Genomic DNA, 127,630 nt, shown 5'->3' with positions numbered 1-127,630 from the left:
AACAGCTTGCCTTTTGTAGTGCCCTCCAAATATCCTTTTATAAGCTTGTATTTTTTGGAAGGCTTGATCCATTACACTAGTGATTTATCTCAGTTCACCACTCACTGTTGTTAATCCACCATCATTACAAAATTATAAAGTCCTCTAAACCCACAGATTTACCTAAAGAGAATCATAGCAATTTAAAAAATACCCTTTAAACATGGATACTTTGGGTTTTTTCAAACATAAGGTTTAAATTTTCATCAAAACCTGAGAAAAAAAACTAGCCATATATCCGGATATTCTAGGACTGGATTTTTAAGAAAAATATCACTAGTTGTGGTAAAGGCTTAAAACTTGAAACAGAAACAGTTCAGGAAATCAGAACTTACTCCTAACAACTACTGAGCAGAAGACTTAAATTAATCACTGCATGAGTTCAAACAGCAGTGAGTGTCATTTTGTGCTTTCATAATCTGTTTTTCGTTATATATTTAGATGTTGAAGAATCTGTGGCAGAAGAAATCTCTTCCCTATATGTTTGCACACTGCTTAGCTCTCTGGAACTTTCCTTGAGCTGTAGCTATAAAATAGCAGCAATATAAATCAAGTTAGCTAAATTCTACTTTCTGTACTGTGTTAACATTGGTCCTACTCAGTACACCTGACCCAAAATGACCCCATAAATTGAACTGAGCATTTATTTAATCAAAGTCACTATTAAAAAAACAAAGTGACAAAGACAACAAGAATAAAACAGTTGCTTTTGTTTGCATTAGCTATCTGGGTGAAACATTGCTGAGGCTTTAAACCACAGTCATGTAATGGGAAGAACTTAAGTCTCTCTCGGAAAAACAACTGGGCCCCTGAATTGGGTTCTGATGGAGGTAATCAGATAAAAGAAGTATGTGGCATTCAGATATGCAAATTACTATGAAGAAAACCCAACCCCCTTGTATAATACTGACATAATGCAGTATTAATCATAACACACAGAAGTGGGAAGAGAAGGGCATGAATGCAGTGGACTGGTAATAACCTGCTGCCACTGAACTCAAATGGCAAAAACCCATCCATCTGCCTTCAGTGGCTGGTCAAGGTGTTATACAGCTGAGTGACAGCTGAGTGAATTTCTCATCATCTGTATTAGGCCCAGATTCTGAAGAACTGACTGGTAGTTTATTAGATTTATTACCAGAAAGCACAACTCTTAACTGTAACTCTACTTGTTGTAGCAATTTGCTTTTGACTATAAGCTGCATGTCCTTCACATTGCTACACTGCTACATACCACTAATGATCCTATAAATAGTTTCTATAAACATAACCATTTATATTCTGACAATACATGTTCATCCTGTTGCACAGTATTACACAGCTCAGCCTCTAAACCTGAACTAGTAAGTAGGACCAGCCTAGGCAACACTTTTGGAGCAATCTGTGTCTTCTGCATGATGCAGCTTAAGGCTCAGGAGAGCTGGTCAGCTCACAGCTTCTCACAGTGCTCTGGGTAGCTCCATCAAGAGCAGCTTCCTTGCAAGTTCACACAGAATCTACAAACCACCATTTTCCATGTAACTGAGAGGTTTGCTGTGAAACACTCCTTACTATCTGCCAGTGTAAAAGAAAGGAAGGAAGGAAGCCTGGCATTACATAGCCAAACTGAGGGGAGGCCAGGCTAACCACTCCAAAAATTATATACACAAAATTGTCTTCTCTGCTTAGTTCTCTCCATGTCTTTAAGGAAGTGATACCCTATACTGTGTCATAGCTATGAGTAAATGTTGAGCAGTCACACAAAAACAAAGCAGATGACGTCAGATCTAAAGCTGTTATTGTAACACATAATGTGGGTGTTTATGCCTAGATTTATTTCTTATATTAACTGGAATGCCTACTTCAGGGAAGCAAAGATAAAAGTAAACTCATAACTTTATCAGCTATTAATGCAAGAAAACGATAGGACTCTGGAAGAGAAAATATGATAAACTCTCTTCCATCCCTTCTGATCTTCTCCCCACTTCGAACAGGGGATCAAGATAACCTGTTATTTACCTCTATCTGTATTTCACGTACAAAAGTCAGCTATCACATAGAAACACAGGTTCACTCATACTCCTATTCAGATTGTTCAGATTAGTTCTTATCCTTAGTAGTACCCTCGTTAAGGTTTCATGATCACTTTTGTAATTTTTTTTAGAATTCTTTAATCTTGCTTTTCTTGTTTACTTTTAGCTCCCCTTTCTCTATTAATTATACACATCAGCCATGTCTACAGCCTCATGGTTCTCTTATTTGAGTCTACTAAATTAACTCCCCTTCATACCCCCAACAGTTATTCACTACTGATATCTCCTGCTTCAGCTCTGGCACTTTTACCCAAACTGCTAGAAATTTAGTCTTTCAGTATAGTTACAGGTCTGAACCACTTTGGAGGTAGTATGAGATCCCATGTCAGATTTTTGGTTCTCGATGAAGCAAGCAAAAGGTACATTAGGGATGTGACCTGTGTAACTACAGAAGACATCACATTGTTCTCAGCTTTGTAGGGTGTCACTGTGTCCATCTAAGTCTGATGAAATACATGATGAATTGAGGCCAGGTCATCATCCACCAAAATCGACAGAGATGACAGAAAGTACTTCTCATGGATGCTGCAACATCGGGATTTAGCAGCATCATTGAACTCTAGACCCTACTCTAGTTGCAGTTCAAACTGGTACATTTTGCATGTGTACTTTAACTATTAAATACAATCTTTTTTTAAAACATATTGTCTTATTACGTTTCTGGTGGATTCAAGTTACAGAAGATAATGGCAATGCCAGCAGCAGATGTTGGCTAAACACTGACAAACCTCTATGAGGACTGGAGTGTGGTAAGGTGATCACTGGCCATTGTCTAAGGCAAATCACTTTTTAGGTTAGAACTTCTGGATTATCTGGATGAAAAATAAATAACGGATTGACCAGAAAGAGATTTGAATACTATGGCAGAACAGGTCAATGAAGATAGGCAGCTGAAAGCATTAAAAGGAAGTATCGCTCAGTAACTATTTTAGACTTTTCCTTATCTTTTCCTGGTTTAGTATCAAACCTACTATGTCAAAGGGAAGGAAAAGAGCCTATCTTGATTCCAACATATATCTCAGAAACAGAAAAAAATAATGTAGGAAACATCAATGAATTTTTCCAATTCAGGCATATCAATTAAAGGAAAGAGTGATTACTTTAAAAACCTCTGTTAGTCTTATATTTTTATCTATTATTAGTTACAGGATTAAAAAGTGCTGAGGCCAAAGATTTCTGACCTTGGAGAGGGATCTGTATTCCCAGACCAAAGCTAGCAGAGGACAGAAGCATATGAGGAGACACAAATGTGCACAAGCTGACTAAGGTGAAACAGCTTGGTTAAACATACAGCTAGAAAGCCTTTCCTCCAATGCATTTGTCCAGGTACCAGAAACATGGCTAGAAACATTTCACAACACTCCCTTCAGCTCAATGACAGAAGCATTTGCTCCTTTGGGTTCAGGTCTAATCACCTGCTCTTCATTTGTGAGCTGATATTGTCCAGGTACCGAAGTATCTTGATGGTAATAGTGGAAACCAGTGTTAACTAGGAAAGATGCACCACTTTATCTCTACAAAAGCCTCACACCTGAGTCTATATTATCTGCCTGATTTTCCTAATAGCTGGAAATTGGATTAGAAAAATAATGGCTTATTTGGCTCTTCAGGTGGGAATCCTGTGCTTTAGAGTAGTTCATTTATCTAGAGTGTCCTGAAAAGACAATTTTACAAAACTGTGGGCTTACAGCCTGGCACTATAGTGGGTTTCAGCAGAAATAATACTTCTGTTACAGCATTAAGCTCTAAAAAAGACAAATTTCTGTTTTAAATGAAATTGAGAAGAGGAATTTATTTAAAACCTAGATGTTTGTGGAAGCTGATTAGGACTTCATAGGGAAAGCTAAGCCTGAGTACTTGATAACTCGTACTTTTCAAATAAATCCACCAGGTAAGTCTCCTTAAGTTTTGGAACTTTTCCACCTTGTCTGATTTCCTGGTACTTGTTCATACAGGTTTTGCCCTGTAAGCACACCTTTGATTAGCTGTGACATGGCACCTTTCCTTTCAAATGAATCTATTTTGAAACTTCGTGTACTTAAAATCCATCTAGACTTCCTTCTTGAAAGGCTTTGAGACCCAATTCTTTCCTCACTTGTTCCGCTTAACTCAGTGTATTTGCTTCCACAGAAAAGATTACTATTGGGTCTTGAGTGTCCAGAAGTACCCCCATTTAATAAGGAAAAACACGTTTTACTCAGAAACGCTGAGTCATTCTCAATTCCCAGTTTGGACCAGGAAGTGAATGGGGGGATGCATTTTTAGAACTGCATCACAGAGCGTGAGTGGCAATCCAAACAAAGGATGACTCTTTATTCATACATATGTATATGCAACCTGTATGAGATTTAAGTCCTCTTGTCAAGAGAGCAGAGAAAATCCTTTACATTTCCAAGCTCTTTTTTGCAGTCTCAGCATAATTTTAAACGAGGGTATCTCTGCTCAAATCCAGACATGTGGCACTAAATGTATCTATCTGTAAATCTGAATCTACTCCCTTTCCAGTATTGAAATGGGCTACCATCTGGATAGACTAAAGTGTTCAGTAGCATAGTCTCCCTCCATGACATGACTGGATTATCTGTATAGCGTTAAACATAGGGCTGTAAGAGCTCCCTGGTAAAAATACCCCTTTCATCTTGTTCCAGTCAACAGGTGGCTTATGATTTGACCCCATTTCTTTTGAATATCTTTTTTGCCGTAGATTACAGTTCCTTGCTTCAGCAATAATCATGCACCTTGATTCCTTTATATGTTTTTTTAATCCTTCTTATAAATTATGATTTTTGTTAGTCTCATTCAAGTAATTAACGAAGTTCCATGTCATGTGGCCTTAACATAACAAAATCCCCACAGATGTGCTGCTGACTTTCTGGGCTAACATACATTAGGTGAACCGTGGTAGGTGCGAGACTCTTTATTTACTCTTAGCAAACCAGACAACTAAGATTCAGCATAAATATGTTTGCACTTAAATGTTTTCCAAAATTTTTGTGTCAATTAAACGTGGCACTAGTTGACTTTCTTAAGCCTTGGTTAGATGTCTCTGGGAGACTTGGTTACTACAAACTTGGATTTTGGTATTAAGCAGTGTATTATTGATAGCTGGCACTGTTTAACAGAAGTTAAGTGACTAGAAGCCTGCTTTGCCAGCAGCTGTATAAATCCACAGAAAAATGGTGCTGTGTGACCTGTACTCCCTGTTGATATTTTCAGGTATTAGGTGGAAATCAACTTGTAAACCTCCTTTGCGAAGTGCCTGGGAAAGCCAGCCAGACGGTCGGTGAGTGGGGTTACATTCAGTCTGTGCATAGCGTCTCCTCCCTTCCAAAACCTTTTAAGGGTCAACCACTAAGAAACCATTGGCAGCCACCGGGTCGGGCCTGTCTCTACAGAAGAGTCGCGATTTGTCGCCGTGGGGCAAGGAACGTGGACAACGACAGGATTGCTCTTCCGGCGACGGTAACTCCTCTGGGATGAAAAGGCTCGTGTGTTTACGCCGCATCATCCGGGCAGGAGGGCCTGTCCTCGGGAGAGGGATCTCGTGTCCGGCGAGCGGGTGAGCGGCAGGCGCTGCCCTGGCTCCTTCCCCGCTACCTCCCCGGGATGCCGCCCGGGGCGGCTCGACCGCCCCTCCTCCTGCCCCGACGGCCGCTCACTCCAGCTCCCGCTCCCGCTCCTGTTCCTGCCCCGCCCCGCCCGCGCGGCCCTTCGCGCTGCCGGAGCGTCAGCGGGAATTTCCAGCCAGGAAGTGCGGCGGGCCGGGGGCAGGGGCGGAGGCTGCGCAGGCCGGTGCCGCTCGGCTGCCCTGGCCGGCGGGGCGGGCGGGAGGAGGGGGAAAGTCCGCGCGGAGCGGAGCCGGGGCGCGGGCGGCGGCACACCGCTTACATGGCGCGGCGCTGAGGGACCCGCCGGCGGCACACCGCCACCACGACCTGGAGGACGAGGCGCCGCCAGCCCTGCCCTGCCCCGGTGAGCCCCAGGCGGCCCCTGACCCGCCGCTCGCCGCTTTCTTTCTCCGCTGTCCGTGCCTCGGCGCCCGCCCGCCGCTGGCTGCGCTCCCTCTGCCCTGCGCCGGCTCGGGCTGGGCTGGGCGGCGGCAGCGCCGCGGGGAGCGCGGCAGCCCACGGAGCGGAGGTTTGCCGGCGGGAAGCGTGTCCCCGGGAACAGCCCCGCGCCTGCCACCTCGGCCCGGGTGCGGAGCTCCCGCTGGAGCGCCGGGAGGAGCTGCCGCGGGATTCGCCCGCGCTCGGCGCGGCGGCTGCGGCGAGCCGGGGGAGCGGGCGGGATGCCGGGCAGGGCTTTTCTGCTGGGGTGCTACAGGGGTCTTCCTGGCGAGGAAAGGGGTGTCTGTGACGGGCTGTCCGGTAAAGTGAAAAATTCTGAAAGCCTGACTTGTGCTGACGGCGTGGAGAGTGCTCGTAGGGCGAAGGAGGTGCTGCTTTTGTCAGTTTTGGTTTCGAAGGTGACACACGTACGTGCTCCACCTGAGACACAGCCGGGAGCGCCCGTCGGGGCACAGCATCAAAACGTGGGTTTGGTACTGGCGGGTTCGGGTGTCTTCGTCTTGGGTGGAGCCCAAGAGTGTCGCAGATAGTATTTAAAAAAGACTGCGTTAAAAGGTAGGAAATAGTGAGGTTTTTAAAGGTAATTTAGTAATAAGTGATGAAACCGAAAAGTTCTCATCATGAGGTGGAATATTATTAGACTGATTGGTCTGTTACACTTGACCTAAAACCCAAGAATATCCAACTTCTCATCATCACAAATTTTTTTGCCTATCGATGCTTTTTGCTTTGATGGTAACTTTGGTAAAAAAGTACTGTTGACATTTTACGTGAACAAAAAGCAGAGTATTATTTCTGTGACACATGCTATGTGTTGTTGGGCTATTATCATAATGCAGCGTACTACTATGTAATTTCATTCAAATAAGTGAATGTGAGTGCCTGTAAGCATTTGGGGAATAAGACTTAAGAGACAAGGGATCATCTGCTGTTTCAACTTCCTGTTTTAAAATGCTCAAAATCTTTGCTTAAGAGTAACATTTTAAAGGAAATACAGATTATTATTATTTTTAAAAGCAGTTTTAAAGTGCTAATCATATTTGACATGTTTTGTGCTTCAGTTCTCTTTTCACTTACTCTGTTCAGAGAGAAAAGTGGATGCATTCTTTGCCTTAACGCTTCGTTTCTTAGATTCTATGAGGTGCTACACCACTGCTGTCAAGCTCACAGAACAGAGTTGAAAATTTAGCACTTTGATTTTGTTGACATCCGGAGTCTCTGTACTATATACTGTGTAGTATCAACTTTTGAAATAGCGTTTCAGTCAAAGCATTTTTACTCTTTCAGAAAAGAATGTAGCTGCCCCTTCTAGGAAAGCATTAGCCAAGACGTCATTCTAAGATATCCTGTCTGCAATGTTTTGTAATCTACAGAAATGACTACAGTTTAACTGAGAAAATGAAAGATGATAAAGCAGCCTGTAACAATCCAGAAGCAGATGCTCTGTTCTACAAACTTCTCTGGCTCAACAATTTAGCTAACAGTTATGCTGAAATATTGTTGTCAGGATCTGCCACAGTGTGTAGAGATTTCAAGGAATCTCAGTGCTGAAATCTGTGCAAGATTAGTTAAATAACTTAATCTGAAATATTTCTTTCCACCCTTTGTAAGGAAAGAAATATCAATCAGTGATAGTCATCAAAAAATGGAGTCATCTTCTCATGCAAGAAATGAATACGATGACTAGAGATAAGAGAACAGCTTTGTATCACTTTACATCATGTATGTTTTTAAAAAACTGTGTTGTAGCATATAAGCTTCATACCTGCATTTACTTCATTCTAGCAGCACCTTGGTAGTGTTTTTGTAGTGTTTATTTTGAAATCAGAAAAGTTTGCTGGAAAAAAGTTTGCTGGGAGAGAGAAAAAGAGAATCTTAGAAGAGGGTGAGAGGGTGGAAATCAGACAGAGATATTTCACTGATGTGCACATTTGAAAATTTCCTGCTTCATTTGTTGAAAAACAGCAGTTCTAATTGTTTCTCAGTTACTATGTATTTGACTTTAAAAATCAATTTTAATAATAAATTTAAATTTGCATTTTTTCATTGAAGTGGCATTACATGAATTCAGTAGGATACCTACAAATAAATATCACTGACGCAAATTTGCTGAATAATGGATATTTTAGTTTCCTTTTCCCAAAAACTTCTCGTGCCACTGTCATATGAATACATGCAAACTCCAGAAATATGTTCAGTTAGGAATTAATGTCATTGTGCTTATTGCTGAGCCTGGAAGTACAGGAACTAAGTTTGAAGGCCTGTGAGTCTTTACTATCAAGGGTGCTTGTATACAAAGTAGATTTTGGGTTTGAAGTTGCAAAGATATAGTGAAAGACAATATATTTTTTACTAACTTACTAACTACTGATTTGTGGTCTTCAGAGATTCTGGTTAATTCTGTGTTTTCATAGATCGCTTCAAAATAACTTGCTAAGATATTTTCGCCTGTCAGTGCTGTTTGCCAACTCTGAATTCAAAAGTATCAGTCTTAAAGAAAATTGTTACTCGTTTAGGTAAGCAACTAATGAAAAGTCTAAAGTTAGCTAAAAAGTCTTTTTTCTAACAAGTTGATAGCTTTCCTTTGGTTCTCAGGCAAAATAACACAGCTATTATGAAACAAAGAGGAAAGAATGTTTCAGGCGGAAGGAAAAACCAGTTCCTGGTTTTGGTCACTTTTAGCTTTGACACAGGTATTTTAGAAGTGGAAGTTGTAATTTGATGGCCTCTAAATAAGCTGTGAACCTTTTAAGAAGTTCTACATTGATAAGATCATAATTATAGTTGTGTTAACTGTGCCCTTAGGTCAGTCAGGCAGTAAGTTTGCATCTAACTTCAAGCACAGAAATAATTCGCTGAATCTTCTTCAGTGCTTTCATTTAAACATATATATTTTGCTGAAGCACTGTTGACAGTTTCAAAAGTAAGGCCTTAAAAGATGTTTCAAATTATTATAGTCTCAAGGTAAAATCCTTTGTTTAGCATTTAGGTGAAGCTGACAGACTATCTGTGGGGAGGAAGCTACTATTGCTACTACTAGCATTATTTCCCCCTTTCAACTTGTATGTTCTTTTGAAAACCAGTGACACAGATATGTTTTTTTTCTTCATTTAAAATGCTAAACTGAAATACCTCTGTTTCATTGTGTCCTCCAAGCAAATTGTTCTGGCATCAACAGGTCAAGTGCAAAGTAGGTCTGAATTGTGTGGTGTTGGGGTTTGTTTGTGGTTTTTTCTTTGTTTTACTTGGGTTTGGCTTTAGTTTTTTGTTTCTGCTGAAGATCATATTTCTATCTGTTTAAAGATGGACAGATTTTAACATAAAAATGAAGTAAAAACGAAGTAAGCAGGTAAATTTTTTGTCTCATTAGTTTAGTGCAAGTGGGTTTTGTTGTGTCATAGGTTACTATAGAAAACTGAGACTACAAGAGATTTACCATTTCTTTGTAGAAAGCAAAAAATAAGCCTTAGTAACCACTTTGCATCTATAGATTTGAAAACTAGGGTATAGCTGTGACTGCTTGACTCAGCTTGACCTGTTTGGTTCCACTTACTGGTGTTAGTAAACTGTTTCTGTCATGTTATGTTTTCAGTGTCTGTTTGGAACTAAAAGGACGCTGAGAATCCCTTAGCTGACTTTTGTGATTGCAGTGCTAACAGCCCTTGCTATTTTCTGAGCCCTCTTCTGGCACTGTTGTTCATAAAATAGGGGACTGTCTTCAGTAAGACCCCAGAACTTGTGTAAGTGAACTGGATGATAACAGGAAACCTTATGTCAACTAGGCTTCTGAAATCTTGGTTTACTCGTTACTTGGCTTCTCAGAAACACTGTTCTTCCCGTGTTCCCCTCCCACCACTCTCCCCCGCCCCCCCTAAAAAAAAAAAAAGGGAAAAGTTTGCAGTTTAATATTGATGATTCATGACACTTAAGGCTTATGAAATGGGTATATGTGGCTTGTTAATTCAAAATTCAACTGATGAACAACTTCTGTATGAAATAGAACTATTTGTAGAGAACATGTCAGTCTTTTTTTTGATCTGTAGGAAAAGTAACAGCATTTTAACATGATATTCAGTTTAGTTCAAGTAGCAGTAACACCCCACGTGGCTAAAATACAGTGTAGTTACTAGAGTTGTTTTGCTATGTTGAACCTCAGTATTTTTACATATACTTAGCATTAAACGTGTACCAGAATATATTTGCCATATGTTTGAATACTGTTTATTCCTTTGGTTTAAGTTGCTTTGAATATGTTTTAACAAAAACATTCTAACTTTATTCCAACAATATAGTGGAAAAACAGTTTATATGTTTATGGCATTTTAGTGTTTCCTCTTGACATACTAGTTCGCTACTTTGATACTTCGGAAAGGAATAAAACAGAAGTTCTGTTTGCATAGATGGTTAATAGAGCAACCATTCAGGTAGTCCAGTTACTCTTTGCCAATTGAATTTTCTTATGCTATGATTTTTTTTTCTTCAAATAATAATAAATTTGCTGTAATAAATTTGATTCTAGATTTTGAATTATAAAATAATTTTGCACCCAGCAATTCTGATTTAGAGCATCACACTTCTGAAATCTCTTAAATATTTGTGATTGATTTAATTTCCTAAATGTTTTGTAGGTTTCGTGCTGCTGTCTAATAATGCATCTGCTCATGACTGAAAATATTTGAAAAATTTAAATTCAACAGTTTTTAAATTTTAAAAATACACAGAGACAGCTGCCAGGTCCCACCCAACAGGAAATAATAAACAGGCTTAATTAGTTAGAAGAGGAGGCAATTCGTGTTGTTATATTAGAAAAACAAACAATGTCATTTAGGGTTATGTAGTGTTATTGCAAATGCAACAGTCTATGGATAAGAAAAAGTCTGCAGAGGAAAGTAGAATCTTTGATAAAAATGTCTCTCTGCACAAACTTTTCCTTACTTGTATACTGAGAAATTACACTCAAATCTTTATTGAACGATTACACGTCTTTGTAGTACCTGAAGGAATGTAAAAATACAACTTCCTTTTGCTGCTTTAGCGGAAATTGAGCATTGTTGAGTTGTATACTGAGAATACAGTTTCCTTAAAACAGCTCCCTTCAGCCCCAGGTATTGAAGTCATAGATGGGAGAAGAAATAGTAGTAAACATGTAACATTTAAAGGCAAATTTCAAATCTGTTTCATTACTGAGTTAAAACTTCTTCAAAATAACATAGTTGATGGGGCTTCTTGTCAACCTGAGCAAGTTAGCAATCTCTTCTTGTGTTTAGCATGTTTTTCTTTCCTATTGGTGCTAAAGATATCTATGCCAATATTGTGGGTGACAGTATGCATGATGTTGCCTTATATTTTGGTTCTATTTAGTTCATATAATACATTATACTTTAGTTGTTTATCACCTCTTATTTTGAATAAAATGGTTTTTACTCTGGAGCTGTACTTCTGGCATTCTGGGAAAAATAACTGAGTTCAAGGGAAATGAAGTGCTGGATGAATTCAAGAGGTGGCCAGAAGCAGGGTGAAAAGGCCATGCAATGAAAAAGGGGTGAGCAACGTTCTGACTTTAAAGGGACTGTAGTGGTGAAGGTTTGAGACTAAACAGCTTGGATCAGTATCTCAGATCTGTCAGGGCAGCATGCTCTGGCCTCTAGCCAAAATCATCTCAGCAGCTCTTGTCCTCCTCCTTCCCTCACTGACCCAGCAATTCCAAGTCTCTGTTGCACAATACTTTTTCCCAGCATCTCTGTTTGGGAAATTTTGGTCTCTAGAACAATTGTCTCTATACAGGTACAGATTATGTTTTGCAAAGGGTAGGAGAGTGAGGTTCAAGGATAAATAGTTGCCACTTAAAGTTAAATAAACAATGCCAGGTAAAAGACATGGTAGAGACTGTACAATACAGCAGTTACTGTTTCTACCTCAGTATTTCATAGCTGCTGTTCCTAAAAACATAGTTCTCTGCAGTCACATAGTCTGCCATGTTTTATAGCCCTGATGTAGCAAAAATATACTTTCAGTATAATATATAAAGCACAAATGTCTTTGCTTTTTTTTCATCCTCATTCCTCTCTATTTTTAGTAAGCAAAATAAACAGGCTAAGAACATAACCACAGCGGATTTCATTACTTTCATTCAGTGTTCAGTTAAGTTTATTTTTAACAGGTAAATTACAATGAAAGCCAAGTTAAAGAGAAGAAGCACTCTGCTAGAATACTTTCAGGAAGTATTGTTCTTTCTGTATATCAGCTCAGTTGAAGTATAGTAGGTGAGTTTCTCACCTTGAGGCTTGCTTTCTGAATCCCAGCCTTGAAAGGTGAGAACAGGTTGATGTAAAACATCTCATAAAGTAAGCGATGAATGTTCTTCAATGAAGAAATTTATTTAAACCATCAGACTAATTCCAGTTCACAAGTGCAATGGAGTGGGTAATAAAGATCATGATTGTCTGTAGAAAGGTAATAGGAAGTCCCATTCCAAGTTTGTAGGGATTACATTGGATGCTGGTATCAAAGAGGACAAGGGTTTACCTCATGCTTTAAATTCAGGCTGGAAAGTTGAAGAGAAGTAGAGGGAAGGATCTGGACTCTGATAAGTCAGGAGGGCTGAAAAAAATTGGGTAGGGAAAGTTGTCTTGGTTTTTAAAAGGTGAACGCAATGCATGTTGGAGAACAGGGAAGAGCTCTGAAATCAAATGATTGGGATAAACAGCAATGAGAATTCTTGTTCCTGGATGAGAGCATTCCTACATTAATTATGTTGTTTCCACTTTAAATGCCTGATCCTTTTGAAGCTTTAAAAGAATTATTCAGAATGCAATAAATGAAGTCATGTTCTTCCAGCTATGCCTACTTGTACCTTGTGCCGTTTGGTTACTGAGGAGGAGGAGTGATGGCGAAGTAACTACTTCCTAGTTGTTGGGGTTTTTTCTCCCTTTTTAAACCTTTTTCAAAGTGGCAAATGACCTGCTGTGAGGAGAAAGGAATACTGCACGTGTATGCATATGCACACACATACACACCTCAGTAGGTACAGCTGTGTGGTTTTGGGCAAGTTTAGCTGGATTTTACATTTTCCCATTGCCCTAGGAGCTAAATGAAGTTGCTTCACCCGCCTTTAAATTTTCACACTTAAAAATACTGTGAATTGAAATGTTTTGTTTCCTGAGCTTTGTTATCTGAAAGACTTCAGACAATCTCCAGGGTGGAGACTGCTGTGGTTGCCTGTAGTCTGCAGATGTTGGGGCATTTTTTTTATTGTAGATGCAAGTGTGCAATACAACTTGTGGGAATTGGAGATTATGCAGGAAGTGGGCATATATAATAACATGAACCTCCACAAAACAATTTTAATTGAGTCATCTTCCAATGAGAGAGAGGTGGCAGTCTCTGCCTCATAGAGGTGGCAGCTCATGTAGGGAGAGAATGAACAAAGCTACACGAGGTATATGCTAATCTTACCACTTGATGCATGTAGGAAAGGAGGGTAGAAATGGAGCAGTAAGGGAAAAGGCCAGTTAAAAGTCACACAGCTAATGCTAGGGACTGTTTTTCTGCAAGTGTCTTTTTCGCTTTTTGATCGTTATCGACTCTCTGGATTTGCACCAATTTTCATGTAAGAAGAGGAAGTGTAGAGATTTGTTAACTAAACAAATCCTAAGGAAACAAATTCTAGTTTGGAGATAGGGGTACCAGAACATTTTTGTCATTTGTCTGGCTTTGAAGAGGACAAAACAGTGAAACTGAGAGTGTTTTCAGTCATTTAGAAGGGTCATTTGAAACTACTGGGTTAATCTTTGTCTAGGCCCTGAAAAGGCAATCAAGTGTCATTTCACATACACAGAGATGTATATTTGCACATCTAAATCATAATCGGTTTATGCTGTTGATGCAAGAGAGACTGTGTTTGATACCTGGTTAGGCATTCATTAGGACATACCTGCAATATGTAGGTAGTTGCTTTGCTGCTTCCAATTGTAATGTTCATAGAATAGTTTGGGTTGGAAGGGACCTCAAAGATGATCTAGTTCTAGCCCCCCTGCATCATGGGCAGGGACACCTCCCACTAGACCACGTTGCTCAAAGCCTATCCAACCTGGCCTTGAACACTTCCAGGGCTGGGGCATCCACACCTTCTCTGGGCAAACTGTGCCAGTGTCTCACCACCCTCCTAAATGAAGAATTTATTCCTTCTATCTGATGTAAACCTACCCTCTGTTGGTTTAAAGCCACGTCCCCTTGCCTTGTCACTACATACCCTCGTAAAAAGTCCTCTCCAGCTTTCCTGTAGACCCTCTCTAGGTACTTGGAAGGTGCTGCAAGGTCTCCCTGGAGTCTTCTCCAGGGTGAACAGCTGCAACCCTCTCAGCCGATCTGCAGAGCAGAGGTGTCCCAGCCCTGTGAGCATCTTTGTGACCCTCCCCTGGACTTGCTCCAACATGTCCATGTCCTTCTTGTGCTGAGGACCCCAGAGCTTAATGTAGTACTGCAGTGGGGACATATGTAATAGCTGCTGTTTTGCTGTCATGACATTGTTCACTGCATCAGCTAAAAAGGCAGAAATGACTGCATTCATAAGGTGAAATTCAGATAGACATAGATTTTATTTCTGGATGGATTTTAATTTTTACATCAAAGTACTTAAAATGAAAAGTTTTCAGAAATACTGCCTCTGCGATATTTTTCCGCTTTGTTGGAAAGTCATGTAATGTAGAACTGTAGATCTGACCAGGAAACGTAGCAGGTGTGAGAACTGCTGTTCTCCCAGAGTTCTGCTGGAGGGAGAGTGGTGCAGTCTGAGAAACTAGAATAGGGCAAAGGCAATAGAACATACTGTTAAATTTGTCCTTTTGGGCTTGCAGAAAAAGCTGTGAGATGCTTGCTTTGGGTTTTGCAGATTTAGCAAACAGGCAAGTAGGCAGATGCTATTCACATTAGCTCCTCAGAATATTTTTTTGAACAAGGACATTTGCTGTGTTGTCTGGGTAGGTATTTTTGAACACAGTTTTGCATATGTGACTCATGAAATAGTAAGTGTTTAAATATGAGATCACAAAACAAGACTTTTAGGACCAGTTTTTATTCTGTTTATGCAGAAGAAACATGGCATTTGGACTCAGTTACCTAAGCAGGGTGCATCAAGAGGGTTGGTATTTTCTGATGCTTTGTAAATAATATTGGCTACTGAGATATTCAGATTGTTTTCTGTAATACTGAGACTTTTCACTGGGAACTGTTTGACAAAAACTAAATTACAGTTGTTTCAGTGATTTCAGTATGTCAGTTGGCAATGATGATTATTTTATTTCTATGGAACAGAAGTCAAACAAAAACATCTTAGCAAAGTTTGTTGTATGCTGAAGGGGTATTTATGCATTCTATGTCAACTTTTTCCATAAAGATTAATAATAACAATAACAGGTTGTTGATGAAAATAATGTTTTGTGAATGTGCCTATGAAATAATGTGATTGACTGGTATTTTTTATATTGCTCAAATCCTGATGTGTTGGGTGATAAAGTACAGCATGGGTGACATTGGCTGCTTGTTATATCTGTTACTAATTTTTGGCTGAAATCTTATGACCAGTTATTTGATGTTTGCTCAAATACTACAAATAAATATTACCCAGTAAATATTTCTCTCTAAAACTGAATTACAGTCAGGTGTGTACTTTTTACTTTGTAGAGTCAAAAATAATTTTATCCACATGAACCTCCTTTTCCTGAAAGTCAACTGTGTATTAAGTGTCTCCTATTTCTCTATTTTATTTTTTTTCCCCATTTTCTAGTTTGTGTGGGATGGGTGCCTATATGTTGGCTTTGGAGCTTGTTAATGAGCTGAGTCTCCATCAAAGTGAAGTACCTAAGAATTCCAATTTTCATATTGGTACTTGCCTTCCTAGTTGCTGTAGAAGGTACATGGTGACTCAGTTTTTCTTTACTGATTTACTGATCGTTTGCAACTCTCCTTCATAGTGCAATAGTTTTCATAGTTCATTTTGCTTTGCTGGAAAACGTGGCTCATGTTCATTGTGGTGGAATATGAGGGCCAGTGACATGTTTCTGACTTCTGTTAGTTATTAACCTTATTCTACTTGCATGCAGACATGAGCCTCCTGACGTAGTCATACAGTTATTTTCAGATGTTCCCTTGAAGAGCCTTATTTAGTGAGATCAACATAGGTGAAATTAAAATTATTTCAGTAACATCTACATTAGAGGAAATAACACTAATATTTTCTAATAGACCTTATAAATTCCTAAGCAAATTCACAGGCTCTGCTCCTGGCCCCTCACTACTGGCCCCTGGAAAACTAAGCCAACCTAAACATTCCCAGTGTCCAGCATTTACATGTAGACCTGTGAGAGAGGGTTGGGAATGCTGTACGACCATAATTGTCATTGTCAGCACTGTGTCATTGTGGGTGCTAAGCACTTGTGGATTGCTGGAAATAAAGGTGTCCAAAATTAGTCAATATTTGACTCCTGTTTGTATTTATAAAATATAAAAAATATTGGATGTTCTTCCTTGGGTATCTTTGCCTTGCGTTTAGCAATACTTCACAAGAAAACCGTTCTGATTCATTCATGAATGCTCAGAATGCTCTTTTTATTGTGTAAGAATGCAGAGTCCTGCTTTTGCTAGAGTATGGTAATGATTTTGTCTAAAGTCTTAATTACAGAATAGTCAGAGGAAAGACAGAAACAAATTAATTCCTGAAGAAATTTTGACTTCAGGACTTTATTATTAATTTTTAGTTACTTGAGAGTAGGCAGTGGAAAATCCCAGCTGTAACCTATCCTGTCCTTACATTGTCCCTTCCAAATCCTGAGGAATTTTGAAAGTATTTTAAAAATCATTAATGTGATGAGTAAAATAAGAAGTTTTAGAGATGGGACTTTTAACTCTAGCATTTTCCAGGTTTCTCTACTGCTGTACATTGGAAAAAAAAATAGAGTTCTAATCATGGTTTTATGTTTCAGGACTTAAAATGGCAGCAGAAGATTCCTATATTATGGGAGTATCTGATCCCCAAGTAAGTGGATTTGTATGTTTTCAGTATACCTGTATCCTCTTCTAGCTCTCTGTTTAGGTTTTATCTCATAGTGTCCTGTCATTTTCTAGGCTTAACAACATGGACATATCAAAGCATTTTGCACTGAAGAAGTCAGATTTGGGGAAATCTAGGTGTTTTTTTTTCCTAAGGTGATTTTTATGTGATCTGTAAAGTGCCTTACCACTAGTTAAATGGTTGAAATGTAAAGGCCTGCTGAAATAAGCATTTGGAAAAATTACTTATTTTTATGCCCTGCCTGCCTGTGACACTTAGTGTGAAGTTTCTGCTGTGGTGGACAGTGGACTTTTTCTAAAATAAAACCCCTTATGCCACAGAAGGCCTTTTTGTGTAATTTTTTATGATATTTGCATTGACATAGATGAGTAAAATGTTCCTTCACTCACACAGATTGGTAGGCCTAACTCTTATCAGCTCTTCCTGATCTCATTAGATCTGAACTGTGAAAATGGTGCTTGGGTGAAAAGTTTAAATAAAGAACAGATCATTTCTACTCACTCTGATTTTCAAAGAGCAAGTATTTTCTCCTTTATTCTTTCTCCACTTTGGAAGAAGATAGATTTATACCTGACAACAATTACAGTGAGTTAAGACATGTCAGTGCTAAAAAAAAAAAAAATAAATTAAACTTTAACCTGGGTATACTGTTTCTTGCATTAGACCTTGTCAATATATTTACATAAGGAATGTAGTCTGGTGAGGTTTAATCAGCAAAGTGAAAATGAAAACTCACAGGTTCTCAGCAAGGCCTTGGGCAAGACATCTAGTGTCAGATTTTCAAAATTTACTGTATAAGCTCTTTTGAATATATAGTTGTTAGTGCATGTAAGTAAAATGCACGTTTACAAACTATGCTGAGGTCAGTACGGTCTCATGATAGTGATGGAACTTGGGGCAGTGCTATCAGCTTTACTTACACTGCTGTTGCCAGTAAAAATAAATTAGCTATAAGATGTTCATGTAATTCAACAAAGTGTTTGCAGTCTCAATATTTGCAGAGAACTTTGAAATTCTTTGCTAATAGATGCTTTATGCAATTATGTATACATGTAGTAATGAAGAGTATATTTTCTTTCAATGTAGATGTTTGCAATGGATCAGTTCATGGGAATGAATGCATTATTTAATAGTACAAATTACATCCCTTCAGACTTACCAATGCGAACAGGTAAGAACCATTACTATTTAGTGGTGCTATTGTCCTGCTGATTCTTCCTGTTTGTTTCCTTTTGTAAAATTCTTTTCAGAGGCTTTTTTGTTTCCAGTCTTTCGTAATGCTAGATTGCAAAGTTGTCAACTAGATTTTTTTTTTTTTTTTACATCTTTTTGCATCTCTTTCTTACCCGCATGAAACTTTCAGCAGTGAGGCAAATCTGGTTCTCTTTTGGCTTGTATAGAAACTGAAAGTTTCAACAAGTTTCCCAGCTCAAACCAGAACTGTGACCAAAGAGCTTTGAGTGACCTGATTTTATGAATTATTTTGTATTGGGTTTTTTCTAAATTTGTGCCTTCAGTGACCTGTTTGTATTGCCAGGTTGCACTTCTTTTCCTTTTGAACGCTTTCAGTTGTTATGGTAGTTCTTAAGGTGTTTGTTTTTCACTAGTAAAGTGTAGAGAATATTAACTTCCTGTGTTTTTCCTTCTCTGTGACTTCTCTGTTTCCTGTAAAGTGGCAGTGTGGTATTAGAAGTACCTGACAATTTCCTGAATAATAACACTCATTTAAAAGTTCAGAGTCAAATTTTGCAACAAACTGCTGAAAATAAGCAAATAGTATTCTGCAGAGGTCTGATATGCAGCTCTTACAGTATGGTTCAAGAACAGTAATAACAAATACAAACCCATTATAGCTCAATCAGTATTAGCTGCTTGATCAACCTTAGTCTGGTTTTGCTTATTAAATTTCTATATTAATATTACTTCTTACATGAATTGGGAAAATTTTTTTTTCCTGCTTAGTTTATTGGAATAGCTGATATGAAAGGAAGAAGGAAATAAAATTTTACTTCAGCTTATGTGATTTTTTTTCAATATATATATCTCCAATATAGCTATTAATGTCTTTTAACAGGAGAACTTTCTGTTGTTATCTATCTGACTGTTGTATCAGGATGTAGCTAGTATCTTCTGTATTACAAATTGCTTTTGTTTGTTGAAAGTGCAAACCACTTCTGCTTGCAATATTTGATACACTTGACAGCAGTGAAGGTATAAAGGGTAAAATAAAATAAACATTTAGCATTTTCCTTCGTAGGGAAAATTTCACCCTGAAGTAACAATAAATACTGACTTTAAAATAAAAATGAAGGCATGCTTACTGTTTTAGTGTTTCCTTGTTTAAACCATGCTTCAGTTTTCTTGACTGAGTAGTAGGAAGAAAGCATCAAGAAACACATATGGTACAGATAATTTTGTTTCAAGATACAATGTTCTGATGAGCAAAGCTCTTGACGAATATGGACAAACATCCAACAAATAATTGTTGCAATCATTTGTTTGCAGTGTGGTTTTATTAAGACAGATAAAATTATTCTCTAAGACTCATCTGTGTAGGATTAAATAACTTGTGCATTGTATACCAAGAGGTTTTTTTCGCTCTCCTCCCAGAGTTTCTGTGGAACAAATAAGGTTATGGAAATTTCCCCATAAGGAGCTCTCTTACATGTACCTTTTAAGTGTACTCTATACTCCTCATGCCATATCATTCCTTCCATACCAATTATTCATTTATATTCATGAACTTACTTTCAGACATCTATGTCCTGTCTAAAGTAGAAAACAGGTGTTTTCAAAACCGTGTCAGGCAGTCAAGGATTCATTGAGTTCTGCAGTCACAGAAAACTCTTACTGAGCTAAGTCTAGTTTTGTCCTTAATTTACAAAATTACTTAGAAAAAGGCCTTTTTTTTTATATGTGCCACTGCTCTTGTCTACTGCTGCACTATAGCTGCCTAGTTCCCTGTATACAAAATAGGATTCGGTAAAGAATCCTGCATTTCAGATTATTGCAAACAAAAAGTTAAGATTTAAAAAAGCTTGACAGCATCTAATGATGCCATAGTCAGTTTGTTTCTTGAGTAGTATCACTGTATTACTTACTTCCTCCCCTGCTTGAAACTATGCCCTGTTGTTATTATGGACTAGCTCTTCAGTTGTAAGATAATATAATAATTTATTTAATCTGCTTCAGTGGTTTCCAAGCAGGGACTAATTAATGATATCTTTCTACACAGCGAAGTTAGTTAAAAATTCATGTGGGATTTTCCAGGAATACTTCCAACTGAGATATGGAAAGAGTGAAATAAATGTTCTAAAAATGATTTTTCTCTAGGACAGTTGGATGATCTTTCAGTCTGTGCATTCATAAATGCACAAGGTCAGACCTATTACATTGGCAGACAGGTTTAATATATAACCATGGATTGCCAGTGTACCTGAATCAACAAATAGCTATGGGAAATTGGGGACTTTCTGATGATAAACATTCTGCTGTTATGTTAATATTTACAGTAATAGTAGAAAACCTTTGAGATGTTGGGATAATGATTTTCTCAATGACATTGTTAGTTCTCGTGTCTTTGCTCACTTCTTTTTCTCTCTCATATATGCCAGTTTTAAATAAAAATTAGAATTTGTTATTTTATCTCTAAAGCTGTAGAAGATAATTACGTAGTTCAAGTTCTACATTTGCATCTACGTCTAGAAAGAGAAGTAGTCTCTGTGTGCGTTTGGTGGAAAAGAGATGGATCTATAACAAGTGCCATAACAGTGCAAGTTACAGGATGGAACTGTGTGTTTAAAACAGCACCACCAGCACAACCAGTATGTCACAAAGTCAGCCTCTGGCTCATTGGGAAGTATCCTGCCTTTCAGAGTTAGGTACTGAATCTCAGTGGCATCAGGGATGGAGGGAGCATTATCCATGGCATGTTTAGACAGTGTGAAAGCAGATACACATCAATGAGATGTCCACTGTGTAGTGGAGAGACAAAGTGATGCCTTACATTGGAGAGGAAATGGGCAGAGTTGTGGGCAAAGTGGTTTATAATTTGGGATGTTTCTTACTCGCTCCTGATTATACAAAGTCATCTACAACTATGGAACACAGCAATCCGTGTGCCAGTTAGAGGTGGTTCCAGGAACTAGTTAATTGTTTTGTGTTCTAGGGGCTCTGGTCTAACTAGCTCTTGGCATTAAGTGGTGTGTTTTTAAACCTTTGAAGTTGAAGCAGGGCCATCAGGAGCTGAACATTATTGCCTGGAGTCTGCTAAAATTAGTTTTCTAGTATTTCTTTAACCTCCTCTGTCCAGCTCTGTGTGATGCTTGCTGTTCAGAAATGAGAAGGGCATAGAGGGAAAAAGAAGGCACTTAAGAAAGCTTTATTTCATATTTTTTCAGAGAGAGATATGGTTAGAGATTCAAGGAAGCCCAACCATTACCAAAACCGAAACGGGTGTTCATTTTCTCTGTCCCAGGCAGTGGCCCTAGCTCTCAAAAGCTTGAACAGACTTGCATACTGTTTCTGGTGTTCTTTCTAGATCTTCTGTGCTTGTGTTTTGAAGAGTGAAGTGAGGGAAGAGGTTAAGCAAAGCCCATGTGCTGCTTGCTTTAAACATCATGCTTTGAACACTGAAGAGTTGAGATTGGAGAGTGTGTTCTTGTGCAGGTGAATCCCTGACAGGGAGGACGTGCAAATGCTTCAACAGGCCTTCAGGAAGCATAAGGCACTAGGTCTTGAGTCTGAGCTTTTAGCAGCAAGGTACCAGTGCCAGGATGGACACAAGAGGGTTGGTGTAGGATTTAACAATCAAAACCTAGAGGCTGTGTTTTCATTCATGTCCATTCTATAACAGCAATTACGAGGGTGAGATGCCCATTCTGGGAGATCCATAAGCAGAGAGAAGGTAAGCGGGAGACTTGTCCACAGCTGGTTGCAGGTTGAATTGAATGGTTTCAGGTACTAGCTAAGCTGTTAGATAAAGGACCTCACTAGTCCAACAGTGCTGCCAGACTTGCAGACATATCCCACCAACCTTACAGATAGATCCGTTTTTCCTTGATTTTTGTTATGATGGGAAGAAGGAATCAAGAGGGAGCCTAAGATGGGTGCTCCTTTGGAAGTGTGTGTGTAGGGTGAGGCCTGTCAAGAGGAAGAAAGAATGTAAGTGGTGGGAGTGTCAGGAGGCAGGAGGACCTCTGACTCAGGCAGGAAGGAAAATGAAGAAACTTTGCAGTTGAAGAAGACGTGGGGAAGTGGGACTGTGACTCAGGCTGGAGGTGAGGCAGCGGAATGCAAGTTGGTCTGTGGCAACCGAGGTGAGGAGATGGAAAAAGAAGCCCTGAAGCATACCCAAGATGTAGCAGTCTGCACCAAAGCCCCTCCACGCTGGAGGACTGCACGTTTTAGTTACAGTTCTTGGCCCTCCTGGCTGCAGCAATGCCAGGCAAATCGTGAGAAGCGCTCGTGTCAGAACTTGGCTCTTGGCAACCATGAGAGTGATCCCTGTGTGAAGGCCAGCTCCGTGACTGTGTGCCTTCAGCCTCTCTGTAGGGCAAAAGTAGAACTTAAGCTATGCATTAGGTAGTGTTCCTTCTTGTGGTTGGTTAACATTTAAAAGGGGGTTGCTTGTCAAACAAGAATGTGAAGCAATCAACCTTCCAGGCTACAACAGAGGTGCAAAAATCTCGTCATTATTAGTTTCTCTTACAAGGTGTTTATCTTCAGGTTCCTGCTCTCTGTCTGCTTAGACCAGACATGCCTAGTAATAGAAACGAAATATTAAAAGCTTCCGTGTGCAAAACACTAAATGTCTTTTTTTTTTCCGTGGGAAATTATGAGTGAAAGAAGGAACCACACATAGCTGATGTTAGGCTGTCAAATGTAATTCTGGGAAGTATTCAGAATTTAGTAAAGACAGTTGTATGAGACTTTTCATGGAGTAAAATCCTTTCTATAATCAAAATTATATGCCATTTATGCCTGTATGTTTTCTTGAACATTGCTGATTAATTTTTAAATAGCATGTCAGGTGTAATTAAGGGCATTGCACTCTACTGTTATTTGGGTCTGGTTCAAATGCTATGCCAGAAAATTACTAAGTCACTGTAAAAGAAAACGTTTAGTCGCAAAACCCAAGGGTTAAAATAAGACCTCACAAAACTGTGTTTTAAATACATTGGTATATGATTTATATAATATGATTAATGATAACAACCATCTAGTTTGCCTTTGCACATTTGCACTGCATCTTTTTGCACTTTCCTGGTGTTAGTATGTAAGATTTTTATTTTTTTTTTAGTCGGTATCTTTGTCTGCTTTTTATAAACTTTTTTCCAAGGAGGAAGAAGAACCACAGTCCCAAGGTTTTAATTTCCCTGAATTTTCACAAGTGTTGTGCAAGGTCAAACCATTTCAGTGGTGTAAAGAATTTCCTTTGAGCTTTCCAATATGGCAAGATAGTGTATATCCCTCTCTTAGGAATTTGCATTTCCTTATGCTGAGGAAAAATTGAAACTTGGATCTGCTGCATCCTGGGGGACTTCTGCGGCCACTTAGCCATAGGATAAGAATGCCTCCTTTTCTGGCTAATGTTTGAGAGAAAGGGATAGTACTTTGTGTGGGTACTAATCCAATGTGTATGACTAGAAAATTAATTCCTAAGAGGAGAACAGCCAAAGAACAATTACTTTGCAGGTCGTGCCCTCAAGGCTTGGTTGAATGTTGAACTACACAGTTGTATTTTAGGTGCATTGTTTCTACCAGTGCCCAGAAAATACAAGGCTTCTGGATTGTTAAAGTATAAAGTTTCAGATGCCTAAAGCATGAGAAGGGTTAGAGGTCTATGAACAGAGGTCTTAAATTTAAGTGCTGATATATTGCTTAGACCCAACTCAGTTCATCTTGACTCTGTTACAGACAAAAACTGAAACATAAGACCAAAGCTAAATATTACTCTACATCTTTTAAAGTTGAAGTCCAAACTGTTTTTCATGCTTTCTAATGTAAGGTCGTGTGTATATGGTCTTGAGGCAACTTTTTGCATGACTTCAAGTTTACTTTTACACATGAAAGGACAAATGTTGGCCTTAGGAAATAAATTATCTTTATATGTGGAATTGTTGTGACTGACATTTGCAATATAACTTTGGCATGAAGATAATTCAGTGGCTGAGTCAGCTAACTGCAGCAGTAGAACACTGATTTCATCCACTGTTGTATTTGTCACAACTTCCATGTTGAGTGAAGCTTGTTCAGTTAAGACCTGTGCTGACCAAAGACACAAAGGTCTATTTTATTATAATGAAGTTGTACTGAGGAGCTGAGAAGGGTGCATGTAGTCATACTACAAACCATATGTTAATGAATCCCTTGCTGTTTTTAAGTATCGCTAAACGCTGGGCTTATTGGCAAATAAAAGTTGATGCGAGTATGTAGTTCTGTGCTGAAGCCAACTTCTATGTAGTTGGTGTGGTACTTGCCGATGGTGCAGTTGTTCAGAGGCAGATCACACCTGGATGTGGCAGGGCATGGAATGCTTTGTGTGCTTGCTGGCTCTGCCACAGCGCTGTGCCTTGTCTGCTTTGGAGGATTCACGTGTCCCAGTGAGCTTGCTTGATTCCTCAGCATTAATACCTTTAATAGAGTAGAAGTGGGTGATACGTAATTCCGACAGGAATATGGCTGACAAAATATTATGTAGGTATTCACAGTGAAGCTGTTGTTTGGAATCTACTTTGAAAACAACTGATTTTTTAGCATTAAAATGCAAATCTTCTTGTCTGCTTAGCAAGAGGCAGGGAAGAAATCATACCTCTTGGAACTGTTGTTTTCAGACTCCAGTGGCTTGCATTTGAAGAACTATTTCACAGCCATCCACCTAGAGAGCTTTCCTTCTTGATGTAAATAATCTAAATGGTCAGAGCTGGAGCTAAGCTTTGATCAGGTGATGAATTCTTAACTCAGGTGACACTGAATTCTCATTGGATTTAGGATCTGCTCCAAGACTGTTTAAACTGGTGAATTTTAAATGAGGTTTGTAGTATAAAGTTAACCACCATATGAGACTGAAAGTTGTTTAAGGAAGCCGTCTTTAAAAGATGTAAGTAGAATTTTAGTAGAACATAATCCTGTGTATTGGCACCATGATCAAGATGGACCTCAAAAGAGTCTCCATCTCTAAGCAAATTGAGTGTATTCAGTGTTTTTAGAGGCACAGCAGAACAGTATATTTAGAAGTGTATCTGAAATTATTAAAAGAATGTAAATTGTTTAGTCTTCTCAATTCCAGGATTTTATTTAAAGCAGCTCTGACTGTTAGGGCATGTTGAGGCAGCTTGAATTCCTCTTGTATTCCCATACCTCAGAGCTTCCCATTGGCTGTCTCCAGACTTTCGAAAGCACATATTCAGTAGGAAGCCCTAAGGCCAAAAGCTTGTGAGTATAGTCTTTAGAGCCCAAGGGTTTTAAATACAAAAGTTAACCTTAGCTCAAGAAGGCCAGGCTCCTTGTCAGTGACGAGGGGAGGATCCTGTTCTTATTCACCCTTGCAAATTTTAACTGAGTGATCAGTTGCCCATTTAGGCCCTCTGAGCTAAAATTAATCCCTCTCTTCTTACTCCGCTGGTCTCCAGGAACGCTGGAAATGACAGACCGCCAAGTGATTAAATTATTTATTGAAATTTAAGTTCTGAGGAGACTTAGGTGCTTTCAAAAATTTTATCTCAAGACATTCAAGGACATAATTGTACCCCTGCAACTTATATGTCATAGTAATAAAAATATAATTTCTATTAATACTTTTCTTTCTTTTATGTTAGCAGATGGACCATATCTTCAAATCATAGAACAGCCAAAACAGGTAAGAACAAGACTACATTTTGAAAACGAATTACTACATTCAGCTTTGAATAAATTTAAGACTAGAAAGAAAGAGTACAGAAAAGGCTGAACTCTCAGAACAAATGTGACACTTGAACATGAGCATTTTTAACTCTTGTAGTTAAATCGTTGCCTGTTTTGTTTTGTTTTCGTCTTTGTGTCTCTGTGGAAGTGTCGTAATACAAAAAACCCCTGAGGATTTTAAAACTGTGTCTTGCTAAGTATAGACTTTTCATCTTAGAAGTGACTCTTGCAGTACCCCAGTATTTGGAAATATAGACTAGCAGACCAAACCCGGAAAATTTTTAGGATTTGTTTCATGTTTCTTGAAACACAAGACGGAAAAAACAAAACCACTTCACTCTGTTCCCAAATTACAGGAACTTTTGACTTGAGCTTTGTCATGTTAAAGAAATTCAGTTCTTTGAGATTCCTTTTGTTGTGGTTGTCTGTTTTGATTAATCCAAGAAAAATGAAGATAAGTGCTTGAATGTAACTTTTTGTCTGACTGTGTAGCAAACACTGACTTATGTTCCTCTGACAGTAGAAAAGTTATTCCAATTCACTGGTTAGTTTTCGTGCAGCTGATGTACAGAGTGATTGCTGGGTAAAGATTGCCCTGAAGTATTGCCTGGGTATTGTTCCCCTTTAGCTGGTGGCACCGGCAATTACAAGGATTCTTCCCGAAGCTGTTACAGTATGGACGCGCCTTTCCCGTCTGCCCCAATGAGTTACAGAAAACCGTATCTTACGGAGCTGTTCAGTAAACAGTAGAAGAGGGTGGCTAAAAGCTGTCCCGCTCCCTCTTGGTCTTCTACAGAAGCATAGCACAATCCAGTGTTCCTGGCAGGATGCAGTGGCGAATATGGTTCCAATCACACAGCAAAGACATTTTTGTGCTTGAGCACACATCCAGAGTTAGGAACTCTTCATCATAGTCATAAGTGAAACAGCAGTGTACTGTGAACTCTTGGAATATGCTGCCTCTTCCTTGTTGTTTTAGTTCATTCCAAATCAGGCCATGTCTTTGTATAGTGGGCCTGACAGGATACAGTAGGTAAGGAGAAACCATTGTTTCCATGTGTGACTTCTCAGCAACTGGCTCCTCTTGTGGAATTCCCATGTGGCAAGCTGGGCAATGGTTTTTAACAGGGTGATGAGGGTGATTCATCAGCAGAGTGATGGGGTGATTCATCACCAGAGTGATGAGCTTACGATCACTGTTGGAACAGACAGATGAGGGGAGTAAGACTGTGTGTGTGAAAATATAGCTAGGATAGCAAAGAAAATAGACTGAGGAAAGCCACACAGGTGACTGCTGGATCTGCTGGTTTAAAGGCGTCAAGGTGAAGAGAGACTGGGTTATCTTTTTTTCCTGACTGCAGAGGATGCTTTGCCTTTTGGACAACTTGAGCTCAAGCTCATCATAGCTGGGCACTTCACTTGCATACTCTTGGTCACTCAGTTCACCTTGGGAAGGCAATATCTGAAAAAAGTCAGATCTTTAGATTTGCCTGGGAAACAAGTTCTTAACCTGAAAAGACTTTAGCGAGATAGGTATTGGAAGCTAATGTTTACAGAGTAGTTTTAAATCGTGTTGTTTGCTTTCAGCTAATATAGACTTCAAATTCAGAGTTGTCTTCTATCAGAGAGAAGCTGAATGACTCTTGACAAAGGGTACCACACTAACTGCTGCTACTTGAACAGACACTGGGATCTGGGAATGATGGGAATTTTGCCAGAAATTGCAAGACTGAAGAGTAGATCTGAATGGAAAATTGGGGACCACATGAAATACATGGTTGAGTTAGAGTTACCAAATACACTTGCTTAAGATTTGCATCTCTTGTGCCTTATAGATTACTGTGTTAAGTAAACGGGATGTTATTTGCTATAAATAAAAACAGAATCAGTGGAGAGCTGTGCTCTGGACTGGTTGCCAGCATCCTACAGTTCTCTAAAGTATATTCAGATGTCTATTTATGTATCTGAGATGAAAACCCAGCCAAAGTCCACTGAAGCTTTTGTTCTCTTTCTGGACTTCATTGGTAGATAACAGCTTTCATACACTTTTCCCAGAAGGAAGAAGCATTTCTTCTGTTTCATTCCTATTCTTTCCTTTATGATGCTTTGGACTTCATTATTATTGGCTTCAATTTTGTCTGCCTAGCAGCAATCATGGGAGAGAGTATCTGCTCTTGCATTCTGTGCATGTTAGTTTTTATCCTGGTTTGAGAGTATTAATAGATCTCTGCTTTAAAATATCTTAACTGAAAGAAAAAAAATTCAGGTTGCTGCTGTGGGTAAGAGTGAGAATAGAACAGTTTCTCCAGAGCTACAGTTCAGTTGTGCTTTTTAAAACATCACTCAGCATTTCAGGGATGAACAGTTGTAACTTTTCCATTTGGGCAAGTCTTGTTTGTATGTGTGCATGTGCTATTTTTCTTTTGGTTTTGTTTCAGAACGCCTTTCAAGTTTCTTTTCCTTTCTTTCCACAGAGGGGGTTTCGTTTTCGATATGTGTGTGAAGGACCTTCACATGGTGGACTTCCTGGTGCTTCTAGTGAAAAGAACAAAAAATCTTACCCTCAGGTCAAAGTAAGTACATAAATCATTAATTTTCTGAACTGAATACAAGTGTCATATGTATGTGTAGAGTTACTGCATAGCAACATACATTTGTATGAAATTACTCAAGAGTGAGTACATTTCAGTCCCAACTTTCAAAATGTGATTGATTTTGAAAATAAAGATTTCTTCAGATTTGTGGGGTTATTTTGGCACCATTTTTATCTACCAGCAGTTGGGCGGTAAGCTTTCCTGCACCAACCACCTCACTGCCCTCATGTGGACTAGTGGAGCTCTTCTCTACGGTGCAGTTTTAACATCAAGCAAGGCCTGAGCTGTTCAGTTGCTCCACTTCTATTGCAAAGCACGAGACTACTTAGTTATTCCACTTCACTCTGGGATGCTATTTACCAAGTTTTCCTATTTTTTTTGTTTATGTTACTGCTTATTCAATACCTCTAGAATACTCTGTTCGTAAGAACTTAAGTCCTTTACAGTCAACTTAAAACTTCTCATTTTAATAGTTACGATGTTATGTTCAGGTGTTGGCTGAACTCTTTTGGTGGATTTTTTTTTTTTCCCCCTGGAAAAAATTCAAATATGTTAATCAAAGGAATGTTCTGTGGAGGCATAATATGAATATTAGTGATTAGTCATTGTGGGATTGGACAACTGTCTTTGCCTATGGTTCTTGCAGCAAGTTCCTTTTCTGCAGAAGTTGAGAAAATGTACACTGCATCTTGTCAGTATTTTTTAACTTAAATGGAAGTCTTGGTCTTATTACCTTATGTCTTTGAACTATTGTACTACAGATTATCTCATGAGACGCACAGTTAATGTATTCTAATTCTGGTGTTACTTCTTAATGTATTTTAATTCTGGTGTTCTCTCTTACTCCTTTGTGGGGAAAGAAGAGGAGGGAAGAGTGGCACACAGTCAACCTCTGCCTTGGTGCGTGCCTCTCCTCAGTATGTGTGTAGTTCATTTGCAGGTCTTGGGAAAGGCCGGAGTTTGGAACAGTTGCATCTCCAAAAGGATCAGTATAAGCATGACTCAATGGAAAATAATCAGCATTGGCTGAGGTAGCCTAGGCAGTTAGTCTTGCAAATTGAGAAGGTGGGAAAGCTGATTTCATATAGCCTTGCAAAACTCCTATGAAAAATTACTAGCCCAGGCAAATGATCTACTTGCTTTCCTCTTTTCTGTTTTGACAGTAATGATGAACCAATGAATGAAATTTCATTGGTATGTTCAGATATAAAATAATCTACTTCAATTGAGCCCAATCCTTGGATTCCAGTCTAATTGTATATTGATAATAATGCAAGGGATACTTTATAAAGATGTCATAAGTCACACAATAGCATGACAAGGAGATATGCAATGAGGAGTTATATAGGAAACTAGAAAGCACAATGTTCTTTGGCTTTCCATCAAACCTTCTAATTTCATTGATCATCAGATTTTAATTTCATCTAAAGCTTCCCCACACACACACATGTCCCTTCCCCTCCCTCCCGTCCTACTGTGTGCATCTGGGTTTTTTGCTAGTACAAATCCCCACATGGCAACACCTGCTGGGAGAGGCTGGCAAGGGAACACAACAAGTAAATTCCTCAAGGCCGTTGCTTGTTAGTGCCTGTTCTTGATTCAAGTGGTGCCAGTAAAGACAGAAGTGTTTCACACCTTTTCCTGTAAGTCTCTTCTGTGTTTTGTCAGTGTGCTCACCTTGTCATAACTGAGGGGAGCACAGCTGAAGATTGCTATTTTTTGTTGTGTTGGGGTTTTTTGTTTTGATTTGATTTTTTGATGTTTTTGGTTGGTTTTTTTACTCCTATGCCAATGTTTTCACAATAAAACCTCCATTATTAGTTGATCACAGTGCAGTGAAAGGACAGTAGCATGAGCTTTGGCTGTGCTGTAAAAAATGAGGCTTTGTGAAAGATCTTTAAACCTTGACCATGATGTGGTCAGTGCAACTCACATTTGGATCTGCTTTCTGCTTGGCCAGCTTGGCACAGAAAACTGATATAATTTACCAGTAGCTACCATAGAATGTCCTGAAAATAGACATCTTTATTGCACTAAAAAGCATTGCAGCCTCCCTGCTCTGTTTTCATAGGATTATGGATTGAAGGCCGAAAGAAAATAAATTTATGTCATACGACCTCTTGCATAATGCGGGCTGTCCGACTTCACCATTGTTTTTTCTCCCTGCACCATCACTAACTTGTAGTTAAGCTGGAACACATCAAGATGCATCTTTCATATAAAGACTAGAGTTTTGAAGACTTTGCTCTGTCTCTGTGCAAGGTGTTTCGGCAGTTAATTATGAATGTTACCACTTCCTGTATAGTATAGTCGTAAATGGTGTAGGTCAGGAGTTAGTGTAGCAGTTCTACAATGCCAGTCTTTGCACTTAAATCAAATGTACACTGGACAGCAAGGTGGAATTGATGTAAAATCTCTTGTTTTAATGGAACAGTCCTGACAAATGGAGTCTAGATAACAGCAGTATTTTTCTATAATATAAAAAGGGGATTCATTTATGGTTTATGGAATTATATTCCTTTGTTTAACCCTTTCTTTGCTAGTAATCCTAATATGTAGAAAACATCTTGCATATTCAGAGGATTCTATACAACTATGGATTTTATTATAGAGAGCAGAGAAGTTGCAGATAATTAATGTGTTATAATGAAGTTACATTTCATGATTGCAGTGGAAGGCTACCTAAAATGCTTCATTTAAATTTCACTTTCATTCACTTAGTGCAAGTAACACAGTGCTGGAAAATTTTACTGTCTAGAACAGTTGAAATCAAAGCTTCTGAATTGCTTGTTTGTCATTATCTTTTTGTCCAGGGGAAAAAACAATCAGTAGTATAAGACAGAATAAAACTGGAAAGTCAAATATTATCACTAGCTTACTTAACTAACTACATTTTTTATTTATAATTTGCTTGGGGTTTATGTACTTGAAAAAAACGTGAGAAAACTTGTACAGAAGATTTCCAGTGGCCTCATATGTTTACTATGTGTGTTTTGATCTTGAATACTGTTCTTAGTGTGGACATACTCATGGTTTACACTGAAGTGCTTGATCCAGTTTTAGGTGTGAAAATGGGCTGAAAATAGTGGAGTTGCTGTAACAGAGTGATTAGAAAGAGAAATAGGTGTTTTTGTAGTTGCTGGTTTTGTAGGTTTCACATGGTCTTTTCCATCATTTGCTTTCTGTTGTTGACTGATTGGTTTCACTTCTTGCTTGTAAGAGTAATTGGAAGAAACATCTTTGAAGTAGGAAAACGTTCTTATAAAGTTTTTGCAGAATTTCAGAAACTATAAAAATTGGCTGGGATCTGGGTTGCAGAAATAACTGAAAAAACTTTCAAGTCTTTGTTTGAAATTGACTCAGCTTCGAGTTCACAGGGTCCTTTTCATCTTTCAGACAAATCTCTCACACAGAATCAGCAGATAAGTGTGAGCCTGCAGCATTTTAACTTTATCAGATCAATTGAATGGTGCTTCAGTACAGGATATAATAGAGTATAACAGCTATACTCTTCCCAGGAACTCCTTATTTTCTTTTTTTGCTTCATCTTTAATTTGAAGATTAGGAGGTGATTTTTTTTGGTCACAACTGATTTTGAGCCATACAGCACTCACATACTATCTCCCTTCCATGCCAAGTATATGTTTTTTTGTCAACACCATAATCCCTATGTTTCTATAGATATTCAGCATTGTAACATACCTTCTACCTTTTAATGCCTTTGACAGTGTTTTTTAAGTTTGTACATAAAAGGTGATAGTTACTTTTATACCTTAATGCCAGAATAAATTTCAAATTATTCTGAAATTGCGGCATTATTCAAGGACATGGGAAAATTATTTCTGACTTAGTTTATGGTACATAAGGATATTTAACCACTCAGACTATTTTGCTGGGCACCAAGATACCCTGGATGTCTCAAAATCAAGTAGGAAAGTCTGTCTATAAGAAATGTAGGCAGGAGACAGTGCAGGGACATTCTGTAGCCTTTGCAACATAGGACATCAGACTGGATGACAAAAATAGTCCTTTCTTGCCTAATGACCTACATAAGGTATTATGTTTTAAGAACCCTTTTGTTTTCCCCCTGAGAGAGAGACTACAAAGATCATGCTGAGCTGAGTAACGGGGGAGATTGCAATCTGGTTACCACTGCAGTTCTGTGTTCTGCTTTCAGAGGCTGGAAAGTCCTTGACGTGCAGCAGTCCTACCTCTGGTTTCACTGTGGTTTCTACAGCTGATGAAGGATTGTCTTGAACTTTTCTGATGTGATACTAGAACATCCATGTTACTCATAATGAATGTAGTGCTGAAGATGTGCTTTATAAAGGAGCTTTATAGCAGGAAAAGGCTTGTTTATAGTGAGGGATAAAATGAAAATATTTTTTTTAAAGCCACCTTTTTGAAAAGTTAATTGTAGTAGTGGTGGTGACATTTATCACCAAATGTAATCCTTTTTATTTTCAAATGACTTTGTGAAAGGCACGTAGGAATTTTCTCACTCCTAGAATTACAGAAATAGTGTAGTGGTGACTATTCTGCATCTCTGTATTGTTTCAGTCCAACAGAGATTACAATTTGGAAACAAGAGGGAAGCATGAGTACCCCAGGTCTTGTATTTTATAAACTAACACTTGTAAAATGCACATTGGTACAGTATTATACAGTTAACTAGCAGGCAGTGAGTAATAAGAGAGCTTTTGCACACCTGCTCCTCCTGGAACAACTTTTTCATAGTTGGGATTTTTTTTGCTCTCAGCAGTGAATAGAAAGGCAGGGAGGGCATGCATTGTGCATATGCAAAGTGTTTCAGCTGTGATGGAATGGGTTCAAGAGTGGGGTTAACTGGAGTGAAGGAAGCTAGCAGGATTCAGTAATGTGGTGAAATTGAGGCAATCCCTCCTTATCAGCATTTTATCAGCAATATAACCTTAAATATTCAGTTCATCACTGATTCATCACTTTAATGTTTATCGTGATCCTTTAATACCTTGGTTGATTAGATCTATAAGCCACTGTAATACAAAGAACTTTGCCCAAAGCAAATTAGAAGAAAAATCAGAGGAGGAGGGGAAAAAGCTCAACATTGATAAAAGGGTTAATTAAGTGAATTAGGAGGGAAGGTAATGTTTGCTTTTGAAAAAGTGGGGTAATTTTGTGTTCAGCATAATTTGAAAGTGGTGCATAACCCATAACTGACTTGGAGTATTACTTGTGAGGAAAGAAAATAAAGTTCTAAATAATATATGTAAAGCAAATAACTTACCAATATGGTATGTTATTAGTAACTTTAGGTGTGTTTTTGAGGCATTGTTTGGCATTGCAGTTTCAAAAGCTATTAAAAAATGTGTGGTGATTAGAAATTATGGCAGAGGGGAAAAAAAATTTTGTGATCTTCTAGAGTTGGCTCTATGAAAGCACACAGTTTGTCATAGCTTTAGTCCAGCAAAATTCTAGATGGGAATTTAGCATATATCCTCATGTACATTTAAGGGAGATATTTACTGGACTGGGTAGTATGTGTTGATGTAGCATATTGAACTGACAAAACACCTATTAATGTAGAATTCGTTCACTTTAAAATCTCTACCTGAAGGGTCATTGTAACGAGACCAAAATGTTTTAAACAAATCATAATGTTTAAAAATAAATTTTTAAAGTATTTTCAAATTGGGCAAAACAATGCAGGGTTTTTAGTTAAATACATACATTTTATGTATGCTTTTTAACAGGTGGCTGTGTTTATTGTAAATTCAGTGTTCTGATTGAAATTTAAGGAGAGCAATGTGGAGTAAATGGTCAGAATGTAAAACTGAGATTCATGATTTAGGAAACAGAAGATGTTTTCCTTTAACTTTTTTGGTCACTACTTCTACCATTTGTATATCAAGTTTAATTGCAAAAAAAATGTGTTGGCTCTTCTTTGTGATGATCTGGTACAGTTAGTCTGCCATTTGTATTTCATGAGGAACTGCATACACATTTCTCCTATAGAAGTTTGATTGTACTTAGCTGACAGAAAATACTGAACTGGAATTACTTGTTCCATTTAAGAAAAAAATAGTGAGCAAACTATCCCACATTTTTTATATTTGTTTACAGATCTGCAATTATGTTGGACCTGCAAAAGTAATTGTCCAGTTAGTAACTAATGGGAAATACGTCCACTTACATGCTCACAGCTTGGTGGGTAAATTTTGTGAAGATGGAGTGTGCACAGTTAATGCAGGACCTAAAGATATGGTTGTAGGGTAAGTCTGTCAACTCCTTTGTAAACCCGAGCACCAACATTGTAAGAAGCAATGCAGAAATACTGCTAAGGCAGCTACATGGAGCACTAGTCTTCATGCTCTGATCTGTGTTTCATTTGTATCTTAAACAGAAAAATCAATGATGTTGCTCTTTACCTTTGTAGAATTTGTCCTAAGCAAGCTAAATAGGTTTTAGTAAATAATATTCACTTAGAATTTGTAGAATTTTAATCTCTTGGTGTCCAGTCCAAATTTGTATTGTAAGTCCATTCTTTAAAATGTAAGTAGATTTGATCAGAGAAGGGACTAACATTACTGAAGAAAAGCTTTTATTACTGCTTTGATCAATATTTTATTTTTGTTGAAATCTACCACTAGGAATATAATTAAGACAAAATCATTAGAAAATAGGATTACTAAATTTGAAATTAATGCAAGACATGTATAAACATGAAAATACTAAATGAGTCAAACTTTCAAAGTTTAAAGCAGTAAGATTGTTGTGAAATTGTAGTTGGTCTGTTCTTGTTTAATTTAAAGGAATAATTGTTTATATCGGTAAATGAAGCTGAGGCTCCCAACTATGTTTTCAGGCTTAGATCAGGTTTCATGCTGGCTGTGAGTTTTAGTTCTGTGATCTCAAGAATGTCTTTGTTGGTGAAGAAGATGAAGTTTAAAAAGCTGAGAAGGTTGGGAGAGAGATATTCTTTTAAACTGTAACTTTTGATGTCCAAGCCCAGTGCACTGACTTTACCGAGAACAACAATTTAAATAGCTTTATTTTAAATGCTCCTTTTCATCTTGAAAAGTTTGGCTCATTTACTAACCTGTCTTGTTTTTCATCAGATGTCAGATGTTTAGAAACAGCTTTCCTGTCCTCACTTGACCTGCATGAAAATTGAGTTATTGTCTTGTTTTCATACTTCCAGATCTAATTGATTTTTAAATGTGCCAAGAGATTTTTACAAAAGCAGATCTTGCATTATGGAAGTTTTCATTCAAAGAGATACCTGAAGTGTCTGGATGAATGAGCAGAGCCTTGTTTAAAATATTTTCTTTGGAAAATATTGCACTGTTGTAAACTTCTTAGCTTGCTCTCCAAACCATTTTAAACAGATGGAGCTTATTCTGAGCAGTTTCTCTGCTTAACAGACATACAGAATGACATATTAATGTCATTGCCAAGACAGAGCAAACAAAGTGTAACAACCAGATTTTCCAATGTTTAGTAAGTTGCCTTCACAGTGTAAGTCTGAAACCTGACAAATTACTACTTATGCCATAGAAAAATCCTGTGCACCCATAAGGTCACTGCCATATGATGGTGCTCATTTTACATGTGTTATAAGCTTGGCTCAGTTTTGCTTGGTGGAGAATTTACCCTCAAGAACTAATAGTGCCTAAGTAAGCCTGCAGAGTCCTCCTTTTGACTTCAGTTGTGTAACCATCTCTGGTAACAGAAAGACTGCCTGCTGCAAGTTTGGCATAAAGTATTAAGAAAATACCTTCCTCAACCAAAATTTGGCAGGTTTGCAAATCTTGGAATACTTCATGTCACAAAGAAGAAAGTGTTTGAAACTCTGGAAACACGCATGATAGATGCTTGCAAGAAGGGATACAACCCGGGACTCCTGGTGCATCCTGAACTTGGCTATCTGCAGGCAGAAGGATGTGGAGACAGACAGCTAACTGGTATGTAGAAATGATGGCCTGGTTTTAATTGGTCTTTTACTAAAAACAGATTGAGCTTCTAAAAACACAGGTTCTTGGGTAGGAGAACAGCCTATGGCTATGTGCATTAAGATCTGTTGTGCTGTTGATGTGTTTTAGGGAGTCTGAAACAAAGAGTCTTTGCTGTCAACAGACACATGAGAAGGAAGCAACTTCCTTCCATAGCTGCCTGTACCCACCTCTGCACCTATATTCCATTGCTCTTAAACTGTTTAATAAGCCATAGAGTAATTTTGCATTATTGCAGCAAGACATGATATCCTTAATTAACTTAGAGACCTCCTTTCGAGAACACTCTTTCCTTCAGCTGTGTTTCACCCGTGTCCTTGTAAAACCTGTGGTCTGTGTTGCTTTCAGGTACTGTGTAAAGGAACCATCCTTCTTTTTATCACTCTTAACACCAGGAATTCCAGTGTCCTTAGTGGTGGCCTTTGTCCTTTTTTGCAACCATTATAAATTGAGAGCATCAGATAGTAATTTTCTGTCTTTTAATTATATACCTTAAATAAGATCTGATGCACAAACTGCATTATGAGTGCAGTATAATTTGAATAGCTGCTCCTCTCTGCTTAAAAACAGAGAACCCGATGGATACTGTGTAAAAGAACACATTTCCTCGCTGTTGGTGCCTTTTGATAGTAATGTTTGTTCCATCTGTTTTGTTATGGGTCCCCTACCCCTTGTGTTACTTCATCTGTCTCCTTGTCGGTTCCAGAACGAGAGAGAGAAATTATCCGCCAGGCAGCGATACAGCAGACTAAAGAAATGGATCTCAGTGTCGTGCGTCTCATGTTTACAGCCTTTCTTCCTGACAGTAATGGCAGTTTCACACGGAAACTTGATCCCGTTATATCAGATGCAATATATGACAGCAGTAAGTATGTTTGGCTTTAGTTATTTTTTTAATAAGGGGCAAGCTTTTGTCCGTACAAAAATGATGGGTAGATATTGCTATACACAGACTCATCTAGCCCTGCTGCTTGCCTGTTATTTGATGAATAACAGGTAAGTAGCCCATGGATAATTAGCCAAGTACATATACTGTCATTCTGGTTTTTAATGGATGGTGATGTAAGCCACCGAGCAAGATGTTATTTTGCTGTTAGCATGTTTAATCCTGCCGCTTTTATTATGAGGATTTTGTAAATTCTTGTTACATTCGTAAGAAGGGCTTGAATTTTGCGGTTTTCGGTTGCTTTTTGTGACAAAGTCTTGTCACGCAGGATGTGAGGAAAAAATTACTTCAATCTTTGTTGAGAATTTGACACCTTTCAGTTTTGCTGACCATCTGCTTGTCCTTATTTTGAGAGACTAACATAACCAGAGTTCTCAATTCATTTCCTTTAGATCTGACAGTGTTTTTTGTACTTCTGTTACATCCCTCTGTTTTTTTTCTAAGTGAATCTTTTCACTTCATGTTTTCCCTTGTGCTTTTCGATTATACTGACTCATTTTACCTGAATCCTTTCGGCTGCCTGAGTTATCCTCCCTGAGGCTGTGGATTACCATGTTCCTGATAGTCATTCTGTAATGACTCAGAAAATGTACCATTTTTTTCTTTTGCAACACTCATGTCTATATCATTGCTTTTTAAGGGCAAAGTCTAGACGAAAAGGTATTAAATGCAACTATTCTACTATGTCTGGTCCTTGCTATTAATTGGGAAATGTAGTGATGTCAAAAATTTTAACTTTAACTAAGGAGACAAATAAAGGGGAAATTTTGTAAGCGTGTTTCTGCTGTTGTAAGTTGCTACACAGATGTCAGTTAATAGTTTCTGATCTCCCAAGGGGAATTCTTGATTGTTAATTTCAGAAGATTTTTCTTGGGTTTTGTTTGTTGTATGTTTTTTCTAATACTCTTCTTTGGTACCATTCAAGCCTCTTTCACACAACAGACACAGCTTGTGGTAGCATAACTGCCTGTCACAGCTGCTTTTACTTATCAGATGATAGTTCTGTCTGGAGGACCAATAGCTGTTTATTGATGCCTCTGCTAGGATCCATGGAGGTGGGCTTTTTTATCACAGTCCAGTAAACTGGCCAAAACTGACATGCTTTCAAGTAAACCAGAGTATAAAGCAAAGCATTGTATACAGTGAGATACAGAAAACAGCTCTCAAGAGCGTCAGGCTGTCAGAAAGCAGGGAAAAAAAAGCTATGTTCTCTTGTACTGCCCTTTTGTCATAAAATTAGTACTAGTGCAGGGTGCTGGATGCAGTTCACTGCTGGGCTACTTTGCTAGTGGAGTAATTATGGACCTTATTTAATAGTTCATAATTCAGTCAAAGCTTAGAGGATACCAGGTTATGCCTTTCATATGAAAAGCTGTTGATTTATTCATGTTTAAAAAACCAGACAAATTTAAGTAGGTTTTATTGGAGGCTTGTTTTTCTATTGCATTTCTGTGTGTTTTACTTGTTGGTTTTTTTTTAAATCTTTAACTGTTATGAAGTTAAGCATTTTTTTAACCTTCCCTTTCAACAGAAGCTCCCAATGCCTCCAACTTAAAAATTGTAAGAATGGACAGAACAGCAGGGTGTGTGACAGGAGGGGAAGAGATTTACCTTCTCTGTGACAAGGTTCAGAAAGGTAAGAGTCCTGAGTATTTTAAGACGCACCAGTACATCTGGAGTACATGTGAAGCCTGCTGTGCTGTCTTAGTATTCTACCACTCTGATACTGCAGCAGGATTTTTAAGCACACAGCCTTTCTAGATGTCAGGCCAGCAGTCCAAAAAATTAATAAATCAAGATAGTCTCTTGCAAACAAATTCAGCTTGTGTTGCTTCCATGGAGACCATGTGATCACCTTTGTTCTTCTCAAGAGTTTGCTCTTACCCATATTCTGGATTTTTTTGTGGGTGGTGGGTCCTGGGTGACATTTGACTCCATTAACTTAACACCTGCTCTGAATTATTCTAAAGTTTATGATTTATCATTAAGTTCCTGATTATAAGGAGTAAGTATGAACATTCTCTGTTGACCATGGATGGGAACTTAATGTGTTCAGCTCTACTGCTAGTAACTTCATTTTTATGTATATGCTAACGGTAGAGATTACTCTATATAAACATACTTCTCATAGGTTCATTTTCAGTCTCTGCTCATGGCTTTGAATGTATCAGAATTTGGCAGTGTGCATTTGGATGCTTTGTTTTTGTATAGGAAGATAATGGTTAATATGGTTGATTGTATTTGGGCTAAACTAAAAAGAAAAAACCATGGGAACGGGGGAAGTCCTTTGCATTTCTCAGGTATAGGTAGTACTTGAGACTCTCTGGTGTAGATTGCGTGGTAGAGTGGGTACCCTGTTCTCATCTATTTGGAATCAGTTCCTGCACATGTTGTTAAAATCACACTGACATTTTCTGTTAAGGCAGGCTGTCCTTTTCCATCTCTCTTTCTTGCAAATGCCCTTCTATGAATTAGGGAAGAGAGAGGGCTTTGGGGACTTCCAGGGACTTAGAAAAGAGATAGGGCTTTGAAGGCTTCTTAAAAGAAGGGACTTTAAAAAAACTATTTCCCTTCAGTAGTGTATCTACCCTTTGCCATCAGGGCTGAGATAAAACATAACTCTTGTGCACAAAATAAATAAATAAATGTCTGACTCAATGGAAGCCCTGCGGTGGGGTTTCCCCTCAGCCAGATCGGGGTTTCCCCTGACCTCATTGCTTTCAGAAACCTCATGCCTGAAGGAACTTGAGCATGCAGGACAGCAGGACTGGAACTGGTGGTTCACAGTCTTGAGTCTAGCAGGTGTTGGATCAGAGGAAACAGTCTGTCTGCTCCAGAAGCCTGTCCTGCATCAGTCACCCTAAGAGAAAATGGGCTTTTTCTGGGTTTTTTTCTTGCCAGGACTGCCGGGAAAGGAATTTGCTAGTGTGATGTTTCTCAAAAAAATATAAACAAATAAATACAAAGAGAACGAAAGAAGATTTGCTTAGAGGAGCAAAAGCCAAATGACGTGTTTCTGGCCTGTGCTGTGTTTGGAGGGTGAAGGATCGCTGCTGACATGCTGCTCACTCACAGCCTCACCGCCTCTCTGGGCTGCAGCTCCAAAGTGGCACTCTGCCAGCAGCAAGCGGAACTTGAACTGTGGCACTTCAGGTTTTGCTACAGTTTTTTGAACTGAAACTGTTGGAGGAGAGAGGGTGGTTTCTACATTTCACGCTTCAAGTTCTCCCCTCCTTACATGTTGGTTTCAAATAAAGCTCCTCTGGAATGTTTTATAGCCCTAGAATAGGAAGAGGTAGTGAACCTAGTTCTCTTTTCACAGCTCAGTAAGTAGCAACTTCAGTGAAGTCATTACAATCAGTCTGACCTAACATTGGTGTCAAAAATGGGTTATTTCTGATGTTTTCATAAAATGGATAAAGCTAATTGATGTATTGTGTAATATTGTCATTCAGCCAAAAAGTAAATGTGTTGATTTTTATCTGAAATAAACTTAGCCAAAGGTTAAACAAATGCCCAAACATCCCAAAGTGTGTTTCTTTCATTCTTTGCAGATGATATTCAAATACGTTTCTATGAAGAGGATGAGAGTGGTGGTATGTGGGAAGGCTTTGGAGATTTTTCTCCGACAGATGTACATAGACAGGTAAGTAACACAGCATTTCTCATTTGTTAATGATTTTCTCATCTCTGTAAACTAGGATTATATTATAGTTAGTAAATGAGGTGAAAGCATCTGTATCCTGTACTGACCTCTTCTTTGGCTGGTTACTTCCTAGTAACAATACAAACTTAACAGTTCTTTAAAGACCTACATTAGGTAACTATGCAGGTTGGGAGTACAATGCAAGGAAACTGGGAGATAGCACATGCACCAGTGTAAATTGGGATACGATATATGAACAGCTCTGAGAGCTCCTGTGAACACAGTGATAAAGCCACAGAATAGATGCTAAATGATGAGGGGACAAACAGTGCAGTACTAACATATGTGATGGGGTGGTACTTTGCATGACAGTTCTGTCTTTACCTAAAGGCCTTAGGACTCAACCTCAGGAGTGAAACTGAAAACTACAATGGAAGTTTATTGTTGTAACAGCCCTTTGCTACAACTTTTTGCCTCCCAAGCTGTAAACCAACTCCTACAAAACAGTGCAAACGTAAAAGCAAAGTTGTCAAAACCCATGCTCCGTGATAGTTATCTTCCTATTGTTTCCTTCACAGTTTGCTATCGTGTTCAAAACCCCCAAGTATCGCGATGTCAATATCACAAAGCCGGCGTCTGTGTTTGTACAACTGCGGAGGAAATCGGATCTGGAAACAAGTGAACCAAAGCCTTTCCTCTACTACCCAGAAATTAAAGGTAATTCATTAAACCTGTTTTATATATTGGAAACAGAAACTGTAGGGTCCCTAGAAGTGTTTTTAATAAGTTAAGACTTGCTGGATAAGGACTTTTTTTTTTTTAGTTGTTGTTTTTAGAAAATATTATATTTGCCTCCTAATTTTGGGCAGAGCCAATATGAAGTGTGGTAGCTTTATAATGGCTTTGTAGGTGTTTTTATTGGACTGGTAGGCAGTAAATCGATGAATATTTTCTGAGTGAGGCTCGCTCATGCACACATGCCTGTCTGTACGGTAGATGGCACTCTCTTCCTCTGAGTTTCTGCAAAATAATTACTGTCAGTAATTTCAGCTGAAACCTTAAACCAAAGATTGGTTGGTATCTGATGGAAAAGGTACGTATTTTGCAGTTCTCACATTTTACCATCATGCCAAGTCACTGATCTTTTTGAATTTTCCAAGACCAAGACATTTCTTGTGAGAGCAGGGAAAGTGCTGTTGCAATCTCTTGTGTTTAAAATTTCAGTTACTTAGCAGGAGTAGAATAGTTGGTATTGGACCTGCTTCCTAAATTATTAGTGAAAAGAAGTTTAACTAGCAGATCTGTGTCCTTTTGAAGTCTGCATTTGAAATGTTTGACGTGAATGGCAGGAGCAATCATGGTTTTAAATACCAATAGTGTTAATGATATGGAAATGCCTTGAGGCCCAAGTCATAATTGCTGTTTCGTTGTATTAAGACAGTCTTTCTGCTTAACAGTTTACCTGTCTGCAGGTTACACTATTAAGTTCTAATCTAGAATGTTCTCTATGTTTTCTGTGCCTAACTTGGAGCTGTGTTGAAATCTGTCAAAATCTCTAAAATGTGTGTGTCTGAAAGCATGAGTGGTAAGGGACTCAGCACTGCTGGAGAGGGAGGGATGGTGGTTGATGTCCAAGTGAGTCTACTTTACACCTGTTATAATAAAATAGAAGAAAACATGCATTCACTAAAGCTTTCAGAATTGCCAGAGGATTTCTTCTTGGTAATGATTTCAGGAACCTCTTGCATAAACATTATGGGAAGTGAAGTATACAACTGCAGAGCGAAGTTGCCAGATTTAAAGCAAACCGCTTTTATATGTCTCTTAATGGAGTAAAATTAATTGAACATGATGTGCATTTTCAGATCATACAACCTAATCATAAAATTACCATTTAGGAACATTTGTTACAAGTGTTCACACAAACTCAGACATATGTATGTGGCTTTTTTTGTTTGTTTCTCTGACTAGATTGCTCTCTAGAGTTTTCTGTCCTCGTCAGTGTGAGTATGCCTGATGTGTGCATGCATATGTACTTACAGATCATGTATGCCTGGAGATAATGCACATGTATTTTTCAGTGTACTGTTTCATGTGTTCAGCTGTCTCATTGTGCCTGTGCATGAAATTTCTTTTTGTCATATGGCTATTGAAAACTACTAGATGGCTTAATAAACAGATTATATTTTCTTCTTTCCTCAACAGTTCTACTGGATTTTAACCCATATAATGTTTGTATCCCTATTTTTGTAGCTCTTGTAATGACATTTTCACTTTTCCCAGTAATCCTTTTAAATCTTCGTGTTTTGCTTTCCAGGAGGGCTAAGTCTTATTTTGAACTTACACTATAAAATACATTCAGGGTTTTTTTCTACTGCTGCTTAGAATGGTTTGACAGTATTATGTCCTGGTTGAAAATAAGCTGTCGTTGTTCTAGGAGCTTTTAAGCTATTTTAAGTAAATAATTTCAAACAAGCATGGTTTTCACCGTCATGTGCCATCCCTTAAACAAAAGTTCAGAGGACACTGCAGGTACCTCTGATAAGGGTCCATTTCTCAAGTAGATTTGCTTAGTAGAAGAGCCTGTGCTTATATTCCCCAAAGACAAATGTTTTTGAACAAGTTTGTGGTTTGGGGCACTTGTGCTGATTTAGGACTTGGCTTAGACATTTTAGGACCACTGATTTCTAGGGCTCTAAGTACACAAGATACTTTTGAAGGAATCTCTGAGCCCCCTAAGGCATCTCTGCATGTGTCCCCTGCAGTCTGAGCACAAGGCACTGGCACAACTGAAGAGACAACACAGGCCCCAGCTATGCTGCTGGTCTGACTGGGGACTTGGCACTAGCTTGTTTCTTGGAGGAATTCTCACTGCTCCAGTACATACAAAGTTAGGTTCTGTTATTTGGAGTTTGAAGAAAGTTGCCTCTTCTTACCACACTCTGCATTTTCCTTTCTAAAGTAGTAAACTGTAGTATTGCTTTCTGTATGCACGTCTGTGCTGTGCATGGCCAGCAGTAGGACTGACTCCCTCTCCTGTCTGTTCCTTCTATCCCAGATAAAGAAGAAGTGCAAAGGAAACGACAAAAGCTCATGCCTAACTTCTCTGATGGCTATGGTGGAGGCAGTGGCACCGGAGGTGGTGGCATGTATGGAGGGGGAGGTGGCGGTGCTGGCTCTGGTAAGGCAGTGGTTTTGAGTGAAGAGGGAAAGGGGTTCTACTTTGAGAGCAGGATAGATGTTTATTCTGATTTTTAAAATGTGGTGAGGATTTTGTCTCCTCCTAGGTAGATAAGACTTGACTCCGTTGCCTTTATAATACTGTCACTCAACTGAATCAAGCATCTCCTTGTTTTCTAAACACTTCCTCATCTCCTTTGCCTTCCTACTTTGGAAGCTTTGTTGCCTCCTGGGGCCTTGAAGGCACTGAAATTCATGAGACAGCTCAGTTAAGTACTGTATTGGATGCTGAAAATTAAACAGGTTCTGAATTATTTCTTGGACCACTAGTGGTATTTGGCAAATTAACCCTGTTAGTGCAAAGAACTATTAAAAAATTGGAGATACTATTTAGTAAATTTTCTACAGTGCTCTATCTGTTGAAGTCGGAGTGTATCTGATACGCAGGATCATAAAAGCATTGCTTTGGTTCTTGCAGCAGAGCATTAAAAATCTACAGATCAGCAAATGTCATCTGAACAGCAACGCTTTTTTTAGAGCAGGGAACAGAGCAGCAGTTTTCAAACTGTTACATGTGTTGCCTGCAGCACATCTATAGCATAACACCAGAATACAAATCTGTTGTGGTCACAAAGATTCAGAAGCATAGAGGCAGCTTGTAATGTCTCTGCTGAGTTTTAGATGAAGCATATAGTGATATTACATTTGTGTGGTCTTACAAATATTGGGGTAGAGAGTGTCACTAGCCAATCACCTAGAATTTCTTTGGATTTTTGGAGAGGTGGGGAAAAGCTCACCTTTAGCCTGGAAAATTTATTATAATTGGATGGAATAAAGCAGAAGGTGTGCAGAAAACAAAAATCCACTTCTTTAGCTTCACGTTCTCCTAGGTGGTATTTTCATTGCTTTAGGATGCAATTCTGTTAATTCTTAATCTTCTTCCTTTCTTTAGGGTTCAGTTATCCTTCATATGGATACTCTGCTTTTGGAGGGATGCACTTCCACCCTGGCACAACAAAGTCCAATGCTGGAATGAAACATGGTAACAGTAAAAATGTCATTCTTCCAAGAGTTGAATTGAGTTTGACCTTCTGTATTTTCTTCTGCAGTATGAGCCCAAGTGTCATACAGGTCTAGCTAAGTGATTATAATTATACTGCCCTGCTTCTCTTTTTTCCTCTCCAAGTCTACCTTAACAGCTGTGTGCATGTTCCTTTTTACTTCTGACTCCTGAGAAGCAGTCGCCAAAACCCTCTATGTGCTTCTGTATTCAGCGTATGTTTCAAGCAACAGCCCTTTTACTTGCTTGAATGTGCTGATTACAGGTGACCCAAGGACTAGACCAGAGAAAATGTATCTTCCTTTGTTGCCACAGCCTGGTACTACACAGTAGCCCAGAGAAATCTGTGGAAAAGATTAAATTGTTAATAAGGACACTCTTGGCTTCCTATAATAGGAAGGTAATTTCAGATCTATATGTTGAATACTCTGTACTTATTTCCACAATCTCAGGGATGGATTTTCCATTAGGAAAACAAAAATGAATATGAATAATTCTGCTAGATTTCCTGAGATTACTTCAGACTTACATTCTTGTACCATAAAAAGAGAGGTACATCTGTTGTAATATATGAAAGTTTATTTTTAAAGCAGAGGCTGTCAAAAACATAACTTCAGAGCAAGTTACATCACTATGTCTGTCTGTGTCCATTGGCATCTGAAATTGTATGATTCATGAGTTTTATGATAACACCTATGTTAAAGTAAATTTTTATATTGATTCTTCAGGGTTTAGTTTTGTCTAACTGAGCTTTATCACTTGCATTAAAAAAGCAACAGTATTGGACACTAACGATTCTATTTTTTGTTAGAAGGACTATCAAATAGCACAGCTGAACAAACCAGGAAGAGCTCTGATAAACAAAGTGACAAATGGGACACAAAACATGATGTGAAGGTGGAAACTGTGGAGAGGACTGTGTGCAGAATGTCTGCTGATAATGAGGAGAAGGAGGATGCTGCTTCTTCCTGTAAAACTGAAGTAACCGAAGCAGATTTCAGGTGGCAGGGTAAGTGAACAAGTAAATGTATTTATTTAGGGTAGATCAAACTGCTGTAAGGGTAAAGCTAGTGTAACAGGCCTGGAAACTCCATAAATGTCTGCTTGCTGTTTTCAGAACATGATAATGCCTCCTGGAGGAAACGAGGGATTTTCTTCCACCAAATCTAAAGTCCCTCCCCATACATAGTTCTGTAGGTAAACCGTTGTACTGCCACTGGGCACTTGAGCTTCTGCTTGTCATGCAAAGGAGATGAGACAGCTCATCCTGCTGGGCATGTTTAACACTGCCTTTTTAATAAACCTGTATAAGGAACAGCCGCAAGCAGTGAAGGCACAAGGGATACAATTCAGCAGTTGACTTGGCTTTTGATATTTGATAGACTGTAATGGATGTGTTAAATGGATGTTGGCAGTGATTGCAGAAAAGAACTACTGCAACAACACTGTTAAATTGCGTGCAAAGTAGTGTTACAGGTTTGAATTTAAAATAAAAAGGTATCTTTTCCCATATGGCAAATACCAAGTAAAATAACTGTTGGGTAGCAAAGTGTTATGTATCAAACAAAACAGGAGGAAGGCAAGAGTAGTCAATAGAAATGATTTAGCAGCAGAGTTGTAAAATATACAAGGACTACAAATCACCCTCTCCCAGAGCAAGACATTCTTTTCCTGGATTGTTTTTTAAAATAATTGGTGGACACTTTTTTAAAGGAATTGAGTAATTGTGCTTGTCATAAAATCAAAAAAACAACAGTTAGATTACAGAGACATGCTAGCAGCAGGAATTGAGCAGGAAGGAATGTTTCGTTCTTGGCTCTTACCAAGTGCAACATGATCTACACCACTTTAGTTGTTCCTTGGATCAGGGAGAGGGCACGTTATCTTGTGTGTATCAGCCATGAAAGGCACTTGCTATTAACAGCACTGGAAACCATGGCTTGGGAAACCGAAGTGGCATAATAGCTGGGTTTTAGTTGTAAAGCTTCTTGTGGTCTGAGAACAGATGGTGCTCTTGAAAAAGCTGAAGGAACTTGCTGTTTGCAGTTCTGGTTGTGATAAATCACGTGGCTGGTTCAGAGAGCAAAATCTTTTGCTGATACGAAGAACTAATAATGTCCATTTAGCAGTCGTGAAGGAGAGACCTGAACTTTTACCTATCTTCTGAGTAATGAATGTTGTAGGCAGGAAGTTGACCTTGACCATTTCTTTTCTGTATCTATTGTAATGGTATGAAAGGAGGCAACTTCTAGCTCCAGGTTATATGAAGAATGGGGTGCAGAAGAACAGGCTTCATAAAACAGCTACTGTAGGCTAGATCATTTGGGTATTAGAGTAAAAGATGCTTGTAGTATTTTGAAGGATATTTTTTCTGTGTTTGATATGAAAAACCAGGGTGTTTCAGCATCTAGTTCATTGGTCTTTGGAAATGTCTAAATGAGAAAAGACCAAATTGCTTAACGCCCTTTACCCTGACTGCTTATCCTGAACATAACATCCATTTAATGCTATTATTTAGTGTAAAGAGGTAAATAGCAAATACGAATGTAGCAGCCCAGGCATGCAGTGGAGCAGCCACAGTGATGTATTGGTTGGAACAATAAGCTTCATGGATAGCTGAGTAAGTCTTTGCCTTACAGAAATGGTGAATTCCTGTTCATCAGGGATACACTTCTGACCCAGTCTTAATGCCTGGTTTTGTGTAACTGGAAATCCTGGGTATTGTTTCCCCGTGTGTGCTTTAAATGACGAAGTCTGTTGTACTTGTTTGCTCTTAGTAATTTCCAGCCTTACGAGGTTTTATGGAAACATGAAACTGTTCAAAGTGCAGGCTGGTTTCAGATGATACTTCTCAAAATGATGACTGTAGTTTAAGAGTTCATCTGTTTCATTTTCACTAGTTTCTTGCTGATACAGAACCACGAAAGTATTGACAGAGCAGCCTGAGTTACTTTTTTTTCCAAAAATGAGTTTTCTCTCCTTTCTCCCTTTTGTCTCCCCATCACGACAAATTCTACTTTTTGAAATCTCAGTGGTTGTACATTTTATAAATCTAAAATCAGGATACTACAAATACTAAGCAGTATAAAAACTGGAATGTTTAAAACAGGAGCTCTGCTGCTGCTGTACAGCAGGAGAGACTGCATGATATGAGTCTGAGGAGCACAAAGCCCCATGTTTATTTCATGGCTTTTCTGTGAGCATCTGTGCAATATTTGATGGGTCACTTAGGCTTCTTGTACCTCAGTCTCCTCAAGGCAAAACTACTCAGAACTGCATGAGAAGTTTTTTTAATTGCTCTATAGACAAGAGTCAGAGGTAGCTTCCAGGGTTTGAGTGTTCTCAGGGTTCCTGCTGCCTGAAGCTCAGCATGCACCTAGTTTTGATTCCAAGGGACTCGGTTTCCTCTGTTCTTATCTCTCAGGAGTAATTAGTGAATCAGTGAATAATGCTTGGTGGTCTGCACTTTGTATTTCAAGGACAGCACAAACGCCTATTGAAAGAAGGTGGTGTTCCAAGGAAGAGAACCAAACTGATGAAGACAAAACTTTGTGTTGCAGATTCTCTGTTCCTGGAGAAGGCCATGCAGCTTGCCAAGCGTCACTGCAACGCTCTCTTTGATTATGCTGTGACTGGAGATGTGAAGATGCTGTTGTCTGCTCAGCGCCATCTCACTGCTGTCCAGGATGATAATGGAGACAAGTGAGTTGACCCCACTATGCTTACTGGGTTGAAACTGATGATTTTAGTGGCAGAATGGTGTAGTCAATTTGTTCTATCCCATGTGCATGCCAATCACAGATGGCAGCACTGCTCTCATCAAATGAATATCTTTCTCCTTTGTGCTGTTTGGAAGAGGTACAGCTGTGATTTAGAAGTTCTTGTTGCATTTGCAAACAAGTTGTGCACACTACAAAGTTCATTAATCCAGTACCTGTCAGAAAGTACTCTGGTCACTGACGGTATGTTGAGCATGTTGTGCATTTCTTTGCCATTTTTTACTTCCAATCTTGACTGAGCATACACAATGGATGAGGATCTGCAGGTTGGTGCTAAAGGGGAGAGTGCCCTGCTTTTTATTCCATGCAAGTCCTTAAGTCTTTATAGGAAGCTTAAAGTAAGAGATTCACTGGGAGATATAGAAACAATAGCTGGAGGGTCCATACTGCTTTTCTCCCACTGAAACCAACTTCTTCCCAGAGGACCTTATTTTGCTCTTGCTTACATCTATACTGTACTGTTGTCTTCCAAAGGATTGCACAGATGTTTGTGGCAGACTTGGCTGCTAATATTTGCTTATCAGTCCTTCAATAATGTGAGCTGGAGCAGAAATCCATTTTGTTCCTCTACAGCTATGCAGATTCTGTGGAACTCAGAGTGAAATATACTGTGAGGAACTAATGATTAGTATTTACTTAAAATGAAATTCAGCAGAAGCAGCTCTGAACATTTGCAAAGATAATCTCTGGTATAAGCAAGTGATTATCACATCCTCACTTCTCAACTGGCAGGCCTTGAGCAGGCCCTGTGCAATCACCAATATTTCTTTAAATTGTAGTATTTTATACAGTAGAAGCCACACAAGCCTTGAAGTGTCCAGCTAGAAGGAAAATTACAAGTGACTGAGACCTGTATCCCTGTTCAACTACTCTGTAAGAGGTTACTACTTTCACTCCACTTTTGGTGAAAATGGGTCTCAGAGTACACATAGAGGACTGCACAGTCACAGAGAGCTACTTTGCTCTCTCAATTGCTTTCCAACTGGCAACCTAATGTCTGCTTTCAGGAAAGCAGGAATATGAAAGAGGCAGGAGCTAGCAGCAAAATCTGCCAGCACTTTGGACAACACAGCTTCTGTGTTTAAAATGAAACAAGGGGGATAGAGGAGTATTGAGCAACTAGGACCTGCCCCTCAGATTTGGACTTGCAGAGCATTTCAACTAAATCAAAATGCTTTTCAGAATGATGATAAATAGTTGTTTTGTTCCTGAATCAAGAAGTATCGGCAAGCTCAAGTTCATGTTGCCTTTCTCCTGGGATGGATTTTAGTCTGTGAGCACATCATATATCTGTTTTACTCCATAACATTTTTAAAAAGAGAAGCTTTGGTGACTGTCTTCCATCTCTCTCTTGGAGGCAGGGGGAAGGTTAAAAATCATAAATAAATTTCCCTGACTTTCACTTTAGTCATTAAAATTATATGGCAACAAATAGAAAATTTTTGCTTAAGCCTTAAAAAAATGTTGCTGTCAACAGTTTTGCTTACCTTTCATCAAAGCAGTATGCAGGGAATGAAAATACCTTTAGTGGGCCTTGTGTTGTGTTTCATGGCCTTGAGACAGAGCACAGTAGTCTGTGAGTAGAGTATGTTTACAAGTAACACCGGCTGTGACTGCATTTGTACCTTGTACCATTTGTACCAATAGCACTCCACTGATGGCTCCACAGGGATGCAGAAATGCATGTTTTCATGTAGGACTGTTTAAGAAATAGAACTGACTGCCCTTTTGTGGTCTGTTCAGCGTGTCTTTACAGTATCACATGTAGAGGCAGGATAAAATTAAAATACTTGCTGCAGAAAAGAGAATTAAAAGCAGTAGAAGAGCATATGTGTTTCTGAAGTGAGATTTGGAAATAAAATGTCAACATAGTAAGAAGTATCTCCCAGAGAGCAGAGGAACAGCTCTTTTCCAGTAATGGTGGGTCTGTTTGAACAGCACAGGAGACTTGGAGGTAAAGTGCCATGGTACTGCCTATGGCAGTGTCTAGAACCAATGAAAAGGGCCCTGCAGGGTTGAATTTGGTTTGTAAATTATATTTTTTCCTTTGTTAAATTATCTTCTGGTTTTGAGTGCTCTCAGTCTCAATTTCAAGATCACTCTATGCCCTGAATGGCACGGAACTTTTTATTTTTCTGATGAAAGTGTAAATCTGAGACTATTCAGGTATTTCTGGAGCAGCATAACAGACACAGCACATGTCCCATGTTGATATCGTGTGTCAGCAGCAATATGCTAAACAGATGAGACTAGAAGCTGGCCAGCACCTGCTAAAGAAGAGCTTGGCAGGATATGTTTAAAAACAAAGAGCATGACTTCCAAATGAAGTCTCAAGGGAACAAGAAATAGAGAGCTCTGTCAGACAGGGGTGATGGGATTCAAACCCTGCTTTTTTCTTGGTGTCATTTTGCTACTCTGGCTGATGGTGAGGGACCTGCTCTGGAGAAGAGCACTGGAAAGGCCATTGCATTAACCCAGTAGAAGTGTCTCACTACACAGTCACTGATGTCCCGAAGCAGGGGTTTTTGTTGGCATGACGTCTGTGGCCACTGCTGCAAACCTTGTGGTTGTTAGTCACCAGGCCTGAGTCCTTAGTCAGTTTTCTGTTTGAAAGTGAAGGAAAGGAAAACCCACAGATCTGGCTGGGGAAACCCCAAGGGAAAATCTGCTTTGGAGGCAGAGGGGCCTGTGGAAATTCTGCAGGAAGCTTTTGACAGTGAGAGGTGTTCATCTGCTGCATAATTCAAAATATAAAAAAAAACAAATGAGCAAAGAATCTGGGGATTTTCTGAAGCAATTGTTTTGTGTTACTAATTTTGTATATTAGACTAGAAGTAAAGTTATGCTCAGGGCCGGCAAAAGCTATTCTGAGTTTTTTAATGTTGGGGCTCATTTTAAGTGCTAATATTTAGTGCTGGAATCATTACCTCTAATAGTCAAGTGTTTATGTCAGAATTCAGTCAGATCTACAGCAAAGCCTTGAAATTTTTATAATAAATTTGAAAACAGTCTGAATTTGTTAATCTGCTTTTTGTTTGTTTCAGTGTCCTTCATTTAGCAATTATCCACCTTCATAGTGAGCTGGTGAAAAACCTCTTGGAAGTGATGCCAGATTTGAATTACAATGACATCATTAACATGAGAAATGACCTCTATCAGGTGGGCAGTTGTGGTGGTACAAGTGTTGCTGATTGTCTAGCCAGTAAAAGAGAAATTGCTTCTGTGGGAAAGAGACGAGATCTGACAATTCAAACAAGTTTAGAAACACAGTGACATATTGTAAGGTGGTGGAGGAACGAGAACCTGTTTTAATAAGTTTAGTCCATAACTCCCCTTGATGTTAACAGAAGTGTCTCCATGGGTTAATTGCAGAATAGGCCAAAAATGGTAAATTCTTCAGTTCATGTCTTCAGTATTTGGCTTCTCTGTTCCTAAATCAGCGGTATGGATTACACTGTGCCAGCTCTGGGCTCTTTTGACCTTTTAATGTAGGTTAATTCGGGATCATGAGCCAGTTGCTGCATCATCAGTTATCTATAGGCACGTGAAGCCATAGTAACCTATTCCCTTCCTACAGCCCAGATTGTATTTGTGTCCATCACATGAGCACCAAAGATTTCCCTTTTTATTTCTGGATTCGTATTATAGTAAAACCAAAAAAATAAGCCCGTTTCCATGTCTTTTACCTTGGAGGAAAAGAACTCTTAACTGCCAGGCACAATTCTGTCTCCTCAGCTTCATGTGTGACAGAGTCTGAGCTGTTTGTATTGTAACTCAGGTTTTAAAAAGAGCTGTGGGAACCTGCCTGAAAAGGAATCTCTTCTAAAGAGATTGTGTGCACCATTTGGCTGTCGCACAGGTAACCAGCTGGACATTACACAGCAGCACTCTGACACTTGTGTCGTTTGTTTTGCTGTCAACAGTAGAGGCTGGGTTTTTTTTTTCTATACAGATAGTCCCAGAAGGTTTGACTCCTTTGTTTTCTCTCACATTTCATTTTTGTGTTCATATAAGGCAAGTTTGAAAAGTGGAGGCTGATCAAAGCAAGCAGAAGATTCTGAATTGAATTCTGTGCCCTCTGTTTAACAGAAACCAGAAGCAGAGCTGTACTCCACACATGAAATAAATCCCTGACTACCAGGACCTTTACAGCTCTTCCTTCCTTCAACTTATACCTTAAACCAGTGATGGGAGAGAATGTAGGCTTGGGCTAGAATTTTCCTTCTGTACAGATATTCTGAAAGCTGAATTGTACGTGTACCGTATAGATGCAGTAATTAATTGCAAATGTGTTGACAAATCTATTGACAAACACAAGCTTATTGTGCAAAGCTGGAATTAGTCTTTTTTGTTTTAATAGTCCTCTGTTAATATAAATATAATTATCTGGAGATGGACTCTTGTGTAATTTTTAGATTATTTTAATATTGGAAATATGATTTCCCAAGCCTTACTAGAATGCTTACTGTTTAAATACATGCAACTCTGAGTATGTTCACTAACTCCTGTGCAGCCATTTTGAGGGATAAGGAGCTTCTAAGCCCATGGCTGCAAACCTCTGATTCAGGAGCAAAATTGAGAGCATGGTTCAGTGGTAAAGGCAGATCTGAGCAGGGCCTGGAAAGTGCGTGTGCTCCAACCATGGCATGAACTTGGTGATGGGGCAGCTGGAAGCAGGGTTACAGTGTCTGGGGGGTGCAGGGATTATCTCATTTCCCAAGTCCCTTACACTGCAATGCTCAAATAGCCAGGTCAGTGCCCTGGCTTATAGAGTAGGCAACATCTTTGTTCCTCCCAAAGTCCAACTGCTGACACTGGCAAGGCAGCTTTTATTTCCAGTAAGTAGAAACTCTATTTGTAGTATTCAGTAGAAGAGAATGTACACATATGCAAGCTTTTAGTTTCTGTTAGCTTTGGAGTGGTATAACATCTTCTCACACTAGGAGCCTTTATGGGTTTCAGAGATTGCTGTAGAAGTGATGTAGCTGTTGCTTATCTTCTCGTGGCTTGCTTCTGTCTCTTCTAGACCCCCTTGCACCTGGCAGTAATCACAAAGCAGGCAGAGGTGGTAGAAGACTTGCTGAGGGCTGGAGCAGATGTCAGCCTCTTGGATCGCCATGGTAATTCTGTCTTACATTTAGCTGCTACCGAAGGAGATGACAAGATCTTGAGTCTGCTCCTCAGGCATGAGAAGATATCTCCGATGGTCAACCTTTCCAATGGTGAAGGTATGGAAAGATAAGGGCTCTATGTTACACTTAGCTACTAGACAAACACGACCCAATTCCTGCCCCTGCCAACACCATGACTCTACACAGGTAGATACAGACCTTGAAATTAGCATCTTTCCTCATTTTGCATATGTTTGCAGGCACAGATAAGAGAACACAGATGTGTTGGTTTTCTGGTTATACAGAACAGAAAGATGTAATGGCCACATGACATAGTATGGATTTGAATTTTTGTTACTCTGTATTCTCTTCAATCTCACAAAACTTCAAGCACTGTGTTCCTTCCAAGATACCTTATGCCACCACTGTTTTTTTAAAAAAAAAAAACCCTCCTAGAAGAAAATGTTTCCTCTTTTCTAGTGAATGAATCCCCTCAAAAATAGGTTCTGGACCAGTGTTGAGTTTTGTATGTGGTACTTCGTGACCATACAGAATTAGACCCTACAAATTAACCACAAAGAGACAATTCTCCCATTTTTCATTGGCATGGGGGATTTGAATTTAGTAGTACTCTTCCTCTATAGATTGTAAAATTTCTGACCTAAAAATGTCATTATGGGATTCAAAAAACGGTGTTAAGTTCCTCAGAGAGAAAGAATTTTTTATTTGGTTGGATATTGTTTGGTTGGTTGATTTTTTAAATACAAGGTTTTGTGATCTAGTGCAGGTAATCTTGAGATGGTAAGGCAGTGTGACCTTACAGGAGGATGATATTAAAATATACCAGTTATTCCCCAAGACTGTTTCTAGAAGAGATGTTCAGTAGCAGATGGGGCCAGTGTGGGGTACATACTTGTTTAGCACCAAGATGCAGGTTTTATTTTTAAGGCTACTCTCTCTTGAGGCAAAGAGATGCTCTAGGTGAGCTCTGTAGTTCCTGCCTTCTGTTCCACCTTGTAGTCTGCTGGGGTTCTTTTTCTTGCGTGGTTTTGACTCACCACCATTAGCACAACTAGTTCCAATTTATGCACAAAGAACATTTTTATTAACATCATTAACGTGATCCTGAGCCTCCACCTAGAGTGCTACTTTAGGCTCTGGGACCCCCAGCATACAAAGGACACAGGCTTGTTAAAGTGGGTCCAGGGGAGGCCATGAAGATGCTCAGGGGGCTGGAGCACCTCTCCACTGCAGACAGGCTGAGAGAGCTGGGGCTGTTCAGCTTGGAGAGGAGCAGGCTCCAGGGAGGCCTCATTGCAGCCTCCCAGTGCCTTTTAAAGGGAACCTATAGGAAAGCTGGAGAGGGACTTTTTACAAGAGCGTGTAGTGACAGGACAAGGGAGAATGGTCTCAAACTGATGAAGGGTAGGTTTAGATTAGATATGAGGAAAACATTCTTTACTATGAGGGTGGTGAGGCAGTGGAACAGGTTGCCCAGAGAAGCTGTGGATGCCTCATCCCTGGCCCAGATGGCCAGGTTGGAAGCAGCTTTGGGCAACCTCATCTGGGGGAGGTGTCCCTCCCCACAGCAGGAGGTGGGTGGAACTAGATGATCTTTGAAGTCCTTTCCAACCCAAACAATTCTATGATTCTATCATCTTTTAGGGCATAAGCAGGCAAAATATGTTACTTCTGCTCAGATAACTACAGAAACTCTAACTTATTTTACAATTCTCATAGATGCGGACATTTCAAAACTCATTACTCTGACTTTTCTGAATTTTTCAAATATTAATGCAAATGGACACATGCACAATATCAATGGTTGGGATTTATTTCGTGTAGGTCTCAGTGCAATTCACATGGTAGTGATGGCAAACAGTATGTCCTGCCTCAAACAGCTGATTGCTGCTGGAGTTAATGTCAATTCTCAGGAACAAAAATCTGGACGAACTGCATTGCATTTGGCTGTTGAACAAGAGAACATCCCTTTGGCAGGCTGCCTTTTGCTTGAGGTAAGGGCAGAATTTCTTTCTTCCAGGTCTTTCCAACTATATATTTAAATACTCTGGACACTCCTTCAGTGCTTCAGAGGAACAGAAAGGGGGGTTCCTGTTTATCGACTAGATTACTTAAATTAGCATAATGGCAAAATTATTGGTAATGTTATTCATGGTTTTGTTCAGCACTGCTGGTGAATCTTTTGGACAAGCTGAGGAATTTGCAGTGACCCTGACCTGACTGCATATGCCATGTTTAATTTGCACTGAGTAATCCTGGCAGCCAATGAACTTATTCATGAACAAGTTTATCACTACTTCTGTGTGTAGTTGAATGTGTATAGAGAGATGTGCATAGAGATGGAGTTGTGCATATCTATAAGTATTTGTCTCATCTTTTTAACACCTTGATCCTTAATTCTACACACCTCCTGCTGCTGTAGCTCTCCTTGGCGTTGGTGTATGGATGTGCCACCAGCCTGGCTGCTTTTCTGAAGAGCAGCAGGAAGGCAGATTTCTGTGCACACCATTCACACTCCAAAGGCCAAGGGTAATCACACGGCAGAACCATTACATGGGATGTAAAGTGGCTTTAATGTACCTGGCCTATTTGGATATACACTGTGCCTCCTGCTGTAACCCTGGAGCACACCACAACCATCTGCTCCTCCATGCAGACAGTTGTAGTTACTCTCTAATTATTTCTTTTCAGACATTAGTTTTTATGCAAACAGGCGTGGAAAGTGCTTGCCATGCTTATGCAGACATGAGCCTCTGTAGCTCTATTGTATAGATTTCTTTTCTTTTTGTCATTCAATAAAAACCTAGGGTGATGCAGATGTGGACAGCACTACATATGATGGGACGACTCCACTTCACATAGCAGCTGGAAGGGGCTCTACAAAACTGACAGCAGTTCTCAAAGCAGCAGGTATGAAAATAGATCTTTGCTGGAGAGTTCTCTTTCACAGTGATGAAAATTCAAGTTAGAAGGCTGCAAGCAGAAAAGAATGTGCCCATGAACTTTAATGAGTGGAGGAAGTCAGATGTTAAAGGCCTGAAGGTCTGAATTTCCTCAGAAAGTCCGACTTAGAGGTGCTATACTAACCACTCTTCAGCACCATCTAATGGCTAAAAAGGCAAATTATGTTGGTCAAGAAAAATCTCTTGAGCACTCTTGGAAATTTTTTGAATATTTCTTGTGTAGCTTTTATAGCTGAAGAAGTGGAGAAGAGACCTTGTTATAGCTGGGATAAGTGTTAGACTGCTTTAGAAATAAAAATAACCCCATCACTGAAACATGAGCTTGTTACTGTTTCCTATTTTAGGTCACTTTAGAAGAATTAGATTTGAATATTTATTGGAACATTTTTCCCCCTCTTTATATTGGAGAGTAGCACTACACAGAGATGTGACAGCATTTAAATGTAATTTTAAAAAGAGTTATTTGCTGGCTTAATATAAAATATCATTTAGCTGGAGTAAATAAATTAGCTGTTTTGCCATTCAGAAATTAGAATGCATATTTTAAATATTGTTGAAAAGCAACTCGAAGCCTTTTTTCTTTCTTTTTTTTTTTGCACACTTGTTTTCCAGGTGCAAATCCTCACATTGAGAACTTTGAGCCATTGTTTGATCTAGATGATGTGAAAGATGCTGAAGATGATGATGAAGGGATTGTGCCTGGAACAACACCACTGGATATGGCAGCCAACTGTGAGGTAGGTAGTCTGTTTTTGCTGTTTGGTGGGGTTTTTTCTGTTTTTATTTCTAATCATCAAGGACAGTTCAGATCTCTTAGCCAGCTCCTTTCACTGCATCCACAGTTATTTCAGTGGTGACAAGCAACTAATTTGCCATCAAAAATTAAACTAATTCAGCCACAAAACTCCCACAATGAAATAACATTGGAAGAAAGCTCCACTTAACAGACTACTGAACCTCAGAGAGGAAAAAATGCTGATTTACAGATGGAATTAGGTACAATACTGCTGAGACTTGTCAAGATAATGGATACTAACAAGGTTTCTGCTAAATACTGAATTTGATATATTCTCTTAGGTGTACGACATATTAAATGGGAAACCCTACCAGTCAACAGAGGTTTCAGAGGAGTTGCTGACACGAGGTAACATCTATAAAGACTTGACAATATCCCTCTACTAATTGAATTCTCAGACCATAGTGGCAGAAGACATTGCCCTGGTATAGCTTGTAACTGAACTGGTGAGGGAGAAGAGGTACCCTCCCAGCCACTTGCTCACAGAATGAGCACAATTCCCTTAAGAAGTCATAAGGACACAAAGGAGTACATTTTCAATATTACAGCAATACATTTATAAACACTGGGACTGGACGCTAATATACTCTTCAGTTTAGTTTTGTTTCTGCTTAGAAATGAACTGGTGCGTGATTTCTGCAAATAATAAACTAACATATTTCTCTGTTCCCCAGGAAACTTGAGAGAGCTGAATGAAAGTTCCAAGATGCAGCTTTACAAACTATTGGAATTGCCTGATCCTACCAAAAACTGGTCCACTCTAGCACAAAAACTGGGTCTTGGCATACTTAATAATGCCTTCAGGTTGAGCCCTTCTCCATCGAAAACTCTGCTAGATAACTATGAGGTAATGTGGCTGTAACAAGTTATCAAGAACATTCAGACGTGTAGAGAACACTGTCCTCCTGGACAGTGAGGAGCCCTTCAGTTCTAACCAGCCTGGATGATGGTGAGCATCTGGTGTCTTCTCTCTTAGGTCTCTGGTGGTACAGTTCAGGAGTTGATCGCTGCTTTGAGACAGATGAATCACACAGAAGCCATTGAAGTCATTCAGGAAGCACTGTCCATCTCACACAGTCCATCTCACCTGGAGAAGAGTACAGCAAAAGCTCTTCCGTCGTCATCACCACTCACCTTTGCAAGTGGAGAGACAGGTAAAATTGACAACAAAATATAAAGAGCTTTATTTAAGATGTTTTTCTCAATTCTCCCTCCCCACCCCACCTTGGACTGATGATAGATTTTATATTTCCTTACACACAATGCCTCAGCTGCCTACCTGCTTCAGAAATATTTTACTGCAGCGTGACTTTCTTGTCATAGATATTTGCTAGGCCTAGAAGAGAGAGGAAAAATGGACCATTTGAATCAGCATGCCTGCATCACAGTATTGAATATACTGCCTCCCTTTTCTAAAACCAGACACTTACTATTTGCTGATGGTAATGCCATGAATGTACTGAGAATAAGTTTCAAAAGATAAACTAGGCAATGATTTCCCAGGCATGTACAAGTGCCATTAGCTTTTGACTTTTTTCTCCCCCCTCATATACAGATACACAAAAATGTTTTGGGCACATAAACTTCTCAATAAGACTTTGGTATTAAATATCTCTTTCTACAGTGTGTAGCACTCCAAAATGTCCCAGTATTCTGTAGGCAGAGATTACACAGGACCACAAGCAGTCCTGCTGTCAACTACCTGCTCAGAGCAGGGCCAGTATAAATATTTACATGGGTTTGTCCATGTCATGTCCAGTTGAGTTCTGAGCATCCTACAGTGTTTCTGGGCAAGAGACTCTACTAACACAAAAACAGATGTTGTGAGAAGTCAGTAAGTCATCAGGGATGTTCAGTCATTGCCTGGCCATTTTAAGTAAAAAAAAAAATTTGTTTTTTACTGTTAAAACACCAGTAATGCTGCCTGTACGTGAAAATACTGTAGATATTTCTGGAAAGGGAAGAAAAGGAAAACCACGGTCACTCCATTCTAGTAGCCAAATGTAGCCAGTTTACTCTCTAGAGAACAGTTTTTTCAGTCATGGAAAGAACCTTCACACCTACCCAAAATGTGCTTGTACACATATTACGCCTTTAGATTAATCTTGAAGGGTAAGAGGGGTTCTGCTCCTTTACAACAGGAATGGACTGCATCACATCGTTTATTTTAAGGTGTTTGTTTAGAAAAATAAGATTGAACTCTAATATGCCAACCACTGTTATAGTCACACTGATCCCATATCATACCTTCAGCTTGGACACTGATCCCTCGCAGTCAGGCACTCCTTTTGTGAATAGTGCACAGGTGATGGCTGCTGCTGACTTGTTCGTATATCAGGTTCACTTACTAGATGAAAATTGTTCAAATATTTGTCTCAAAAAGAAATCTGTAAGTTAAGTTAAAATAACATGAGCCTCATCCTGGAGCTGTACATTTGCTCAGAGCCTGAATCTGAGAAACAGAGAAATTTTTGACACCAGGGCAGAGTCCTGACCAATGTGCAGTGACAACATTAGTGTCAGCAGAGCACCAGGCTTCTCATCCCATCCAAGCTCCAACTGCAAGCTGATCTCTGCCAGCAATATGTCAGATCACATGCTTTGGTGGCCTGAAAACATTCAGCACAGCTTTTCCTAAAATAATACCTCATATTAGAATCATTTTCCTATAGAAGAGCTTTGACCCTGTTGGTTTGCATTCCTTAGACTTTTCTGAAAGCAGCATTACTCAAGCCACACAAAGAATAACATATTTCCTTTTTCTCTCTCCCTCAGGTGAGCTTTATAACAGCAAATTTCAAGACAATGAAAGCACGTGTGACAGCGGTGTGGAGACCTCGTTCCGCAAACTGAGTTTTACTTATTCAGACTCTCTGAACAGCAAGTCATCACTAACACTGAGCAAAATGGCCCTGGGCTACGGACATGAAAGTTCAGTCCAAAGCAATTATATAGCCAAATAGTAATGTTCAATTAGCAATATGCAGTTACAGGAACAAATGCAACATTAAAAATTACATCGTCCTGGTCAGAGGGAAGTGAATTCACAACCAAAAGTGCACTGGAAGAATCCCACCCGAACCAGAAGCAATGGCAACTTCAGCATGCAACTCCTAGGCACTGCTTCCTTCCTCAAGTACATTTAATTTTATTCATTTACAAGCCATATACAATAACCAGGGCTCTCCTGCCATATTAATACACAGGACTGGATGCTATGAAAGACTGACTGAGCTTTTCTGGGTTGTGAGGATTTTCTTTTACAGATGAAAGTCACTCCTTAAAGCATACTATGAACTCAAAAAAGAGGTAAGGCACACAGAGCAATCAAAGGATGCAGTTTCTAGCCGGTCTCTTCATAATTTTTGCAGCACAGTTGCACAAAAAAAGCTCCTAATATAGCTGGCAAAGAAAAATCATTAATCGTAACAGTGACAATTCAGAGAAACAAAGAAAATCCTAAAAAAAAGAATCTTGTATATTTCAAATAATGTATTTAAATTTCACTTTGGTGCCTCTTATTCAAAATCTTTTTCCAGTTTGGCATTTTCCTACTTGTAAATAGTTTTTTTATATCTGTTCCTGTTTGACAAAGTGGGCTTTTTAAATGCTTATTTTTATTTTACTTTTATAATAAAACCCTAAAATTAATTCTCTTGTCTATGGTTGCTGTGATTTTTCCATATCTTTCAAGTAGAGTTATTGAAGATTTAGCATTTCAGTTTTAGTCATTGATACAAGAGCATGCTGATTTCCAAATACTAAAATAAATAAAGGGTTGCAAGCCACCCGTCTTAAAGCTTGAGGCATCTTTTTTGGTGGGAGAGCAGGAGCATCAGCAACTGCTAAGCAGCTGTGCTTTGTGCTTTGGAATTAAAGCCTCTGCCTTGCTTCAGTTCTCATAATTATGGCAGCAGAGTGTTCATTTACACTGAAACCAACTATTTAGTGTCTCAGCAAAACTCTGATGAGACAGTTCTCCTTTAGGCTATCTAGAAACTCCTGTAATAACTGTGCTCATGAGCAGTGTTTCTTGTTTCACATGAATTCTGAGATAGTGAGTGTAACTGTTACTGATGTTGGCACAACTAAAAGTACAGAGCAGGTATCAGATTTCATGATGAAAAAGCAAGCAGCAGTGACAATTGTACCATTGTCACTCACTTGTAGCCAGTTTTCGTGGCACAAAGATGGAGATTTGACAGGGTTGCTCTTGGCTCAATTCAGTCTTCAGTAACCTGGGTGTCACTCCTGAGAAAATGAATGAAGATAAACCTTGAGAATGGCTACATTTAGAGCAGTAGTTGCTGTAATGAATTAAACCATGAGTAATGAAAAAACCTTGTGAACTAATTTTATATCCAGCTGAATTACTATTTTAATTACTTTCAGGGAAATGAATAATAGTAAAAATGCCATTCTTTCTTTCAGTTATTGTATGTGTAACCTGCATATGCAGCATCTAAGGCATAAGGATTTTTGTTCAATTAATGTACTTGTCTAATAGAAACAGGCAAAGGTTCTCATATTCTGAGGGTGGAGGGGCTTTCTGAACCCCAGATGAGCTGCTGTCCAACTTAGGGAGCTGGCAGAGATTTTTACTGAGGTTTCTACAATCCTACAGGTCACCAGTGCACCCTGACTGTTGATTCACGCTTTTTAGCCTCAGTTCTGACCAGCTCTGCTTTTAAACCACCAGAAGACACCTGGGCCTATATTTCCTTAAGCACTTAATGACCAAATGCTGTATAATAGCTATTCATCCGGTTAGTGATCATGCAATGAACAGCAGGTCCCCTAGGCCCTGTGTATTGAAGTGCTTTAAATGGCAGTCTGGCAGCTTTTTTCCTTGCAGCATCTCAGTTTCAGTATATTTAACAAAAGACACTTTAGTCCTTTTATTTTTTTCCCCTCTTTGTTTAGAAATAGAAAAAAGCTTAATTTAAAAAGCGTTCTCAGTAATTCAAACTGGAACACTAAATTTCTACAGCTGAGTCACATGATAGGATAACTTTTCCCATCTGTATCAACCCTCTCCATCTTCCACACAGTCTGATAAAACTAGGCAAGAGGAGGAGGTAGAACACACTACTAGTGTAGGACACACTACAGAAAGTGGCAGGACATCTACTAGGAGACATTTGTGTCTGGTGTAGTTCCATTTGGCAGAGCAAACCTGCTGGAGAGCCCAGTGCTTATTGCAAGCAGCTCAGTTAAAACACTAAAACACACAACTGTGCCCTTCTGCTTGACCTTTTTTCTTACTAGTAGTGGTCATCCTGTACAGGGCACACTGATTCCTGCACTGATGGCACCTGGAAGAAGGTCAGGCTCCTTGCAGGTGTGAGGATGAAAGCATCATACATACAGAGGAATGAGGCTTAGCAAGAGACAGTGTAAGTGACACAGACAAGTCTTGAACATTTAAAACAAATGTGTTCACATCAGGTAACTGTCAAGATGTATTTATCGACCACATCATCCTATCTGCTCTCCTCAAACAGATATTCATCCTTACACCTCCTTGCCAAGAAAGGTAGTGCCATTCCTATTTCACAAGTGTGATAGCATATACTACAGCTACAGTCCTGCAAGAATCCAGAAATCAGCTGCCTGAGAGCTCCTGTCTACACCTGGCTTATAGAGGGAAACCTTTCTCACAGAGTAGTAATGGTGTAACTTAGGCTTAATGGTTTCGTTCAGCACAGCAAGTTAACATGAGGACCTCACTACACATTGTAGCACAGGATGTTGTCCCCATTCTATTCCGTGTTACTCTGAGGAAACAAAACTGAGAAGGGTATTCACTAAGTTCTCAAAAGTCAGGAATAAATTTGGGTTTTTTTAAGATATGTGCAGAAACAATAAGAAACACCCAACAACGTGTCAAACTCAAGAGCAGGGTGTCTCTGCACTGTGGCTGAATGAGCAGTTCTGACTAGGCCTATTCCACAGTGGGCTCTTCTTGTGCGCTGCATCGCACTGCAAGCAGCCTGGTGCCTATTTCCATTAGCAATTAAAGCACTGAGGTTGAAGGTATGAGCAAAGATCATTAATCAGCAACCTCAAACTGATCCTTAAAAGCTGATTTCATGGGTTTGTTCTTTTGAGTGCTAATCAAGCTTCTTCTCACTTTGACAGTAACTGCACCGATTTACCTGCAACACTTGAAATATTCAAATGGTTCAGTATGAAAATAAGAAAGATTATGTAATTAAGCTTTTTTCCCCCCTGAAATGTAAACTTCGGGCATTCTCAGTCCAGTTTAGTATTAAATTTTAACTTACTTACAGTGAGGATCAAAATCTGAAATAATTCTAAACTTAATCTACATTTGCAGTGGAATGGAGCCTGCTCCACTATTTTGCTACTGTACTGCAGTAATAAACATCAGAAACTTGTGGAATGCAGCAAAAGTTGTGACAACAGATCACTACGGATCTTCTTTACATTTGATGTAAAATGGATTATTCAGAAAGTTAAATTGCCCTTGATTTTAGATTGGCTGCCACAGCTGTAAGTTCCTTGGCATCATATTTGGGGGTATTTACAAACTTGGAAATCAGTGTGGTAGTGGGAAGTTCTAGGAAGCATTCTGAAATTTTGTGGACTGCAGGAAGGATAAGAATGTTACCTACATGTGCTGGTGTATAAAGCCTCTTTTTTTCCCTTGTCTAGGCAAGTAAAATGCTTTTTTCCAACACTGTCCTTGCTCCCTCCAAGTGACAGGAATGGTACTGCCGATTTGTTAGCTCAGGGTGCAGTGGTCAATAACTCACCCACAGTCCACAGCTTTTGGCTCTTCTGGATGATCACCCCTTCGAACAGAACAGTTCTAAAGTAACCACCAAAGGCACAGTCCCCACTTTTGCTGGCTTCCAAAGATTCCTACAGCTACAGGAAAAAGATAACACAAGTTAATTACCAAGGAGTTGATTTCCTGCATTCAGCATTATGAAGCAGCCTGATGTCCTGCTCAGAGCCAGGCTGTAGTATGTCTGTTATTATTTAAAGCCTGCAGAGGTTTCCCAATGGCCTCATTTAAACTCAACCACTGCAGCAATTTTTCAGCTTTCCGTTCACCCTTGCTTCATTTACAATACTGAGGAGCTCTAGCAAATCAGTGGCCTTCATTACATACTGCAAGGGAAAACACTTGTGACAGACTTAACACCTGTTAACCTGTGCCCCACCACGGCACTTGCCAACATTCCAGCTGAGTCAGCCAACACAGGCACAGAGCAGTATCACGCCTCTGGGATAGCTAATACAACGCCTGCCAGAAAGACAGGGGCATGACAACTGCCTCACTTCTCTTTCAGATGTGCAGTCACCTCAGTATCTTCTTGTCTTCAGCATCCCAGGGAAGAAAGTCTATATTTCGCTACAGTACAAACCAAAGTACCCAGAGTACTTCCAGATGGGTAACAGATGGCTAGATACACAAAACACGTCACTGTTCTAAACATTGAGCCCGCTTCTTTATGTGCTGCCCTTGGATCCTCACCAGTGTTCACACTAGGCAACCCAACCACAGCTTCCTACCGCCCTAACACTACCACGGAATAACAAGAGATGAAGATTTCCCCTATTTCTTTCATAGGAAACCACCTGAGGCCTGGCTCACAGCATCACTCCTTTACAGCTGTTGGGGAAATGGGCTGAAGCTTAAGCCCTGGTATAGTCCATGTTAGTTAGAAAGACAGAATCACAGGGCCAGCATGCCCAAGTATTACTATTTAGCTTACTTACAACAGGTAAAGGAGGACTGCTACAACAGGAGAAGACAGAGAAGCTGCAATGCCTGGCAATGGCAATGTTTGCAAAGAGGTATCAGAGGCTGGCATTTAAGGTTTTGGTTTCTCACTACCATGAAACAGGATTGAAACTTTCAGCTCCTCCATCTTACAAGAGCTGCTTCCCCAGCAGGTCACCAGCTCAACAGACTCTTTCTTACTTAGAGCTCTGTTCTGGATTACCCAGCTCCCCACCAGGCCATAAAGCCTGGCTCAATCCACAGGCCAGTAGTTCTACCACAGCCATTCCCCTCCACAGTCAACCAGGTACCCAGCCAGCCTCAAAGTAAAAAAGCTATGCAAAGAAAGAGCAATCCTGAACCACTTTGAACTCACAGAACCCATCAAAAAATTTCAAGATCAACTCCCAAAGCAGAGCTGCATGAACAGGTCCTGGCAAGCAGCCATGTTCACTGCCTTCCTCCTGACACCTCAGGGTGTTGTTTCCCTTTATGCTGCAGCACGTTTCCTTTGCTGTAGTCACCTAGACCAGAGACACCTTTTATTTTGGCTATGATACACACTAATAATCAAACCAGGTATTTATGGGTCTCTACTAACTGACTCTACTTCTACAGAAAAATGCCCTTTTTTTACTTAAGCTTTGTTTTTCCACTCTAATTAAACTAAACTGGGACTTTAATTTCACTATTGTGTAACATCTGACTGGAAAGCAGAGTTATGTAGACCAAATTCTTTGACTGGAACATGTCAAACATTCTAACCACAAGTCCCTGGATGACTTAACTTACAACTCAGAGGGTAAGAAAGAAAACTGTGATTCTGACAATATAAAGACTGGTTTGTAAGCTACAAAACCCAACTGTCCTGTCCCAAGAATAAGAAATTCATTGGCCTGTTTCTCTGCTCCTGACACTGCTACAAGTGTCTGCTACAAGTCTGAAAAATGTGTCTGCTACACATCTCCAAAACCAAAAGGGGACTAATAGAAATAAAAGTACAGTAAAAAGATGTGCCTCTAAGCCAGAAAAACTGTCCAGGTCAAAAGGTATGCAAACAACAGGTAACAACAAAGACTGACAAACTATGAACACTTTCTTAGAGAGGAACGTTCAGATACATTTGCATGCTTCTTTCCTGGAGAAGATGCAGAAGAACTTGAAAAAGCTTCCAAGGACATGCTCCAGTAAACTGGAGCAAAATAAGGCTTCCACATGTGGCAGAAAGTACCAACAAAGAGGTGCCCCATAAAGCTCAAAATGGTCTTTGCAAGTCCTGAATAGGTTCAGAGCCAAATCTCTGTCAGAGACCAGTTTTAGGACAACAAATCAGCCAATGCCATACAGTGTTCTTCCCAAACCTGCTCTCAAGTTCTGTTCTGGAAGGGCATTGGTCATGTCTGAAATGGACTCTGGCTGCTAACTTTTGCTGTCAGTGGAGAATAGCCAGGAGGGGGCCTGAGAGCAAAGAAAGGCCATCAGCACAAGTAAACTCACAGGTCCTTGAACAAAACATAGCAAGGATCCACCCTGAAAGAACACTGATGAGCCCAGTCCCCTCTACTGCTGCCACCAATAATTTAATGGCACTGAGGACAAGCACCATGACACTCACCACATGCTCCTCCCAGTGCTCCTGCTCCTGAACCCCTGCCCATCAGACAGAACTGGCAATACAAGTGCTGCCCAGGAGCTGCAACAACACTCAGGTGGCTACAGATGGATGTGTTGATATGAGTGCTGGGTACCCTGAATCTCTCTTCACTTGCCTTCCTATCTTTGCCCTGATCTGAGACAACAGCAGAACAATGTAACCAAGTATAGCACAGTATGCAACTGCAAAAGTACCAAGGCAAAATGGTTAACCAAAGCACAAGTTACAGCCACTGCTGCATGGGGCAGAGAACAGCTTCTATAAATACACACCTACTACAACAGCAGGAAATCAAAAGGATGTATTAAGGATATTAAGACAACAATGGAAGTGAACCTTCCCCATTAAATTCTGTTTTGAGCTCGAGTGTTTGGCTTAAGCAACTGCTAATCTTTCATAACAGTGCCTAGTGTTGAATTAAAGCTCTCCAGTGAGAAAGAATGGACCTACTCCTTAGGGAGCTTCTGACCTTCAAAAACAGCAATCGAAAAAAATTGCCTGAACCTTTTCACATCAATCTGGTAATTGCAGAAAGCAACAGGGGAAAAAAACATAAAAGAATGCTGTTCTACATAACTGTGCTGGTAGACATTAGTTGCATAGCCACTTCAACATTTATTTATCACATACCACATCATTTCTTTCAAGATTTTGCCTAAAATTTGTGACAGGCTAAACAAGGTCACAGTTATCCAAATTCTAGCAATCCAAAAGCTCTTTTCCACATATCTCAAACTTCACTCCTATGCTGAGATGCACCAAGAACAAATACCATTGACCTCCAGACAATCTTCTTGACTGTCTTTAAACAAGTGAATCTATCAAAGCTCTATTTCTTTAACACTATTAAATGCCATTTTGAAGTTCTATCTAGATGTGGCTGGAAGAAATATTTCTCCATAAGAGAAAGACATCAACAAAAACTGCCCTTTTTCTAAATACTGCAGCAGTATTTATTAATCATATTTTTTCCACATTTTTTCATCCTTACCTTATATTGACACCATTGCTGCTTTGATTTCACTTTGATGCCAGGACACCAAAAAAACTGAAGAATTTTTTTTGTATTGTTGGCACAGGATGCCTTTCAGATAACTTTTAATCTCCTTTATCAATATCTGCATTTTCTAACTGTTAAGTTTTACTCATGACTGTAATTTTCTCTATTTATTTTGCATAACCTATAAACATTGGCACATACACCTCCATATTTTTATTGTTTTCATGTCTTCTTTTAGCTAGAACAAGTGTTGAATCAGAAAAAGCCTCCAATGCAAATGCAGTTAGTTGTTTTGCTGACCTAATAAAGAATTTGTAAGCAACTTCCATTTATCATTTCTCTTTCATCCTTAAGTTCTTTCTTTTGCTCAGGAGTGTGTAATTTTTTTGTTAACACCCAATTCAAAAGCACCAGAGATCACCAAGGATTTATCAACATGCTCATCTCTCTGCCCATTAAAACTGCGGTCGCTGCAAGAAACAACCCCCAGTGCAAGGTCTCTAAGTGTCCAGTGGAACAGCCACTCACCCCACACAAGCTCGAGGACCACCCCCACCAGCAAATATCACTTACTTGGTGCTTTTACAACACAGATGGACATCACCAGTACAGCTTTTTCAAACACCACCTACTATGGTGCCAATTCTGCTTTGCAGGAAAATTAATACTTGCTCAGACTGTGAGGGGATTCTTGCAGAACCCCAGCAAGATCCCAGCTGCATTTCAAACCACATCTGACAGACAAGCCCACTGTTTAGCAACCTGCTCACAGCGCAGCTCAGTGGTCTTGATTTCATGACAGTCAAACCCTCAGGCTTTCAGCTCCACAGGCTACAGTAGTCCACCATGCTGAAGCAAGCTTATTTTCTTTGTATTAAATGCCAAAGTGAGATGACATTTCTATGAGAAAACTTAAAATTTTAAAATGTAGTTGGAAACAGAATGGAAGGTGAACCACCATTACCTTGTATAAACTAAGGATTTCAATGTGCCACCAGATGTAATAACGAGTCAAGTGTCTTCTATGGGGAACCATAGAAAGAAAAATGTTGAGGTTTTAATTTGTTGGAAAGAGAGGAGGATCAGTGTGGAGCACAGGACCACTCATGAGGAATGTCAAGAGGTAACAGAATGTCTGTGCAGCAGTGTCTGAGTGAGAACAGCAGCCACTGCACCCTGCATTTAGTAGAGAAAAAACAGTCACTTGTACCTCTGTGGTTCTCTTACATGACCATTTCTTCTCTGTACTGCCTCCTTTCTCTTGGCACCTTTGGTTAACTCTTCTCCCCACTCCTTTTCTCACATGGCACATTATGTGGGATCCCACACAGCAGCAAAAGGTTCGTGACTGCACCTGCAGCTCTCTGGGCATAGACAAAGCTAAATGCAGAGCTCTCAACGGCTGTTGCTTATTTTGCACAAAAAGAGAGCAGAAAACAAGTCTTGTACTGAATTCCTCTTTCAGAAAGGGGAACAGATCTGCCTGATGTCTGACTTAACAGCCCATGTTTCATGCCTTGCAGGAGGCAGGCAGGCCACCTTAATGGATGACAGCCATAGATCTGAAAGGGTAGGCCTAGTGTCCTCCTGACCTGGATGTAGATAGTTCAAATAACTTGGAGGCGTACTTCTGGAGGTTGTCCCAGCTGCATTCCCTGCCCTTCTCCCCACTCCCTAGCATACCCTGCTGTTATCTTAAGATGAATTTCCACTTAAAGCATAGTGAAACTAGAAAAACGATGGATGTACTTTCAAGACACCACATATATTATATGTAAGCTTTGCTGCTGATATCTTTACATTGAACCAACAGTTAAAATTCACACATGACAGGAACAGACAGTATATTCTCCAGTTGGCTCAAATTGTATGTCACTTCAACTTCAGTAAAATTGTTTTAATATTTCTTCTCCTCCCGTTTTAATATTTCTTCTCCTCCCGTTACACTGTTTATATAACTAGAAGGAAACGAGGTATTTTCAGACAATATCCAACAGAGAGGTCAAGGTTAGTGAATTTTCTAGTTCTTCAACATTGGTAGGTTCCCAAGGATAAAACACAACCACTTTCTTCTTTTCAGTCATAAGGAAACCATTATCACTAAATCTGCCTTTTATACTCCCTACATCCAGAGAAACAAAAGGAGCAATTGCAGTGGTCTGAAGAACAAATATATAAGTATCATCTTGTTTGGATACAGAAACCTGAAAGAGAAAATAAATAAATAAATAAATAAAAGAAAATATGCATGTTAAAGAAGACCCTAGTCACACCCAAACTAGTAAAAGAGCTGCATGCCCATAACACAGACTGAACAACCACATTTGATCCAAATTAATAATCTCTTCTGGAAATCAACAGGATTCATATGCAAGAATCATGCAAAAACTGCAAATGTTGTTACAGCCTTGCTACAGAATACTACAGATGGTGGAAGAATGCCAAAGTGTTATCACTCTACCATCTTCTTATGAAAATAACTGAATAAATGGTAATCTGACTTTCACTGCAGTAAGTACAGGATACAAGTACTATGTGCAAGAGATTTGTCCTTTCATAACACTTCACTCAACCAGTCAATTCACAACTACTAAATTGCCATTCCAATTAAATCCATGGTAGAAATACACAGAAGCAAAAGATGGTAAAAAAAAATATCACAGTAACACAGGAGGTCATCTCATCTTAATGGAACATGGCAGTGAAGCCCTTATACTGTGTTTAGTAAAATATAAAAAAAAATAGTTGTAAAATACCAGGACAAAGTTTAATGTTTTATATCAAGTTCTACCAGTAGTTACTCTCAGAGAGACTTAAAATCCCAACCAGGATTCATTTTCATGCAGCACTCCCCATTCACCATAATGAAATATTATGCAACATAGTTTCCAAATGCCTACTAACTATATATAAACAGAAAACAAATTATATTCAGTGCACATGTCACATTCCAGTTACACGAAAAGCAACGCTTTTCATTTTTAACAAAAAGCACACATCCTTTGCATTTCATGTTTCCTGAAGAAACACTAATGTCTTTATGCTTTTTAAAAGCAATGCTATGAACAGTAGCTCTTGGATTAGCAATGTATTTGAAAATTTAGCTAGCTTATTAGTAACTATGTATAGAAGCACCAGCTTCTTGCTAAACAGAATAATGTTTTTAATCATAGCTGCATACTTTCCTAAGATGACCACTTTGAATTTATCCTTGTTAGCTATCTGTGCTGCAAAGACAACACAGCTATGGGACAAAGGAGTGAAATTTCCCAAAGATGCTCCAGTTGCAGAGTTTTTATTATTGATGTTGTCACCCAAAAAAAAAAAAAAAAAAAAACCAGCATGACTCAGACTCCAGATTGTGCCACCAGCTGAAAAAAAATAAAAACAGGCTGATTTCTTTCCTTTGTATATGCAGGAGGCAGACTGCACTGCCATGAAAGAGATAAGAGGGGAAAATCTGGCCCATTTTCTTTTTGTAAAGCAATTATTCTGGTCCAGATTCAAAGAGATTAAAGACCTCTATTCCACCCTTGTTTAGTTTAGTCCCAAAGAGCAAAGCTGCAGTTTGAAAGCCAAATGTGAGAAGGCACAGGTCTCCATCCTGCCAATCTGACAATTAAGAATTTTGCAATAAGACATACATGCTAAGAAGTGAGGCTTAACAAAATGTGTGTGTGTACACACACAGAGCATGCATGCTCCCTCTATACACAGCAAGCTTGCTGGGAGAAGAAATCTAAGGAAAAGCACCAAACTGACTAAATGTTACACAACACTGATGCTTTTTGTGCCTGTTCAGAAGACTGACACACTTGTCAGTTATTAAGAAATAATCACTATTACGCAAATCAGAACCCTTTCTGGAGGAAATATCATGACAACAACGCACTCCACACTCAACTGAACTAGGAACACCTAATAGTGACATTACTGCCTGCAAGCCAAAACACTTGTCATGATGCTTTTTGCTATCTAGGGACAAAAAAGTAAGAAAGGAGTAATGCTGCAGCAGTCAGGTGAAAGACAGTCTAAAAAATGAAAGGGAGACTTCATTATTTGAAAAAGAACAAAGCCCAGGCAAAAAACACACATGAAAACAAACAAACCACCAGTCTTATTTAGATATTCATATAGTGACACAGAAAAAAAAAAATCTGATTTTGAACTCAACATGGAAGGTATAACAGGAACAAGTAAGGAGAAAGAACATTCAGTGGAACCAGACACTGCATAGCAGGCAAACCACTCAAACCAGTAAGATTAGCAAAATCAAAAGCAGTAATTTAGCATGATTGATGCTTACACTAAGCTGGGTCTTTTCTAATCCTACAGCATCCTTTAGTGATGAAAGGAAGAAATGGTTTGTAGGACTCTGGAGGCCATCTTCTCCCACAAGACAGAAAGTGATAACACAGCTTTTCCTGGTACAATTTCTGCATCTTTCCAGAACATCACTTATGGACTCCTTGTAGATGGGCACAGCACTTTGTGCTTTAACAATCACACCTTCTTTGGCAAGGGTGCATACTGGCTCCAAAGAACTCCAGGTGTGCACAACGACCTATCGAAGCACATTGAGAGAGCACAAACCTTAGAAGAAAAGCTACATCTGTGAAAACAGTGCAGCATCCTAGGTTTCAGATTGCTCATTTTAACAGATGTTTTCCTGACAGCACCAGCTGATTTCCACCTAGCAAGAAACTCTATAAAGATTTAAACAATAGATATGGCATAATAATTAGATCATTCTAAAAACAGTTAGTCCATTTCAAACAGTCTAGAGCTGTTGCTGTTTTTGATCTGCAAGACTTTTTGTTTTCTCCAGGCTCCTCCAGAGGAGGGGATTGCCAATTTCTGCCAAGGGAGTGCTGGGAAATGGAATTAGTGAGTGACTAATTTGTTGACTCTCTTTCCTCCTCTCCTTGATTAAAAAAAGTCAAGCAAAGGATTTTCTTAAGATTGCTCAGTGTTATCTGATGTAACTCAACTTGGGTAAGCTAGAGTTTCTGCATAATCACCATTAAACAGAAGCAAGCTGCATCACCTTAAAAGAGACTATGAAAGTTATATTAATACAGCAAAACACACTTCCAAACATCATGCATGCATTATGAACATACTTTTTAAAAAAAGGCATAATTTGGAAGATAAGTACATAATGAGAATTACAAAATGCTATTTATTTCATAAATTTTAGGTTATTTTTTACCTCAACAGGAGTCTGCAGTCAGAAACAGATCTTAAATCCTTTCGAAAGTTAAGTTCCAAATTTTCTTGAAGTGCAAAATACAGTATTCATCAGAACTACCCTACTGCCAATGATTTTCTGATGCTATCAGAAAATCTGAATTTAAGTCTGTTAGAATAACTCAGACCAGAAATAAACAATTTCATTAAGTGCAGTTCTAGTCCAAACTATCCAGAAATTGCAACCATTTTCTGTACCATATATTACTATATATAAGCAACCTTAGAAATCTTAAAATTCATGGAAATCCACCAGACAGAGCAGTGAACTAGGACTTGACACACTCATCCTATTAGTTCCAAAATGACTAGTGAGTCATTCCAGATCTGTTTTTCCATCCTTACTAGAGTTTTCACATGGGACACACTTTATGCCAGGAGTTATATGTCATCGTGCAACATGGTCCCTAAATTCATTTGGGATCTGGTTGCCACATGATTAACAGCAACAAAATGTAACAAGTTGAAAAGGAAGACTGTGGTCTACAAGGCAACTCAGCAGCCCAAATACTTCCTAAAAAATCCTACCAGTTTCTACAGCATTATCAGAAAACAGTTTAAGGAATCAATTGAAAAATGATAACACTGCATAAGTGACCTTGCAATTAATGTACACCTTGATGTTCTATCAATATTTCAGAAAATAATCCAGTCCTTTTTCCCAAAGTGGTATAGTTTGAGTATCGATAAGCAGTGGTACAATCCCTTTTTCCTGCCCCTGCTTAGTCAGTTAATCTAGTTCTAACCCCCAGGAACAGTTTTGTTAAAGTAGTGAGGTACCATTTTTCACATTTTGTTCTATTTAATCATCAATCCCTTTAAGATTTCAACAGAATAGTTAATTTCAGGCTTGTACCTACAGGCTGAAAGCAAAGCACTTAATTCCTTCTTCTGTGAAGCAGTACACACTACTATAATAAAAGATAGTGTTGCCCCTAAGAAGATTAAAGACTAGAGTTGCACCTCATTGTGTCTGAACATAGCTTGAAGCTTGTTAAGCAAAAAATGTGCTCTTTCAGCTTCTCACATTCTTGCAGGAGGCACACAAGGGTGGTGAGAGAGGTGTCACTTACCCTCAAAGTCAGCTTCTGATCTCTATGAAGATCTGAGACACCGTAAATGTACAACACACCTTGGTCTTCATACGCCACAGGCAGCAGTGGTGCAAAGAAGTTCTGGGCAAAATAATGGAGCAGTTTCCACTTACCACCATACTCTGTAACGGGTTAAAAGGAAGAAAGATTCAAATGGAATCCAAGACTGTCTTGGCACTCAATCTCTTCCTGTGCTTTCTGGTTCTGCTATGGCAATACAACATCCTCCTCTACCCTTTTGTACCTCTACCAAGTACAAAGAATGACTGAAGGTACTCTAGCTTCCTTCCAGGCAAGGCTCTACTCTAAAGATTCGATGCTCCTTGAAGCTTTACTTTGAACTTCACCAAAAGGTTGCATTTTCTACCTCTTGGACCTATCATTGCTACACTGCCATTCAGCTAAATAAAGCCTTAAACACAAGTGACAAAACTGACACGGTATACCACACATTAAGCAAGCAGCAAGAGCATCTATGTTATTGAGAATCCAGACAAACACACTGGCATTGCCACAAGTTACCACTACTATAAAAAGAGACACCAGAATCTGACTTTTGGTGCTTATACAAAGCGCTTTCTTCTCCTTTTTCAGTCTCCCTCTTTCTTAGAGGAACATCAGTAGCAACAAAGATAAAAAAACAAGTTCTCAAATCAAAGACAACTCTGAGCTTGGCAAAATGAATTTGCCAAGATCTAGAGACAGCACTTACTTCATGAGAGCCATATGTACGTCCACGACAGACATATGCCAATCATTTCGCATTGCCTCTTTAATGAGATGTACCTCATTACTTTTAATACTTTGAAAGTCTGCCATTAAACTGGAAAAGCCATCAAACATTGCGTCCTCTCCAAAAAAAGCAATTTTGCCAGATGCAACAGTGCCACATAATCATTTTGGAAGAAAAGCTGCTTCCATTTCTTCCTCTATTAACCTTCCATCTAGCACCCACCGTCAGCATTTTAAGTCTGTCGTTGCTCAATCATTATCCAGTCATTGAAACAGCACTAAAAGGAAGCAGCAAGTCAGCTGCAGCATCTCATAAGGAAAGAAAAGTTAGATACTGATTTCATTCTTCTTGTTGGCTCTTTGTTTTATGCAGTCCATGGATGCTGAAAAATATTTTCAGTAATATGTTTTTCTTGTAACTAATTGCCTCTCTGTGTTTTGGTGCCTGTACAAAGCTCTTAGCATTTTCAAACATCTTTTAAGTAAAGACTTCATTCAGAGTGATGGATCCTTTAAAGGCTGTGTTTGTGACTTTCCCAGGCTGAATACACTCTGCCTGCACTCCACATAGACACAAATGAACTTTGAGGAGAGTAAAGTGCATTAGCTCCAGCTTATCACCTTACACATCACCTTGTTCTCAGCAAGTTCACAACCAGCTAGCTTGGAGAACAGACAAGCAAAGCTCGAATCTGCCTGGAAAACCCATACAAGATTCAACTGTGCTGTGAGATCAGTCTGTTGCCAGAAAAAACACCATTCAAATTAATAGTACTGAAACAAACCAAAGAGGTAAGTCTAAACGAAAACTTCAGGAGAGGTTGCTGAGCTTCTTCAAAACAGACAGTTGACAAACTGATGAACATACTCAGTATATTGGTGCTGCTCAGTATATAGAACTGTAGAACCATTTATGTTGCAAAAGACCTCTAAGATCATCAAGTTAACTGTTCACCTGCCAAGTGCACCTCTAAAGCACGTCCCTAAGTGCCACATCTACACAACTTGTAAATACGTCCAGGGATGGTGACACCACTACTTCGCTGGGTAACCTTGGCAACCCTTCAGTGAAGAAATTTTTCCTAAGATCCAATTTAAACTTGCCCTGGCACAATTTGAGGCTATTTCCTCTTGTCCTGTCATTTGTTACTTTCGGGAAAAGGCCTACCCCCACCTGGCTACAACCTCTTTTCAAGTAATTGCAGAGAGTGATAAGGTCACCCCTGAGCCTCCTTTTCTCCAGACTAAAAAATCCCAGCTCCCTCATCTGCTCCTCAGACTTGTGCTCCAGAGCCTTCACCAGCTCTGTTGTCCTTCTCTGGACTCGCTCCAGCTCCTCAATGTCTTTCTTGTAGCGAGAGGTCCAGAACTGAACACAGAATTCAAAGTGCAGCCTCACCAGTGCTGAGTAGATAGAGGCAATCACTGCCCTGGTCCTGCTGGCCACGCTACTTCTGATACAGGCCAGGATGCCATTGGCCTTCTTGGCCACCTGGGCACACTGCTGGCTCATGTTTAGTCTGAAGTTGACCAGCACACCCAGGTCTTTTCCTCCAGGCAGCTTTCCAGCCATTCTACCCCCAGCCTGTAGCTCTGCATGGGGTGGTTGTGACCCAAGTGCAGGACTTGGCACTTCACCTTGTTGAATCTCATACAACTGGCCTTGGCACATCAATCTAGTCTGTCCAGATCCCTCTGTAGAGCCTTCCTACCACTCCCACCCAACTTGGTGTTTGCAAACTGACTAAGGGTGCACTAAATCCCCTTGTTCAGATCAATGATAAAGGTATTAAACAGGGCTGGCTCCAATACTGATCCCTGGGGAAGCCTGCTAGTGACCGGCCGCCAGCTGGATATAACTCCATTCACCACCACTCTCTGGGCCCAGCCATCCAGCCAGTTTGCTTTCGCAGTAAGCAGTGCACCCATCCATACCACGAGCAGCCTTTTTCTCCAGGAAAATGCTGTGGGAAATGGGTGTCAAAGTCTAGATGACAACATCCACAGCCTTTCCTTCATCCACCAAATCAGGTCACCTTGTCATAGAAGAAGATCAAGTTGGTCAAGCAGGACCTGCCTTTCATAAACCTGTGCTGGTTGGGCCTGATCCCCTAGTGATAAGAAGGAAGCATGTTCTAGCATTCCAAGGACAATTTCTGACTGAAAACATTGGTGGTTTAAAGGACAAATCCACCAATAACAGGGAGTGCTAACAAATTACTCTTTAGGGTCATGACACTTGAGAAGATGTGAGATTTGGACTGGGGATGGATTATCTAAAAGAGAGTAAACTGTAGGGCAGTACCTGATCCAACAAATAAAAGCAATGGGCCTTGTATAAGAAATGGGTTGGGATGGTTTGTGAGGGGTTGAAATCTCTAAAACTCTCAGGACTGCTACAGGACTCTCAGGAATTTCAATTGTCAGTGTAACAGACCCCCGACAGCCCACCAGAGTTCAGACAAATTACCCAGCATGGGCTGTGGTTTCAGTGCCCATTGACTTGAATTTTTTTCCTAAGTTTAATTTACATGACGAAAATCTAGGCTTCAAGTGTCTTAAATATGTAAATCAATAATCCAATTGATGTAGGGCAGTTTTAGTTACTTAGTGTAATACAAAATTGTGTTTCTCTTTGATTTTGGGCCCTTCTCTCAATCTCTGTTGTGCCTTGATTTCCAAATGGATTACACAGTTGGAACCACACTGTAGTGGTTACTGGAGGGAAAGAGAGAAAGTTTGCTATCTGGGTAGCAGATACAGAGACCCTCAAGAAACCTGTACAGAAGAGGAAAAAACTCAGAGTAAATTTGACATTACACTTCCACAGGGAAACAAAAACAATAGAAACCCCAACCAACATACAAAACCATGCACTTAAAAGTTTGTACCAATTTCAAAAAACCATTCTACTACCACTACACCTATTGTTTTGGAATGTTTGAAAACATCAATAGTCTGCTTACCTCAGATCAGCTTTTTAAGGTTGGTATTTCCCTTTCCAAAAAACCTAGAGCAATTCTAAAGAACCAAAGCTCAACAGCTGTAGCAGTTTCATGCAGGAAGTGCCTTTCAAAGAAAACTTTTCCAGCAACAAGATCTTGGTAATACAATTGTCAAAGTAACTTCAGATAGCATAGAAAACTGAAGCTCACTGATTAAAAACCCCCACATTCTTCAGCTCATCTGTTGTCTTGATTTCCGTAAGACCAGAGCCACATTTCTTTATATAAAAACAGGCAAGTTGCATATAAATACCTTCACATCTCCCCCCCCCAAAAAATGGATGTAAGAAATCTGAAGATCAGTAGCTATCGTGAGAAATCTTTGGGCTTAAACTTTCCTATTACAGATATGCGTGCCCAAAGGCAAGAGTCAAAAGTTATTCAAAACAGCCCTGGGGTGGTTTTCTCCTCCTCCTATCACATTTAAATAAATTCTTAAAGAAATCCAAGTTCCCCAATTTTTTTCTGATAACATGGGGTGGGCACTCTCTGTGGTATCAAACTTCAGAACAGGAAACTAAAATTAGGTCTGTAATGAGACCCCAGTACCCTTTTTTCTGGCTCTTCCCTGAAGCTTCTACACTGAAAGCAGGAGTGAAAACAAACAGTTCTCCCTGAAATGATTTTAAATTAATCACTTCACACCATTAAATGCAATCCGAGAAACATGCTGCTAGTTCTTTCCTCACTCCAGTTTCATGAATTCAGATCAATTATTCTCCATAATAGCCTGTGCCAGGGCTCACCAGGGGCTCTAAATATTGAACCTGCAATAAAAGCCAGTTATCTGTTCAAGGGAACCTTGTGACAAGTGAGTTGGGTACCTCAAGGTTACACCTGTGTGGGGGAGAGATAAATTGCCATGTGTATTACAGCACTCTTCACCAAAACATACAGCATAGATGCTAAAGCATTCAACATGCACAACCAGCTCCACAACTAAGAGCTAACAGTCAAAACCCAGTTGTGATAAAAGCTGTTTAGTTCTGAGCTGAAGGCAGAAGTACTATGACAGGAATGCAGTGCTGTGTTTTCATTCAATCCCAAGCAAACATCTTAAAGATAAAAATTAAAAGGATAAACATTTGCTACCTTCTTCCCTCCCCACTTCATGAGGAAACATTTTTGCTTTGTAGGGGAAATTATGTAAGCCCCTCCATGGCTCTCTGCAAAATACCAGATTTAAATAAAAGTGCTCACTGGTGATACTACTGTGCCATCTAACAAGATGCAGAAACGTGTTTTTGAAGTGCAAATAAAACTAATTTCTCTGAAGTTTTGCATAATTCCAGCCATTAGCATTTCAAAATCCCTCTACCACACTGCCTAATTAAATGAATATTAAACCTTTCCTCATTCCACTGAGGGAATAGCACAAAACAAAGGGACAGCTGTATCTCTGCTGAGCTTCTTTTCTCTAAACCAACTTCAGCAACACATGAATAATTCAAGTATTTGATATATTTTCTACAGTGATGTCAGCTCTGTACTTAAAAAGACATTTATAGTCTCCACGATCTCTTCCTGTATCAATACACCTGTCTTTACAAAGAGACATTTTTCCAAGCATCTTTTTCTCTTGAGGTACTTAAAGCCTAAGAGCATCACCCATTGCTAGAATCATAAAAACGAACATCGGGATATTGTATTTCTTAACGCAAGTCTAGAAAGTCCCAAAAGATGAGCATTATAGCTAGACCATTGCCTTAACATTTAAATAAATTAGCCTGTTTCTTCCACTAATTTGTTTTCCTTTGTTGTTGCACTTACTTTGGATAAATAAATGAAAAAAAAAAAAAAAGAACAAAAAGAGAGGGGGACAAACATCTCCCAGAGAAAAAGGGGAAGGATAGGGTGGGCTAATTTTTTTTTCAAAGGAAGAGAAAGTGCTATTTTGTTCGAAGGACAGATCAAGAGCTTCAGACTCTTAGCTTTTTCTAGTTCCCTCTTATTTCTTCACATTCATGAAATACTTAAATCAAGATTTTCAAAACCAGAATATGTAAGAAATAACTAAAATTGAAAGAGAATATACCCAATAGAATAGCTGCCATAGAACAGTTCTTCCTTACAAAATGACTTGTAGCCAAAATGGAACATGAAACACAGCCACTTCCCTCATACCACACATTCCTCATTCCTCCCCTATTTCTTACTGCCTGAGTGATTTCTCTCTTTATATGTCTGATTACCCTGTTTTTGTGTTCTAAAAAGAAATATATATATATATATAATATATAAGGAGATACCATGTCTGTAAATAGCATATTAGCAGAATAATTTCATCACAAAGAATGATTCACCTCATCTGACATCACAGCAGACACCAAATCCCAGCTAGTCATCTATAAAGAGTTTCTCAGAAGCTATGCTGGGTTTCATATGAAGTTCTATGAAAATCACATTCAGCAAGAAGAAGATAATTCCTCCCAGTTATCAGACAGCTAAGGACACAATGAATCACGTATGGAGATAACCACTTCTCCCTCAACTGACTTACAGAAGAAATCTAGAGGCCCAGCCTTACACTGTAAATCCCATCCTGCTCAGAACAGGATCACAGTTCTGTTGGTTTTTTGACAGTGCACTATGGCCAACTCAAGGGAGAGGTTTTGATCATTTTACCATTGGGGGTAGAGAGAACAAAATCAATCAAATTTGTTGAGATTATAGAAAGTAAAATTATAGATGGGTGTTTCTTCTTACTCTCCTACCAAACTACCTCCCTCTCTATCCATTCTCACCCAGGGTGGCTGGGTGCATAAATGTATCTGTACAGCTGAGACAGTAAATATGATCAGGGATTTCCCCTTTGAAAACAGAATTTATTAGAAGTCCCAAAATTTTAAATAACTGATTTTTCTAATTTTAAAATAATTAAGCTTGCAAAAAATGTAAAGATTTTTTTTCTGGAAAAACCTGGAAGATATATTACATGCAGTTGGAAGGATCCACCTCTACATAACAAAAGGAAGGGTAGTTGGAAGTTCACAAGGGGATTGTGTCCTCAATCTTAACCATCACTCCTTCCTAATACGCAGTTTTGTCTGGCTTCAGCGATATTGGGAGAAATGAGAATACTGCTTAAACAAAAAAATATGTTTTTTTTAAGAAATTAAGAGTTACATACAATTTTAACTTCTCCAAACTAAACCCTGCTCAAACAAGGGTAAGAACTGGTGACTGCTAAGTTTGAACTTAAGCAGCAAAACTTCCATAGGAAAACAATTTCTTTGTTCTATACCCTCTTCCACTTTCACAGACTCTTAGGACGATCCTGAAAAAACACTTTTCTGGAAAAGTGTTTTTTCACTTTTCTAAAGGATGGACAGAAATATGTTCAGGGTTTGTAAAGTCACCCAAGAGACAGAGCAGAGCCATACTTCTTATTCTGACATGACCAGATGAGGAAAACAAAACAAGACTGGTAGTTGGTGCTTTTCAGCAGACTGTCACAAAAACTTACCCAAGGAAGCCCATGAAGGTGCCTGCCAAATGTCATTGAGTTGCCAGTACAGAGCTCCCATTGTGTGTCCTTCTCCCCTGATTATTTCACTTTGACTAGCACGATAGAATTCAGTTTCTGTTTTTGTACACTGAGCCTGCATCACCTTGATCAACAAACACATAAAAAATATTTTTGATATATTGTATTCTACTTTCTTTCAAAATGTGTGAATATATTAACATACAACACAGACTTCACAGCAGCAGCACATAACTTTAAACTCCCAAGAGCTGCCAAATGTCGTTATGCTGCACTACCTCCAGTACACATTCCCTTGATGTCTAAACTCCTACGATCTGAACTCACAACACACATTCACACTATAAAGCCAAAACTCTGCACCAAAAGGGCAGCCTTTCTCCATCTGAACTCTCATTTCTTTTCTCCTTCCTCACCTCATCTAAAAAACACTTTTCAGAATTGTTCATTGGCCAAGTTGTCAACAGATGCTAAACAGCCTGTTATGTTCTTCACAAAGCACATTACTAGGCTGGGGAAGTATTAAAAGAAATTCTTAAAATAAAGTTAAAAATCTTTAGGACAGCTCAAAAGCTAAAGATATCCACTTGAGCCAAGTTACTGTCTTTATCCTTTTTGCTAGCTTTATTTTGATATTCTTCAATGGTTTCATCTGTTAGGAAGGCCCTGACAGACTTAACCCTGGAGAAACTCTCATAGCTTTTTGAGTCTGGACCCCATTGTGCACATTTTACCCCTGTTTTCAGTTTCACAGCATCATCTATCCTTGTTCTCTTGTCAATAGTGCCTAAAATTCTCAAGCTGTTTTGTTTTTATATAAAACTTGCTGACAGCACTCTCAAACATTAAAAACTTAGTGAGCAGTTATTTCCATCAAGAGTGTTTCTGAGTTTCCTGAAACACAACAAAAATTAACAGCACTTTAAACTTGCCTAATAGTGTCAAAAAGTTACTTAACATTTTTTAAAACTTGCACAGAAACCACAAATTAAAAAACAAGCATGAGGTAAAACTACTCAGGGTGAAGAACAAAGTATAAGCTCTTGATTTGAAAAAAAGCCCAAATCATATTCTCTAAAATATCATTATCTGAGCATGTAACAAAATAAAAGCTACTAATAATCTAATTCATAAAGAACTACATTCCCTAGAAAAAAATCTTGTTTCGAAAGCATGTGTGTTCCATGTGGCAAAAATCAAAGCAATAAGCCTACAGGGGCCACATGACGAGCAAAACACTCCCACCCTGGAACAGGGAGTAACATATAGCACTGGGAATAATCTCATACCATGGAAAGCCAGCACACCCCTGCGTCCTCCACCAGTTTCATGAGTGAGCCCAGCTGGGGACAGGGACCAAGGTAGTGCACACTGCCAGACTTTATCCCAGTTGAGCCAGTTCCTGGGTAATTCCCTGAGAAGTATTCCAACCCTTCAATGATAAAAATAGGAGTCTCTCTCCAATACACGAGAGAGAAGCTATTTCCGAATTAAAACGGACTCTCAAATGCTTCAGTATAGAAACCTTCTGTATGACTGAGCATTACCTAACAGAACAGGCCTAGCTCTAACTGCTGACAGAATCTAATGGAACAAGCACTGGCAGCTACCTACATAGAAGATGTGACTGTTACCTGAGTGAGGTAAATTGTATCTTTAAACCTCTTTACAGGATCTGTGCCCTGTGGAAGCTTGAAATGACACCCAACTTCTTGAAGCATCTGAATGTTGCCACTGTCGTGATGTTGCCGATGGAGAGAAAAATTGCTTACGTAGGACCAGTCTTCAGCAGAAGAAACCTTTTAAAAAACACAAAAGTAAGGTATCAGAATGAAAAGGTAAAATGTACATTTAATGACCGTCAGGATATCAAGGAAAGGACACCTGTTACAGTCCGCTGACATCATGCAAAACCTTAAAATTGGTAGTAGATTTCTACAGTGCCTCATGCAGTCAGGCAAGGATTTTGAATCAGTAACACCCTTTGCTTAACACTCCTTGTACAAACAGATGATAACAGACAATACTGTTGAAGCCGATGGCTTTTGGCTCAATTGCATTTAACTTATTTGTCCTAAGGTTCAGTTTGGCCAAGGGATCTCAGAGTTTTGCTTGCACTTACAGTAAATCTGAAACATCCTACCCTAACATGGAAGAATGTATCCTAGTCAAGCACATTTACGCAAAAAGTTACAGAAGTCAGTAGGGTCATAAATTCTAATAATGTGTATATATATTTTCAAAACCTGCCTCTGAAAACGTATGATCATAAACCAGCTTTTTTCAACTAAGGACAACAATGCAGCATAATTCATACAGTTATTACTGCCAAACTTTCATTGTAATTACAATTTCTATAGAATCTTTTTATTTTTGTTCCTTTTTAGACTGGATTGAATAATTGTCACCGTTATTAATATGGATGAATGTTCTGATTATGCTTCACACAATATATTTTGCCTAGTAAACTTAAAAGAACATTCTGAACTCCTTTTGGTTGCATGCATGAGCATCAACATGAAACTCATCTCTCCCTAGATAAATGGACAAACAACACGTCTCTGCTCCAACTGGATAAATAAGATAGAACATAAAATATCTAAATTCAACAGGAGACATAAACAAATCCTCTTATGTGCAATACATCAAGAAGTGAATTATTTACGTGAAAGAAATTGCTAAAATTTACAAAAATCAAAACATTTTAAAATCCATCACAATTCAGCTTTTGTCATATTTCTTCTCTTTCTTAATGAACACATGTTCCTTAGACACTACAAGAGGAAACAGATGTTAGGCAATCATTACTAAGCTATACATTAAGTAGAATTACTGTTAAAACTACCAGTCTCATAATAGTCTCTCGCCTAAACTAGGTTCCCCTTGCAACATCAAGAATACTGAGGAGGAAACAGTACAGTTTCATCCCCTCCCTCCACACCATCACACACCTCTCTCCCACCTGTGCCATACTACACCTAATAATACATTATCCAAACTACAGTTTGGATGCTGTAATTTGTTGGAAAGAGACTCGTTGCCCTCACTGAATGAGAGTGGAGGAGACAGTAAGATGGGGAAGCCCAGTCTTACCTTTTCGATTGTACTGAAGGAAGGCCAGGATTGAAATCCATATTCTGAAGCAAAACGAGTTTTAGGATACATTGTCCAGTTCCAGCAGTCATTGTGGTAGTCATAAAAGTGAGTGTCACCATAATGGGTATCATAAGGATTCTGGGAGACCCAACCTTCTTTAACTGACTCCAAGCCATTGGTGGGACTGGACGCAATAAAAGGACGACTCCTATCTTCCTGGGATTTAAAAAAAAAAAAAACAAAACCACAACACCCTCACAAAGTGATTGGCTTTTATCATCTATATACATGGACCATATTTTGAAAAGGTGGGGCAGGGAAAACATGCCTTTTCCAAATTTTTGAGTCACCACCTAGGAAACATTCCCTTTTATGTCCTAACATTCATCATCTTTACTTGCTTAATTAGCTTCTTACTTATGTTATTGAAGGACAGCTGGGCATGATATTGCTTGCTCCACTATTCTGAGGGAGTCTCTCCTCACATCAAGAGATTTTCTATCTTTATATGCTTCTAAATTCTTAATGAAGGCTATTTAAAGTGTGCTTTGTGACTTCTTTGAGGAAAATTATTACTTTTGCAGTGTTTTTGCAGGAACAAGGCCACGATTTTCTCCTTTCTCATTAAACAGTTACCTAAATTTAGTCCTAACAAATCCAAGGTGTTCTGCTTCTAATGCTTAGATGGTATCATTACAGGTTATTGCCATTTTACCTGGCTCTGCATGTTAAAATAGATGAGACTACAAGAAGGGTTACATTTCAAATTGTTCCGATCTGCTTTTATTTATAGCCTCAGTAGACTTACAATACTAAATCTTTTAACAGTACCCTACAAAGTACTGAAGGAATCCTTTTGCAGGTCTAATTCATTTAACACCCTACCTGCAGTAAGATAGAGGCCTGAGCTGGTTACCAGTCACGAGTTACAGCAATTGGTTCCAACACAGCAACACACTTAGACATGTGCTTCATATTTTAAGAAATAGTTATTCCCCCACACTTTTTTTTTTAATGAGTAATTAATAATTAACTGAAACAAGTTACTACAGGATATCCTGGAATCCCTGAATTCTTTAGCTCAAGGTTAGAAGTCTTCTTAAACTATACAGTCCAGTATTGCTAGTAGTTACAGGTTTCCTCAGCTTTTATTATAGAGGACCTGAAGTTATTTCACTGTGTGGTTCCTTCTGGCACTGAAAATAGTTATTCTATGGATTTAAAATAAAAGAGGGTCCATATGGGATGGCAATGCCACACAAGTAAACTGTAACTAAAACCCAGTATCAAGTCAGAACACCTCACTTTGCTGCACATGCATTGGCCATCTAACTCATGTAGCTAATCACAGAAACACCACAGCATACCTCTACAAATAGCTCAGTATAGAAATCTAGAATCAATACATTAAGCAGGAATATAAGACACTATTACCATTTAGAATGAAAAACTGCCCTCAAAGCAAGATCCTTTTCAGCAGGTTCTTTCAAACCTGGTTTCATTTTTGTTGCTTCCTCGAACCTTTTCCTGTAGAAAGACATTCTAAATTTTCAGAGTACAACTGACAATGTCAGTAGCCTCCAATGACAAGCAATAATACTGCTGTCACTGAGTGTCTGTCTTAGCAAAGGGAAATGTCAGGTCACAAGCTTTATAATATTAAATGCACCTCATCATGAATACGACAGAAATTAGACCAAAATTATCGTACCCTGCAGTCAGTAAGATCATGCTATACATGGGATAAGTAGGTAGGAAAAGGCACTAGCATTTTTAAGTAAATAAAAACTCATACTCTTGTTGAAGCAGAAAGTTCTAACTGGACAAAATTCTTAGAGCATTTTGTCTCTTAGTTAACAGGAAAATTTACAATTCCCTAAGGTTCAAGAATTGTTTGTCAATCCCTATACAATTATGAGACATCAATTTGGGACTTTTCAATCAATTTCACTCTACATACACACAAAAGAGTTAGGTAAAAGTAGGTTCCATTAACTAATAAAGAACTGCAATACTTCTAGGAGGAGAAATAAAACTAGAAAAGCTCTGCAAAATGGGTTGTACCAAACTGCAGTAGACTTTACAGATTCCACGTGTTTGTAGAATGCATGCTCACAGTTTTAGTTCTACCTCAAAGTATTTTCTTTTGCCTTCATGTACTGTAGAATACCACTATTCTTTCAAAAACACACAATATAATGAGGACATCAGCATGAGGACAATGTTTAGCATCACTTTTGCTTAACCTGCTTAAGCCAAAAAACTTCAAATACTGGAAGAGCACACTGAAAAAATGACATCTTCATGGATTTCTTCAACTGCTATTAAAAGACCAGAGGGTTGTTAGATGCTTCTTACAGTATCCTTCAACAAAATCAGCAAAAAGGAAACCTGATCATCTAGATTAATTAATTAATGGGCAAGTTGATTTTTGTCCACTGGCAGTGAAGGCATTTGTGAACATATTAAAAAATCAGAAGGAAAAAAGAAGCAAGATCCACTACATTTTCAGGTTTTCCTTTACAAATCACAAAATGCTAAAGGCATAAGTAATTTTTTTGGATTGTTTTACTCTGAGAATAACCCTTAAGTTTAGAGAGCTGTTTAGAAGAGCTCGGAAAAGGCAATTTCTCAATAATGTGCTGGGTTTAATTTCCCAAAAGGAGTAAAAAAGAAAATCCCAACTTAAAACCATTTGCCAAGGCATATTCCCCTACAGTTTCTTGAGATCACTTACATTAAGAACTATCTCTCGTATGTTCTTCACATAAAGCATCAGGTAGTCTCTGATATATATCTCTCTTTGGGCACGAGGTATGGAGAACCAGTTGCTTGAAATTGCTGCTTCATTTTCATTGTTACCACTCCATAGAATAATTGATGGATGAGATTTTAAACGTCGCACCTGAAATACAATTTACAGTTTCAGGAGTCAAGCAAAATTACTTATACATATATTTTTTTTAAAAAATCACTTTGTTACTACTTGAGTTACAAGTTCACACACATATTACGTATACTTAGCCTACAATTCCCGTTTGTAGCTGCACTGTTCACTATTCCCTCAGTTTGCCACTAGGCTCAAATTTTTGTAACATACACTTTCAGAAGGGCAAACTTCTAATATGCTGACATATATCTATCATATGCACATGTGTACCTCCATCCTCATCTACTTAGACACATGTGAAGGGTAAATTCTGTGCAGTCTGCTTGACTGACTGCTCCTGCAAGTAGTAGAAGATTTACCAGGGTTATGTTTTATGTATATACTGCTACATAAAGGTACACTAACAAACACTTCCAGAAGACCACTCCTGGAAAGCTAATTTATACAGTTGGTCAATCAAAAATAGATAATGGGAAATAGAACTTCGACACAAGGACAAAATACCTGATGAAGAACTTCTGCTCTTACAGATGCTAAATAATTCTGGTCAGTTGGATAAAGTGCACAGGCAAACATAAAATCCTGCCAAATCTACAGGGAAAAGGAAAGATTAAAAAAATCCATTAGCAAATTATTTTATATAATTGAAAAATATACGCTTATTGGATGCACAATCCTGTTCAGACAGAAGTTATTTATTTTAAAAAATTAAACTTAAATGTTTTATTTGTTATTCTTGGAAAGCACCAGAAAAACAGTCATGTCCTCCTTGGGGTTCAGTATGTGCACACTCCACTGTGGTTGTCCTCAATATCAGAGGAATCAGATCCTGACAGCCTACACTGAGGAGTGCAATACTGCTCAGCAGGTGGAGTTCAGTAAATTTCAAAAGAATAATTAGAAACATGAACATGGGGAAACTTGCAGCTGAACAGAACAATTCTGTATTACTACTTTGCAGGTGTAACACCATATCCCCATTACTTAATGAGAAGAGACAGTAATTCTTCCAGTGTGGTATCGAGCACACTTAATTGATGACAAAGTGTACTCATTAAGAAAACACTTCCACACAATGATCCCAAAAAATAGCAAATCTTACACAGTAAGAGGGGCAGAAACAAACTAGATCCTCTAAAAACACAGTGATCTTTCTGTTCAAAGAACAATCAAGTAGATATCATTGAGAACAACAAGCCTTTCCATTCAACAATAATAAACTCCATTTGTACCTTGAAGGAGAAGAATTACAAAAAAAGGGGAAGGAAAGAAGCCCAACGAAATGGTTAAGATTTTTTGTTTACCTGTTCTGTTTATTAAACTGCTGTAACTTTGAGACTCCTGCTAGTCTATCTCAAATGTTAATGGAAAGGCCTCTACAAGGAGCACATTAACCTAAAGGAGTGTGTAGGAGACTACACTTTTCTGAACACCATACTATACAGAGAGAGACAGACCAGTTCCTCATGTAATTGCATTTTGATTGCAGTGAGAACATCCTTTTCCAGGGCTCTTTTCAGCATACATTCCCTAAAAAACCTGAAGATAGGGCACAAGACAGTGGGGGGTAATGGATCCATTAGTAACTGTTAAAATCCTAACACTGTACACAAAACCAAAGCTATTGCCGAAGAGTCACTCATAACCCTTTAGTGACTGACTGTGTGGAGTCAAAACTCTCTATTGAAAGAAACTTTCTCTCACTATTTCCCTCAGTGAGCTATCGCTGGTTTTCCTTAAGCACAGTTTGACACCAAGGCACTTTAAAGCCTTTGCAAGACCATCAGAAGAAACAAAACCAAAAACCTTCATCACCACCCCCTCCAGAATAAGGATCTGATTTTCTGCATCTACTTGCTATTTTGGCTGTTAAATAGGATCTAAATCTTGTATTGAGCACTGCACAAGCACAGATCTAAGTGGCCTACTTAAGGTGCCTAGTGTAAAAAAATGAAAGAACTGTAAGTCCTCAGAAGCCTTGAAAATCAGGACACTCATTCAGATGACTAAAATAGATGTAACTTCTTTTTTCCCCAAGCAGGTATGGAAGGCAGCAAAGTACAAGTTCTGTTTCCCTGCTTTTTATGCTGCAGAGCAACACCAAACAGACTTGCCAGGATTTTTAATAACAGATGCAATTTGGTCTTCATTCATCTAGTTGCTATTTCATCAAAACTTATTAATATGTGTCTGCAAACTCATGTAATTGAAGGTTTTCTCTAGGGATTGCAACAGGTGTTCTCCTTACTGCTACATTTATAGTCAAATGTAGCTTGTTCAAAATGGCCATCTGGATGAAGCCTTCCATGTTTGACTTCGGGACAAATGAAAAGTTTGAACCAAAAAAACCCAAACCTTTTCAGCAATTGCTATAAAGGAAAAAATAGTTTTAAAAGAAATAAAATCCATTTCCACAACTGAGAAAAGCATGGCTAACTTCTACAGACTTCTGTAAAGTCTCTAAAATATCACTTCTAGATTCAACAGACTGCCTTTTTAATCAGAAACCATTCAAATTAAAAAGAAATTAAAAAACCCAACCAGCCAACCAAACAAAAAACAGGTGGATCTAACTTCTCGGGTTGATACTTTACAATATCCTTTGGAAAGATGGTTAGAATGCATGTATTAATTCTCTTATTTTTGTTCATTTAAAACGAATTTTCATTTACAAGTTCTTGTCAGTTTTTAAATAAGTGTTCTGCATTTATTGCTTTTACCATTATTCCTATTTCATCACAAATATCGTAAAATTCATCTTGTTCATATACTCCTCCTCCCCAAACCCGAAGTGCATTCATGTTAGCATCTGCTGCAGACTTCAAGAGTAGCCTTAATCTGTAAAATACAAGTTTTGTGAAACTGTATCACTTAGGAGTTTCTAAGGTTATACAAACAAACAAAGAAACAAATACCCCTACCAAAAAAACAAACAAAAAGGCCAAACAAAATCACAAAACCTAAATCATTAGTAGGCAAACTAAGACTTATAACTTTGACAGAAATTATCAAAATACTCTATTTTCTAAGCCTGCATGCCTTGACAGAGCTCTGAAAAAGTAATTTTTTGTGCAGAAAAAGTTTCTTGTTCCTGTTAATACTTACAGAATAGATGGAGTGACAAGTAAGTGCTTTTACAGAAGTTTTGGTATGACTAGATTTAGAAATACTCTATTTTCTTAATCATATTGTTCATTTTCTTCTTAGATATTACTTGCTTTGTATGTCAATCACTTGAATTCATATTCTCTTTTAAACACAACCAGAAACGTATATTCTCTTTGTGAGTTCCACGATGCATAGTGAGAACAGTGGAATGAGAGGGTAAGGAGAAAGACTGAGACCCTGAATCTCATTTTAAGGGTTTCAGGCTCCAGACATTTTTCTTTAAATCATACTGGCAGCCTCTAAATTGCATATGAATGCACACTGCAGCATGCTCTGTTATCCTGGTTCCCCAACTACCCAGAGCAAAGCTTAGTCAAAGTACAGTATAGTCTCCATAAAAATACCCAAAAGGCCAGTAACCTATGAACTACAAAAAAAATCACCTTCCCATCAGTAATCTCACTTATGTGCCTTGACACTCCAATCTATTCATGTTAACAAAGCCCTAATTCTGAAGCCTCCAACCCCCAATAATTAGTGTACTACCTTGAAAGCAGTTCCACCCACTAAAGCCAACCTTTCATAAAGGGTGTATAGAGAATCAGGAGGAGGAAAACGTGATCCTTTATCCCTAGAGAACATCAAATGTGGCTTACGTGTCATAGGTCACCCTGTCCTGGAAAGAATCTGCAGGAATCCAGTTCGAGCCCTTCAGAAAAATGGGTCGGCCATTGATTCTGAAGTAGAAACTCAGACCTGGTGAGCCAGGAATAGGCTCCTGAACAAGTTCTACTGTCCGAAAATAAGCCTGTGAAGACATGAAACTTAGATTTAAAGCTGACAAAAATGAATTAAAACAAAATTAATAAAGAAAACCATTACAAAAAGAATTGAACTGAACACTAACAGCATAGAATTTGTCAAGGAGTCAAAAGACATGGTCTTATCTCTAAACTCCTGCTTGCTTAAAACACACTGTAGCAGGACTGAAAATAATTCTTCCAATAAACCTGTTCACTTTTAAAGTTACTATCATATTAAGAGAGAGAGAAAGCATGAGCAAACGACTGTGCATATGTACACATGTATGTAAGCAAGAGACAGGTGCAGGTTTGCTTGTTGCAGAATTCAGTTAAAATTCCAGCTGATGACCAGTGGGAGGAATACAGTGGTTGCACTAGATCAGAGACACCATTTAATCTGCAATATGCTCCTCACAGAAGGATGATCCAGCTGCTCAGTTTTAAGTCCTGCCCCTAAATGCCTATCTTCAGTTTCACCTAGTAAAAGCAAAACCTTACTCTTTTACTGCCCTTAAGTGATACCTTTTTAATAGGTGTAGCAATTAAAAAGATGTGCACGCAAACACAAACGGCTGTTCCCAAGTGAAGGGGCCCTCTGGCCTTCACAGCTGCTTTTGAACAGCATGATCAGCAATATAGTTTCAAAGAGACCAGTTCAGCTAAATAACCACTAACGTCATGTAAGGTATTAAAGACCATTCCAGATAAAAGCACATCTCAAGCAGAAGCCAAACTTTTACAGCTGCTCTTTCAGCCTAATATATGACACTGTGTACTGTAGACACTGAAACAAGAAAACATTCCTTCTTCCCATTGCAGGTGAAATAAAAGTTCTTAGGAAATCATTCCACATTTTTTCTGGGACTTTATTTCAGTCAAAGCTACAGTGTGCTCTAAGGGGTATCCTGATTGCACTGACATAAACAGTCAATTCTACAGTCATGAGAGAGCACTTGGTTCACTGCAATAACACTTTGCTCTGTCCCCTTATTTGTACAGGTGTCTTCCCCATCTGCCACGGGGTAGATGAATAGCAGCTGTCATGTTTGCTTCTGTGCACCTGCAAAGTGTTACAGAAAATATCTTATTCAGGGAGGCTTGAAATTTCTTTTTTTCCTGCATCCTTGTTCCAGTTCAACTTATCCAAGCCAGAAAGAAAACTCTTTTTCTTCGTTGTACCTGTTGCTCATTTGGGACAAATGAAAAGTTTGAACCAAGAAAACCCAAACCTTTTCAGCAATTGCTATAAAGGAAAAAATAGTTTTAAAAGAAATAAAATCCATTTCCACAACTGAGAAAAGCCTCCTATTAGGGAGATAACTGGGAAATTAAATAAAGTAAATAAAGTGGAGGAAAGCCAATAGCAAATTTCAGCCAACTCACACCAAGCAACAGGTTTGGGTCAGGAAGGCAAGAACTTCATTTTTTCTAGACTACCCCTAAGATAGCAACCACTCCTCCCTCAGAGGACTATTTGCTTTACCTTTTCAAAAGGTCAGCTTGTAAAGTACAGCCTGTTCCCTCTCTGCCACAAGCTGAAGTTGAGGCAAGTATCTGTCAGTAAATCAGGCTAAAATTAACCTAGTTAAGTGCAAGGGATATACCCGTCTTAAAGATGAAACTTATGTCTTTATTTCACACATGAAACAAGGCTGGGGAAATGACTAATCCCACTATGGGACTGCATTTTCTAAACTTTCACTTTATCAAGAAATCACACATATAGACAGAAAACTATTTCCAGAGGTAGGGAAGTAAAAGAAAATTACCACTTATTTGCTTCCTCTTTGGTGCTTCTAGGTCAACTGAACAATTATTAACCAAACATCTGGACAGAGACAACGCATATGACAAACCAGATGCATGAGTGGAGGCTGCAGAACGCTGACCTCAAACTGAACCCCTCTGCATTATGGCAGAGACCAAAAGATAAAAACTGAATGAATAAAAAAAAAAAGGGATTTGCCCAAGTCCTGCAGTGTTTTACAGTGTTGCCCAGGGACAACAGTGCATTATTGGAAAGTGGGACTCAGTATCACTAAAGAAACTCCCAGCTAGAGAAAAACTACAAAGTCAGGCCACTGAGACAACATTTCAGATTCCCAGTCCAATATCTCTGTGCACATATGTGCACTGAGGACAGTGTGCCCTCCCTTTTTTCTGCTGCAATCCCATTGCTCACTGGGTTGGTTGAATATAGGTCAAAATGATGAAATTAGCTTTAGGACAAGAGTCTTACATCCAATCCTAGAATTCTGCAGACTTATTTTAACATGAGAAGTTGAATTAAAAAAATAACCATTACAAAAATTATCTTCCTCAGTGAATTCAGTTACTTGGAGAAAAACTCAGTCTCTATTGTGGCTCTTTTTTATGGCACAAAGTGGAATGGGATTTACAGTTGGGGCTCCCAAAGTATTTGGGACGTCCTCTTCATCGATGTCATCAGGCAGGTTGTGACTGTCTCAGAGTGCATTTGTAATGGAGTATTTATATTACTAACAGAAGTAATGTGATATCACTTTTTCATGTTCAAGTGGAACTGGCTGAATCCGAGGCAACCTAAGAGGCTGAAACACTCAGCCAGGACCACCCATACAGCAAGAGCAAGAGGAAAAGCTCCTTAGCCTCAGCTCACGTTCCCAGACTTCCAAGGTTCAGTGCCTTTGTGTTTCCAACTCCATTGCTCCCCAGGGGCCCATCTGGTAACACAGCCCATCTTCCTGTTCCTACAGCAGCTTCCTTCTGCCTCGTGGGGTAAAAGAAGGGCAAGGGGAGACAACTAGCATCTGGTATGCTTAGTTACATGCCTTTCTGGCTACCAAAACCTTGGCCACCTTGAAATCTGTCTGATAGAGCTTGCTGCCTGAGGGCTGAACATTTCTTCCAGTCTTGGAGCCCACTGAAGAGGTTCTCTAGCCACCACAGATCAGTCAGCTGGTTCTGTGCAAAATTAAGAAAGAGATACCTGTCTTTTTAAGTCACATACAAAGGCTTTGTACACAGCTAAGTGACCTGTGGATCACATTTGGCATTCCCAGATTTAGCAGTAGGAAAAGTAATAAGGATGAAGATGCCTAGAGCTGAATTAAGATCACAGAATGCCCCAGTGACCTAACAAATTAGCACGCAGCATGAAAGCGGTGTGAAAACTACAAAGCCAAAAGGAAAGACTTCTGCAAGTCATACTAAAAGGCCTGGGGGGAAAAGAGGGTGTAAAGGGATGGAGGGAAAGACAGCTAGAGGGTGAGATCTTTCAGGTACTAAAATAGCCTAATGAAACAAAAAACTCATAATACAGTGCTAAAGAAATAAGCATACAGAAAGATGGGGAAACAGAACTGAAAAGCAAACAAATGCCTCATGAGGCAATGAAAGAGGTAATAAATTCCTTGATGTAGGCATGGTAAGCAACTTATCAATAGCAAATAGGACTGGATAGACCCTCACTCAAGACAATCAATTTCACTCTGAGATAACTTCTGGCTATGACTTTGTTTCACACTATCCCGAGAAACAAACTCTAAACCAAAATATTGAAATGGAAAACCAAAACCAATCCCATCCTGGATGTTGGCTTTCTTCTGTTTTGGTATTCTGCTACTCTGAACAGGAATGAGTAAGTACTTCCCCCAGCCAAAGAAGTTCCCAGCACAGCTGGCTAGAGCTCTATAGAACTCCTGAAAGTACATACTGGAAGACCACCCAGAAATATTCCCAAAGGATTAGTTAATGTTTTGAAGACTACTCTAACATGTCAGAATCAGAGAGTAGTTCAAGTTAAGAGTAGCCAAATCTGGCATAAGATCAAGATGTGTTTTCTCACACATACAATTCTCATCCTTAGGTTTTTGCCTGTCCAAAGTGAAGTAGATGCTCATAGGGAGACAAACCACTTGTGAAACGTCTCACCAATAATTTTTTTTCTTAAAAAAAAGGGTGGGAGTGGGTAAGGTATTTCACCTGAATATAGTCAGTACTAGATAGACAACAGAACCGATAACAGAACAACTTTCAGGAACATTAATCCCTGTTTGTATCTCCTGAACTACTCAAAGTTCTTGTTAAGCCATATGAGTGTTGCTATTTAGTCCTGCTGACATAAGAGAAAATTGTGCTAGAACATGAAAAAACTGCATACAGAGCCTTTTTCCAGTCATACAGCTCTGGGTGGGGGTGATGGTGTGCTGGTGTGCTTGTCAGAATCCAAGACAGAGATTCACAAAATACATGAAGGAAGACTAGACGTAACAATATAAAGCTTTAAAGGCTGGTTGATTTATAATGCCCACTATGTGGTGCATTTGCTTTCTTTCCCCCTCTTTCCCCTTAAGGAGAAAAAAAGAACAGGCTTCTGAATATCTTTTGAAGACCTTGAAGTCCCTAAGATCACATGCCACAGAGCTCTATGAAATATTCTGACACAACCACACAAATGGAACTGATTAGCTTTTCTATCATTGTGCATTTTTCACACAGTAACAACAGAATTTTCCTTTTTATAAGCTTTATAGCTATATTTCCTATAACTAGTTTTTCCAAGCATAATAATGTATTTACTTGGTGTGGGTTTTTTAGTTGTTTCAAAATTAAATCACTAATAATAGCAAAGAATTATTATTATGACTTCATAATCAAACTAAGGGCTAGTCCTATAATGACTAGGACTCCAGAAGCTGTTGCTTTTTCATAGGGGTTTTTCACATGAACAAATGCTATGGCAAATAATAGTTTTAGATGCCTGGTGACCAGATTAATTTTTAGTGAAGCAATATACATCAGAACCACCTAATAAATGCATAAATTTACTTGGTTATTTCCACATATTGATGGCATAAGGAGCCCAGCCTGATCTCTATGATTCTTCTTTTTAATGGACAAGTGGAAATTACCTCTCTAGGGTTCTTAGCAAAACCAAACAGATAATTAAACAGCCAGTGTGTTACAGGAACCCCTATGTAAATATCCCCCAAAATTACCTTCATGGTCGTATTTAAGATGTTACCTCTTCTTAAACCTGAAGCACATCTATCAACATTCTAATAAATGAATGTATGTTAAGCTTTTAGGAGTATGCCTATCGCATAACTTTTTTAAAAACTGAATTAACAAGAAAAATCTCAGTAATAAACCTTCACATAATCTACAGAAATCTGAAACGATTTTTCAAAGCCAGCAGCACAGTATATTAAGTATATCTCTTTTCTGAGATTTCCATCTAACTGTAAGCCATCTTCCAGTCTCAATACAAGTAAGCATCCATACAAGCTAAGACTACCAGAAAACAGGTAACAGGTAACCACACACTGTGACATGAAAAAAAAAACTTATTTCTCATTAGCATTTTCACATGCATATTACAATCGAATAACATATTAAAGAGCTCTAGATACCTGCTGTGCAGAGTGGATGTCCTGGTAGCAACAGTGCAATGCCAGATGTAATTAAGCGGAAGGGCTCACCTTTGAAAATTTCTCAATCTGGTATCCTGGCTCCATGATAAAAGTTGTTTTCATGTTGTATCCAGTTTGCTTTCCATGTCCATTTGGCCACCAAGCCTCTACTACAGAAGTCTTGAACAGACAAGAGAGAAAGTCAGAGTAACATGTATAAAAAGAGGCACAAGATGCACCTGTGGGCTCAGATGTCTTTGAGTGAATTACCACAAGTGTAATGAGCTTTTGTGCTTCAGCTGTGGTAGGCTAACTGGGATTTCATCAGCTGCAGCTCTGAGGTGAAAACCATTTAGAGAGAAGTATGATTTCTTCCACTAAAGTCCAGGCTGCCACTTCATCTTGCATCCACAACAGGCCATGAGCATGCATACACGTGCATGCACACACCTAGCTGCTACCTGTCAGTTGAGGCACACTGGACAGACTACTCCTCCAAACCCCAAATATCTGTGTCAGGAGCAGACATAGTTCACTAGCCTCTGAATCATGCACCTCCTCTCACCGACAGCTTTTAACTATCACATGCAACATTCTATAAACAGTGGGGACACTTTAGAACTGCTACTACGGTAATAGGTGACTACACTGACTGCTTCACTTACGTCAAGCTTTTCAGACAAATTCTAAGTTTCATTCTTTCTTTTTGGTATTTTCTGCTTTTTCTCTAAGCTTCCTAATCACACCATTAGTACTCCATAATTTTTACAAACATAAAACACTACCTCTAGAACGACAGAATGACTCAACTTTCTCATTTTTCTAATCATGGAGTAATATTTACATCTTCATTCCAGCAGCCTGCTTCTGCTGCCCATCCTGTTGCCAGCATTTGCCAGTTGAGTGCACAACACAAAAATTGTGGAAAGAAAGCCATAACCCATGCAACCAAATAGTGCAGGGATCAGCACTAAATAGAGTCATGCAAGGAGTGCCTCATCTTTTCAAATAAATTGAGGCCAGAGAGCAGCCCAACAATACGTTTTGCTGTAGCCATACTTGGATGCAATCATAATGTATCTACCAACATTTCAGCTTCCCTGATACAGAATTATCATAACTGCTTGTGCAGAAGTACTAATCTCTGTGTTGCACGGATACAAATGGAAGCACAGAATCAGCGTGTGCCTCAACAACAAGGGAGTGTTTGCAGCTGCCTGGAAGGACCGGAGTGTCTCATTGGCCACTAATGATGTCATCCCTATGCTCACCATTAGCTGATAAGCAAAACACCGTCATGTTGGCAACATAGCACTTTGTGTGGCAACTGCAGGAAGACTGATACACATCTCGGGTGATACGCACCACTGAAACACCTACCGACTCCACAACGTAATCTGCAATATACTCTCAACTAGAAATAAATTTCTTGTGAGGTCTCAGTATTCAACATGCACCACACATATCTGTGTACAGACTAAGGGCTCTGTTAGCCTCATCGATACATGAGAACACATTTCAGGGCTTCTCAAAAATCAGCTGATGTGAATTCATGCAGCAAAGCCTTTTGTGTACAAAGAATAATGAAACGCTGCTGTCTCTGCTCTGAAGGAAGTGCTTCCTCACGAGCTTGCAGTTGCACTACATTAACAGCTCTCTTCTGAGGTTGGTGGTGGGGCAATTAAATACGCAAAAAGAACGTCTGAAGTTTCACTTTGCAGTTCCTGCTTAATGTAATCCATTAAAAGGCTAAGCAGAGACTAATGGTCGTTTTAAATGAAACCAGGTATTTGCAATTGCTCACATAACTTGCATATCGGACAACAACAGTAACAAAAATTGTATGTTTGTATGCTTTTGTGTCAAAATAAAACAAAGCACATAAGTATGCAAGTCACTGAGTGTGCACACTAGAACATAAACACCCTGCTTGCCTCTTAACACGTTTTCTCTCCACTCAAAAAACTGACAAGTGGACTCAAGAATACACACATAAGGCAGTCAAACTGGGAAAACAAATGCAGAGTTACACAGCAATATATAAAACCAGAAGAGCCAGTAAAATACAGAAAGATTTGAAGGCTGACTCTCAACTGTTATTAACTGCCAGAATGGTCAAAAGCCCCAAATTCCTTCTCACAGCACATCACTCTCCCACAGATCTAACTGTCCCGTAGCAGTGAAGCAGACAGCAGCTCCCATGGAGAACAGCCAGGGTTCCCACTCTGCCCACTGGGCTGAGCCTGCGCTGTTAGGTTCAGTTCTGCAGTAGGGAACTGCTCTCTGTGCAAGTTCATACCTCTTTGTGCCACACTGGGCTCACTGCCTAATTCAAGACACCTACCTACTCGTCAGCTAGAACAGACACAGTGATTTTCTTAATCTCCCAAGCCTTTACATCTTTCCTTAATTACACCTGTATGATAAAACTCAACAGTTTCTAAAAAAACAAAAGCAACAAATTTTATAAAAGTTAAATAATGCTGGTGAATTAAATCCACCACAAGACAGCTTCCCAGCACCCTCTGAAGGCAAGTAAACCAATTCTTTCCTCTTTCAGCACTGAGGTGTGTATCAAATTCATCAATTTTTCAACTGACTTGTCGTTTCCTTAGAGAATCCCTCAATGGTCCAAAACTCCTCATGAGTTTTGCCTATCCAAAGGATTACAAACCAGTGTAAGAAAGTACTACTCCACACAATTTTCAGCCAATATCACTGCCAGGCAAGTTTTTTATAGGGCTCTTTTATTTACCTGAAAGAGTGTCTACTGAGAGGTCTGAAGAATGTTTCCTCTCTCTCCTGGGAGAGCCGTGCATATTGTAGTATATTCTAATCCCAGTCAGTCCAGTAAACAACTGCATGTGAGATACCTGCTGCCAGTGAAGTGGCACAAGCTATCCAAAGGTTATCTACCTAAATACCTCAAAATAGCCCCTTTAACAGTGGCCAGCAATGATGTGATTTTATTTTTAAGGTTTCATCATCTTTTTGACATTGAGCTACACAGCTCCACAGAAAACAGTTTTTAGAAAGGAAAAGAACTGTTCTATCCTGTAAGGGGTATAGAACTGTTGCTGAAAGTCAGGAACACAGTAAGGAATGGGAGGGAGGCCTAAAACTGGCATGGAGGCAGTAAGACACACTGGAAACCAGGGGAAACATTTTGCAGCTGGATAGCTTTTCACACACACCTCCTTACCTTGTTGATGTTTACAAGCAGCACAATGCTGCCTTCTCCAGGTTGAAGCTTCACAGTGAATGTTTGTTGTGTTTGCAGTTTGGGAATGTTCACCATCACACGACCTGCAATTGGCTTGGAGCTGACTACCTCAAAAACAGACTCAATTTCAAGACACCACTGCTGCGTACTCTTTACTAAGTGAAGGGGAGAAAAATTTGAATTTACTAGTTATGTTTATATACTTAACGTGATCGCTCATCAAAGAAAGAATTAATATACCTAAGATTAAATCTAACAATTTTCAGGACATCTTTGAACCAGACCTACAAGGTTAATGCTTGTTTAGTGCATTTGACATCTGTGTTTACATTTGCCAACTTGGAAGAGAACGATGCCATATGATTTACACTTCTTAACTCTTTTTTTTTTTTATTTGAAAGCCATCCAGGGTTTTTTTCAGAGTTCTGTACAAAACTCAGAAACCTTGACATCAGTCACTTCATTAGGAAGGATTTTTTTCCCACCAACTCCAATAGACATCATATTTGCTTTTAGTCAGCACTCATATGAACATGGTACCCTTTGGGAAAGATCGTAATCGCAAGCCAGTACAATCACTTTTGTCAATGAAACAAAAACAGTATTAACAGAAAACGAGCTGAATTCATCCCAGAGTCACTAAACAAAACGAATGGAGTTATGCTGGGGATGAATTGGGCCCACTGTGTCTAGACTTGATGGGCTATATCTTTATGTCCCTTCTGCCACCAATGTGTGGTGGAGGAAACCAATTAATGACTTCCCTGAGATCTCTCTACAGTTACCTCAGAGGGTTCTCTCCTTTACAGAACTTACTGAATAAGGCAAGACAGGATCAAGGGTACTCAAGCTTTATGTGTAAATTTCCCATTAACTTCCACAATTTAATTGTGTAGCTACAAACAGAGCCTGGCTAATCCTATACTTCAAATATTACTGATTAACATATAAGCAAAAGCAAATAAAACAGAAAACAAGGAAAACTAGAACTAAGATGTATTTTGTATACCCAAACTTCTAATCATGTACTTTCTCTTTTCATTTATATACTCTAGCTCTCCTTCCTCCAGGAGAGAAAGAGAGCTCCCTCCAAAAGCAAAGAATTACATTCAGCCCTGGTGCGATTTTCACTGTCTTTTGTGGAATGAAGAGCAATGATTGAGTTCCCAAGTTTATATTACATCCAGCATTAGCCAGGGAAGACCAATTTTCAGAAATGTTGAAAGGGTTAAAAAAAACCCCCACCCCACAAGGGTCTTCCATTACAGTGCATCTTGCCTGCCCTCCAAAGGGATATAGAAATTAAAGCCCATCCTTAACTGCATGAACTGTGGAGCCTAGGCAATGAAATCAAGTACAGTGAATCTTTTGCAGACTCAGTGATCAAAAGACTGAGTCAAATGACACCAAATCTGACAAGTAATAAAAGTACATATGCAGCTTAAATTCAGGTCATTCGTTTACTCTTTCTTTTTCAAATGTTATTATTTTGAATACTAATAAGCTCTCGCTCCTGTTCCAAACAACTCTCTGCTGAATGAAAGAGGTTTGCTCTCTCCACTTAACCAGACAGCAAGATTTTACCTACCAGAAGGTGGAGTTGTGGGAATGTGGGAGGGACCAGAGCAGATTTTTACTTTAACTAAATTTTAGAGAGCAGCACAGTCTGTGCTGGGGCTTTCCATGGAAATTCCAATCACGTTAAATCTAGCTAAGACCTGCAGCTATTTCAGGAAGCTTTAAAAGCAGCCATGGAGTGATGTCTTCCTCTTTTATTCATACACAACAAATCTATTCCCAAGGGCTGAAATTCAACCCAGTACAGAGAACTCATGCTAGCCCTTACTCCACTGAAGACTGGGCTCCACAGTGAAAGAAAGCACGCGGGTGGTCTACAGTGGGGCATATTACCATTTGCAGAAAGTTTCAACAGAAAATTAACCACTTTTCCTCGGCTGAAATGATCTTCAGGACAAAGGAGAGGAAAATTAGAGACCATGGCAAGAGAGGAAACCGGTTTGGTAAGTTAGATAGCAGGAATGCAGGAGGCCATCCTCTCAAATTGCAGCCTTAACAAATTATCCTTGCATAGCACGACTGCTTTTCTCTCTCAGACTTCATGTTGTGTCCTGAAAACTCGGCGCTCTTGAAACCGAGCTCACTGTGCATTTGTCTTTCCAACACAAAACTAAATTCCCATAGCAGCTTTGCCTTTGTTTTAAACAAAAGTGTGACAAAAGTGAGACATATTTACTGGGAGTCTTGGTAAAAACACATGCCAATAAAAAAGAAATTTTTCAAAACTATGGAGAACAGGTTCTAACCTCAGCTATACTACACATTTACTTCTGCAGTTATTTGGAGACCCTCCTGCAAAAAAAAAATAAAATTCTATATTATATCATTTTTAATTGCTATTGTTTATAATGAAGTACTGCTTCAAAACCTAAAAAGGTGTGCTGTGGTAGGAACTACATACAAAGTCATAAAAACCCCAACAGAACTTTTCCTAAAATGACAGTTCATTAAGCTTAACAATAAAATGGCTTTTATTCCAAAGGTGAAACAATAATAAAAACAAGACTTACCAAAGAAAGGAGTTAAAGAAAAGTAAATCAGGTGGTAATGGTTATAGGCCTCAATCCTAACATCTTTCCAGATTCCTTGAGTGGGAAAAGAAGGGCCCCAGTCCCAACTAAATGAACACTGCTCCTGGAATACAGCATGATTATGTTACAATTGCCTATTTTTCACATGGACATTGATACTGTGCCAGAAATAAAAGACATTTGCTATCTAGGAATAAAATACTGGCATGCACTAAAAGAAGCTTTCCAATTTCCATAAATCCAGAAGAGCCTACAGTATTTTTTTTCTCATTTCTTGACCAGAACTCTGCTGCTTTTACCTATTTTTCAGTATATAAAAAATTAAATTTTGTATTAAACATCCACGTACAGAGAAATTTTGTATTACTGAAATTTTGTATTACTTAGCACACCATTTGGCAAAAACAACAAAACAAACAGTAAAGATAAAATAAAAAATCCAGCAGATTACTGTCTATTTAACTATGAATTATCTTAGTTTGCAATGTCAGTATTTAATTGTACACCTAAAAGGCAAATGAGGCAGAAAACTGATGGTTAGAAATGTTACAGTATTCTAAAAGAACAGTATCAAATTAAAAATTGTATCACAAATACTTTATCTCCTATTTTTAGTAGTAGCACCACAGTTCAGTACAAGGAAAGAGATGCATATGTCTGGTGTGTTTGTGTAGTTCAGTCATGTTCGCTGTTTCTCCCCTTTTTATGGTTCTCTTATACAAAAACAAAGGGAACAAAACCATGGTTGAGAAGTAGCTTAGTTCTGGTTCTAACATCAGAATAACTGTCAGAATTATAAAATGCTGGTCAGGCAGAGAGGTACCTACACTAATTTCCATTTAGCTGTTTTCAAACCTGGTCAGACCTCTAGTTAACAAATCCCTTGACGACATCTATTCAGCGGCGCTCCAAGTTTCACACAGCCCCAGCCCCAAAGCAAATACAATAGATCTCCTAACGTCTTGTACAGTGACACACAGTTCTAAATTTAGAGACTAATAACTTACAGCCGAGGCATACTAATTTGGGCAAACCACATTGCACAAGTCTGGCCTATCCCTTGCATCTCTACAGTCCGCCTGCCTGCCTATCAAATTGCAAAAGAGCCTTCCAGGAAGGAAACACTGTACCTATTTCAAACGCAAAACCAGGGAGAGCATATTCTTAGAAAACAAGGCCAACTGAAAGCAATTTTCCCTTTAGAAAAAAATTAACTAACAAATCACTGGCAGATTGTCAGGTTTCACTAATAACACTGCAGAGACCGCTATCAGAAACAGTGTGTCATAAAAACAACATGCTTGTATCACTGAAGTACATTACCAATGACAGGCTTGTGTTCTGCCACAAACTCTGTTCAGTTTTAGGTGAGTTTACTGCACTTAATACTGCACCCGAAATGTGTAAACAGCTTTCCATTACTTTCAGACAGCAATCCAGCTTACTTTAGAAATGTCCTAGTATGTTTGTTTACTTTTTAGTGCCACATAGCCGCTGTTGTTACCATATACATGGAACTCAGAACATTTCTGGAAATTTCTGGAGCAGCTTCCAAGTACAGTCAAACAACTCATTTGAGAAAAACCACTAGGGTATCTTCTTACAAATTTAAAGGAATAGTTCAGTGAAGCGTAAAATCATTCCTGGGCCTTTTGCTCTATAAATAAGACTACAGTTGTTTAATGCCTTCTTCCTCCCAAGCTTCTCCTTGCACTGATTTCTAAGAAACACACTGGACTCAGAAGAATTAACAAACTTTCCAAAATGTAGTGAAAATAAAAGTAACAGCAAGTAGAAACAAAGACAACATCTTAATCCTAAAGGATCATTCCAGCACAACACAGAGTCGATGTTTACGAATTGTGAAGGAAATTACATCCAGGTTTAGATTAACAGGATTCTAGTCACTTTTTGAGGAGGCTCTAAAAAGACTTTATTAAAAAGATTGAAAACAACTAACAAGAAAGGCATATAAGTGGAGACTAACCTGAAAAGACACCAAAAAAGAAAAATTCCAAAATAAGGTCATCTAGCCATTGCTTCTATCTGCTGCCAAGTTAACAGAAATACATGAGATGCTCCTCAAACAAGAGGAGTAACTTGTTTGATAAATTTTAATAGTAACGAAGTCATGTCTTAAATCAAAGTTTCTGAGCTTCATTCATTTTCACTGAATATGTACTTATAAGTCACACTTCTCAACACTAATGAGAACAGGTTCCCTGTTAGATAACACTTCTTGGGACATGCCAGAGCTGCCCAGTATAAATAGCACAGCACATGAGCAACAGCAAACACTCACAAAGCTGCTTGGCTGAGATTTTTAAAGCCTTGGCAATACACATTGGTATTTGCAACAGTGAACTCTACTGTCAGCATACACTGCTAAACCCACCCAGTGGATCAAAATGTAATGATTGCACATTTCCCAATACTATCCCGCTCTCTTAGCAGCAAGTCTCCTTGCTGACTCCTTGATGAAAATAGCCTTTTAAACAATCTTAGATTTGAAGCCTGGCCTTCTTATGCCTTTTGTATTATAAACATGGTAGATTAAAGGTTTCTAGGGGGGGACATGAGAAGGAAGCTGCAATACAAAATATGCTCTACTTATAAAATGACACTGCAGGTTTCAGAATACAACTGTAAGGACAGCACACGGTGCATTCCTCTTTCCAAGCCTGAAGTCAGAGACAGACAATTGTGTGCTCACCTTTCTGATAAAATTCACATGGCACTCTCCTTTCTGCTCAGGTGGAGGGCAGGTGGGGGGGATGCTGTAAGCTTTGTGACACCTGCTCTGCTCTGCTGCATAGGAAACGGCAGACAAGAAACGGACTTCAACAAAATTGACCTCCTTGATCACGCTGGTGATATCAAAGCTCTAGGACAAATAACAGAACAAAATCATTACAGTGCTGACATTTATTTATGTGATTGAAAATCACTGTTACATTGGGATTTTAATACCATACATCTATTATTCAAAGGCAGTCTAAACATGCTTCAGTTTTGAAGGAAAAGCTACTTCTTAAGCTAAAAAAAACCCAAAATACACAGTAGCGTTTTAGACTCAAAGAGTTGTTTCTGGGCAAACCACTTTTCTCATACTAAGCCCTCACTGCCGGCTGTAGCACTCTGCTTGCACACAGAAGTGCTTGAAGGACAAAGACAGCAAGAGAATCTTTACTTTCCTTCCTCATCCAGAACTCATCTGCATATTCAGAAAGACAACTCAGAAATCTGGTCTATACAAGAGTCCTTCCAACTCACACTGTGCTGCCAACTCATCTACTGCAAGGCTGAGCTGCCTTGTCTGTGAATGCTGCAAAGTTGTATTTCATGCCACCTGCATTCTCATCCCCAAAATTTACAGACACACATTCTATGCCAGCACCAAATGAAGCATCTGGGGCTTCCTCAGTGGGTCACAAAATCCCCTTCAGTGTGGCTGGACAGAAGGAGAAACGTTCCATTTCAGAATTATCCTGTGCTAATATGGTTCTAGTGGCTAATATGCATTTATTCCTCACAGTGTTCATTTGTGATGAGCCAAGTCTTGGCAATCTCTTCAACCTGGGGGCAGCCCAGCCAGCATGACTTATATCTGTAGCACAGAGCAGAAAACTACAAAGCAAATAGTATTCCTCCATTTAGAGCCTTCAGAGAGTTCTTCCTGCAGACATTGTTGCCACGTGGAACAGGTGAACAAAGCAGCAGTCCGGGTCACAGTAATCAGACTCAATTTAATGTGGAACACTCTGATTTTACAGTGAAGGCCATTTTATGAACTGTTACAATCTGAGAAAAAATGATGTCACAGAAATATGGACAAAATAATGCCACTTCTCAACTGTACAGAGCCTGTTAATGGCAAACATTTAGATACTCTCCAAATAGTAAATAATTACAATTTTCTAAAAGCTCTATGAAATGTCTTATTTCACTGATGGTAAAACTAAGTCAAAACTAAACTAAGTGGTTTGTCCCAGGTCACACAGACCCAGATGGCAGAATCTCTCTCTCATGTCTCAGGCCAGTGCTTCTGCAATAAAACCTGCCAGAATGGTAAATGCTGAGACAGGTAGACACCAGATTTCATTTGTCATTCAGTTATTCCACTATTTTCTTCCTTTAACTCTTAATTTTTTGATTCTTTTAAGAGAAAAGTAAGGATTGTTTCTTATGTTAGTACCACAATAATTTTATATTTTAAAGCTATACAATCATTCTGAATGTTTTTGCCACTCTCAAGATCATTCCATGATGAATACTCTTATGCTGACATAGGTTAAGCTCAAAAATGCAAGGCAATGTCATCAAAAGTGCAACATTAAAAATAAACCACCTTGTTTAAAAACCAAAAGAACAGAAACACTTACAAAGGCTTTAAAACACGAGCATTTTCATTGCAGTATTCACATGTAAACCATTCTAATACCAATCAGTAAGCAGATTTACAGCTAATATAACAGATTTAAGCTTAGGTTTTCTTGGAGCTGGGACAGATCCCAAGAAGCAAGACATATTATTAGCTGAATTGATCCTCTTGCATTGGTCCTCTCATTTAGGACAAGACACATTTACCTCTAGATATGACGTTGTTGCTACTGAAAAGGTAAGTGCACTTCTCTTTCTAACATTTATCTGATTATACAGGCAGTCTTCAGGTCAACACTGCCTGCATCCAAGCACCTATTTTTATGCATATTTGAATGCACTGAAAGTGCTCAGAACAAAAGACCCTTGAAGAAAAAACAGAAGCACCTTCAGAAATAAACACATTACTTACATATCTGTTAAACATGTTGTCTGTTCTCCCCACAGTGACATTGTTGAGCAGGATCTGTGCTACTGTATCTACTCCCTCGAAAACCAAATTCACTTTCTGCCACTTTCTACAGAAGATAACACATATGTGAAAAACTGTTAGAATACCTAGCATTAACAAATACAGTAGACAGACAATATAAAAATGTATATCACCATTGTCTTTAGCAGCATTTGCCTCAGCTACCTCCAAAAACATTTGACTCAGTGTGGCTACATTATATCTTTAAATAGTCAAATTAAGATGACAGCTGAAGTAGCTCAAGTCTACAACACAGCATATTCACATACACAGCATATATCAGATGGGATGGCTTCCAATTAGCTGAAGTATTATACTTTCTCAGTTGACAATTCATATGTAACTTTTAACAATTAATTTAAAAAAAGGAAAAAGCAACAATTGAAGTGTTCTGTAGCAACAGTTTTGCAACTGCACGATTGCATAACTTGTTTTATTAGATACAAAAGTATTAAGCAGATTTTGAGCTGATGGATTAATTTGCAATTCTGCATGAATGACGGCACAGAACTATTTTAGACATATCTTTACTGCATACCTGATGTCAAAAGGAGTTTTAAATGTCCTGCTGTAAGTCCAGTTATCTAGTGAGATCCATCTGTACATCACATCATTAAATCTATAGTATGGATCCTAGTAACAGACCAAAAAAAGAAAATTACAAGACTCATTCAGTAATAGTAAATAGTTACTACATGAAAAGCATCATAATATCCATTAGATGAACACTTCTTATTTCAGACAGTCTGAAAATGCAAAATCCACCTTAGTTAGTTAGTCCAGATATTCCTTTTCACCTCTGAAATAATATATGAAAGTAATGCTTTAGTAATATTTGGCTTTACTTATATAGGACAAAACCCTGTTTGTTATAATCATTTATACTCGAATTAGAGGTAGCAGGATTTGTTCTTACACAAGAAATTACTGGTTTGGAATTTAATCAGTAAATCAAGATAGCTTGTGACTTAATGAGAGGAACAGAAACATGATAACCCTCATAATGGTGGAGAAAGTAAGACTAATAGGATTTTAATAGGCAAAGAAACAGCATTTTAGGCCTCTAGGGACAGCAGTGAACAAATCTCTAGTTTAAAATAACTACAAATACTCCAGTTGTTTCTCGTCAACTAGTCTTGCTGTGGTGAGGCTAAATGAAATTGTTATATATGGAGGGACGGAGAAAGGGAAGAAGGAGAAGCAACACAATTTTGGTTTTGGTATAAAATTTAAATGACTACTTTTGAGAACAGCACTACATTTAAGCCAAATGTGCCCTCTTCCCTTGAATCACACTTCCCAGGAGGAATAAAAGGCACAGTTGGTCTAAGCCACGTCCTCGACCTTTTAGGCCTCACGCTGTATTTATTACCTTATGGTGGGTCACGACATCCCTCACCTTGGTTGAAGGAATCAGTTGTGAGGACCTGACAACCCACGGCCTTGCACCTCGAACAAAGGCAGCAGAAAGGTACAGACTCATATCCCATGTCAGAGTGCAGGTATCCAGGTCAGTGACTGACAGCTCAGTTCAATCCTCTGCAGCAGCTGCACGGCTGAACTGCCTTCCCAAAACAAAGACCAGTCTCTTCTGGACTACATGACTCAAACCCAGCTAAGAGAGAGGGCAGCTGCATTAAGGTTTGCTTTGATATGAGTGTTCTACACTACCAACACAGTTTAACTACCTGCCCTGAATATTCAAATTCACACTTAAGAAAACCTGCCCAGCTTTTTTTTTCCCTACTTGCTGAAGCTAAATTTTTCTCCCCATTTCAGGAATCAGTATAGATAGCCATGATGGTTTGGATTTGCAATTTTCTGAAAACAATTGTTTCATACCTCATATTTGTTTTACAACTCACAGGGCCGAATTCTGTAATATAAGCACAAAGCACAGCACAAAGCATAGCAGAGTAAAATTGTAACATCTAAGTCACCGTCCTCAGCAGCACAGTCCCCTCTGGAGTCCTACAGCAATACATCATTGCTTGAGCCCATCCAGAGGGAAAGTTATCATCTTGCCTCTACATGCTATGCACTATCAATAAAATTTCTTACTACAAGGGAAGATTCAAAATGGAAAGGTCTTGTCGCTCCAGTAAAACTGTGAACTCTGTACATACAAGGTATTGTCTAGAAGTTAAGTCATCATGAGGTTACCAGAACAACTGCTGATTTTAAAAATATTCATACCATTACTTTTACATGCAAAATATATTGGGGAATAATCTCAGACTTATATTAACATGCAAAATTTAAGGCTAATAAATGCATAGTAAAATGCAAAATTTAGGTTCATAAAAGAAACTCCACTGAGATCATCATATTCAATGAAAGGCAAGCAACAAATGTCACAGACCATGAAAAGCCACCATATGTACTTAAAAAGCACATTTTTAACAACTGGCTTGCTTTAACATTATATACTATCTTATATACATTTACATATATATATTTGACGTTATATACTATTTTATTTCAGGTTTGGAAAAATGCTTTGAAAAATGTGCATGTTAAATTTCAATCATTGCTTTTGTTATGTGTGAAATATTTAATAAAAGGCCAGAGATGTAAGTTGTAAATGCACTATCAACAGCAGACTGTAAAGCCATTTGGTTAATGGTCAAACAACCTACATCAGTACCTCGGCAAAGATGCATTAGAGAAACCTGCACTATCTCTCTCCCACAAACACATGGATACCAAGATGTTAATGAAGAAAGTCCTGCCTTCTGCAAAACACAAAAACTGGTTGTCAAGCAGCAAAGAGAAATGTAGGAATATTTCATCAGAGGCAGAAATCAACCTCGAATGGGCTCTTACAGGAGTTTACAAACAGAGCAGCTTGTTTAAATCTCAGAGTGTACTGCAAATCCTTTTTCCTGAAGGAGCTTTCTTCTTTACTATCTAAAGCTTTCAACCAGCAAGAAATGCACTGGCTGCTAAAATATGTGTCATAGAAAGTGCTAATCAGCCTTTCTGAGTACTGTTTCTTACTCACAGACATCCACCCTTTTGGATGGAAAACTCATAGTTCTGTGTACCTTTACACAAAACTTAACAGCTTACTGATACCATTGCTGCATAACCTGTAAAACAGCTTATATATCACACAGCAAAGCTGTTAAATGTTAGTACTGGTTAGTCATTTTTGGCATGACAAATGTTGCTTGTTGTAAAATCAGTCATCTGGCAATGTTCAAGTAATGCTTTTAAGACAATCCTCCAGGTTCAGGAGAAATGCATGACCAGAACGAAGTCTTCTAAGAAAGCAAACCTAGTTTTCCAATAGACTTTTGAGATTATTGACTTTTTCATTACTAAATACAACTGTTCCAAGTGCTGGAAGATGTACCTGCGGAAGTCAAATTGTTTGGATTTTTCTGAAACAGAATTGTATTTCACATTAAATCAGCTCACATCAAAATTAAAGGTTTACTTCAGAAAAGTGGATTTAAAAAAACAGACAAATTTAAAATACTTAAAGGCACTAGCAGAATTTGAAAGATGCTAGGATATAGACTGTGCATCTATTAAATACACTTCACATTCAATAGCTCAACAGCTCAGTGTGTTCCTGGAAGCAAGTCATAGAGGGGTGGAGTCAACTACAGCTATTTTTAGATCCCATCAAACACGTCAGCCTTGCATTTTCCTGCTCCCTGCAATTTGGGAAAGAAATCTGAACCATTCAAGCTGCTGGCCTGTTTGTTCTCTGCCCCCAGCTTCCACGCTGTAAGCAAGCAGCAAATCACCTGCTAAGATGAGGTAAAAAGCCCTGCTACAGATCATCAAAAGGAAGCAATTTCCAGGTCGGATAACAGGATATCAGCAGGACTTCAAAAGCACTGGCAGCACTACAATGAAGGCACTGCCAAGTGCCTAGATGGAAGCTTCTCCTTACAATGATTTTAAGGGGATATCTGAAAGCTACAGTGGCATGAGCTGAGAGCTTCTCCTGCTAAGCAGGAAATGGATGAGACACGAACACAGCAGAATTAAAGTTCCAAGCCCCAGTGAGCGAGTGGTGCCAGGCACACCCTGGCCTGGAGAAGGGCCTTTTCCAGGCCCCCACGAACCAGGAGTTTCGGGGAGCATGACACAAACACCTGAATGACACCAGACAGAGTCAGCTGTATCCAGGCGGAAAAACTGTGTGTAATAAAATGAAATATAATAAAGAGAACAAAAACCAGATTCCTTTGCCTTATCCTGCTTTTGTCATGGTCTAATTTGAAGTCACCTTTTGTGCTTTTCTCTCATAAATTAACTCTGCTGATTTTTATGATGTTTTTTTATGATACACCATAAGAAAATCCTGACGGTGTAACAATTTACCAAAATAAGACTTGCAAGTGATGTTTCATGATTTATAGTTTAATGATTCTGCTGTTGCTGACTTCAGACTGGAAGCTAAATAGCTAAGATATCTATATCCATGCACTCCTTGCAAGCGATAGAAGTCAAGCTGACTAACAGGAGTGATGAATGGATCGTATTCTCAGAACATGAGTTTTGAAGTTCATCCTAAAGTAATTGATTTTGAGTAGTTACTCTCAGAAAGCAGTAAACTGAATGTCACTGTCAATGTTCAAAACGTGTTATAGCTGAACACTAGGCCAAATACTACTAGTTTTATTTGAATACCTTACTGTATTTAACACTATAACTTTTATTGGTTTTAACATCACAAGCTTAAACTGACTTGAAAGAAAAACTTAAGTGCTCTTTAATATTTATCTCAAGTTTCACTAAGGCTTTTGAACACTCCTCATAAGTTCCCACAGTTTAGCAGAGCACCTATATTTCAATGGAAAATAATATATTAATCAACTATTTCATCAGTGAATGTCATTTAACCTGACAGAACCACATAATACCCAATGGAATTGCTACCTGACTTGCTCTGAAAAATCTAAGTTATAACGAAGTGTCAGAAAATACACAACAGCATATTTTATAAAAATGTAGAACAAGCTACAGAAATTATACACTACTTTCTAGAAATGCAGAACTATCAGCTGATATACATAAATTTCTGTCTCTTCAAATATTTTAATAGCCAAGTATGACCAAGACCACTGTAACCTTCTGTGTACTGTAACCAAGTGCATGCCCTTGTTGCCTAGAGGGCCAGAAAATACAGTGTTATCCAGCCCCTGTATAAGCATCACAGTTGCAGACCCCTCATAATAGTTCTTTACAAATCAAAGTGACTGCTAATAGGAAAAACCAGCCTTATATAGGAATGCAATGGCTGGCAGATAAGAAAACCATACTCACATTCATCAGAACTGAAACTTTACAGGAGTTACTGGCCAGCAAGAAATGGCATCATGCAGGACTTGAGACAGTCGTTAAAAGCAAAATCTTCAGACAAAACAGTTTTTCGGCAAATCTTTTTCCAGAGCTGCAGGGTTAGCAATAGGTTTGCTGCAAGTTCATAAAATGTGTGCATTCGTAGTCAAGCTTTGCACTAACTTTATTCAAGTGACTATTACCCTGCTTTATGTGCATTTCTCATGTCTTTTTTTTTAAATTTTACATGTAAATAGTACTAACAGCTACAGAATTCTAATGAAATTTTATTAAAAATACCAAGGCAAACACATACTCTGATGCTATCTCCTGCTTCAGTCATAGTTAATCCAGCATTTGAACTACATTGGTTGAACATGGAAGAAAATAATACTTTGGTAGAAAACTCAAAAGTATCTTCCCCAGATATGTGCATTTGGTGCATTCAGAAAGATGTCTTCATCCAGTGTATATTTTATGAGCCAGAGTAAAGATATCTCTAGAACAAATGCTAAGAGGATCTAGAGAGATGAGTAATGAACCTTCCGTGTCAGAGAGATGTTTTTCAATTCAAGTGTATGGCCTGCACAGCAGATTAAAGTAAGGCTACAGACACGCAATCAGCTACAGCAGCCCTTTGCAAAAACAGTTTGTGCATCGACCTAAATTTGAAATGAACCACATACTGATAAATAAATTGCTTGAAGCCTACTCTTGCAACCTAAGACACGTTTTACAGGCTTAATACACAGCAGCTTACTCTTGCTACCCTCCTTCCCCTCATTTTTGAGATGCCCACTAAGCTACATTGCTGGAGTAGGCCCTCCCAAATTTTGCTTTAAATTTCTCTTTTGGGTGCTAACTCATTAAAAATCCCACAGATACAGAAGTAAAGGATGCAGTGCTATATGCCGCTTGCAAATCACACAGAAAAACAGCACACAGATTTCACTAGGTCACTGAACATATGGGTCCTGCTACCCAGAATCATTTTGTTCCCACTAGCTTTGTTCTCCTATTTCCTGGTACAGCTTTTCAGACCAATCTTCACTTTTGATTACAAGCAGAAAGCTTTTGGGTTGCTGGTTGAGTGACATCTTCCATACAATGAATAAAAATCCTACATTCCATGGTGAAGAGCAAAAGGAGTAAATGAAAAAAAATACTCAAGACTAAAACTTTTGTATTTAGGCACCTGTAATTAAACTCCTAATTCTACACTTGACAAAACCCCAAAAAGGGCTGATTTCCAGAGATAATGAACTCTGAAGAAATGGATCAATGCTCTGTGCCTCTAAAATTAAGGCAGTGTGTATACTTTTGTATAACTAGGAATACAATTTTAGTCAGCTGCATTTGAAAACCTTTGGTCATATTCATCACTGCAATAAAGAAACCTCAGGACAAACAGCTGGGCCTCCCTTTGCAGCATGAAGCCACAAACTGCAGTAATGAATGATGTCACTGACTCCCTCCAAACAACCCAGGTTTGTTGCTTTACAGAATGCTGCAACTATGGTGGCAGGGATTGAGTACATTTAAGATCTGCGATAGATTTCAAATCTGCTAAGGTTGCTCCTGTGTTTTGGTATGGTCTACATTCTGTCTTTTAAACAAAACCATGATTTTAAAACAATTTAGTTATCCTGGTGCAAATATTTGTGTGAACGCTTTTTTCTGTAAACTGCGCATGAATGGGTTTAAGTTGACCTTGAGTTACACACCTATACATAGAAACAAGTTAGCTCATTCTGAGCTCAGAACTAGCCAGACACCAGTTGCATCCAGCCCAGAGGTCAAGCAACCACACCAGTGAAGTATTTTGGTTAACACAGCGACTCGACTGAGCCTACTAACACCACCAATTTAGCAACAGATTCCAGTCCACTGCAGGTTCATACCCGGCCACAGCAGCACATGGTTGGAGCAAGTTCTTACTTGTATTCATGTAAACATGTCCTAAGTGACCACAACCATCATCAATTTAATTGGCCAAGCACCCATCTACCTATTAGCAAGACCCGTGCTGCTGGTCAGCCGGTACTGACTAAGCTTTCATGCCTGTGTGCAGGCTTGGGATTCTGCACAGGCACGTGAGAGTTCGTGATCACAGCCTCATTTCCAAATATGCTGACGCTCAAAATGACTAAAACTACAAGTCAGTTTACAGCAATGCAGCTAAATTAGCAATCACATCTTCTCGCTTTGTAAGTGTGAGTAGCTAAATGTGAGTCTTTAATTACGTCATTATCTTGCCAGCCTGAGTCAGTGCATTGGTCACAGTTTCTCCTGGATGATTATTCACACTTCTTACAGCAACACCTCCCAGCACACCCAAATATCCCAGGTAAAGTCCACTTTACCTTGCCAACTTTTGTATTGGAGAAACTGGCACAGTTCCCTTCACTGTTTCTCCATGTACAGTCTACCTGACCACTGCACATTTGAAAACTTAAGAAAAGCCTAAATTGTAAATGTCCAAGGTATCATGTGACTTAGCACACAGATGTTGAAGCAACAGACCATCGTGGCTTCTTACAGTATTTACTATTTACTTTTCCAATGTTGACTGTTTCTTTTATCTGGTAATGATACTCTTTGAAATCTATTATTAGTACTGGGATTCCCAACCTATGCCAACACAGAATAATGCTAAAATTATCCTGCCCAAAGTGGCGTCACTTTCTACTTTTATCTCTCTAACTTTAGTCAGAGCAGAGCAGTATAATAACCTGAAGGATAAAAATTAAGGAAAATACAAAAAGCATGCATCCAGAATGTATTTTTTAAACATATGCTGTACAAGAACTGTAACACTGGGCTCACAGCAAATGGAGGGATAACATTATATACTCAGACAAAATATGACAGTACTCTATGTTTTCTAGTATAGAACCGTATTTATCAGTTTTATAGATGAATTTGTTAATTTCACTATATTTTATTTCTTTTCCTTGTTCCAGGTATACGTTTCACTTTCCATGTTTCCTTTTAAAAAGGCACTTCATTTCAAGAACGACCCAGTTAGTGCCATGTTTTTTGTCAGGTCTGAGTCACAACCACCTTATGCTGGTATTGGAGTACTTTGCTACCTATCTACAACTGCAGTTTTGATAATTTGTCCAGGAAAGTGGTCGCTATGTTTTCATAAATCTAAACAACTAACAAGATAGGCATAAACTGAAACAGAGAAGTTTCTTCAAAGTGTTAAGGCAAGGATTAGTCTTTTAAATTCAACAGTTTTGTTCTTGTGTTTCAGAATATACTTCCCTTAGAGAGTATGGGAATAAATAATCTCAGCTGTTCTGATATGCTCTGCAAGTATTAAAAGGGGCTAAAACGCCTGGAAATCCTTAAACTTCTCGCATCTACAAGTCAAACTTTAGCAGGGTGGGTTTAGCGTTTCATTCTTTTGAGGTAACATTGTAGGTAAACGCGCCTTACATGCTGTGAGGATATTGCAGGTATCTGCTGTCAGCACCTTGGTTCCGTGCCAAAACCACAGAACGTCACACACTGCCAAGCACAGGCTTCCATTTCTATCCCTGGTCCCGTCTGGGACTGAGGACACTGCAGCCACAGAACCCCTTTGCCAGTGGCGGGGCCAAGAGAGGAAGCCTGGCCGCTGCACCAGCAGCGCCAACAAACCCTGCAGTGGCTGCGGCAGCTCCCGGGACAGAGCCGTGGTTAGGGGAAGGCGGAGGGGGGCGAGGAGTTCGCTTCTACTCGTGCTTCTGGACACCTCCTCACACACGGGCTTTGCCCTTCGAGACCGGCTGCCCACGGCGGGCTCGGCAGCGCTCCTCGGGCGCCGGGAGAACCGTACCTGGATGAGGCCGCGGCGGAGCAGCGCAGTGTGGACGCAGCCCGGCACCTCCGCTCGGAGCGACACCGAGCCGTTCCCGCTGCGCAGCCGCCAGCTCCCCCGCAGGCTGCGCCACTCCGGGCCGTCCGCGGCCGCCGCCCGCGGCACCGCCAGCACCGCCAGCACCAGCAGCGCCGCGGAGCCCATGGCCGTGCCCGCCCCCCACTCGCACAGCCGGCACGGCCGCCAGGAGCGGAGAGCTGGGGCGGCGCTTGCAAGGGAGGAAGGAAGGAGTGAAGGTCGGCGCTGCTGAGGGCGAGCGGGCGCGGCTGCGCGCGGGTCTCCGGGCCGCCAGAGCGGCCCTACCCCCGGCGGCTGAGGGGACTCGGGGGCAGCGGCCGCGCTGCCGCCGCCTTCCCGGTTGGAGCGGCGGTGGGCGCTCGCACAGAACCCTGCCCACGCAGGTCACAAAAACTGCGGTTGTTTTTTTTTTGGGGGTGGGGGTGGGGTTTTTTGTTTGTTTTGGTGTTGGTTTGTTATTGTGGTTTTTTTTCTCCCATGAAGAAGCAGAGCGGAACACTGGTGACAGGAGCTGCGATACCGTTACGAATCTCTCGGAAGGAAAGAGAAAACGGCAGCGAGGTGGGAAGGAATGAGGAAGGGCTGTGACAACACCGCAGCGGGCTCTCTCGATATTGGCTCCCTCGAGCCATGAGGTCTATATACGGCTTCAGACTTCCACCTCCTGTTTCCCATAAAATTACAGCAGCGTATAAAACCGTAAAAAACGTCATGAAGATCTCAAAGTACTGTGATTTCTCGTAAAGCAGTGCTGGCACTGTTGCAGTGTATTTTGTTCAGAAAAATTGTGTTCATCTGCAAAGGGTCAGAACAGTGAACCTCAACCCAAAGTACGGTTTCCAAATCACACTGCAGCTTTTCTGTGTGCCCTCACTAGTTTAATACCTTCATTGACAGCTCAAAAACAGGAATTAAAGAAACAAGTGTTTAAATGGCTCGATGGAAAGAGTGGAAGACAATCGGTGGCCTGAGCTCCTCTTGATGTGTAACACCCACCCTACTTGATGCTCTACCCTCTCTGAGCCCCTGGTGCAGAGGGGCCAGCTCAGCTCCCTGAACTGGGGATGTTTCACACCATGGCACAGCCCCCCCAGCCGAAGCTGTACAGCACATACAGAACTGAGTTTCATTTTACAGTACAGAAAAGAGTGATGAGCCCACATACCTTCAGGAGGTTGTGGCAGCACAAAACAGAGGAGCATCCCAGAACTTGATTTCAAGAGTTGATTTCATGTCTGCCTGCTCAGCTGTGAGCACATTACAAAGCAGTCGGTTTGCTTTTCTTTAGGTACGAACGGTTTTATTCCCCTCACACAGCTCACTATGAAATTTAAAATGCTCATTTCAGCAGCCATGGTCTGGTTTGTACAATTTTGAGATGGGATTGAAATGGTGGGGTTTTTTTAGTTTAGGCTATTTCTTTTGCAGGAGGGGTTTAGTTGGGGGGGTTTTTTGGTGGCGGGGTTTCTTGTTTATTGTTAAAGCACAGTTGATGTTCCATCTGGATTCATGAAGTTTCTACTTCATTTATGAACCAGGTCAGAATCCTGGTCAAGAAAATAATATACTGTCTCAGAATACACTTAAGTGAGAAGGTGAAACATGCTTAAAAAACAGAAAACCATGCAAGTTCCTTTAAAGAAGTAATGGTACCATTAGTGTCACTTATCATCCTGTTATTACATGATGTTTTTTCTTTTAATGAATGAGTCAGGTCACTGTCCGTTCAAGGAAAGCAAACTACTGACTACATATAGGTGCCTACACGTGATTCTGCATAGAAATGCAATAGCATTCAAAGAAATCCCAATTAACTGCAGGACTTTATTCAGTTTTACCATTTCTCTCCTCATGTTTCTTATTGTTTATAATTATAGACTGTAAACTTAGAGAAGGAAAAAATACATAAAGCACCTTGGGATGTTAAAGAGTTAGTTACTTTAACAACATATATACAGCTTTTACACCAAATTACACAAGAATAAAGTGTGACTGACACAAAAAATATGCTGCTGCTCCTGGTATGCAGCACAGAGTGCAAGAGTGAACTGCAGAACTCAGGAATTACCAGAGTTTTGTTTTCGCTCCTGGCTTTCACACACCTAATTCAGCATACCATAACAATCTACCCTAGATTTGTCTTTAGGGCATGACTGAACATGGTCAACATGCTTTTGTATTTTTGATACAAATCCTTTTGAACTGACAACCCTTCATTTCAATACAACATAAAAAATGCTAGTCCTTCAATTCATCTACCATATAAAGAAAAAGTACACAATATAGCCATAGGTGTTTTTTCACCTGTGAGAGCACAGGGAGGGGCACAGTTCTGAAAAATATTGGTCCAAAAAGAAAAAAAGTAGCTGATCTTTTTTTTCCTCTTAAAATTTCTGCTACTGATTTCAAAAAGGGATAGATGGGACCCATACTGTTCAGCAGCAGAAGTCTGTGCAGAAATTTAGCTGTTAGTTCCCATGTGTGTATTTTTAAGACTGAGTAACCCACATTCAATATATTGACTAACTGAAAGGCAGGTTCCATTTCAGTTCAACTCCCACCCACCTTTTAGTGAGATTTAGAGAAAATTAAGTTTTAATGCTACGAAAGAACAACTGCAAGTTGGCTTTTTTCTTTTTTTAATACATTTTTTTTCAGTAAGTCATGTGATAGCTTCCCAGTAAGAAGGAAACTGCATTTCAAGATGTTTACTGTACTTCCGTGTTTTCTTTGCCATTTATTCTTTCTGCTGAAGACTGACTGGAGCAACACACACACATAAAAACCTCAACCTAAAAACAATGCTGTAATTAAGTATTCTGAGAACATGCTGTTTCCTTGTTCAAGGCTTATAATTAAGTTAAATCATGTTTCATTTTCATGTCCCAGTTTTAGGGTTTGTTTTTTGTTTGAGAGTATTTTTTAAACAAATGACATTTTTGCTGTTTAAAGATATGAAAGTTTTAAAGGCAATGGTTTTATTTTTTTAAAATCTTACGACACAAAGCAAGATCTTTTGCGTGCTTTTTTACTGTGTACCATATTAACATTATTTTCTGAAATGCCACAAATTTAGGTTGCTACTATTATTACTTTGCAATACTGCAAGCAGATATTCTTCTCAACTAAGACAAAAAGCTGAAGGCAAACCTATGCCTTTGACTCTATCAGAATAAATTCAGAGTAGTTCCATTGAAGCTGCCCAAATTCTGCCATGTTAATCCAAAAGTCCTTTGTTTCCAATTGCATATGCAATTTCTATCATCACAACTGCTGCTGTTTTCTCTTTCAAATTCATGTTAAGTGAATTCATGCAAAGGTTTTAAACAGGTTCTTACAGATTTGGGTGCAGTACTTCAAGATATTACTGCCCCCACCTGTCCACCCTGTACTATTCTTCTCCTGAAGGTAAACATCTCTGAAGCAAAACAGGACTTGTGTTCACACCAGTCCACATGCTGTCTCTTTTGGTAGCTGTGCACTGCTGAGGATACCACCACCACCACTGACCATTTGTCAAAGGTGCAAAGCAACTAAAGGATCATCTATCTTGTGGAATTTTGTCTAGATGCAGAAGTATCAATGCAGACACGTTGGATAAGTACTGGTACGAAACTGGACTGGTGTTTGTATGACTGTAAATACCTTCAGGCAGCACAGCATATCCATATGAAAGCCCCACAAGATCCTCAAAATAACACCTGACCTCTATTTACTGACTACCTCTGCAGAACAGACCTACTGTACAAAATAGTTACTCCCTGGGCTGGGGTAAAGGCCATACGATGCAGGGAGCTCTCCAGCTATGGATTTGTAAAGGACATTATTCCATATTTATCTTGAATCCCATCCAAAATTATGTTAGAAATAAAATAAGGAAATAAGATCACTTTTAGAGGAGGACACTATTCATACAGCACTAGAAGAAAATGTTTTACTAGGTTATCATGAGCAAAATACAAAGTGACAATCTAAGCAGTAGGCCTAAAGTTTCTTTCATAATTCTGGTAAAGTCAGTAGGTCATTGCAAGGGGATTTCCTTAGCAAACAAAATTACTCAATGCTGGCAATCACAAGTAATTAAAAATAAGTATGTGGAAGGGAAGCACTGCTGCAGGCAAATGCTATAATGGAAGGGAAAAAGCAAAATATACATAATAATAATTTTAAAATTGCATAAGCAGGAAGACAGGTGATACCTTGAATGTAACCTTAAATTTCATCAGGTATGCTGGGCCAAAAGCTTGTATTCCATATCTCTACCTAACATCTTGCTTTGAGATGAGCTCAAAACACAGGATTTAGGTTTCAGGTCACCATCTTCTATAGCACAGACACAAAAAGTGGAAGGATCTTTAAAGCCAACATGGCCAGATTTCTAAAGGCAGGTTCTTTAGAAGGTGGAATTCCCACAGCTTTTATTCCCTTCATTTTATAAACAATTTTGAAACAATCCTAATCTATTTATAAGATTACATAACACTGTCATTTACCCTTTGTTTCATGAGCAGCAAAGTCACTGTCTGAAGACCAGGTATGGTGCTGTCCAACCTCCCCATCAACTCTCATTAAAACTTACTTAAAACATATTGAGAATCAAAGCCAATCCTCTGGCACTTACAGGAAATTAGCCTTTCTTAAAGGTCTAAAGCTAGACAGTCATCTGTCTGCAAATGTACAACCACAGTACAATGTACGAAAAAAGCCTCGTCCCAAAAAGCCTAAAATTAAATCCCTCAAAACATGTGTATTGCAGGTAACAAACGGTTTCTCCCATGATGGAAGTTTGAGAGGCTCACTGAGCCTGTGTACTTGGCACTTTACCAGCTGAGTGCAGTACACACCAAATAGAGCAAACTAAACATGAAACATACCGTTTTAATGAATGTTTTCTGTGCAGGTGACTATTACGAGAATCTCAACATAGGTTTGTAGCTGATGAGTTGGATGATTAAATGGATTTGGAGTTGAAACAGCTGGGAGCTAGATTTCTTTTTCTAACTCAAGTGACTCCAGACAAACTACTGGGGCAGGTTAGGACCTCTGTTTCTCAGACCTTCAGTGGGGGTAATGCACCTGGCTTCAGCACTAAGACAAACTCTGTCTATTCATTTCTGCAAAAATTACTCAAATGTAAGCACCAGGAAATATTCAAAATATTCTCTCACTTGAGAGAGACTTTTTTCCCTGTTGAAAGAGTAATGATTATTTCAACACCTGTAAGAACTTCCAGAATTCTTAATCAATGAAGTCCCCACTGAATTGACTCAAGGCCTACTCATGCAACAGCGTAAGCCAAGAGCCTGTCTACGTATGAAAAAATACTCACTTGTCCAGTGTGAATGATTCCAGTGCAAACCCTTTATGTAACGGAACCACATCCTCATGCAGTCCAGGAGGCTACATGCCACATCTCTCACTGCACTGGTACAAATGTCTCAGGAGTAAGAGTTATAGGAATTGACTCATTCACACTCATGAAAGAGACATTTTTTAATACAGGCTCTATTTTTTTTCACAAATGACTTAGTGCATAAACAGCACTAAAAATACTACTTTACACATACACCCATCTGTAAAAATAATAAAAAAAAAAGCATTACATACTTGATTCTCACTGCAACAAAAAGGAAAAGACAACTGCAATATACAAAGATCCTATGTATTCTAGGATCATAGAATATCTCAAATTGGAAAGGATCATCAAAAGTCCAACTCCCTGCTCCTTGTAGGATTAAATTAAACTAAACCATATGACTAAGAGTATCATTCAGTTGCTCTTTGAACTCTGACAGGCTTGTTGTCGTGAACCACTTCCCTGGGGAGCCTATTCCAGTGGCTGACCACGCTCTCAGTGAAGAAGCTTTTCCTAATGTCCAACATGAACTTCCCTGATGCACCTTCATTCCATTCCTCATGTCCTCTCATACTGACTACAAATACCTTGTTTTGGTACTAGTAAAAATTTTAATCTTATGATATGTGCATTGGAAGAAGGAAATGCAGGCAGTAGTTTTATGGCTAGAAACATGAAGAACCTCAGGGATTTGAACCTTTGTCTCTTCAGCTCAGTTGTTGGTGAAGGAAGGGGAGTGGCTATGTTAAGATACTACTTACACTCATTTTGTTTATAGCTGGATCCAGCCCACTGGATCCAAGTAATCTGGTGCTCAAATTAGTGCCTACATCTTTGATTACTGCTACAAGTGTCACAATTCCATGGAAGAAGTCTCTTTTTTTCTCACCACTGGGACTGTAGATAAGCACAAAGGCAACAGCGGCCTGTAAGAAAGGTTCTAAAAACCACAAGAGATCACTGCCTGGAATCTTCCAAAATTGTTTCAGAAAAATCTTCAGCTAGTCTAAACTGCTTTAGATCTAATAAAAGGAAAAAAACTTTAATTAAACCTTCATATAAAACACTCAGCATACATTTTGATGTCTATAGAACATTTCAAAAAAGTGCCACAATATTTAAAGTTTTAATTAGTGAGTCGACGAGTGAACAGCCACCTAATTTTGTGGCAATTTTTACTTACTAGCAGAACAAACAGCATTCAGCAAACAACCATTTCCAAAGATATGGCTCTCTCCTAAAAGGTTTTCTTCATCACAGGAAGCTGTCATGACTCCAGAATGTTATTAAGAACTTACAGAGTTCAATATGCAGAATCATCTTGAGTACTTATCTGTCAATAAAGGTTCTATTATGTTGATTCTCTCAGCATTTTTTGAATACAGTTTATCAACAGTGGTCTTATTGACAAATACAGTTTTAAAGGCCTGGAACTATTCCCTGAGGAATTTCAATCACAAGAAAAAGATACTTAAAACTAAAAAAATATTTTAGGCAATTCAGTCTAATGAAGTACTTCAACGTGCCTAGCAAGTTGACAAGTAACTTGCTATTCCACAATATTCACTTTGGAGCCCTCCATACTTGGTCCCAGACATGAAGGTTTTCTCGGAGAACAGAAGGGTACAACAAAGCTTCTTCTGCCACCTCCTGCTTTGACAGCTAGCAGCGGACAGCTTAAAGCTGCTGCATGACTGGGAAGAGTCACTCATTGTTTAGCGAACATCTTGGTGGTAATTTGAACTTGGAGATTTTTCAAGACCTCTTTTGTTGTGTTCTTATTACCAAGGATGCTGATCTGCTGTTTATCCTTCCAGCTTCCCGTAAATGACCCATAATGTTGTAACCACCAACTATGATTACTGCTACTTCCTCCTAGCATAACTCTTCTAGAAGAGCTTATCGGCCTGCTGCAGCTGGCTCAGAAGGTACAGCTGGCTGCCCTCTCCTCTGTCCACACCCTAAATTATTCATGATGTGTATGTCAGCATATGCTTCATGGTAACTACTCTTTAAAAACTCAGTGAGACTTAAAACATTGTGTTCTTCCCTTTCACTCTTTGTCTCTGCATATCTGCACTCTAATTTCTAATTCTAATATATGGTAGTTGTTTTGCCTGCACTTACCTAACCTAAAAACTTAAGTCTCTTAACCTATGTTTTTCAGTATTTTTACAAGCTTTCCTCCCAATTAGAATGACTGCAGCAACTGAGTAAAGAAATTATTTTCTGTTACCCCTTCCCCTTTCCTTCCTACTTTGCACCTCAAGAGGCATTACTTGCCCTAGCATTGTATTAAATACTGGCTCATAAATTGGAAGTAAAGAGCCCCCAGGCGCTGCTTAGCTAAGTTACGTGAAAGACATTCCCCATCAGATCAGGGAAGGCAACAAAGAGAAGCCCTATCTAGCAGGGCAGGTGTATGTGGCAAAAAAGAGTTCATGTCTCAAAAGGGTGGAGACAAACATTGTAGGGTGGCTATGGGAAGGAAAACAAGGTTGGGACGGCTGATTGTTCAACTCCAACCTATTTCTGTATCATGTCTCCAGCTCTGGGAACCAGAGATGATCTAGCTTCAAATAAACAGCAAATGGCAACTTCTCTTTTCACCTTCCTTTTTTTCTCTCCTCCCACCTCCCGTAAAGCACAGCATAATGCATGTGTAGACAGAAAGATGCCACATCAGTCAAGGCTGTTTTCAAGTGAAGTTTTACATCCAAAAGTTTTAAGGTAACTGGTCAGTATTTTTCCACAAACCTGCCTTTTCAAGTTTCCATTCTGAAAAGTTGGAATGTTTTTTCTACATCAGTCTTATCAGTATTGGAAAAAATATTATGTGCAAAAATATGTTTCAGGATTCCCTGCATTTTCTTTGAGCTTGAGTTATATCATTTATAGTTAATCCAAACAGAATGCTTTTTTAGTTCTTTCCCAGTTTATAAGTAAATAGTTAAAGCTATGAAAATTCACATCCTTTGCACCAGAACAGTAATTCCGAGTGTGAAGCACAGCACATACGAAGTAGCAGAGGAAAAAAGCCAGCCAAGTAGCAGCCATCTACCTACCTGCCCTCTAATTCAATTGCCTGCGATGGTGTGATGATACGCTGAAGTGCTGCTTTAAATGAATTTGGAATGGATTCTCAGGAAACATAAATCACTCTGTAAACAAGACTTAAGAGATATCTCATGAAATACAACTCAAACTGTAAAAAACATTAAGAGCAGTTAGTACAATCAGTAAAATCAGGGGGTCGCAATTCATTCACACAAGAAAGTTCTACTTCTTCCACTGCCTAGACTTACTAACCTGTCCTCTGGCACCGCATTACTGAGTTTAGACCAGACAGATATGCTTAAGAGGTGCAATACTTTAAGGGACTTTTCACAGATACAGAGATTGACCACCACCCAGTCCCAATACTAAATTCAGTTCTCCAGCCAGCACTAATCCATTCTATAAAAATATCAGTTCCACGTTCCAGAAGTTTTGTTCTCCACTAAGTTTGTTACTTGAGAACACCTACAATCACTACCAGTGATACTTTCCTCAATGCTCTTTTGAGTACAGACACAAAATCTAGCATATACACCAATAAGAACATTCCAAACCTTGCAACAGGAAAAAGAATAATGGTTATATTGAATAATACCTTCAATTACTAAGATACCTGTGAATTAATTAAGTTTTCGGCATTCACTGTCACAGCAGGATTAATACCATGACAAGTAATCTGTAAACCTTGTTTGAGCAAGAGTATCCCTCCCTAAATAATTAACAGCTTCACAATAAGCAGTGGTCTTTGTCAGAGATGACAGATCTTCACTATTTACCTTCAAATTTGCTAGGAAGAAGGGGTTATAGACTCACATTAAGTTCTGTACATAAGGTTGTAAATGGCAGTTCCTTACTCAGATGCCAAGAGGATCAGAGTTGCATGTTCCATAGAAAGTTCCAGAACATCCCCCAAAACACCCAACACCCCACAAAACAAAACTGAAACAAACCCAACCAAACAAAAAACCAAGGAGTCATGACTGAACATAGTTTATTTTTTGACTGGCATCAAATACTGTGAGATAAGAAGTACTGAGGGTTACCTGGCCAGAGGGGAAAAAAACTAGAGGATTGATTTATAAACAAGCACAGGCTTTTCTGTTCCTCAGCAGAGATGAAACTACCATATTCAGTATCTACCAATGTTTTCTAAGACAAGAACATCACCAGTTAGGCAGCTCTTCAAAACACGGGAAACAATTTGTGCATTCCCTCTAATGAAACAAGACACCACATCTGAGAGGCTAAACTTGAGTCAAAATTTCCATCCCAGATAAAAGTAAAGGCATGTCCAAATTTTGTCTCCACAACCACAATATGCCAAAGCCAGCTGCCCAGCTAGCATTCTTGCCATGGGGACAAAGTTGTATCACCACCTTCTAAGCAACTGATCATACTCTGCACACATTAAGTCTCTGATGGGACAATGTACAGTTAATATGAATATTAATGAAGTTAAGGCAACAGCCAGAATGATCTAGATTTGCAAAACCCAAGCAGAGCTTGAGTATTTCTGCTTGTAGCTCCTGAAGGGGAACCAATCTTGATAGCAGCCATTTAAAGAGAGCACCCTACTCTCCCAGAGTACTACCCTAGATCAAAAATCAGCATTAAAAGCTGTTAAAAGCTGGTGAAAAACAACATTTTCTGATCAACACTGTATGTCTCCTGATGAAGCTTTCTCCTGTCACAAACTAAAAACTTTCACTGTTTGAAGGAGATACCGAAATCTCATCATTTCCAATGCATAGACAAAAAAAAAAGGCAAAAAAAAAAGGCAAAAAAAGCACTGTTTTGGGCAAACAAGGCTGTTTACCAGAGAAATTTTCAAGCATTACTTT

The 127,630-nt window shown here is 39.1% G+C and overlaps 2 protein-coding genes and 2 long non-coding RNA genes across 11 annotated transcripts; 1 reads left to right on the top strand and 3 right to left on the bottom strand.

Annotated features, from left to right (window-relative positions):
- Positions 1-5,976: 5,976 nt before the first annotated feature.
- NFKB1 (nuclear factor kappa B subunit 1) lies at positions 5,977-61,697 on the top strand. Of its 5 annotated transcripts, none has more exons than XM_027635792.1 (24): positions 5,977-6,083; positions 17,158-17,210; positions 18,333-18,417; positions 26,069-26,106; positions 28,625-28,723; positions 34,847-34,995; positions 36,524-36,687; positions 37,442-37,600; positions 39,213-39,317; positions 41,236-41,327; positions 41,906-42,044; positions 44,386-44,508; positions 45,460-45,549; positions 46,379-46,576; positions 49,128-49,269; positions 52,391-52,505; positions 54,373-54,574; positions 56,303-56,472; positions 57,286-57,388; positions 58,054-58,178; positions 58,519-58,585; positions 58,912-59,084; positions 59,214-59,391; positions 61,013-61,697. In XM_027635792.1, the coding sequence occupies exons 2-24, from the start codon at positions 17,166-17,168 to the stop codon at positions 61,198-61,200; spliced, it is 2,949 nt and encodes a 982-aa protein (XP_027491593.1). In that variant the 5' UTR covers positions 5,977-6,083; positions 17,158-17,165; the 3' UTR covers positions 61,201-61,697. The 5 variants fall into 5 exon arrangements, with proteins under 5 accessions (XP_027491593.1, XP_027491591.1, XP_027491594.1 ...); XM_027635790.1 differs by having other exon boundaries at positions 26,066-26,106; XM_027635793.1 differs by having other exon boundaries at positions 26,066-26,106; positions 46,382-46,576; positions 61,013-61,200.
- LOC113943676 lies at positions 58,767-61,017 on the bottom strand. Its single transcript, XR_003526409.1, has 3 exons — positions 60,302-61,017; positions 59,495-59,573; positions 58,767-59,324 (listed from the first exon to the last, which is right to left on the bottom strand). It is a non-coding gene; the product is annotated as an uncharacterized LOC113943676 (long non-coding RNA).
- LOC113943675 lies at positions 61,530-70,322 on the bottom strand. 3 transcript variants are annotated; one of them, XR_003526407.1, is made up of 4 exons: positions 69,221-70,322; positions 65,017-65,131; positions 62,402-62,488; positions 61,530-61,639 (listed from the first exon to the last, which is right to left on the bottom strand). It is a non-coding gene; the product is annotated as an uncharacterized LOC113943675 (long non-coding RNA). The 3 variants fall into 3 exon arrangements; XR_003526408.1 differs by lacking the exon at positions 69,221-70,322 and adding an exon at positions 68,639-69,199; XR_003526406.1 differs by lacking the exon at positions 69,221-70,322 and having other exon boundaries at positions 65,017-67,589.
- Positions 70,323-70,393: 71 nt separating this feature from the next.
- MANBA (mannosidase beta) lies at positions 70,394-117,614 on the bottom strand. Of its 2 annotated transcripts, none has more exons than XM_027635795.1 (17): positions 117,317-117,614; positions 108,728-108,822; positions 108,130-108,235; positions 106,051-106,221; positions 103,317-103,440; positions 100,708-100,883; positions 97,575-97,685; positions 91,966-92,117; positions 90,922-91,039; positions 88,706-88,792; positions 88,049-88,216; positions 85,309-85,527; positions 83,850-84,014; positions 82,195-82,339; positions 74,971-75,113; positions 72,954-73,211; positions 70,394-70,851 (listed from the first exon to the last, which is right to left on the bottom strand). In XM_027635795.1, exons 1-17 carry the CDS (start codon positions 117,500-117,502, stop codon positions 70,627-70,629), a joined length of 2,649 nt encoding a protein of 882 aa, XP_027491596.1. In that variant the 5' UTR covers positions 117,503-117,614; the 3' UTR covers positions 70,394-70,626. The 2 variants fall into 2 exon arrangements, with proteins under 2 accessions (XP_027491596.1, XP_027491597.1); XM_027635796.1 differs by lacking the exon at positions 117,317-117,614 and adding an exon at positions 109,589-109,742.
- Positions 117,615-127,630: the final 10,016 nt, after the last annotated feature.

Source organism: Corapipo altera, unplaced genomic scaffold (genome assembly GCF_003945725.1).
Source record: "Corapipo altera isolate COAL_440 unplaced genomic scaffold, ASM394572v1 22b, whole genome shotgun sequence".
Classification (NCBI taxonomy): Eukaryota; Metazoa; Chordata; class Aves; order Passeriformes; family Pipridae; genus Corapipo; species Corapipo altera.
Note: the sequence above shows the minus strand (reverse complement) of the source record. Positions and strands in the feature narration are given on the sequence as shown.

Excerpts from the sequence above, each read along its gene's own strand:
- NFKB1 (XM_027635790.1), top strand. The coding sequence starts at position 17,166 with ATGGCAGCAGAAGATTCCTATATTATGGGAGTATCTGATCCCCAA. Across the intron at positions 41,328-41,905 it reads CGACAGATGTACATAGACAG|TTTGCTATCGTGTTCAAAAC; the intron begins GTAAGTAACACA and ends TTTCCTTCACAG. Across the intron at positions 42,045-44,385 it reads CTACTACCCAGAAATTAAAG|ATAAAGAAGAAGTGCAAAGG; the intron begins GTAATTCATTAA and ends CTTCTATCCCAG.
- MANBA (XM_027635795.1), bottom strand. The coding sequence starts at position 117,502 with ATGGGCTCCGCGGCGCTGCTGGTGCTGGCGGTGCTGGCGGTGCCGCGG. Across the intron at positions 108,236-108,727 it reads AAAACTCCTTTTGACATCAG|AAAGTGGCAGAAAGTGAATT; the intron begins GTATGCAGTAAA and ends TATCTTCTGTAG. Across the intron at positions 88,793-90,921 it reads GTGATGAAATAGGAATAATG|ATTTGGCAGGATTTTATGTT; the intron begins GTAAAAGCAATA and ends TTTTCCCTGTAG.